This window comes from Anoplopoma fimbria, chromosome 24 (genome assembly GCF_027596085.1).
Source record: "Anoplopoma fimbria isolate UVic2021 breed Golden Eagle Sablefish chromosome 24, Afim_UVic_2022, whole genome shotgun sequence".
Classification (NCBI taxonomy): Eukaryota; Metazoa; Chordata; class Actinopteri; order Perciformes; family Anoplopomatidae; genus Anoplopoma; species Anoplopoma fimbria.
Genome location: NC_072472.1, coordinates 15,255,134 through 15,379,483, shown reverse-complemented (window position 1 = coordinate 15,379,483; position 124,350 = coordinate 15,255,134). Strand labels below are relative to the sequence as shown.

Here is a 124,350-nt window from a genome sequence, read left to right as displayed (position 1 = left end):
GGCACCGATCGCCTTCCGACCACAACTCCTAGCAGCAGCTTCCACAATGGAGGATTTGAACATGGCCCACTCGAATTCCATGTCCCCAGCCTCCCCCAGGATGCACGAGAAATTATGCCGGAGGTGGGAGTTGAAGACCTTGCGGACAGGATCCTCAGCCAGACGTTCCCAGTTCACCCTCACTACACGTTTGGGTTTACCGGGTCTGTCCGGCAGCCTCCCCCGCCACCTGATCCAACTCACCACCAGGTGGTGATCAGTTGACGGCTCTGCTCCTCTCTTCACCCGAGTGTCCAAGACATACGGCCGCAGGACTGATGACACAACTACAAAGTCGATCATAGACCTTTGGCCTAGGGTGTACCAAGTACACTTATGAACCTCCCTATGCTCAAACATGGTGTTTGTTATGGACAGTCCATGTCCAACAACAAAGCACCACTCGGGTTCAGATCGGGCAGGCTGTTCCTCCCAATCACACCCCTCCAGGTTTCTCCATCATTACCCACGTGAGCGTTGAAGTCTCCCAGAAGAACTATGGAGTCCCCAGTCGGCACCCTTTCCAGAACACCACCCAAGGACTCCAAGAAGGCCGCGTACTCCGAACTGCCGTTTGGTGCATAGGCACAAATGACAGTCAGAGACTTTCCCCCTGCGATTCCCAGTCGCAGAGAGGCGACCCTCTCATTCTCCGGGGAGAACTCCAGAACAGCGGCGCTCAGCCGGGGGCTTGTGAGTATCCCCACACCCGCCCGGCGCCTCTCACCCTGGGCAACTCCGGAAAAGGAAAAAGTCCAGCCCCTCTCCAGGAGTTTGGTTCCAGAATCGGTGCTATGCGTGGAGGTGAGCCCAACTATATCTAGTTGGTAGCGTTCCACCTCCCGCACCAGCTCCGGTTCCTTCCCCGCCAGAGAGGTGACATTCCACGTCCCTAGAGCTAGTCTGTGATGCCGGAGGTCAGCACGCCCAGGTTCCCGCCCCAGCCTGCCGCCCAGCTCACATTGCACCCGACCCCAATGCCTTTAACTTTACTTTGTGTTTAGTGCTAATTAGCAAATGTTAGCAAACTAGACTAAGATGTTGAGCATGCTAAACATTGTACCTGCTAAACCTCAGCTTGTTAAAATTGTACTTGCAAGATAGCATGCTGATCTTCACATTTAGCTCAAAACACCATTGTAACTATAATGCAGCCTCAAAGAGCCACTAATGAGGCTGTATAATCTTAGATTTGTGTTTAATTATCACCATCTCTCAATCATAACTTAGTTTTGTTTTTAAATTCTATTTAGATCCTGAAAGATTACGTTTTCCATTCTATCATTATAACAGAAAACTTTCTGGAATGTCTGCACCAACAAATTCATATCACCTCCTGCCCACAATTAACTTTATTAACTCAAAAGTAATTCATTAGTTGAGAGCAAAATGGTTCTTTGGTGCTATGGTGCTACGTATAATTTGGGAGTACAATGTGATTTCATGACAACAGTGGAACATTTAATGGCATCTGTGTTATCCCTTAGTTTGTTGCTCCACCATTTGTGCTGCCATATGCTACAGTAGATGAGGGGCTGTCATAAACTGGGGCTCGCAATTTGAAGAGTGTGGAAAAAATAGAAATGTGACAGTGATGTGATGTGATAGAGTCCTCAATACAACAAAACGTGTTCTTTGTGGTCGGCCAGTAGTCAGCCGAAAGCCTGATAAACTTTTTAAAATGTCCATCTTTTGTTTCTATTGTTTCCATATGAATGCTTTTGTTTAATGTCAAATATGTGTGGCAGTTAAAACAAGCGTGTTATTATTATTAAAAGAATAGATAGTAGTCACAGTAGTGTAGACGTGATCAGGCCCTTTAATTAAGAAAGTACCCATGAATTCAGATATCAAGGGTTGCAGGCTGTGTGGTGCACGTAAGAAAGATAAAAAGATTTTATTCTGGGGCTCCACCCTTTCTACTCACACAGGCACATACATATTCACTATTCCCGCAACCTCCCTTATTATCTGTTATCTGATCCTATGGCGCCATCTAGTGGCTGATAATGTGAATCACTGAAAGACAGCTGCTGCTCTCCAAAACCTTAAGAGAACCTCACAGAGGTTTTTGTGAATAGACTACAGTGATTGAATACTGGCCTCCTGCCCAGGCTGTTGGCTGAGGAACCTCTGCCTAAACGTTCCTGCTGGCATATTTGTGGTTTGCTATTTCAGGCCAAGGCTACTTAGCTATTTTGGGAGACGTGGTGTTTTTATTTAGTTTTTCAAAGCGGGAATGGTATTTCAGTTCAGTTGAGGCAACTCAAGTAACATAATTTGACCACACACACACACACACACACACACACACACACACACACACACACACACACACACACACACACACACACACACACACACACACACACACACACACACACACACACACACACACACACACACACACACACACACACACAGTGACCCAGAAAATCCATCTGCTTGGTCCAACAGAGTTATGTCCTCATCACTGGAGGCCACAGCATAATGATACAATTATGTGGACATACACAAAACAATTGCTTCCCCAGAAAACAGAGATTTGGAAAATTGGAATGAGAAGCACACTTCCTCAGATAACTTGGATGTTTCTTTTTCAACTAGTTTGACTTTACAAGTTGTTGAGTGTGCATGTTCCTCAGCAACATCCTGCCTCACTGGCTTCAATGGCATTTATAAGCTCCTGTATTGCAGCATATGCAGCAGCGGACACTCTTCAATCTGCGATAGTCTGTGTATGATCTCAGTAATGTGGAAGCTGCTGTGTTTTAACAGGCTGCTTCACAGGAAGCACAATGTAATGGGCTGATAATGTGGAGTTATGGGTGGCCGTGTAGACTCTGTGTGTAATCCTGGACTGGCAGCATTACACACAGTGTATAGTGTGGTTACTATACACAGTGCTGTGAGTGTAGCCCACAGACCCACTAAGAGATAAAGTACCATTAGGTGTGTCTTAGTGTGTATTTGTGTTCATGCTGGGCAAGTTTGTCTATTTGAAAAATCTTTTGATATAAACTTTTATTTGTGATTAGAGCCTTAACTTGTAGTTTACTCCTTTGTGTCCCCTTAAGGAGTTTTAAGGTTGTTTAATCATCTTAATTCAACATGGAAGCATCTTATATTATGCGTACCATCTTGTCCAGCTCTTCATTGAAGCTAAATTATGTTCCCACTCAATAGAGGATTAAAACTCAAACTAATCCTTAGTTGCAGTGCTAAACTGAGTTTTTCTAGTTGTGACACTGACAGTGAACAGTCTTAATTAAAAACTAAAAGTATATCCAGTAAGGAGGATTACGTGGCTGTTATGATTACATTTTTGGATAAATAGTATTGGCCTCAGGGAGTGTAGGCTACCTGGTTAAAGTTTGAGGCTACAAAGAGGTTTGTGTACAGTATGCTTACACACACTCACACGCTCACACACACACTTCCTCGTTACATCCTTGGATTTGGAAACGGCCTCCTGGCTGCCTCCCTCTCTTATTGTGCCAGCTCAGCGGGGCCTTGAGATGAATCATTGATGACCGGTTCTAGCGGCTTAATGGCCCCTAATGTACTGTAATGATCTCCCGTCAACGCCATGTGCGCGGCCTTAATGGATCCAATGCCGTGGAGAATTCTCTGGCTTGAACTTCCATAAAATTCCTCCTCTTTTTGGTCGAGCATTGCACAACAGGAAGTGCGAGAAGCCATGAGCACAAGACTATGGAGCTCAACGGGCGCAGCATGAGTTTCCCTCTCCGCCGATCGACCTCAGGTAGGAACGATATGGAATAACGAGTTTTGACCGGCCTAGCAATCCTTTTACAAAAGTGCTACAATAACTCGGCACTTAGCTGTGGGAATATACTTTTAGAGGGGAAAAGGGATAAACATATAGTTAAATTGAGGTCAACGGAACTCTCTGAAGGGACTTTTCTAAAATGCCTCTTTGGCGCTTTTGTTGATGCTTTTACAGATCGTTTTCGACTTTACCTTGTTCTCAAAATATTAAATGTCCGAATCTATGAAGTTGTGTTTGAGATAAGTCGATCGTTTTGGTATAATCTAAGTAAGACGTGTTTTTAACTCAGTTAAAACGTGAAGCGCTGTCCGTGGTGCTGAAAGCAGCGCCGGGCACGCCCTTCTGCTCCGATAGACTCACTTACATCCATTCATATTGAATGGCCTTGTAATTTAGGCTCTTAGTATTATTCTGATGTATCCTTTGCATCCTTGAGAACGATTTTAAAGCATTTCAGAAATTGAGATCCTGAACTTGTAGGCCTATTGGTGTCCTCCACGCTCAAAAGGGCAGATCATTTAAAATATTATAAAACTTCACAGAAGTGTCAGTTGGGGAGTGCTGAATAAATCAAAGACCCTGAATCAAAAGTCTCGGCTCTTAGCACAAATCCTGTTACTGTCAGAATCAATGTCAGCCTGCAGGGCGGACTCTGACATCGTCTGCTCTACCAAAACAAGATCAAGCAAAACAACTTTTTAACTCAGAATTGTACATAAAACGTCACAAAAATGATTGAGGTAAATGAAAGCACGTCAATCTCATAGATCTCGAACGGATACAGAAGAACGTTGTAAACATGTTTCACACTGTTCACTGCCATCTTTGATGGTCGACCTTCTAACGGCCTCAGCGGTTTGTTCCAAAGTGTTTTATGAAAACCCGCATGCTGCTGGGTTTCTGATCTACTCCAACTGGCATTTATGGTTAGAAGGAGAATCACACACAGAAGTTGCGCTCTCTGGATATTTGCCGTATTTCTCTGTTGGGATCAAGTTCTACTGCCTGTAGAGGGCTACAGAGCTCAAAACAAACCCTATAGAAGTGTACACACTTTTAATCATAGAAAAGACTAGATGGACCAGCTCAAATGTATCTTTCAGATCTTATTTTCATTTGATTGTTTAAATAAAACAGTCTATATGAACCTTAATTAATATACGCTATCCATTTATTTGCAGCCATGTTACTGGGATATTTTCTAATCCTTGGAACAAATCGATTACCAATTATTTCCTCTGTGTTATTTGGTTGCAAATTTGTTTCAATTGATTTGGCTTATTGATTCAGGTACTTTCTGTAACATTTCAATTTGGTATTGTGCTGATTTAAGGGTAAAGGGTGAGAAACCGAAATTATTCTGTTCTTTAGAGGTTCCTTGTATCTGATTTGTTTCCCCCTGCAGCTTGTATTGTTACATTTTGTTACCTCTGGTCTTTGCGGCTTTTGCTTTTAGGGGTATGTGATGTGGTTTTAAAAGCCACAAGCTCATAAATCAAAGATGAAGGCCGAGCGTTCAGTCACTTCATTACTGTGGTTGTACACGTTTGCTTTCGCATTTTAGTGTTTTAGATTGCATCACATCAGTGGTTATGAAATCTTTTATGGCTGAAGTGTCGTCTCTCTCAGGTAGTGGGTTGAGCTGTACGATAACACCTAAACTATATTTATCTGTACATTTACAAGGGTCTTACCTAACCAGAAGGCAAGTGGTGTATCTTGGAACTCCTTCAGTCAAGGACAGGCTAAAGGCTCCACTTCAGTGACCAGGTCCTGACCTCAGCCTCTGTCCACAGTCCGTCACTCTCACGTAGAGGGCTGGTGAGATGTCCTCTCCAGTCATGCAATTTACTGCTCATCACATCCTCTTGCTCTCCAGCCATCGATTTTTCCCCACTGGTGAACAGCATGCATCGGCTCTGCCTGCTGCTCAGCGTCAGGTGCCACAGGTCGACCTCCACAGTGAGTCGGTCGTCTCTTTGTCCGCAAAACCCCGTCTCCCTCAAGACCAGCTGGGAGATGCAGTTGCCATGCGCCATTGCAGCTGTGTCTGCCGCTGACAGCTGTGCATCTGTGCATCTGTTTTTTTCTCGTGGAGGCTTGCCTGCGGCCGATCGACACGCATGGATTGTCTGTTTGCCGCTGTACATGTGTGCGTCTGCCCTGGTGCGGATGCAAATGGGACATCTTAAAAAAATCCATCCTGACTGAAGTGCTGTCTCCGATACTCACCTCCTCCTTGCAGGCTGCAGCCTTCCAGCAGTGGTGAACCTCTGCACCAAAATAAAATGAGAGCCCCTCCTTTTTGCACGTTTCTCTCACACACACACACACACACACACACACACACACACACACACACACACACACACACACACACACACACACACACACACACACACACACACACACACACACCAGGTCTCTCTCAACCTTCCATTACTGTGCCTTCACTTGCAGTTCTGTCTTTACTCCTCCTGTTCTGCATAACTCCCCATATTGCCCGACATCTTCCTCCAGCCTCACTCACATCTCTCTCACTCTTCATTATTCCTCCTCTCTTTCATTCATCTTTCTACTTTTCCCAATCCATTTGTAGGTTGTGTACAAGCTTCTCTCTCTCTCTCTCTCACACACACACACACACTCAATATCTAATTTTCTCCCTTGCGCCCCCTTTTTCCATTAGCCCTCCTCCCATTAATTCACCTGCCTGCCTGTCTGCCCTCTCCCTTTCAATTCACCGTTTATTTTTCCCCCCTCACTCCTCCTCCTTCATTACATCCCCCGCTCCGCTCCCTCCCCACCCTCCACCTCTCCTCCCTCCTCCTCCTCCCTGCCTATCACACATCAGTATTCATGATAACATGTAAATATCATGCCACGTGGGGTTCAGGGCTACAGGTGCCCTTATGAGAAAGAGCAGCCATAACGGCCCTCATTGCACCCCTCCGACCCCCTACACACACACACACACACACACACACACACACACACACACACACACACACACACACACACACACACACACACACACACACACACACACACACACACACAGGCACCCCCCACCCTGCGCTCCCTCCACCCCCCTTCCTCGTCCTTCCTCCTCCGGGGCGGGCAGGGCTGCAGCACTTTTATGAACGGCACGGCTGCATGCATCATGTTCCCGTCCCCGTCGGAGCCAGCCCCGTGCCGTTTCATTGACAAACAGTCCGGTTGCTGCATTTTCCGTCACGGACGGCGCGGAGGAGCGTCGCGTCGCGTCGCGTCGCCGGGGAGCCGTGCAGAGCGGCAGCGGATGAAGCCGCAGCTGCAGTGATCTCCGACGACAACAGCAGCAGCAGCAGCAGCCCCGGTGGTGTTCGCACCTGTTTAGAAGCTGTTGATCCGCCGCTTGACCCACGCAGTCCCCCCATCCCTCCATCCCTCTCTCTTACTCATCCACGCTCTCTCGGGACAGCCAGGAGAATCACCTGAGGGGGGTTGGGAATAAGACAGCGTTTTGCCACTCGGACCCATTTGGGGGTGGATGGGGGGGAGGGAGAGGGAGGGGGACGTGAGGCGGCGTCATTAGGCGACATTACTGGATGTGTTTCACGACTCTTCCATGAAGCGCCCCGGACGCACCGATGGAGGATTCTGGAGGCTTTTTAAAACCACCACGACACTGCAGCGGCCGGTGTGTGATGCGAGCTGAGCCGTGGGTGGTGTAGACAACCCCTCCTCGCACCCTACACACCACCACCACCACCACCCCCCCTCCCACACCATCCATCCCAGCAGCAGCAGCAGCCTTGTTGCACTCTACCGGGGGACATGTCCCGGGCAGCGGCTATCGCGAGCTCCCTGATCCGCCAGAAGCGACAGGCGCGCGAGAGGGAGAAGGCGAACGCGTGCCGCGGCAGCAGCAGCCCGAGCAACAGCAAAGGCGCTAATGAGAAGCCGAGCAAGCTGAACGTGTTCTCCAGGGTCAAGTTGTTCGGATCGAGGAAGAAACGGAAGAGGAGGCGACCACCAGGTCTGAGATTATTTTATTTTGGGGGGGGAGAAAAGTGGGGAAGCCAAGAGCTGCTGCACCACCACCACCACCTCCTCAACCATCTTCACCAGCAGCAGAATCATCATCATTACCATCATCAACACCATTTTATCTCATCACTGAGGCTGCTCCTTCATCACTTCATCACTCCTCACCCCGGTCTCCTCCTGGCAGAGGCTCAGGATTTGATCCTGTTGCGTGACACCACAAAAAAATAAAAAAATAAAATCACATGTGAATAACTTTGTGTTGTCCCGCAGCAAAGTGTTGTAGCAGCGTGCGTCTGCGATTGCTGATGGAGGGGGTCATTTAAACAGGATCCCAATTTAAGCAGAGCTAGAGCTACTCCTGTTATCACTTAAGATCTGGAAATTATTTTGGGGATTTGTGTGTGTGCGCCACATTTTTACAGGGGTCAGGGATAGACATTGGGCCCTCAAGGCCCAGTGATTTGAAGAATAATCAGCTTCTCCACCTGATGTTACAGGCTTCTTGGTGATTGCTGCAAAATGACAGTGAATGCAGTTAATGAGTGTCCTCTCCTCTGCTCCTCTCAGAGCCCCAGTTAAAGGGCATAGTGACCAGGCTCTCCAGTAGCCAGGGCTTCCAGCTGCAGATGCAGCCTGATGGCACCATTGATGGAACCAAGGATGAAGACAGCACTTATGGTAAGTCCAACTCTGAGTACTAGACATCCACATTTTTTTCCAACTCTTAATTTGCTTTCTATTTCAAAAATCAACCTGGGGTTCCAACTAACACAATCAGCTGAAAAACTTTTCTCTAACTGATGCATCCTTTGGCTATAAAATGTCAGAAAATAATGAAAAAAGGTGGTCATATTTCCCAGTAGCCAAGGTGAAATGTTCAAAATACTTGTTTTATTTGACCAACGGTACCAAAACCCAAAGATATTCAATGTAATATCACATATGACAAAGAAAAGCATCTAATCATCACATTTGAGAAACTGGAACCAGCAAATGTTTGATATATGTGTTTGGGGAAATGACAAACAATTTATCTACTACTATTATTACAATTATAGCAGATTCATTTTCTGTCCTTCGACTAATCGTTTACTCAACTCAGCTTTCAGCTCTATAATCCGCTTCAGAGAACTTCAATTACCAGAAATGAAAAGACAAATGTGTGTTACTCCAGCGCGTGTCTTATAAATGCATGTTTGTTTTTTTTTGCTGGTGTAGAGAAATAACCGGCTGAATCAAATGTTTTTTGCTGTACCTGTAGATAAAATCATATAATAATGTAGAGTAGATACTGAAACCAGGCTTGCTTTTAATCTTTAATAGAGCTTTAAAAAACAAAAAGATAATTGCAAAATATCGAAGGTTCCATATCAAGCCAGGTCTGTTTAATTTAAATTCCCATATACCCACTTTGGCGTTATCATCCAAAACCAGTCTAAATCCAATTTAATGATAAACTTCATTCTGTGGCAATCGGTCTGATGTGTGAATTTATCTCCGACAGTCACTCGGCAACATGTCAAGTGTTCATTTAAGTGAACTGTCAGATGGTAAACCTGCAATCAATCTGTGTTAAATGTTACCTGGTTAAAGAAATTGATTAAATATCCACAAGATGCACATTGCAAAAGATACTCGAAGAGATCCAGTGAACACACTTTCTCTTTCTCGCTTTCACAAATGCATACGGGCTACAACGTGGGATTGATACAGCTAATTGAATTCTGCTGCTGTGGTTGAGACGGTAATCACTCGCCTTCTCGTGCACAGTTGGTGTTGCCAGCATCACGCATTAATCTTGGCTACTTCCCGGACCACCAACTGTTGTGTGTACAAGAAGGAGAAAGACACAGCGACAAAAGGCGGCCTGTACTTTAATTCGATGATTACACGGTGTATACATCGTGTAAACGCCCACCCACGTAAGATCAGTCGACCGTGGCCGGGTTTCAATGGATAATCCATGTAATCCACGTCTCCATATAATCGCAGTCATTATAAAGAACATGGTTGGTTAAATGTGTGTAATTATACGAGGGCCTGGCTCATCAAACTGCCCGGGATAATTATGTCCCCGCTACAGAGCTTTTACTGTAGAAACACATAAATAACGATCTGCTTTGTGCCTGATTGCACACAAACGGAGAAAACGACAACGACTAATAATGTGACAAACAATATCAGTGTGGTGAGGCAATTTTTTGATACACCCAAAATGTTTATTACTTTTTTTTTACCAATGTAGATGCTTTATCTGACATTCCTGGAAATACATTTATACAAGATCAGGCAATCTGTGCTTTAATGTCATGCTTACTGACATGCATTAAGTGTGAGGAACCCATTGAGCCTAACATTGTTTAACCCTTGTGCCTCACAAGGGACATCCTGGGCTTTTTAAAAATGGTTTAACTTTGGCTGTGTTAATGCATATGGCTTTCATTTTTGCTAGAGTATGTAGAACTTTGGAAGTCCTACTTCAGCTCATATAATACATCTATAACGATCTGTTTAACCAAAATACAGACACTCAGACACTTAAGGACAAAATGTCCCCATTGAAACCCATTAAAAGCACAACTTTTGATCCTGTGGCAATTTCAGCAGAAAATTAGTTAACTCAGTGAATTCACAAATAATATTAATATATCATGTAAGTTGTTTTTTTTATGCAGACATTTTGACTGATATCTGCATAAAAAAAAAAAACATACCATAAAATGATATTTACTCTTCATGATCAAAAGTAGGAATAAGTCCTGACACGATTAGATTATTGGTCAGTTAGTTGAATAATTGATTGATAGAAAGTGATTCAACAACAGTTATGAATATTGCTTGCTGTGATTTCACCTTCTGAAATGACTAATATAATTGTAAATTGAACAACTTTGGCTGTTGCTCAAACAAAAACAAGCCGTTTGAAGGTGTCAATCTTTGGGTCATTTTTCACCAACCTCTTATATTTCAATGATGACTCCTTTAATATAAAACACAGTAAACAGATTAGCTATTAGTGGAAATAATCCTTTGTTGTCGCTCCAGTCAGAATATCTTCATTTATAAAGAGTAGATATCGCTGTAAACTTAAACTGGTAATTGCACCGCTAACGTTTTCCAAACTATGCTCTGCAACGTGCTTCTTGCCGATTCTAACCCTTTTCTTCTCAAGCTTTAATGCTGGCGGCTAAATCGTTAGTGTGATTCAGTAGCCTTAGTGCCTCACTGACCTTGTCAAATAGCTTCTCTGTGGCAAAATGGAGGCGTCGTCAAACCAGATGCGTCAATATTGATGAGGATTTCTCACTCAGTTTCCCCGTGTTCACTTTGTGACTGCTCGTTTGTCTTCTGTGTTTGTTCCTCGTGTGTGTGTGTGTGTGTGTGTGTGTGTGTGCGTGTGCGCGTGTGTGGATTACTGTTTGCATTCATAGCTGTGTTCAACCTGATCCCGGTGGGGCTTCGTGTGGTGGCCATCCAGGGCGTCCAGACCAAACTCTATCTGGCAATGAACAACGAAGGCTTCCTCTACACCTCTGTAGGTCACACAGACACACACCACCATCATTATCATCATCGTCATCATCATCATCATTATCATTACAGACCATGGGGGACTGAAAATCTCTTCTTTGGGTCAGGTTGAGTAATGAAGCAGCAGCTCTCAGTGTGACCAGTCTCATTACCATCACATCAATTCTTTAACTAGAGTTTTGTCTTGTGAGTCAGCTGCCACTGGGTGCTATAATCCAGTGTGTGAGCCTTCCTTATCTATCTGCTGATATTGTGGCTGCACAGGATTGATTTCAGATCATCCCCTAGCCTCCTTTTGTTTATCTCCCTTGAGCCATTCTTTGATAGGAAGATTACTTTTGGTCCATTTACACACAGATCCTGAGATTTGTTTTCGTGCCTTTCCCAGCTAGATTTACACAAACATCCCCACCGTGCACATCTATTCTCAGACCGGTCAGAAGGCAGTGTTGGTTGCAGCGCTTTAAGTGCCTCACTTCAGCTCTTGAGCGGTGAGAGTGGGTGGTGTAGATGCAACAAAAAATAAACAACAAGAACACACACTTTCAGCAATCGAGACTAAAAGATGAAAACTAACAAAGAGGAAATAGAAAAAAAACGGCACACGCCTCGAAGTTATAACAGCCATGCTGCTACGCCTGTGCAGGCACGTATACCACCACAATATCTGGCCCATCATGTCCAGTCCTGGATGCTTAACGTCAGTCACAACGCTCATATCACTAGCTTCATCTTCTCACCTGACATTAAATACACAAACTATTTATAGATGCCTACACACACACACACACACACACACACACACACACACACACACACACACACACACACACACACACACACAGCACATTTGTCCATATATTTGCACTGCATCTATCTAAAGGAGAGAGGGAGAGAGAGAGAGAAAGAGCATTCTTTCTTTCTGTATCTTCCTGTTTCCCCCGGCAACCTGGGCATCATCTTTCTCTCAGTAGGCTGTTTGGTATTCAAGGGAGTAGCCGGTTGCCATGGAGATGCAGGAATAAGGAAATGCAAATGTCAGCTGTCCTAAGTCGGTGCAGTTTGTTCTCGGAGACTATCGCCCGGCCGAGATAATGATTCAAACAGCCAACCGGCTGATGGATGAATAGACTGATGGCAACATGGTGGAATGATTTAACATTTGTTAGCTGAGTTGCCATCACAGACATCATCAAACATCATCAAACCTCTTGTGACTCAGCGCATTCTCTGAGGCGAACGCCCTCACCTCTCCATGTCTACTTCATCAGCTTCTTGTCTTCTTTCTTTTATGATTTGTTCTAATATCTTTCCCCTCAGGAACATTTTACCTCTGAGTGTAAGTTCAAGGAGTCAGTGTTTGAGAACTACTACGTCACCTACTCCTCCATGATGTACCGGCAGCAGGCCTCAGGTCGGGCCTGGTACCTCGGACTCAACAAGGAGGGAGGAATCATGAAGGGAAACCACGTCAAGAAGAACAAGGCCGCCGCACACTTCATACCGAAACCACTCAAAGGTAAAGGAAGCAAACTTGCACCAAAACACACAGCGTCAGCGAGTAACAAGACACTTAAGTTAAACTAAAGTCAACTTTTATTCTGTTAACACATTTCTAAATTTAAAAACACATTTAAACACTTTTAAAGCACCTAAAAACTTGGTTTCAACTGAATTTCTCTATAACATTCAAGAGAGTTTGACACCAGAAAGCTGTTGTCACATGTCACAAGTTAATCTGTGCTCACCTTAAATCACAGAACACACCAGAAGGATTTTGCGACACCACAACTAGTTTGGAAGTCAATCATAGTCCAATATTCAACTTCCATACATTGGAAACTAGAAGCTTTAAGTATACGTAAAGAGAAGGGACTTCAGTGAAAAGGATTGCATGTGTCTAACAGTTAAACTTTTAAAATGAAACAGATTGGCATAGATCAAAGATTGGTGGATGGTGGAGAAGATGTCATTTTCAGAAAACTTATTTAAAGAGGGACAATTTTATGTGCCTTAAAGCATGTGAAAACCTGGTTTGAAAATAGTAAGTATTTCTCTTTAATATTAGATATTCATGACTAAAAAATCCTTAGGGGACGCCCGCATGTTGCATCTAAAAACGTGTGCAAATGAAGTTGCAGTAAATTAGCAGTGAGACTCACTGACTAAACTAAACAAAGATAAATGGATTTCCAGCACACAAGTAAAATATTCTGTGGGACAGATAGGAAAGGCCTGGTTTGTTCCGAACAAAAATTATTTACTTCTCCTCCATTAATTTAACAAAGACTGTTATTAATGGAATAAATTAAAATCTGCCAGCTCTGATTAGTTGTTCCTCGTCACATGAATTGCGATGCGTGCTGTAGCGTTGAAAAAGTTGAACTATTTTCATCTTGTAATTCAGCTGACATACCCTGAAAAATAGCGCTTGCGCACCGCGACAGAGTGGCTCTCACTTTTGAGCCGCTAGCTGCAACGGTCTGATAAGCTCACTTATTTCCAACTCCACACCTCCAGATTTTCATAATTTTTAATCTTGTAGTCTTCAGCCCCAACTGACATCACTTGAGGCGATTTATCCAATTTCACACGGCTACGTCTGGAGCCACAAAAGGCTTTATACAAGTTATATCACATTTTTCTGATTTAGCCCTGTCCATTTCAAACTAGTGAGAAAAACTAGGGCAAAAGTAGAAATATACAAGAGATATATATATAGATATATATATATATATATATACGTTTTTCCACCCTTTAAAACATCAGGAGGGGGTCTTTAAATATTCAGGATTAAATTAGCAACTAACAACATTAATGTTAGCAGGGAACAACATTCTTAATTCTTGTTTACGAAATGTAACATTCAAAAGCTAATGTGCTTCATCAGGACTCTGCAGGCGTGCTTCTATCAGATTCGATTAACAGTGGTGTCTACATGGAAACTGCAGGAAACATAATTTACGTTGTTTATATATTTGTACTGGCGGTGAAGATTAGTGTGGCAGGTGAAATCTATATGGGGCACAGGCCTAACAGACTGTCTAATCATGCATGTGTGATGGGAGATTTCACATTTTTTACTGCTGGCATGATTGTCTACCTCGCCCTAAAGCCATCATCCTATTACCACACAGGTTTTGATGGCAATATAAAAATGTTATTTTGCTGTAAATTGAATTCTTGATTATACAGGAACATCACCCAATAGTGAACAGTGCCTGACTTATTGAAGCATGTACATAACAAGGTCGTCTCCCGCCCCCAGCCAAAGGAACTTAAGCAAACAATCCACCACAGTCATCAGACTTTGACTCTGATTGTCATTTGCCTCTAGTCTGATTGGTGCATGGGCATATGTGGCACTGCCTTTTTCAGAAACCCTCCCACTTCAAAACATTTAAAATAACAGTTGAAGATAACAAGATCCGTTTGCATTGTGGGATCAACATACTGTAAACATAAACATAGGTTCACAATGGATGTAGATATGTAGGGACAGTAAAATGTCCAGTGTAAAATCCTTTTGGAATAGCGCAAAGAAAAAAAAAGAAAAGAATGAGAGAGATAAATAAATAAACAAACAACTGCTTTAATCAGTAGTTTATACTAACAATGACTACTTCCACTGAAGTTTTTATGTAGGCCAACACAAAAGTTAGCATCGCCATGGTTACCTCGACAAAACGGCAATGGGATTTTTCCATTGGTTTTGGATTATTACAGAAAATAAGGTTAATACTTAAACATTTTGTTCCGCAAGATTATCTTCACAAATGCACTTAATGCTATGAATTTTTAAACAAAAATGCCATCAACAGAGTTAAAAAGCTAACATTATTATATAAACAAACTACACCATGGTCCCATGACTTGAGGTCACCACCACCAAGCTAAAGGCGGACTATTGTTCCATGTGATGAGGTTTTGTAGTCTCGTCTAGCCACTTCTTAGCATCCCTCAAGACACGAAAAGGCTTACAAATTAACCAGACGGGTATTTACTAAACCATTTTATGTCAAAAAACATTAAAATTGCTTACGCTAGTGATAACCACGGACCTTATTTCAGGCATGTAACCAAAAAAACATCGACTTGTGAGACGAGGGAACCTAAATTGAAAAAAATGCAAACTCATTTCTGTTTTTTTCTCCTCATTCCTGCAGCACTGTTGTTAACAGCTAAAGAGCCAGATATTTCCCTCAGAGATAAGTGGGGAGCAAAACGAAGCTAAAAGGAGAGAGCATATTGGACACAAACACGACTCCAAATGAATGCTAATGTTGCTCTGTACCTGCTGGGTGTATAAATAGGGAACTGTTTTCTAACACGATTGCAACTAAAAGGCGATATATGTCATTGATGCATTACAGTTTGTTTCTAATGTCTCCATGTGGTCGAAAAAAAAGAAAAAATATTGCAGTTTAAGGGGGAAAAAAAAAATCTAATAATATAAGAAGAATTGTTGTTTATGATCGTTTCAGACTAGAGATCATAATTTCTTATATTCATATGGATCATTGCATTAAAGCTGAGCATTGCAGGAATTCCCCTTTGGCAGATACGTCAGAACTTATTCTAAAACCAGAATCAATTACACTTTCAACAAAGCAAACCTTTCAGTTTTCTACTTGCCCGTTGTGCAGACAAGCTAAATGTACCCGACTGCCTGAACAAGGCGTGCATACCAAACATGAGTGATTCAGTTCAGACCAACAGCTTAGCTATGCATTAAATTAACAATTCTTGTCTTCTCTGTCCGTGTGCAGTGGCCATGTATCGGGAGCCCTCCCTCCACGACCTGACAGAACTCTCACGGTCAGGCAGCGGTACACCGACCAAGAGTCGCAGCGCTTCGGCCATACTCAACGGCGGAGGGAAGTCGCCCAGCAACAATGACTTATCCTAGCCCCCTCACCCCTCACACACACACACACACCAACAAAAGACATACACACACGTACACACCCACACACACCCACACACACACACACACACACACGCAGATCTCAGGCCGACATGCCCACACATCAGGCTGGTAAGAGGAGGCAAAGACAAAACGACAGGACAGGAATGTGTTCTTCCACTTAACGGAGCCCACTGTGACTGACTGTGATGTAAATAAATCAAGGACAATCAATCCATCTGGATCTGCTGCTCTGATCTGCAGAGAAAGAGGACCTACGAATCTCTGCCCTTGACTGCTCCTCCTGCTGTGTCGTAACCGGAGAGAAAAAAGGGAGGGAGATGGAGTAAGACGAGAGCGATAGAGCGAGCCAGTCAGTCACATAGTCAGATAAACAGACTGTTACAGAAGAACCAAAGAGTCCCAAGTATTAACTAAGTTACTGCAGTGAAAAGGAAAGTGGCAAGAAAGTGAGAGTGACGAAGGGAGGGAGGAAGTCTTTATCTATTCTACCATATGCTATGTTTACACAGAGCTCATGGGGTTAAGTCATATTTTTAAAAATGACAAACGTATTCCTTGTACACTTATGAGGATCATTTGTTTGCATGCAGGTGTGTGAGTGTGTGAGAGTGTGTGTGTGTGGTCAAGTATACGCCGTACTTGCAATAGGAGTGTTGTGTGTGTGTGTGTGGGGGGGGGAAGCAAGTGTGTGAGTGTGTGTGTGTGTGTGTGTGTGTGTGTGCGCATGTACCTGGGGGAGGGAGGGGGAAGGTGGGATTCTACCTTTTTAAGACCTGTTGTATATCAGACGAACCTCCTGAGGGCTTTAGCAGGTAAAAATAAGGTTTACTGTATATGCTTCCATGCCTACTTCTTACAAGCACTGCTGTTGTTTATCTTTCCGTTTGTTGTTGTTGTCCCTTGCTGTTTGTTTTTGTTTGTTTTTTTGTCGTTGCATGGAAGCTTGTGGACCTCTTGCTCAGTAGCAGCATGCCGAAGGTCCTGTTTTTTTTTTGTTTTGTTTCTGGTCTTGTGTGTTCCTGACCTAAAGTGAACACTAGTGAGCCAATAGTGTCATACCAGAACACTAGTGAACCAATGGGAGGGTGTTGGAACACTACTGGACCAATAGTATTGCACCAGAACATTAATGGACCAATGGTGTTGGACCAGAGCCAGAACCACCTGGACCAATGGGAGCACAGATTTACTTAATATTTTGGTTCCTTCTGTGGACAAACTAGAAATGCACTAAATAAACTCTTTTTAAAGAAGTTATAGTCTTGTCTTATTTTGTTGGTTTTTATTCCCCCATCTGCACCTGTGTTGGTGTTATGTTGAATGTTTTGAGTATTCATCAATATTAGAGATTTAATCAAACGTATGTGATATAGAAAACTGTCAATTTATAAAAAAAAAAAATTCATACTTAGCCTACCTCTTGTGGTATGCAGATAGTTTTGGTTTTATTTGCCAGGTTTTGTGATATCAAATCAGATTTCTGCCACCACTTCACTACAATGAAGTTGAATGGATTTACGTTTTGTGAAGAAATAGTCCCTTTAAAAAAACTGGTTGGCGGTGACTTCTGTTAGTTAAAACAGTGATTCTAGACAGAAATGTTGTTGCTGTTTTTTTTAACGTTTTGTACCTTAAATTAGATTCCATTCACCTCCATTGTAATGGATCCCGAGAAACTTGGTTTAAATACTAAAAAAAAAAAAGTGAGCCATGTTTATTTTGTTTGACTTGGGTGAATTGGCCCTTTATTTTTTTTCTAGTGTGATTGTGTTTCAACCCACAAAGATCGATGCAGAAGAACTGTTCTCCCTTTTGATACATCAGGAGGTGTAACAAGGTTTGGAGGATGTAACGTGTTGACACTGGTTAAGTATACTAAAATATATACTTACGTTCATCCACCAGAGCTGTATCCGAGCCAACAAAAAAACATATTTCAGGATCAAAACTCAATCCCTTCCAAACGAAGAATTCAATGATCGTGATTAAGCTCCTTCATATTGAGTAGGTCTTTTTAATTAGGGTGCTGGCTGTGGAGGTTTATTTCTGACTCGCAGGATTCAAACAATTCGAATTACTCCGCATCGTTTGAAAGTCCAAAAGTAAAAACATTTATGTAAGGAAAACAGTTACAATCAAAAACAGTTAAAAATACAGTCAATAGTTATATCTTGCTTTGAAAAATGGTTTAAAAATGCTATCCCGCGTTCGTCAGACTAAACGGGAGGAGCACACCTGTAGGCTATTAAAGGTGCAAGTAACAACACACGCATTTCCTGTCAACGGCGCTGCACCATTCAATTAAGAAAATAAACACTTCCTAAATAATTACACCTATGTAACGTTTTTGCATGCAAACAACATATTACATAAACTTATTTCCATAACCACAAAAAAACTGTTTCGGCTCTTTTTTAAGTGGTTTGTTTTTTTCTTCCCACAATGCAGTGCCAGAACCTTTTCTGGCACAGGTTGAGGAGCTGCCCACTTAAAAAAAACAATACAGGGCTGCCATTTACTGTGGATGACGATTATAAACTCGCTCTATGAACACAAAAGAAAAATAGACCTATGCAATTTTTGTAACATCGGATCATTGTCAATAAGTACAAACTGGTAATTACCCTAACAATGTTCAAACAAGTGCTTAAACCCTATTTCACCACTAGATGGCGTTCATAGTTCATAGTTGTGATTCAGAGGAACTACATTCAAAGAAACAGTCCAGTAGACAACATGTCTTGATAAAGTTATCATTTACTCCAACATGTGTGTTTGTTCATGTCGCTGTGATGATCAGGGAGAGCAGACACAAGCATTTATCCTCACAATTCCAAAGTGGGGCTCTCAGGCTAACTTCCAAGACATTTATGTTATCACAAAATACAACAAGATAAAGTGCATAAGGCAAAAAAATACACATATAATGGTTAAAAACCAATAGTTCACATTGCAATAATAAACATTTACTCATTTGTTTCAGGAACAGTGTCATACTCGATATGCTTTCCTAATGGTTTAAATACACCTGAAAAAATGTGGGATACTTCTCTTATTAATAAAGATAACTTAATGTAATATTCATTTCTTTACTTTAGTTTTTCATTTTACATTGACAAATATCCTGTTAAAAGGAATAAAATCAGTGGAAGTGTTGCATGTAACTCTGAACTCACAGTGTTCATGAACCACACTCTCCCTTTGTGATACATTTCTATATAATAATCACATTTTCACTTTCTGCAGCCCTGTGCAAATGTAAACACACATACAAACTATACTGTTCATAGTGACTCACATTCATACTGTACTGGAACACCAGTAAAGTCTCATATTTACAGTGGCTGAGACAGAACCGTGCTGCCTCTACTTGCAAAAGGTCCCTCTTTTTCTTGGTAGGTAAGAGGAGGAAAAGATTGTGTCAAAGACTGTCCTCTTCCCCCTTTACCTCTGCTTCCTCTTCCTCATCTTCTTCCCAGTGTCAGTTATCTTCAACTGTTTCTTCTTTTAACACATCCTCCATTCACAGCTCAGTTTTTTTTCTCTCTCCATGAATCCATCTGTTGAACCATTTATGTTCAGTCTAGGTCCCCTTCTTTGACTCCCACTCCTGGAAACCATGACACAGCAAAAAGTGAGGATAACATTTCTAGCTGTCCTCATCTAACACACACACACACACACACACACACACACACACACACACACACACACACACACACACACACACACACACACACACACACACACACACACACACACACACACACACACACACACAGTTGTGTTTCCATCACTTTAGAGAATATTACATTGACTTACATTCATTTCCTGTAGACTTACCTCAGCATTAAACCAAGTCCTCACCCTATAATCTTATGATTTACGTTATGGGCACTTGCATTTTGTCCCGAAAAGGAAAGCGAGTCCCCACAATGTGACCGTGAAAACAGATTTATCTCCCTACATTACATTACAGTCATTTAGCAGACGCTTTTATCCAAATCATTATACCTACAACATGAGTAATACACGCCCACGCAACCACACACACAAACAAACAAACAAACAAACAAACATAAACTACAGCAGTGTTGTGGTCCCAAATATTTCATCTGGATTAAAGACTATCTTTTGAAAACTTTTCCTTCAAGGTAGTTTCAGGTTCAATGTGTTACGCAACACAAAACACACACACACACACACACACACACACAGACACACACGCACTCTCTCTCTCTCTCTACCTTTGCCTTCTGCATGACGCTCCCCTTGGAGGAGGCGTAAAGAGACGGTGGGTGTTTACGAAGCTCAGTTGCTGAGTTGATGGGCACGGTCTCATTGTAAACCTTCTCCACCTTACTGCCCTGTGCCTGCACACACAAACACAAAGACCAACACACACACAAATGCAAATGTCAGATTTCACTCATTTAGCATTTTACAGTGATCGTATGTCTAACTTAGGTGGTGAGATGATTGACAAAGGACTGATGTTGAAAGATACAGGAGGGCGTCTCTGCTGTGTCTGCCTACCTTGATGCTGATCTTGGTGTCAGTGGGAGGACCCAGGGCTCCTCTAGCCAATGATTTCTTCAGGTTTTCTTTGACCTCTGTCAGCCTGAGCTCCAATTCAACCCTCTCCTCCTCTCTTTGTTTACACAGCGTCTCCAGCTTGGCTAACCGCTGTTCCATACTTTGACCTGCACACACACACACACACACACACACACACACAAACACACACACACACACACACACACACACACACACACACACACACACACACACACACACACACACACAGACACACACACACACACACATAAGTTAGTATTGCTATGAAGCTAAAGTCTAAACAGCGCTGTGTGTATGAATTTGGCTCTGACCTGTAACACTCTTCATCTCCTCTTTCACCTCCTTCTTCTCCCTGCGGAGGGAAATCAGTGCATGTCTGAGCTCCTCCTTTTGCTTCTCCAGTTCCTCTTTCTGATTCAGGTACCGCCTCGCGTCCTCCTCTGCACGCGTCTTGCCATACCGTCCATAATGATTTACATCTAACAGAATACATGGCGGAATGTAAATAGACAGAGTAATGCTGGTGCAGATTTATGAGAAAAAAATGTAATTGATCTATTTGACTATCTGCTTTGACAAATTCTTCACCACAATCGTGATCAGGAGAAGCCAGGTGTATCAGTTTTCACCCACATTTTCTATCAACTATCTAAGCCCGTCCAATCAATTATGAAACCAAAAGGAGACTCACTGGAGGCGTGTCTCTTGACGGCTGCCTGTTGTTCAGTTTTTTCAGAGCCCCTGCTGGAGAAGGAGGCATGACGTCTCACCTGTCCAGCTCTGCTCTCAAATTCCCCCTCCTGGAGGAAAAAACAAGTATTTTCAAAATCTACATTTCTAGAGTCCATTTTATTTTTACGCATCTATGTGTTCTTTTTAAACTGAATCTGTTCAGCCAAAGACATGGATTTATATGTGTAATTTAATCATGTTTAATTCCAAACAAATCAAACATGATTAGCAGAATAATGGAGGCAGAAGCATCGTTATGATTTAAGTCATATAGATAAATGTGTAACTGAAGATAATAGGAAGCGGAGAGGATCAGTGGTGAGAGCCCATAGGCATATAAAGACTTAAAAGCGTCACCATTAATGATATTGTATTTTATCACTGGTTCACATGATGTTTCCTCACCGCGACACTTTCATAGACATCATCATATGTTCTGGAGTCTATCGAGGCGCTGCTGGAGGACGTAGCAGTAGTAGTGGCCCATCTGAGAAGAAAAACAAAGAGACCGATGCATTTCAGGATAAAAGCCAATGATAAGAGACAGAAAACCTCTAGTTAAACACATGTGGAAACACGCAAACATATTCTGTAGGACGTGACTCACAGGAAGGAGTGTCTCGCAGCGTGCCGGATGTCGGTGAGTGTATCCACGTCGATGTAGTCATAGTGCAGCTCTTCAGGGAGAGCGGTGCTGCCGGTCTCTGCGAACAACACACCCAGCCAGCGGCCGAGATCCTCTGAGCAGCTGGCCTGATGGACACACAATCAAAACTACTTGGTTTCTAGAACAATGTAGGTGTGTCATCCCTGTGGGTTAACGCTCTGTCTCATCTGTGTCCACAAATGGTATGAAAATAGCCAAGAAAAGCGAACAAATCTGCCTAAATGAAATCTCCTCTGCTGGTTTACAACCATATAGTACCTCTAAAGATGCTAGTTCACTGCCGGCCTGCAGGATGCAGAAGGAGAAGGGATGTTTGGGGCCGAGGCCACCTGTCACCACTTCTGCACCTTTGAGCGGCACCACGATGACTGGTGGCCGCCGGTCTCCAGGTTCCTTCTGCAGGTACAAGTTTCCTCCTCGCACAACACACCAATGCTCCTTCCAAGAGCCGCTCAGACAAACACTGAGGAAGCCTGCGGAGAGAGAGAAGAGGAATGTGAGAGGGATGAAAAGACGGCAGACATGATCATTCTTTTTTAAACTATTACTTGTTTCAAACTAATCTAATGTCAAACGGCAAATAGTTCAGCCAATACTTTAATCATCAATCAACCAAATAGCATCAATGTGTCCTCACCACATCGTGGGTTGTCATGGTGACCAGAAGAGGAGGGAGGATCTCCTGGTAGAGGGGGTTTCCGTTTGGAGAAAGTGATGATCCGGTTGATTTTCTTCCCGGCTGCTCTGCTCATTGACCCCGTCAGCTCTGAGAACGCTCCGCGCTTCCCCCTGTCTAAAATCCAACATACCCTGGTCAGACTGTGCTGGGCCTGACCATGTGGTCATCGTGTCGAGGAGCACTTGATATACAGATTCTGGGAGGGGAATCTTATATGATGTACATCCATCATGCTGCCTCATCAGTGTAGTATCTAGCTGTGTTTGTGTTACATTAGCAGCGTTAATAGTACTCTCTAATCCAAACTACAATTACCACAATGAAGTTGTATGAATCTGCCAACCGATCATGTTGAAGTTTACGTGCATGTCCGTCCATAATGTCATCACTTTATCATTTCATACTATCATTTGTGTGGCATTGTCATCATTATCATATGAATTCTTGAGTTTAGGGCAAAAATGTGTTTTGCGAGGTCACAGTGACCTTTGACCACCAAGTTCTAATAGTTCAACCTTGAGTCCAAGTGGACGCTTGTGTCAAATTTGAATAAATTTGCTCATTTGCTGAGATATTGCCTTCTCCAGAATGGTCGGGACCGATGGACAGACAACACGAAAACATAATACCACCGGCACGACTGTCGCCGGCGCAGAGGCATAAAAATATAAAATTAAACAAAAACATGTCATAAAAAGAGGAATATTCTTGTGAAGTCAGGACTCATTTTACATTCAGAATTTCACTATAATTTATTTTACTCTGAGGTCTTTTTAAATGTATTTCTTATATCCCTAGAGTGTGATAGTGTGTAGTTCATGCTTCCTGTACCAGGTGCTGCAGCGCTCTGTCCACCCCACTTCCTATGATGTCAGTGGGACACAATCGCAGGAAGAGGACAGGAAGGATGTCATATCTGTTCGGGCCTCACTTCCTGTCTCTCCCTCTCTCTCTTGTCTTTTTAGGTTCAGAGCCGCCCGGTCAGTAAACAGTTTGTAACAACACTGACACAATATGACTGTGTTTGACCCAACAGCTTAAGATCCCCTGGTTTTTCCTTCCTGATTCGGTGGATAGATAAACAGAAATAGTGTATGTGCTTTAGATCAGACTCTCCAAAGGATGTGTACGTGTGCTTCTGTATTTGTGGGGACTTCACTTCAGACACGTATTGTCCGTAAGATAATGCGTGTCTTTGCTCCTCCCTCCCTTAATGCTTTTATGAATCAGAAAACAACTGATTATCGATGATAGATCCAACAAATCTCACACATGGAACATCCTGCAAACATTTATCAGACACGGTGACACATATTTTTCATTTAGAATTAATCTAAAATCCTGGTTAAAAGACAATCAAGTGTGTGACCAGAGTGTGTCATTTATTAAATTAACCTGAAGTGTTCTTTGTTTTATGTGTTTTGTTTAAAAGTATTTCGCTTTGCTATACATACAGTATTGCTGTCTACATTACAGAAGCCCAGGCACTGCAGTTAAGGATAAGGTTAAAGTTTGGGGTCAGTGGCCTCTAATACTTATATTACCACTTTTGCACAACAATAATGTATCTATGATGTTGTAGGTTTTTATTGAAAGTGTTTGCAATAATTCCACTTTCCTAATTGTTATGAATAAAGTGAAAGAAAATGAAGCCCCTTTTTAATTCGGTTTCAACAATACAATGAACATAATAACCTTCATCTCTTTAATTTTATATAACTGTTCTCTTTTTACTAAACAATAGAATGTTTTTGGTGACTAATCTAGAACTCATGCATCCAATGAAATGTGATTTTGGGTGGCTGACCACGCCCATCATTTACTGGATTTGACGCCTGTGGGAAGCTAGTAAAGCTGTGTCATAATGGGAGACGAGGGTTTGGGTTCAGTTTGGCAAAAACTGTTACATTCCAAACGATGTGGTTGAATTCCTTATTTTTATCATCATCCTCCACCCACCTGGTCCAACAACGTGGATGAGGGAAGTAGAGCTGAACAATTCTAAAGCACTATTCCAAGAACTGTTCAATATGTATCATAATTAAAGTAATTATTGTCTAATTTACAATGATAACAGACACCTTACAGTCGTTTCCATAGCAGACATCACAACACAAATCGATTTTTAAATCTCACTAAGATGATGATCTCTCAGTTTTCAATGAAACAAAAATAAAAAAAGACTCAATAATTACAGTTGAATCAATAATTGCTTGCTTATGAAGGTAAACCTACTCAGTGAGTCACTGGTTTCCCGTACTGGTCCCTGTGCAGTGGACTGGTTTTCTGCTGTTGGCCCGCTGTCTGAGTCTGATGCCTGTCGGTCTAACTGCAGGACCTGGCAATGAAAAAGTGGAAACCTTCATTACTTCTTTTTCTGTCACATATTAACATCATATATCTACCCTGTTTTAACGAATCCCTCTGTCCGTTGACTGAGCAATCATGTCAACAAAAGTACGTAAGTTTCTTTAAAAAGACTCTTATTGACTTTATGTATTTAAAGAACTACTCTGCCAACATTGGGGTGTAACTGCCATGTCACCATGCATTCTGCTCGTTGGTCCTGCAGCTGTGTGCCAAAACTTTGTTGAGGGTAAGAGGCTCTTTGAGGGCCGCCCAGCTCAGCAACCGCAATAATGTCACCTCACTCACTATAACTAGAAGCCAAAGGAACAGATGTGTCATGTGTGGGCTGAAGGAGGTGATGTCATCAACAGACATTGAAATGTAAAAACTAAAGTATAGATTCAGAATGACATACACCGCATATTACACTAAAGTCAAACTCAGAATTGGCGAAAGGCAACTGTTTGACTGCAACAGCGAGAACCTAACTTGGACAGAACATTTACACAAAGACAATAGTGTAGCTAAAACAAACAAAGACACATGCACACACCTTGTCAAGCTCCAACTTCCTCTGTATGATGGGAGACGTGGATCCTTCAGTGTTGCTACATTGGCTTCCAACATCTTGCACCACCTGTTTCGACAAAAAATAAAATTTATGTTCCCCCCGCAGCCATATTCCCCCTTGTCCTCCCAGACTCTGTCTGTCTCAGCGCCAGCCCTCTGATATCGTGAATCAAGGTACCTTGAGCCACCGCTGGGCCTGCTCTTTACTCTGAACAGCCAGGACCAGAACTTCGCCTCCAGGCAACGAGAAGCGCAATTCATGTCTCTTTTTCCGGCCTTCCTTTGGGACGTATATGACGTTACACAGATTCAGCGGGAGCTCCGTGTGGGGAGTGCTCTCTTTGATGCTCTTATAGCACTATAAAGAGAGAAAGTGGGATACAGTAATAAACAAAAAAGAAATAATACTTTGATGTATTATTTGATGGGATTTCACTTTGATACTAAAATATAATCTTTGAAAATGTTTTATCAAGAGATTTTCATAGTTACATTCCCAACAGAGAACCATTCTTTTACCTGAAACTACTTTGACATTATATATAAATATATATTCATATTCATATTTACTATTGGTGTTTGTTAGAGTAAGATTTATCTTAGTTCTTCCCCGAATAACCCCAGATATACATTAGATCCTTTGGTTTGAATGATAAAATAAACACCCATAAACGTCTGTATTTACCTGCAGTTTATTGTCTCTTACGACGACTAGCTGTTTAGCCCAATGGCCGAAGCGTTTCTTTCGCATTAGGAAGGCACAGATGCGGCAGTCTTTAACCGGTGCATCGGGACTCTCCTCAGCCGTCCATCTCTGACGCTGCTCTCGCCCTTTGGCCTCCTCTTCCTCTTCTTCCTCGTAAGACTCATATGAGCTGCTCAGAGCATCAGAGTCATTGTCTGAGCAACAAAAAATAACATATCTGATTAATTTACAAAAAAAAAATCTGGTTCTGTTCATTCATGTATTCTACCTTCTTTATGATCCTAACATGCCTCTGTTTATGTTTGTAAATTTGAATTGCAACATGAATAATCACAAAAGCTGGTAGACCCACAGGAGTTTTTGGGCGGCCCATTAATCCGTGTGATGGGGTAGTTATTGTCTGCATCTTCATAGTAGGCATCCTCCACAGAGTTCCTGGAAGCTACAGGAGAGGAGCAGAAGAGTCGAGATGAGATGAAAGAGGAACTTCTAATAATTCAGTTGATTGCAATTATTAGGGCACATTTTTGTTTTGGAGTTTGTGTACAGAACTGTTCATGTTGGTGGTGAAGTACTGAGGGGCGGATCCAGGATCTAGAGGAACAGCCTCTTCATAGTAGTCATCAGGGAGGGGGGTGGTTGGCACAGGAGGGGGCGTGTCAGTGGGCGTCTGAGGTGAAAGTTAAACCAAAGTTTGAGTTACGAGGACAACAGAGGCAAATGGACTGATGGTTACAAACTGTGTAGACTTCTTACAGATTGATTGAGATGAGTCTTCTCCTCTTCCTCTTTGTGCTCTTTTTGCTCTTCTGGAGATGCACTGAGCATGTGCAAATCACAGTCTGAAGGAACAGCAGAGGATTAATGTTATCATAAAGATAGTAAATAATACATTTTTATGCATGCATTTTGTAGATGTTGTGGTATGATTGGATATATACACTCGTAATCATTTCTTCATAAGACCTCATAATACTAAATTGGTCTGAAGGTCTTCTTACCAAAACCCTCAAACAGAGACTCTACAAAACTGGTGCCGTTGCCATAGAGACAGCTGTTCATGTAGACGTCTGATCCATTGCCTGTGGAAAAGATAAATTAGGGTTGGAAATAGTATCAAAGTTCTTGTTAGATTTATGCTAGGATCAGGATTACAATAATGTACAGAGACAAGTGAGTGCACAGCGAGTATCAATACTGAACAATCTGCATTTTTAGACAAATTGTATGTAGACCTCTAAGTTAGACAACAAGCGAGTGTGCAGATTGGAGCTTTTAAATCTTTGTACCTAAAGAATAAACAGCTGAAGTCATGAAATGTGTGTTAAAGTTTGCCAAACCTCCCAGACGTTTTGGAAGTGTTTTAGAATAAATAGAATAGAAATATATCCCTCGAAAAAGTGGAAAAAGTGGAAAATGATGAAAAGCTGAGTAAAACCCTAAAGAGTGAGTGTGGGCAGGGCAGACCGGGTCCATTTAAACAATTGTGAGAACATGTTACTATCAGGAGGTTTTGCTTTTCTCCTTCCTTCGACCTCTCATTATCCTCAGTTAACACTACATTTCATTATCCTCTTACCACAATCCTTTATCCCCTCCCACGTCACACTGTTCATCCCCCAGATAAACAAGGATTTACTGTAAATACTTCACTAAGATTCAATGTCCGTGTGCATATTTCTAAATGCAATAGAATTACTGTACTAATGCAGAGTTTCTCAGTAGCAGTATGGCTGGCTTACGACAAGAATTTGCCACATTAAAAAAAAAGATGAGGAAGACAGAAATGCTCCGCCCTTGTCTGAATACACACTGCAATAGTGTGACCTTGAACAAACGGCTCAACGCAGAAATGATTTGGCTGCAAGAGTCAAGAAAAGAAATGCTTAATTACTGATGAAAGAAGACTCAATTCAGTCTCAGTGAAATACCGACAAAACCAGAGGTTACCCACCGTCCCCTCCATCTGAGATTTGATTCCGTACCTGACAGCTGCATCGTTTCCAGGATGTTACGTATGGAGGCAACCTGGTCAGCAGTGGCAGGACTGACCGTCTCGTGGTCCAGCAACTTCAGCAGAGAGCCAAGCTCGTTCACGAGTCGCTCCATCACAACTGAGAACCACAAAAGAACATATTAGTATTCATGTTTGCAGAATGACAATAAAATATGCTTTGGCACCATCAAAAAGGAGCAGACAGGGGACATATTATGAAAAAAAGCATTTTTCCAGTCCTTGTGCACATACTTTTGGGTATCTGGAGTGCCTACCGACCCACAAACGGTTTTGCAAACAAAATGAGAAAAATAATATGTTTTTTGAGCCTGGAAATGAGCATGATATGTCCCCTTTACCATGGCTCAAATTCTTATGCTATTACAACAAGTGCATCAAATATCAATTTAACACACACATGCAAGGCCACACAGACAAGTGTGAGCATAACTGTCAGTTTGTAACTCATCATACCGCCTGTTGCAACAGCTGACAGGGAGGAGATATTTAACATCCTAACAGATATTCATTTTGTCCGCCCCAGAGTCAGTCTTTCCGTCTATCAGAAAGACTGCTCACTTGTCCCTCACCACCACCGATTGAGTTCCACTTACAATTTGGAGATTTTCAAGCTTTCTTTGAAAAAATAATTGTTTTCATGTTCAACACTGACGTCCTGTGCGTTTTGTTGACCTTGACATTGTTTCAAAAGCTCTTCCACACTCTCACACATCCTGCCTGGATGGAGGAGGTGAGGGGAGTCGGAGAGAAAAGAAGCTGGGGAGGAAGGGGGCAGGAAGCTTCCTTCACTAAAGGAAATGGAGCCAAAGTAAAGAATAAAATCTGTAGTTCCACTAGAGATAGGATAGGATATGGTTATCAAACTGCCTGTTAGTTCATTCAGTTGATTGTTCATTCATAAGAGACGTGAATTTGAGTTTAAGAGCCGCTAACCCTAAAATGATTTTATTTCAGTTTGGGTTTTGTGGAAAGTTGGCCATGTCCCACATGCTCTTTAAGTGGCTTATTCCACACTGCCAAGAAAAATATTTGGGGGAAACATTAAATCTTTGTCAGTTTTGGCAATAAAATTGTAAAATCAACAATGTTGTTTCACCCAAAACACAAACAGGGTTCAGTTGAAGTTTAAGTACACGTCAGCACAAGTCTCTGTGCGGCCCATAGAGAAAGTAATCTACCACCTTTATAAATCTCCTCTTGGAATAAATCATTAAGAAAACCTCTTGTCCTTTTTACAGTCTGAATAAACTCTGAGAGCACTAAATCAGGGGCTTTAAATCATTTTTATCAGGAGTCATTTTCTAATGTGCCATACAGTAGCTAGAAAAACTTCCTCAGTGACAACAAGTCAGATGTTAAAATGAATGTCAAAAAGTATAAAAAGCAGCAGCGGCTAAATATGGATGTTTAAGAATGACACAAACTAAAAAAAATTGTTACAGGGGTTAAGATAAAATAAAAGAGAAAAGCTCTCACAGCCTCCTCCGTCACCCCCCAGTCTGACAATACTCCATTGTCAACCGAAGGTCCAAAATTAGATGACCACAATGCACTGCAAGACCAGAGCAAACAATACAATGTCAGAAACTCCAACAAAAAACAAAACAGGAACTCACACACACACACACACACACACACACACACACACACACACACACACACACACACACACACACACACACACACACACACACACACACACACACACACACACACACACACACACACACACACACACACAGCTGTTTGTGATATATCCTTTAACCCTGAATGCCCGTGGATCGAAGCGATGCAGCTGTGTTGCACCACGCCCCTCTTGGTGTGTGTGTGTGTGTGTGTGTGTGTGTGTGTGTGTGTGTGTGTGTGTGTGTGTGTGTAGTAGTAGTTCTCGGCCAGCAGCTGTGGTTTCCTGTCTTTGCTGTCGACAGAAGCGTCTTTCCACTCCTTCTTGATCTTGACTCTCTCCTCCAGCCTCCAACTGCGAGTCTCACCTCCTCTGCCCCCCCCATTCACTCTCTATTGAATAAGCAGTTAAAGAATTTTCTCTATTGATATATTGTGCTTTACTTATCTGAAGGAAATGTTGCAACACTGGGTGAAAAAACACAAGTTTCAATGTAATCAATCTCGGAGTAAACAAAGCCAGCAGAGGACTGATGGGAGTTTCACAATGGGCCTTTGGTCCATTTTCTGTTTCTTCAAGTCTAACTTTACAGTCAAGGCTGACCATACAATTCCATCTCTCTCTCCTTCAAGTCTGTGTGTCTCTCTCTCATTCTCTCGGGGGGACCGGAGGGTTCAGAGGCTGAGAATCAGCTGCTCTGGAGGCTTGTGGTCGTTCTCGCCCACAGAGGGATCTTTGTAACCCCCCATTCCACACACACACGCTCACAAACACACATACACACACGGCACATATTTCCTCGAATTAGCAAACGGACATTCACTTGACTTACAGGGAGCACTATTAATTTGTCTCTCTCCACAGAGATATAGTCTTACAAGGAGAAAAGATATACAGTCACAAGACTTTGGGAATTATGTTTGTGTGTTTTACCCACATGTTTGTGTGTCCGACCGCAGACAGGCCTCCCGAAGAAGGTCAGTCATGAGACCTGGGCCATGCGGCTCTCATTTGAACTGATTTAGCGTGTTTGGTTGCAGCTCAGAACAAAACAAGTACTACTTTTTACTGCTGCTGCTGTTTATCTCACCACATAATGCTTACTAGGGGCAGGGTGACAGAGAAAATATACTTTTCTCCTCCTAACCTGAAGCTTTGACTCCCATCCATTACACATCTAACCCATGAATCACACCAATCCAAGGCTAACCTCCTCCCTGACTTGCCTCTCCCATCCAAACAATCCCTTCCTTTTATTTTATTTCCCTTCAGGACAAGGACGAAACCTATGAGTGCATTTAAATGATGTTGATAATCATGTTGACTGACACACAGAATTATCTCTGTAACAGGAACATTTAAGTTTTAGTTAGATGACACTAACATACGTTTTAATGCATCCAACGTGTATGAAGCTGCTGTTTTGTGTTCCCTTTTCCTGCCTCCCCCTCTCCTCGAGGCTGAGGTCCCTCCATATCCCACATTCTCCCCTCCACTCCTTTCTTTCTCTCCCTCCCTCTCGGATCTTTTCCTTTTAACTCCTATCCCTCGCCTGCCTTCCTCCATCCCTTCTCCAGACACCCATCCTCTTCAGACAGAGGTCAGAGATCAAGTCTTGGCGTCCTCAGCCAGCTCCCGCTCAGACAAAAGTCTGCTTCAGAGATTCAGCATCCTGCAATTCATATTTTTGTGACAACAGTAGATGGTGTCACTGCACTGGTTAGCGTTCAGTCTGACACTTTTAAAAAATTCCCCCCCGAGATGCCAAACTGGGAAGATCTTTAAAAAGAAACAGCTGGGGGTGAAATAGTGGTGTAATTCACTATTATTCACATTCTTTCAGTATCTTATCACTTTGCACAGATAGTAAATGGTGAGGACACACAGGAAACACAGGAGAGACACTGGCGCAGACACTGTGGCATAGCATGAGTCTAATTTAAAACCCAGACTGTTGTGCTGTGGTTTCACCAGGTTAGGAGCCATCCAGACAGTAAGAATGGGAAAACAACATGCCTTGGCTTTGTAGCTCAACAAAGAAGATTGTGATGCACGCTGGTTTGAAAAAGAACCAGCACCTCTAAGGCCCAGTAATCAACACGTTGGATCTTGGTTGTTTAATCTGTACAAAAATAAATAATAAAATCACATTAATTAGGGAGCAATGCTAGCTGTTTATCCCTGTTTCAAGCTGTTTTGCTAAGATAACTGGCTGGCTGGTACCTTCATGTTTAGCTCACAGAGTTGTATGAATCTTTTCATCTAACACAATTTTCTCAAAATGTCAAACTTGTTTTTGATATGAGTATTATATCAAGTGGCTACATGTCATGTGAAGGCGCAGCTTACATCGAAACCACTGAAAAGAACAACAACTAGAGAGTTTAAAGGAATAGTTCAACTTTTGTGAAAAAGGCTTAGAAAGGCAGGCATGCACACGCACACACACGCACACACACACAAAAACACAAAAACAGAAGCACCCACCCAAACACTATTATTCAATGGTTGTTTTGTTTGACAGTATTTCCTGGGAGTGATATGATAGTGGTAAATATATAACCGGCAGTTGGACAAAACATGATTTTCCTGTTTGATAGATGAGTATTATCATGGCATCAGCTTTTCTTCTGCTTTCCACCTACGCAACACCAACATGGACAGACCTGCTGCTTTGGATATCTCCGTCGCAGAAAATGTAAATGTAGTAGTTATTCAGTGCAGTTAACACTGACTTAAAATGAAAGAAAGGGGAAAGGGAGGGGAGGGTGGAAGACCACTGGGTGAGAAGGAAAAGGAAAAAGGAAATGTAAAGCAACCATGGTCGAGGTCAAGGCTTGTCGGTCATTAACACAGAGATTGTTGCTCCTTTAGTACAAATGCTGCATCATCAAAAGCCATTTTTACGACTTAAACTACTCCCACTTGTTGCAGCAGTTGTAATATTGGCTCAAAAAACACCATCATCAATCATTCATGTTTTTTCCACAGTTAGGGTGTTTTCTTCTAGAATGCACAGTTGCCCAAAGTGGCTACTTATGTTTCAGTTGGAGGGAAGAAAAAAAAAAATCACAGATGTAAACAATACATTTAACACTGGTTGATTAACGATGGCCTCAGGGCACTGGTGTTGGAGGTCACTGTACATCACTGTCACGACTCACCGGGACAGTGAATGAAAAACAGCCATCGTTAGTGTTATTAACAACACATGTGATTCTCTTAGTACTTTGCAAATTTCCCCGCTGCGGGACTAATAAAGGATTATCTTATCTTATCTTAAAATACCTGATGTGACTAAGGTAACATTGATAGTGAGTAGAATCATATTATTATTATCATCAACATCATCACATAATAGTCACGATTACATAGCTGTATAAGGATGATTTGAGGCTTTTACAGTGTCATAGGTGAGGCTGAATTTCGTTTGTGAAACTATTTTACCTCAATGTATCATTCTATTCAGGAGAACTGTTTTACTTTTTGTGTAAATTCACTCCTTGCTTAAATATTGAGCCTATTAGATCAATTCCCTGTAGGCAACATGACGGGCTGCATGACTGCTTTTCCCCTCCTACTGATTTTTGTGAAATAAAATGGTCATTGTTTCCCTTCAGACAATCACTTGTTTATCCTATAGATTTTTCAATTAAGGGCCAACGGCTTCATCACCTGGTGTCCCATCATGCACCGCTCCCTGTTTGCAACACTGTGGCCTGAAGGGGTTTGAAACAGAGCAGCCATTCAGCCGCTGCGGCTTCACTTCCAGCGGCGCAGCTTCCAACGGGGCGCTGCTGTGTTGGGATCCGATTGCGTCACACTACCTGAGCGAGGAGGACACTTCCTCCATACACACACACACACACACACACACACACACACACACACACACACACACACACACATATATACACACACACACACACACACACACACACATATATATATATATATACACACACACACATATATATATATATATATACACACACACACACACACACACACACATACACACACACACACACACACACACAAACCGGCGTGTAGGTGATATGACGTCAGTCGCTAGTGGAACGAGAGCAGGGCGCGAGGGGGGATTAGAACTGAACTGAAATAAAACCATTTAACCTCAATGGTTCTAAGATGTTTCAGCCCATTGTAACGTTTTAGCATTTCTTGTGATGAGTTTAAGTGACAGGTTTGGTAGGCTAATTGTTATTTTAGTGTATTTATCCTGTTCTGAGTTTAGTGGTGCGTTTGTGTCCCATTTATCTCCCAAGAAGTGCTTTTACATTTTACATGTATGTAACTTAGGCTTCTATGCATTGTTACTGTGATATTAAAAGACAGACTTGTTACTCACCACTTTGGCGTGTGGAGTCCATTTCGTTGAGAAACTCGGTGCGCTTTATCTCCGGTGATGATCCCTTAGTAGTTTCATTCAAAAGTTACAGTTTTCAACATTTGAGACGTGTTCGCCTCAGACACAGCCGAGCTCTGTGAGTCAGAGCGGCCGCTGTAGTTCACAGTTTGACTCAGTTGCCGCTGGTTGATCATCCGAAACTCCCCCGGGTCCTAGTGCGAGTCAGTGTTCTACAAAACATTGGTTTACCACACAGAAAGACATTTCAAAACTATGACTCCTAAAATAGTCATATTGAAGCAACACTAGTCACATTTGAGGAGATGCAATCCACAAATATGTTGTTCATTGGGGGTTTTATTGTATAACTGCCAGCGGTAGAATTTGAGGCACTCAATAGTATTTATTTATAAGAATGTTATATTCCACAAGAATTCAGAAAGATATACAGTACCAGTCAAAAGTTTGGACACACCTTCTCATTCAACTACTTTGAAGAATCTAAAATATAAAACATATTCTGGTTTGTTGAGCATTTGTTTGTTTACCACATAATTCCATATGTGTTCCTTCATAGTTTGGATGTCTTCAATATTAATCTACAATGTAGAAAAAATAAAGAAAGAAAAACCATTGAATGAGAAACCATATTTTTTTACTTCTCAGATTACAATTTGGAATACAAATCACGACTTTATAAAATATGATGTACAAATCTCTGCTGGTCTGTGCTGAACACGGGGTGAGATAAAGATAAGAGCTTTGAGAGAACTCAAATTGGCATACATTGAATTCTCGCCAACTACCCCAAATTACATTACAGCTCAGATTAAAAATACAAATAATTTTAAAATTTCTAGATATTCTTAGAAGAAACGCTTGAATCCTTGTAAGAAACCACTGAACCAATGATACCTAAACCAGAATTAAAACGCCTAAAATAAAACATTCCAACCATCATCCTGTACATTCAGGGGTCATGAAAAGAGATAATGAAGGCAAAAAAAACAAAAATAGTGATGCTTGAATCATTTATTCAAAAGTTGTAGTTACAGATACAGGTTTGCAACTTATAAATGTTACTCTAATAAATAAATAAAAAATAGGTTAGTACCGAACACATTTAATTTGGTAAATGTGTTTTACTGTATTGTTTAAGACCTATAGACACACACACACACGCTTTAACCCAAACTCAAAACCTTTCTTTACACTTTACTTTTCTGACACCCATCAACTCTTTATTAATCTCCCTTTGTCAGAAGTTATTTTCTTTTTGCATCTTTCTTTGTTTATCTTCTCACACATTCCTTCCTGTTGTCAGTCATTCTTTCCGTCACCTCTTCCTGTCCTTCCTTCACTTGAGCATTGTTTTTTCTTTGTATTCAGAGGGTTTGGATATTCGTCCAGGAAAAAATCCTGCACAGCTGGGTGTATGCATTCACAAAAACATTGATTTCTTTAAATAAAAAAAGCAAAACAAAGATGTCTAATTTTAACCTGTGTAGTACTAAAACCTGATTTCTATGACAAAGTTAATTCACAATAAACCCTAAGATCAGTGAACTGTACAGTCTGCTCATGTCATAGAGAAGAACTCTAAACACTGATATGGCTTCAGAAATACTGACATCAAAATAAACACATGCCAGTCTTAAAAAAGAAGAAAACCTTTGGTTTTCAGTATTTGATCATTATATATATATATATATATATATATATATATATATATATAAAAACATTTTGTATGTTCAATAATCCAAATGTTAGTGAGGCTCACACTGTTCTCGTCCGCTGATGAGTCGCTCATCATAGTGTCTGTGTGAATAAAACTGGATCCTTTTAGCCTCAAACAAGATGTCAATCTGTCTTTGGGCAGCCTATTATCTTTCCAAACTGTCTCCCTTATTTTCAGCATGGATGCAAGTTTGACGCAGCATGGCGGATTCAGTTTCAGTCCACCTGGTCATGTATCAGATCTCCACCCTGGTGCTCCTGTTAACACTCTGCCATCTGCTGGTAAGAGAGGGAGAAGCAGAACAACTCCTCCCACTCTTCAACTTACTGTTTGTTGCAGCTCCAGTATGGCTCATCTGCTGCTTCTCAAAGTTTTAATGATCCGCTTCCAGTTCTCCTTACTCTCATTGCAGTTGAATAACCATTTTGGCTAGTCGGTATCAGAATACCAACAGTTTTGCTCCTGTCAACTCAGACGAGGAGAGACTTTTATTTCAGTCTTATCTCTCCCCCTGTGACAGTCTGTTTGGGGTCAACAGACCTCTCTGATGGCTTTTTTTCAGAGCATACTGTTGGACGGTTCCAGTGGCTTCATTGACTCAAAAGAGTCTGACCTGTTTCTTCAGTTCGTTCTTCTTCCACTGAGCAAGATGATCAAAGGCGGACATGGACATGCCGAAGACTCGGTGGAACTCCTCTGGTGAGAGGTGACGCTGGGAAGAGAGAGGAGACGGAGACATTTAGAGAGGAAAAGTCAATAAGAATCAGTTACGGCCATAAACTTGCTTCATATAGCTTTAAGTGAAAGAAATGTATCAAACTATCGATGGATAGTAATGTTGGCCAGTCTGTGTTTGCATTATTCTCTTGTCTGCCTATATAGGACATTAGTGAAGTAGATTTTGTAAAAGAGTTTACCTCCAGTCTGGCTCGGTCCACATCACTCGGTAGACGCTGTTGCCCTCTGACTGACACTATTAGGGCTTCATATGGGTAGATCTAACATGCACACGCACACACACACACACACACACACACACACACACACACACACACACACACACACACACACACACACACACACACACACAGGAAATAACTTGTATTTAACTTCTTGCACTAAAATGCACACAAACTACACAGAAACGATACATCTAACTGCATTCAAATGCTACATCAAGGGACTTTCACTAATTGTGTGATTCTAAATTGTTTAATTTCACAACAATAATCTAATGTACCACTATACAAATCCTAGTAAAAAAAAAATGTTTGTGGCATTTGTTGGCCTTGCACAGTAAACATTCTGCTATCAAGGTGATCCTGTAGACTGATTTTGTATTTATCTTTCTCACCCTCTAGTGGCCAACGGCAGCACTAACAACAATGACGGAGGCTAAAATTAATTAGAAAAATGTATTGGGTCTCTCTGTTTATTTTAGTTTTATTATTCATGCAGATACAGTATTCCACTGAGGAGGGGATTAAGATAACTCGTTTTTTTGTGCTGACATGGTTGTTTTTTATTAATTTTCTTCTTAAATAAGAGGAGACTTTTGGAAAATCGTTGTTAAGTTTTACCTTAAAGTGATGAGGTTGTATAATTACAAAAAGAGGGTGGATTTGAGACTCTTTTCAATCTGTCACACACATGATGAGAAATGCACCTTATTACGTTTGACAAAGTTTAAAGTCTATCTCTCTTTGAATGTTTGAATCTATTTTACGAATTGTTTGAGAAAGAAGGTTTAACTCTTATTGAGTTGTTTGACTGTAACAAAGAGTGTGAGCATTCCTGACGACCCTTTCCCCATCATTCTAAGGGGAGAAATAGAATTTCACAAAAACATTTTTTAAAGAGGGCAACAAAAATGATGATCCCCACTCTTTGATATGATTATTATTGTAGGAGAAGGAAAAATAATGACAAATATGAGTAGGTGCAACTACTATTTCCACCTAGTTTCCATTGAAGCTGGTAAACTTTTGAGTTTTTAAAGTACTATCATTTTTTTTGTATTATAATTTATCATCATTAGGGGCCTCTCTATATATATATATATATATATAGTTTCCATTATATAGTTTTTATATATCAATATTTTATATATATATATATATATATAGTCAGTCAGCTTCACAATATTTCACTTAGTCAAGGTAGTGTTACTGAGTGAGATGAATTCAATATGAACTTTGAACACAGACATACTCGTTATCTATCATACGTTGAGTTTGCAAGGTCTTACCTTGTATTCTGAAAGAAAAGCAGAAGAGAAAATACGTTATCATTCATGTTAATTGTTGCATTTGTTTTCACCTCTGAATAACATGCATCAGGAGGGGAGGAAAATAAGGAGAAAATTAGCAGATTTAAGCTGTACAATAGTCTTACCTCTGATCTGCCAGTTAACTGCATTGCTGCTGTCATACTGGTAATAATCTCCACCAGCGCTCCCAGGCTGCCAGGACACAACAAGAACAGTTTAACAAACATGGAGTGAGAGGATGCATTTCATCATTAAAATGGAGTGAAAGGATCAAACAAAGTAGAGAGAAATCATACATGTTGTATAAAAAGCCCCATCAGTGGGGTTTTCTGTCTAATTATATTTTACACAGAGTAATATCATTACAACAATATCAAGTTGTTGGTTACTGTCTCATGAAGGACGTTGCCATACCCGTCTTACTCTCTCTATAACACACACACACACACACACACACACACACACACACACACACACACTATGAGTTGGCATGATTGCTTACCCTGTTTAGTCCATTCCTGCGGTAGCCTGGCAATGAGGATGATTTGGCAATGTATGAGTCTGCAGGAACAAATATAAACACATAACCATGAACAAACACAGGAATTATGCAAAATGATACAAACACACTCGTTTTATGAATAGAAGTGCAGTATCTCTATACACTGTTGAAGGATTAGTAAAGGGTTTCTAACGTCTTTGTCATACAGTTTCTGAGAATATCACACTTGGGAAATGGTTTATCCCAATTGGTACAAGAATTGAAAAAATCCTAAACCTGTAACTGCTTTGTAAACCTCAAGGCTCCCACTGCCTCTTAAACACCCACCTGACAGATTCCTGATAAAGAAAATGTGACTCTGATCTCACACACAGATTGACATTTCAGTCGTTTAGATGTGCTGTTTTAATCCTCTGGTTAAATTAAACTTAATAAAATACAAATATTAACTGCAGTACATCTACCTGCACATTGTCAAGCGTATGTGTTGCTGCTTCCCCTCATCATTTTACATTTTAATATGAACACCCCACAATCACATCAAATTAATCCATATTTTTGTTGTCATTCCTCCAGCATGGCCACGCCTCTCTTGTAACCATTGGTAACCACCAGCATCCAAGCCTCCATTGGCTGGCCCCCTGTATGTGTTGTGCACATCCTCAGCTGAAGCAGCAGAGGGCAGTGGAGTCACACTGATCAGCTCAAGTTAGTCTTCAGTCTTTCTCACTTCTAGTCTCACTTGCCTTACCTTCACTATCTGCCAGTCTTTTGCTCTTCTCTTACGCGGCGCCCTCCCTCTCTTTTGCTTTCTTTCTCTGACCCTCTTCTCTTTCTCTCTTTCTCTCTTGTTCATTCTGTTGTCGAAGGGAATTCAATTACACAGCGATGTCAAAGAGCCAGGACGGAACACCGTGATACAGTAGATTTCTGGCTGGTGTGTAGAGCTACTGTACATAATGAGTGAGACGCTGAACTATAATGGGTTTTCTCATCTACAACTCTCTCTCAGTAAGAAATAAATCTCATAGATAAGTCATTGTGTGTGTCTAGGAAATATGGTTGTTTCATCCATGTGTGCCCTGATGCCAAATAGTGTGAAAACTAATCGCCCAAGCATCTCATTCATCATTTGTGGTGGCCTATAATCTATGCTGCTACATGAATGCAATTTTATGATGTTCTAAAGCAAACTTGGAAGCCAAGTTTGGGATTTCATTGGGTTAAAATCCATGCAACAGCAATAAAAGAGTGTGAGTCCTGATGGGGTCCTGATGAACCACTCACCGCTGTCTGCACTGTAGACGGACCTGGGAGCTGAGGACAGAGTGACAGCGGACGGAAAAAACACACAGGACAGTATATTAATTTATCACGATACGCCTTGGAAACACAAAATCTCTTGTAACTGAAGTTGTGTTTCTTGAGCCTAAAAATGTTTTAGTCTTAATCAATTACAATCCTCTTACTTCTTGAAAAAGCATTAGCAGATACAGTACAAACACTGGTTTAAAAGCTTTCAAGGAAGTTAAGTTGTTTACATGATGTGTGCCAAATAAGCAATCAGCTGATGTTTCCTGACACCTGTAACCGCCACTGAAGAAAACTGGAGCTTAGATAGTTGTGTGTGCACATGGATACATGTATATTAGTGTCTGTGAATATGTAAACAAGTGCAGTATGTTAAGTGGAGTTCATAAACCTGTCAAATACTAAAAGTATGAGGACAAACAGTAAACTAAAACGAGAGGGTTAGTTTTCAGTCGAGGGGAAATAAAGAAGGCCAGCTGTTGTGGGACATCTATAAAACATCAGCTGTGTAAAGATATGCCCCCGACAGCATCAATGTGCAGAAAAATCACCATCACGACTTACACATCTTATAAAATATGAAGCAGCATGGGCACAGCCATGCAGCATCGGGCCATTCATGTTAAAAATGCATATGTTGATGGCATCCACCCACTGAACTTTGTGATTTTTATGGACTGTGCTGCAGTTTGAGATTATTTCTTTCCTCAATTGTAGGTGCTAGAATGCGAACATAAGATCGAAAATAGAGCTTTAATTTCCTATAATAGCTACAGGTATTTAATAAGCAGGTATTTAATCATAAACCAAAGAAAGAAATTGAAATGTGGTGATGGTGGCGATAGATCAAAAGTCAAAGGATGACTAAAGTTATTACAATTCTTCTCTGAGGGGAACATGAATGTATGTACCAATATTTTATGGTGATCCATCAAATAGTTTTTAAAGTAATTAGTTCAAACCACATACATGAATTTGATTTTAGCCCTAAAGGAAATGTCAGGGGGGTCACAAAAGTCAGTAGGATTCATCCTCTGGGGACCAGGAACAAATGTATAAAATGTAATGGCAATTCATAGCTGTTGAGACATTTCAGTCAGAAGAGGTGGGCCGACTCACTGACATAACCGTTGCCATCCCCCATTCGTTAGTGAGTCAATTAATTAGTAGGAGTTCATGTGACTTCTATTAAACGTTGGACATCCCATTTTGGAATAAGCCTCCTCTGAAGAATAGATGAGCACACACCTGTCAGTGTTTTTCTAATCAGTGTAATAACAGCAGGCCATATAAAACCAGTGATCACGCAGCAATGAACACCCAGATTATCAACACCTCTCTCTGTCTGACCTCCCTGTGCTCATTCCTCTCTCTCGCCACTGCTCTCTGACCCTGATTTACCTCTCGGCGTCATGTCGTACATCTTCTCTGAACAGCTCCAAATTGCTTTAACTCCTCACTCCCTCTCTCTTTTGAATTTAATGCACTCTCTATCTCGTTCGCTCTCGCTCAGGCTCTCCTGTTATAACACCCTCTCTTTTATTCCCATCTGACCTCCACCTAAACATTCTCTGTCTTTCTTTGTCCGAGTCTCTCCATCTTTGTCTCGCCCTTACTCGTGCTGAATGCAATGAGGAATGGGATCAATGGGAGAGTTATTACAGAAGTGGGAAACTCCCCGCACTACAGCTTGCTCAGCATCACAATGAGACACACATTCATCCTCCTGTAGAGGTGACTATATTCATTTCCTAACCTCTAACCTTCCCCACAGCAGGCAGATCATCACCATTACACTCACTGAAACCTGATCCTTATTTCAGCCGTGAACCTAAACCACAGTCTCAACCCTAATACGACCTTATGGGTCCAAGTCAGTGCATACAGATTATGTATACGTTATGTTATTGACAACCACTTTTCTTAGCCGAGCCCACCATCGTTCTTTAGACCAGTTTTTACCCATCGGTCTATGGATGGTAATGTCCCTCTGTCGGCCCACCACTTTGGTCCACTCCTGAAAAATCCAAACACTGACATTCATGATTCCCGGAAGCCAAAGCCTGCTGACATTTGGTGATGGCCTGTCTTTTTCTGTAGCTCTTCTATGAGGTCTTGATAACTGTTGAATGGAACGCCATGAAATTTGTTTTGATTGTTTTTATTTGTTATTCAATGTTAAGAACTTTGGTGATGCCTTTACTTTTCATTTAGTGCCATCAATAGATAAATGGCCAACTTTGAAAGCACTTTAGTTCATAACCAAATGCATCCAAAACTAAATGTCATTCACATCCACCTCAGTTGTAGGCTACTTTGTATGTAGTGCTAATTAACAAATGAGCAAGAAACTGTCACACACAGTGATTTAAAGTATGCACCATGTAGTAAATGGAGTTAATCTACAAGATCCAACCCTGACTGACAAATATGACACACACTCACAAACAAAGACTTACAGCCATTGAGGGAGCTGTATTCCAGATTGTTCAGCGCCTCCTTGCTGCTACAGCGAGAACCACGTCTGCTCCCCCACTGGTCATTGTCGTGACAAGCCGATCGCGCTTTCATCTCCTCCTTCAGGATCATCCTGCCAATTCCCTGTGGGGAGGGAGGGAGAGGGAAAGGGAAAAGAGAGTAGAGGGGAGGAATAGAAGGATGGGTTAAATAAAGGGGCAAGGAAAAAAGGTGGTAAAATGGAGATAGATGGAGCAATAAGAGTTAATTGAGTGGGACGGATGCATCGTTCGATAGAAGGTGGAGGAATAAAGCAGAATGAGACAAGGAAAGACAATGGTTGTTGTTTGGAAGGATAGAGGGATGAATAAGAAATGATAGAAGGAGAGAAGAGCCTCTTTCTGCATCATGTCCAGCTGGTGAGGTTGGGACAGTAGCATTTAATTAAATAGCTCATTAAATATTAACACACACACACTTAAAATCTAAAAGGGAGAAGCAGGAGATTGTCTTCCTTACCTTGTTTATATTGTGATTCCATCCATCCTCCTGTCCTCCGGACGAAAACCTCCTCACCCTGGAGACTGGAGAGAGAAATGGAGGAAATAAAAAGGCAGAGAGAGATGGGAAGAGTAAATACAGGTTTTTAAGCATGTGTTTGTGCAGAAGCGTGTGTTTCAGAATGAGAGGGAGCAGTACCTTTTGGAGAGCCCGTATATGGGTAATAGTTGGAGTCCGGGTGATAAATGCTGTTACAGTTGGAGGTGGAAAGGCCACTGGAATTGAGGAGGTTCTCATTGGTCTTACTCTTAATGACTGTTGGTGAGGCAGACATGTCTGAGGGAGAGACGATCAGAGAAAGAGAGAGAGATAAATCGCAGAATTCCTGAACATAATTTGTTATCACAAAGCCTTTTTTACCACAAGCATTTCTGATTTACATGCTTTAAATAACAAGACGGCAGAATGCTAAAACAGGTTTTGCTTCAACATAAGTGGATTTGTTTATTTGTTTATTGTTGGTCTCTAAAATGATTCACTGAGGTTTTTGTGTCTTTTTTGTGTGTGCGCACGGGAGAAACAAGACGGACAAAGGAGCGCATTTACTTACAGAGAGGGGAGGGGGCTCAGCAGGGGGGAGGAAGGGAGGAGGAGAAGGCATCAAAAGCAAGGGAAGAGAGAACGGAAAGGAGGTCAGAGAAGATGCGATGGGATATGAAGCACAACTTCCAGTAAGCAAGCAAAGTTGTCAAGGTGATGATTTCCATGCGAGGATGAAAGGATGCAATAACTCGGAGAAAATTGTTGAAGGGGTTTTTTGTGGCTTTTGTTAGAAAGAGAAAAGAGCAAGTGGGGGTGACATATAACAAAGGTCATATTTTGATTGATGCTGTGGATGCATGATTGTGACTTTTAGTCTTTGGACGGTCCAAACTTCCACTGGACAAGAAAAACAACAAAGCCGGCGTGGTGTCCCTGTGAGACACCGCGCCTGCTGACGAGGTCATTTAAAAAAGATCTTTATTAAACATAGACAAATGCATTCATCAAGTTTTCATGGGCAAATGTCATGCATGTCTCCGGCCGAGGCAGCCTCCTGCAGCCCAATCCTGTTAATATTTTTACATTTAAAACAGACAGAAGCATTAAAAGGAACCAAAACAAAACGTAAAACCCTTCATGTGAAATTATTTTTACACTAAATCTGCTTTCCACAAACTCTTGCTTTCTTTCTCAGTTCTTGCGTCTGGTAATGTAACCAATCACCTCCTCTAGTAGCTCTAAAAAGTTTGTTTTTGAGCTGCAGCAAGTTTTGACCATGACATACAATATGGTACTGAATATATACAGCATATATCCCCGATTATGGTACTTTGCCTTAATATGAAAACTACTCTATCAATGATTCGTGCTGTAAATTCAAATTCATCCACGGATTGCCTGCTCACACTGAGGAGAGAGTTTTGTCAGCACTTTGCAGCTCAGCATAAATCATCCAGAGGTGTTTCAGAGGAACTGTAAGTCTGTCGTACCCGCCATCTGAGCACTGATGGATCACCTACACACTCAGTGTATTTGGCGCTGCTTCTCTCAGTTTTACTTCACCTTTTGGAACATCAATTGAATATGTGATCTCGCCTCTAGTGTTGCTAAGAGTACCCAAACTCTCAGCTGGAGTTTAGTTTTAAGTCAAGTCAGGTCACAGTAATGTGTTTATTCCACAGACAATGGGGGACGTGATGTGTGGTGAATCATCAATCTAACTTTTTCTCTCCCATTAAGATACCTCAACTCTTCCGATTTCTGATCTGATCCAGTCCTCTTGTTTTACCAAATTTAAAAATGTCACCGCCTGAAACTCTGGAATTATTTTATTTAAATGTAACATAAGGTCAGCGATTCCTATGGTGCTAAAACTGAGCAGGTGGCCCACTGTGTTCGTTGCAGCAGAAAAACTGAAGTTTATGACATTGACGTTAAATATGGATTGGTCACATCAAAACAGATACACTCTCCTTATCAAGGGAAGTATGGGGGCTGATATGAAGCCTCCCCAGTGATAATAGTCAGTGTAAGTTAACTGTTGATCGTACTGTACGTGGTGTTTAGGGCTATAACTAACTATTTGTGTAATGGCAAATTTCTATTTCTATTTAGGCCTCTTGGCTGCAACTTTACTACACAGTATGGAAGATGCTTTGAGATGTTTCTACTTGCAATTCCAATATGCATTCACTTTAAAATAAGAAGATTACTCACAAATCCACTCAACATCAAATAAACAGTTTAACGCTTACTTATTGTCCCAGAGTTTCAAGCACACAACAACAGTCATAACATTTACACATCAAAAACCTTTTGTAGCAGCAACAAATGTAATCCAGTAGTCAAATCCAAGCCGTCATATGGCTGTTACAGTCTGAACTAACATTAAATTGATCTCTATCCTTCAATATATGCTGACTAATTAGCTTTTACATACAACTTCAATATAATAAAAATCTGCATACAATTCAAAGATATTTGATCTCGAAAATATAAAAATAGCAGCAAATCCTCACATTTGAGAAGCTGGGAGCTGTGAACGGACATTTTTCTTCCAAATTCAAATCAAAATGGTTTCAACCTGCCAGTTGGTTAACATTCAACTTAAGAGCAGACATAATAATACAAACACAGTGGCTGCATCAAGCCGTTGCAGGCTTGTAGACAAAATGCTTTCACTTCCTCTGACTACTTTTCTTTTGAGAACTGAATGTCACCAGATGTTAGATGTTTCATTTTCTCTAACAGATGCATTAAGTCAGACAAACAGAAGCATGATTCATACTGAGAAGGCATTGACAAGCAACTGACTGACAGGTAGACAGCCTAACAAAAGCTATAAAAGCCCAACATTGTGAGGAATCCACTAACCTTTTCTTTTATAGATGGGGGGTTTCCTGTAGATGTTGGTTTCCTCAGAAGCTGAGAACAGAAGCAACAAGAGATTAAGTGTGGAGAGCAAAGGTAAGAGGGAGAGGAGAGGAATCTGGATTTCCTTACTTATCCCGTCCCTCCAAATCAGTTGTATACATTTACAGTCTCCTTAACCGTAAAGCTGACAGCACCGGTGATAAACTGCTACGGCGGCGACAGTGCTGTGCATCTAGACTGATTAATACAGATTCACAGGCTTATTACTGGAAAGAGCAGCAGATGGCAAAGGAATAAAGAAGAGGGAGGAGAGCAGTTGAAGGGTGGATAGAGGGCTAAAGGGAGAGGCAGAGGAAAAGATAAAGGGGAGAAGAGGGAGAAACTTAGAAATGAGAGGAGCATGTGGTACCTTGTAGCTCTCGTTTGGTGGATTATTCTATATAATCACTCAGCTTTGAGTGCTGGAAGAGCACTATATCACATTACAGTAAATTCTAAATAATTTGTGTCAGGAGCTGTAATTAAACAGTTTCAGCCAAAAAACATAAAGAAATGTTTCCAAATTCTGCACAGAGCGTGCCAGTAAATCTGCCAAAGTTAGAGGTCCGACTCCCAACGGGGCATCCATGCTAAATTTGTAAGCACTCATGATACTGTGAGGCACTTTGTATAAAAGCATCTACCAAATACATTTTGCTCCTTGTTGAAGAGCATGAAGGGAGTGATGTCGCAGAGGCTGGCAAGGAATAACAGCCTCGGAAAAACAGGAGAGAGGGAACATGCAGGGAGAAATAGACTAAAGGCAGGAGGAGGAAATGATGGAGGGAAACCAAATGCACAGCTTGGGATGAGGAGGCCTTTTAAAAGGGAAGGGAACAAAGACAGAGAGAAACATTCAGGGAGGAGAGAGGCCTTAACTTGATAACATGGAGGGTTGATGAAGTGTTTAAATAAAATGAACTGGTATTAGTTGTTACATTAAAGCGCTCATACAAGAGTTCTAGATCAGTAAGACAAATCAGACAGACTCCCTGCTGGAGCTCAATGAATTTGCTTTTCTACAGATGGATGATTTCAACTTGCTGAGATTGTGTGGGGAATTTTGTAAGGCATCGAAAATCAAATCAGGACTATTTTTCATTATTGATGAATCTATATAAAATATAAAGCTAAAAGGGAAAAACACCAGCCACAATTTCCCACAACCCAAAATAATTTTGTTTCTTTAGTTCATTCAAAAATTCAAATACTGTATGTTCCAAATATAAAAAACGGTGAAAGCAGCAAATTCCCACGTTTGGCAGTTTTGCTTGAAAAATGGTGATGTATTAATACATTTTTTGTCAACAACTAACTTCAGCATTTATAATAATGCTGATCAAAATGTCATGTTACCATGGTCAGGTTAAAGGCTCACTGGGAATGAGGTTGTATGTCTGTTAGGAGGTATCTACTGTTGATCAGGGGGGTTAGGATGTGGGTCAAGGTCTTTAAATACATTTAAGGATTACTGAGTTTGGGCTCTCAGTATGATTAAATATTTGGAGGGTTGGTTGGTTACGATCTGATTTGGGCAATTTCAGGTTAGTAAACAGGTCAGCATTACGGCCTACCTGGTACATGGAAATGCTTGGGGGCTTGGATGGAGTTGGTGGTGGGTGTGGTACACCGGGGCTCAGGCAGACTGTAACAGGGTGAACTCCTGCCACTCTCACTGCCTGCAGCCAGCGCAGCCAATCACAGCGAGGGAAACCAAAGCATGAGCAACAGAATGGCCCCAAACCCCAAACAGACAGACAGACAGAAAACCTGAAGAATTACATGTATGTGAGCGTGGATGTTTTTGTGTCAGGGGTGCTGCTGGAACGGGACATGGCACCCTGTCGCACCCACTCAAAGAGCTAGTCGGCCTTTCCAGTTGGGACCTCGTACTCTCTCTGTGCATATGTGTGCGTGGTACGTGTGTCTCTGCTTGAGTGGGCACATTACCAGGGAGATAATAATGAAGTGGGGAGCCGCCGTGGCGACTGTGTGCAGGGGAATCAGTGTAAGCGGAGCTGGAGGAACGCCTCGTTCTCAACTCCACACCATCCAAGAGATCCTGGATATAAAAGGAAAGAAAGAGAGAGAGAGAGAGAGAGAGAGAGAGAGAGAGAGAGATAGAGACAGAAAAGAGAGAGAGAAAGAGAGAGAGACACACACACACACACACACACACACACACACACACACACACACACACAGAGAACTTTAATTTATTACGAAGCAGAAATACTTTAAAGAATAGTTTGACATTGCTTATCGGTCATTCACTTTTATGCCAACAGTTAGATGAGAAGTGCAACAGATACCACCCTCATATCTGTATGCTATTTATGAAGATGCGCAGATGGTAGCTGGTTAGCTTAACTAAGCTGAGCATAAAGACTGAAAACAGAGGGAAACAGCTAGCCTCGCTCTGTCCTAATTTACACAAATACGGATATGTGCAAAAATGACTTAATGGGGAGTTTATTCCCAACACGAAACATAAGGTAGGAGTTGATGTGGCGCTAAAAAACGAGTTGGTGGCCCACTGTGACTGAACGCTCCCAACCGATAGTGCTGAAACACTGGAATTGACAATAAAAGTGATGTAATATGGCTCATGTTCGGCCCATTGGTGTTGATCCTTGCTGCAGATAGTTGATCCACAGCAATCAACTTTACAGTTTATAAATCTGCAAACTTTCCTTCAATTTTGTTGTTTCAAAGTACAGCTATTGCCTTAAAACAAACCTCTGGAATAAAACTGTTGGATGGAATACTTACATGAGAATATGGTGATAAGGAGCCCAATGACTGGATGAGAAGAAAAAAAGATATTTTTTATCACTATGACAACAGCAATTATTGGTCAATTTCCTTCCATCTGACTTTTTGTCAGAAAAAATGTAACTCAGAATAGCCCACTGTAACTTTCATGATCGATTGAGTGCGTGTGTGTGTGTGTGTGTGTGTGTGTGTGTGTGTGTGTGTGTGTGTGTGTGTGTGTGTGTGTGTGTGTGTGTGTGTGTGTGTGTGTGTGTGTTTGTGTACCTGTCCGCAGCTGTATCGCTCCAGAGTGTCATCTGAGAGGTGTGAGTGTGCATGGTCGGCCTGATAAGGAATGATGTCAGGCCTCTGGATGTCATATATGGCTTTGACCCTGGGCAGAGCTGCCAGCTGCTTATAGTCCAAAACCTCAGCTTTAGACTGGAAGAGAGTGAGAGACCGTGAGACAGAGAGAGAGACAGAGAGGAAATGGAAACAGTCACAAATAAAACATTGTATAAATGTATATAAGCAAAATGGACAAACAGAAAATACAGGGAGGTGTGATGATCATCAAATTACCTGATGGCATGTTTAATGACAATTTAAATCAGCTTAAAACCAATCTCCCATAAGAATCGTCAAAAGAAATGAATTTAAGGTTCTTAAATTGAGTGTGGACCCATAACTAAGGCTTTAAGGAGCTGAAGATACCCCAGTATTAAGGGACATACGGTGAAGCAGGGGGACAGACGATTGGCAAGACAAACAAGCCAGAAAGTCTTCTCAGAGATAGATACAGAGACAAAAAGGGCTTTCAGGGACTCTTTGTGCTTCTGTCACTGTCTGTTATATTTTGATTGAGAGCTGTGACAGCTGAGGGCGTAACCATAGCATTGTTGGCATAACCATGGCGACGGCGGTACTTACACAGATGAGCCGGTGAGGGGAGCCGAGGAGAGGAGACGAGCCTGGAGGAGAAATGGACGCCGTCTCAGAAGTGCGTCTCAGCTGGTAGGACAGATGTAAGAGAGTCAGAGCAAGCCTGAGGTCGAAGTAAAGTTAGCACAAACATAGGCAGTTCAACAACATGTAATTATATTGTTAAGTTGTATAATCATTACATTACATTACATTACAGTCATTTAGCAGACGCTTTTATCCAAAGCGACTTACAATCAGTAGTATATTACATATTATTCACCCATTCACACACTGATGACAGGGCTACCATGCAAGGTGCCACCATCAGACTCTAACTAACACAACTAATCATCAACAACAACAACAACAACAACAACAACAACAACAACAACAACAACAACAACAACACATAAGTACTTGCTGGAATTTGATTCTTGCTAAAATCGTGAGTTTTTAAGTTGTTCTGGTTTTCAAACTACATGACTGACCTGGGAAAGGGGGACGCACACTACGAAATCATCATTTCATTGGGAGCAATCCCTGATGAGATCTCCAAACTACGTTTTGACAAGAAAAACCTTGAGAAGTGACACGGGCGAAGTCATGCTCGTTGGCACACATGTTCACCTAATAGCCTGGTTCCACATGTCTTTACTATTTCCCTTACGTAGAACAGCCACTGTGTTGTGTTTATTCATGTCAACATCCAACACCTTTGGTGCAATAACAGCTTTGGTTCTTGTTGCAAATAGAACGCATACAGTAAAGTTCCTATTGTTGCAGGTGAAACCTCATCCAGGGTTTCCTTTAACCCGTGTCCCGTGCTCTCATTGGCTGTAGCTACCTGACAGACTCCCCAACAAGTACAGATATTTAGCATGCTAGTTATCTTCAATGTGTCTGTGATGTGTCAGCGAGCCTCTCGGCTTGAGTCTCAGTTCTTGAATAGCGCTCAAGCACCATATATGTAGTGGGAACTCGGCATTAGCAACAGCAGTTTGTTATAAAAAATCTTGGGTAAGACTTTATTTGAAAGGGTGCGAATGAACTGCAAAACAACAACTTATTGAGTATTATTTAGCATTAAAAGGGGTTACAAGTTTTATTCATTCAACATTTTAGTTGAGTTTGTGCATATCCTTTTTTGTGTTTAAAGAATGAAAGAAGATGAGAAGATTGTACAGCTTTGGATAAGGATAAGACTGCATGTAGTAAATCAAAAAGCAAGATAAAAAACAATATTGCATTTATCTGGAGAGCCTTGTCTTAGTTAGTTTCTTATAATGCAAAAAACATTTGAATGAGACATTTCAGACACAGAGAGAAACAAAGAGAGGGCAGAAACAGAAGTAGAGAGAAATGGCAGAGGTTTGTGGGTATTTTGAGTATTGCTCACCCTCAGTTTTTTCTCCAGCCGAGCTGCTTCTTTACACATGGGGTGCCAAACCTCTGAACCTGCACACAAACACACACACAATTTTAGCTCAGTTTATTTTGTTTACTGTGTGGGCAGCTGCCATAGAGTTTTATGGGATCCTATGAGAGGAGATCAGCCTCTCTCAAGTGTATCGACATCAAACAACACACACACACACAGGAGGCAGCGCATGATGCTGTGGAGGCAGTTTGTCTGGTCTGAGGACAGAGGATGTAAGTCTTCTTGTCTCCTCCACACAAATAAACATGGAGGAAGACAGAGAGAGAGAGATAGAGAGAGAAAGAGACAGAGAGAGAGAGAGACAGAGAGTTTTTAGCCATGCTTAGCGGAGTGGTTTAAGTGATGTCAGTCCACCATTTTGTTCTGGACAGAAACATCTTAACAACTATTACATGGATTGCAATGAAATTCTCAGAAATTCATGGTCCGCAGATGATGAATCCTACCAACTTTGGGGATCCACTGACTTTTCCTCTAGTGCCACCATGGCTCCTACATTTGTGTTTTTGAGTGAATGTCTCAACAACTATTTGACAACAACATGGATTGCTATAAAATTGGGTACAAACATTCATGACCTTTTAATTTGAATAGCGTTGGTGATATCTTAACTTTTCGTTTTGTCCAACACTTTTGGACAAAGGACTAAGGATTAACCTGATTAACTGGGTCAGGATTTTTTGAAAGAGACATTGCTATTCAGTTTTTCAAATGTATTTTCTTTGAGCACCACAAGCTGCCATATAGTCCCATTATATTATATATGTACATGAGAGAAGTCAGACATACCTACGGCTGATATCTCCAACTCACACCAAGACAATCTAGATTGATAAGAAGCTCTACAGCTAGGAGGATAACATGTATTTTTGACTTTTCGATGAATGCTAGTTAAGATTGTGATCATGGTAAACATCAGACTTGCTATACATCATAACGTTAGCAATGACACTGTGAGCCGGTTAGCATGCTTCCATTAGCTCAAAACAATAAAGCGCAATTAAGTTCTAACTTAATGACTCAAAAGAGAAATATAGCCCAAATCATGGATCCTTGTGTTAAAAAAAGACAGTGAGCAAGAAAGAAAAAGACATAAAGAGAGTTTTTTTTTCATCTAAAAATGAACATTTATTGCATACCCTGTGCATACACATATGCTAAACAGAACCACTGCTTTGACAGCATTGTGCTATAACAGTCAACTCCCAAATAATGTTTTTTTAAATTGAACTGAATTGAACAATAACATGAGGTTGCCTAAAAGAAGAGAGCGAACAGAAACAAGGAAGATGAAATTTTACTTTCGAGCAAAGATAAAGAGGGAATGAATGGACGCTCTGAGATCGTATTCATAATACTAAATCACTAATGTCAGGATGCTATATGCATGTGGAGCGGATAGTGGTAATGACAGTAATATATCCCCTTTGAACACACACATACACACAGGCCTTGGGGCAATGCAGGAACCGAATGGACTCAGTTAGCTGATCATGACTCTAATATACAACTACTATCAACATCATAAATCTGACCTGCACACACACACACACACACACACACACACGCACAGATACACAGAGGCACAAAGACTACGAACACACACACACCCACACACAAAATCAATACTGTAGTAAGGAACCATGCGTGGTGATTCAGTGCACCCCCGTCCCACCCACGCTCCTCAACTCTGCTGCCGAACAGATGTATGGCCTTGGACGTGAGATCCTTTATCTCCTGGATGAGGAGAATCTAAACGGTGCAGAGAAAAGGAATTCAATCCAAAACCACAGCGCTGCACATCAGTTCTGAGAAAATTAGCTGCCTGAAATTTGTCTCAAAATAATCATTCAACTGTAACTCCTGAGTCCTTCTCATTTAGGAATGAAGGCTCAGCTATGTTTGGACTGACTTTCATTATTTACTGTTTTATTAACTTTATGCAAAATGAGGTCAGCGGACGGAACTGGCCTCCTTATCATGTTATATTCAAAGGGGATGAATGCAGCCTGTGAAATCTAGGGAAGCAATATTGACATTTATGCTTGTGTCATTTGAAATTCTGATGCTATAAAGCGGCAGATATTTAAATGGCCTCAGGAGTTTTGCTTTCTGCTGAATCATGCTGCCATGAGACACAGCATACACAAGACTAATGTTACTAGTCAGATATGTACAATGATTACTTCCATTCTTTAAACCTCCTGATGTCTGTTGCCCTTTTTTTTTTTACATAGACTTTACTGAGAGAGTAAGAAAAGAGGTAAAGTGCATATATGCACTTAAGCTACAATCAGTTTCTGATTGACTCGACCTGAAACCATTAGTCTGAAAGAAAATGACCTGATAACATCAGAGATAGATAGATAGATATACAGAATAGAGATAATAGATGAGAATCAATGAGACATCTGAATTCCATCTTAAGTAAAAATACATTTGGTGGCCTTGATGTGCTTGTCCTATGTTTTATATTTCTTTAGAACGGAAAAAAAGCAATTATACAGCATCACGCTAACGTCACCAGGTGTTTGTAAAATGCTGAATAATGAGAACACAACTGAGAAAACATTGATCCATTATTAGAGATTAAACATTCAAAAGTTCTCCACTCCCCACCTCCAGCACGCACGCACTCACACGCACACACGTACACACACAACTTCTTATTCCAGGCATGCATCATGAGATTGATTGCATGTGTGTGCGCATGTGTTGTGTGTGCATGTGTTGTAATTTAGTGTGCCTCACGAGGGTGATTGCTCAGCCGTCCTACATGTCTGAAGTCATCAAAAGGAGTGCATGTAACCTTGGGGCAGCTCTCCGGAGCTCAGCACACAAGCAAACACACACCTTCATTCACATGCAGACACACAAATGTGCAGGCAGATTCACTGGTATGCACGGAAAAATGAAGCTTGCATATATTCCCAGGCATAGATTTATACACAGACAGACTTTAGTTACAATATGCAAATTCTTAGTTTTATTGTTGGTTGTGAGCAGGTGAGCAGCAGAATGTCAATGGGGTGAAACAGGAGGTGTCGACTTGTGTGGCGAGTCTGTGTGTCAGCCACATGTAACGGTACAGTAGCTCTACATTTAATCTGGATTCAATTATATGTATATGCACTATTTGAATTTCTTCTTCCATTTCACCCTTATCTGAAGGAAACATTTGTGCAGTTTAGAATTGCAGCGCTCTTATTTTCATGTGTGGCCTGTTTACACAACCATATCTCCTTCAGTACAGTTTGTTCATGTGCATCTCATTTGCATTAACATCATGTTTTCTCCAACATATCAGACATGTTGACATTGTATATATTAACAAAATATTCACAGCCAACATTTTTCTTTCTTCCTACAATATAAAGCATACATATTTAAGCTTTATTGTGGTTGAGGTATGGCTAACGGGCACATATTGATGCCATTTAACGATAGTAAATTATATGCATATACATATTATGGCCAACATTACTGTGCATTTCCTCCTAAAAATAATTGTAGTAATTTGTAGGACATTTGGTTGGTATTTAAGCGAAATGCATTTAAATACAGGTTTGTCCCACATGGTCAATAAGGTTTGCCAGCGTCCCCATGTCAACCTATTTGATTGCATGAATGATCTTATTAACTTTAATTACTATTATCTATTTGTAGCACAGAATCTCCTGGAGGATTAAATTTAAACCTCCGGCGAAGTCGGTTTCATTCAGATTAATTGTGTCAGGGGCAGCGCAGAGTAATGGACACAGCAGAGGCGAAGGTTGAGTGGTAATTGACTCCAACCCTTGTGTGTACGAAGAAAACATCAGCTGGGGGACAGTGTGTGCATTTGTGTGTCTTTTCCACTGATTGTGGTAAAGAGTGGTATATGTGAGATCAATGAGCTATATAACAGGGCTTTGTTAAAAGCAGTCACTTATCAGGTGACCATATATATTCTACAGCTTTCTAACTCTGTGACACACACACACACACACACACACACACACACACACACACACACACACACACACACACACACACACACACACACACACACACACACACACACACACACACACACACACACACACACACAAGTGCACACACAGGCCATCTGGATAATTTCAGGGTTCATCTAATTCAATCTTTAGGCCTGTAAGCTGTATATATGCAGAAGCCCATTTGTATCACAAAACCAAAAATGAATTCTATTGGTTTTAGATATATTGTACAATTTGTCAGGCACTCCCCTCCTCTCCTCCACCCTCACTCACCTGTAAGGTACATTTCCTCTCCTTCCAGGAACATCATGTGACATCGGGCACACCTGGCACAGCTGGGGTGATACCGCTTCCCTCCAGCCTAGAGGAGGAGAACAGGAAAGGAAAGGAAACGTGAGAGGAAATAGAAAAAGCAGAGAGAGACTACAGCGGATGACACAAATGAGGAAACCAGAACAAAGTGGTGATAAGAAATAGAAAAAAAAGGAAGAGGAATGAAGAGAGGCGCGATAAGAAATGGAACAGAATGAATAGGAGAGGAGATGGAAGAGTGTCGCTTTGTTGGTTTTGCAAAGCTGCTTCGTCGTCAGTCAACACTTCAGTCATTTAAGGAGGGACAGCTGCGTTTTTTCGCAGCTTTTTATAGACGGACACACACAGAAACTGGCATACAGGCACATAAAAACCCACGCTTTCCTCCATAAAGACACACACAGACAAAAAATATGCACATTTTCCCTCTTTTTCCCATCTGTCTTTAAGCGTACACACATACCAACACGTGGAAAAACACACTCACCTCAAGTACTCTGCCGCTGATGTACCTGTTACAACTGTCACACCTGATCCCAAACTGAGTGTGGTAGTCAGCCTCACAGTAAGGTATCCCGTCCCTGACAGGGCAAAAATAAAAGTTTCACTTTGAATTCCCCTGCTGGCTTTGAGCAACTGTTCCACTATTATTTATCCGTTTTTTGATATAAGAGTCGGACACATGAATCAACTGGAGCAAAAACAAAGCTTTTCATTGTGACTTCTAAGTAATACTGCGTCTAGTTGATTCAAAGGCTGATGGTATAATTGTCGGTTATTTTCTTGCAAATAATAATGGATAAACACAGGTGATGGTGAAAAAAAAATCATACTTTTCTATGATTTGCCACAAGAAGAGTAAGTAACTTTCTTAAAGCACACTGGTCACATAGATAGCTTCAGATATTAGAGAGAAAATAGTTGCTATTGGCTCAAACATAACTACAGCAGAGACTGAACATATGGGGGATTAAGTCACCTACTTGCTGATGTACTCTCCAGTGAGTGCACAGCCGCATGTTCGGCATTTAAAGCAACTGACGTGCCACTGTCTCTCCAGAGCCAGCAGAGACTGACCCTGTTTGATCTCCTCGCCACAGCCTGCACAGTCTAGAGGAGCAGAAAGGAAATGCAGCCATGAACACAAAAAGAAGATAAGAGCAGCTTCACCGTTCTGAGCTTCCACTCTGTCCTTGTCTTTCTGCTCTGCCAACCTCTCATCCCTTCTCTCCTCCTTCCTCTCTCCTCCTCGTCCCTCTTTCCTGTCGTTATAGTCACACTGTCTTTGCCAGATGGAGCTACAAGAACCAGGCTACAAGACTACCTGGAGCAGCAGGCCACCTTCTGTGTGGGTGTGTGTGTGTGGGTGTGTAGCTGCAGGGGATGTTGCTATGTTTTGCAGCGTTCAGCAGGTGGACAGTGGACATCTGCGGTGTTTATTTCACCTCTAGGGGAGCAAACAGTCTTACATGTTGGAGGGATCACTTAGATTTAAGTCATTTTAATTAAATATCTGTAGGCTATATGAAATGATGGCCACAGATGATCGTTGCTACTAAATGGTCAGCAGATATGCATTATTTTAAGGTAACTGCACAGCTCAGGTGTTGCATATTTATTGTGTAACACTGCTATTAAAGGAGAATGCGGTCATATTTTTCCTAAAGACTAATACAAACAATGAATTGTCTGTGGAGCTAGAGCCTGATTATTGTTCTGTGCCAGCCGGCAATTGTCTGAAAACCTCACAGAGATGCACTGGGTGACATGTCCCTTCATTACCATGAATATGAGCGCTGTGGTTTACTTTCATTCACTCCTATTTACACTTTTTTGCTGATTTAAAGCACTCACTACAGCACTTAATGTGTTTTATTCCACAGATGGAAACAGTCAGCAACAAATACACTATTTACTCTGCAGTGCATCGGGTGTTGTAAGAAACTACGTAACCTTTTTAAAGAAAAATGAAACTTTATATCTGTGAACAGTTTTGAAAGATTTGTGTCGACAGTACAAACCCGTGCTCTAGTACTCAAGATTGATCTGGGTCTCCAGACTGGTCTCAAACGATTTTTTGAAGGTCTAAGCCCTGCCTCGGAATAAACCGCATTTTTACTCGTCTTGTCTGATGTGATTTTATTTCAAGACCGCAACTGCATGGATACCACTGAATTGCCTATGCATTCGTCTTATTTATTTGTTAAAATCAGTACTGTGATTGCTCATAGAAAACAAAAGAAAAGCCCCATTTTTTCATGGTTATCTTTTACATACACACACTCTGTGGGTGTTTGAATGGGAATGTGGATCTTTTAGATCTTGACTCGCTCTGCCTTGGTCTTGACTTCATCCCAACCCTTCAAAGTCTTGATCTTGTCTCTATCTCGATATACTCTGATCTTGGTCATGACTCAAAATGTGAACTGAATTGATTGCTGGCATGTAGCTATGGTACCACACAAGCTTCCAAAAATAACACAACTTCTCTTCATGAATTGTTTTTGTATAACTGAATTATCCCTTATACAGTGTATTTTACATCACTAATTAACAGTGTAAGTATGGAGTGGGTCAGGGTTAGGGTTGCACGTGTGTGTGTATACATTTGTGTGTGCTTGGTTCTTACAGCTTGGTCCATGGACCTTGACGGGCTTGTCACTTTTCAGAGTGTGTGAGCACTGCTGACATACACACTTCTTCCCACAGAAGGTCACCCTGTCTCCAATTGGGAACGGACTCCTGAAAACACACACACAGAAAGTTTGAGTAAAGCTTTGCAGATGTGGTGTTGCATAAATTCTACTTGGGTCAGTTCACCCAGAATATAAAATAACATTTCTTACTCCCTATTGGTGCAGTATCTGTCTGTGTAGATAGATACAACAGGTTTTTTCGCAGACATTTTGACAAATGCAACTGATATTTTTATCCTAACATAATTGGTTTGAATGGAATGGCAGCTGGGGTTTTCATAGCACTGAAAAAGCTGAGATTGAGGAGTATTTATGTAGTTTAACACCAGTAGGAGATTTTTTGTTGTTGTTTTGTCCCAAAGAACTTTCACTGTTTCTCAAAATCTGTTTCTCAAAATCAAAGTAGATCAATGGACCTTCAGTATCTAACAATATATGTGATTATCTTTCAGGGTTCTTCCCAAACAAAGAAACAGCAGTGGAGTGTGGTCCCCAATATTTCTCATATTTGGTTGCACCAACACATGCACATTATTTTTCAAAGAATATGTTTTTAGCAGACTGGACTGGAATATTAATGCAAAGAGGCATTGAAGTATAAATCAAGACAAACAGTAAATGTCTTTTAGCCTGAAGGCCCAGCTGTAGTCACATAGTGTGAGGGCAGAGGTGAGCATCTGCAATGCAGCCACAGCTGAATACAATTTTTTTCATTGTACACAGATCTGTATCCAGATCACAGCCGAGATGTCCAAAACTCCTCTGGTAGAAAATAAGAAAACTGCAACACACAGGCTGATAAATGATAAAGTAGCTGCTACTGTTCTACAGTCACTTCAGAAACACTGGAAGTTCATCCTGAGTACATTTGTGATTCAACATTGTTTTGTGTCGTTATCAATTATTAGTAGTATGTTCTCATATATAATTAAAGATTTTTTCAACTGATCTGTCTAATGCCAGTGAGAACATTTCTAGTGTTTGCATCCTGTCAGTAAACAACCTTAGAAATGATAGCAGGTTGCCACCCTGCATGTGTAACTATGGTGACAAGGCCATGCATCCATCTGATAACCAACTTCTTTGCTACGATGCAACAACTGTACTAAAAGAGAAACAACTTTGCAATAGCTTTGCTATAGCTGGAAAAACAATGACATTACATTAACTAGAGGACCTTTTTTTGATATCTGTTTAGTTGCTACATGTCACATTGTCTAGTTGATGTCCCACACATTGGAAGTCAAACTCAATATACTGCTCAGCTGTATATAATGCTACATGTCCGCTCTATTGGTTTTAGTTCCACACTCACATCAGAGAGGTTGTTGTGAGAGTTCGGTCAATGCTTGGACAAACATTCATTGGAGAGACACAATTTCTATTGCAATATGCTGACACAGACATTTTCAAAATGAATAAGCTTCATTCAAATTTCAGTAAAGTGTTCTTATTCAGTAGAGTGGGTGCACACACAAACACATCCACACAAACACACACAAATGGGAAGATTAGAAAAACTGCCAATATAAGCAACCCAAAAACCTAATGATCCATCTCTTCATCTAACACTCTCACTGACAGTTTTTTATTATTATATTATTATATTTACTGTGCAGCTCACCAGTCACACTTCACTCACCAGTCAGTGAACTGAAGCCAATACTGAATTTATATGATATATAATACATAAAGGTATCTCATCATCTTCTTGCCTACACTGAGGCCCTTACCAGTGTGGGTAATTAATTGGTACTCTGCACCATAAAGCAGAGTATGCTTTAGGACGTGGCTACCTTGTGATTGACAGGTTGCTACCACGGCGTTGTCCAGTTGAGGAGTTGTCTGTGTTTTCATCTTAGAACTTTTACAGTGTGTTTCCAGTTCACTATAGTTAATTGTAACATTTTTAGTCGCCTAAAAAAATTAATTTAAGGCTCCAAAACAAAAGTCCACAAACCAAAAGGTGATGTCAAAGTGATTACTTTCACTTCTTATGTACAGTCTATGAAAATCCCCCTGGTGATGTCATGTTGAGTTAAAAAAATTAGGGAGCTTATTAGAAAGGCGTGGTTGAAGGAAATACGCTATCAACTTGCATTATGGGAGTTGTAGAGTCCAGGGTTTTTAGGTTGTGACCCATATTAGGTTTCATATACTCAAACTCAGGATAGCTGCCTTGGTTTTGATCATTCCTCTTTAAATCTATCTCTGACAAGCTCCTCAAACTTTAAGGAGGTGTGAGGCTAAATCACCAGAGTACCCCTTTAACTCACAAGATAGTAGGCACTTCATTTGCCATTTACTATCAGTAAAAAAACAAATCTATCAAAGGCACCCCGCAATAAACTTTGATTTGTTACTTTTAATTAGCTATAACAAGTTGTATCGACTGTGAAAGTTTCAATTAAAACTTCGCCGACAGTGTTTCTTAGCCCTGTCAAGATTGTGCAGTAGCTTTGGTGTATACTGGTCAGTGATACCAAACAGACACAGGGATTTACTGTTCCACAGCTCTCATATCTCATTGCATTTTAATTGTAAAGGGCCACCTGTGGTATGCAAACATTTGTGAACAGACTTGCAAAGTCATTAAACCACAGTATGTGGGGCTCTGTGAGAATCTCATCAGTTGTTTTTGTATTCACAAGTTTAGATGAAGCAGTGCCAAGAGGATCCCTGACGACTCCACATAGAGCTGTAAACAATGGTGCTAAAAAATATTTAAGAAATATTTAATTCCAATTCTCCTTCTATTACTTCTACCAATGCAACCATACTATGTTTAAAATATATTGTATTCCAGTACTTTAAATGAATTCCCAGAGCAGAAAAAAAGGATGTTTCTGAATTCAAGGCAAGAAATTACAGGAGTATGTTGTGACTATACCTGCAGATGCTGCAGACGAAGCAGTGCGGGTGGTACGTCCTCCCCAGGGCAGATACCACCTCCCCAGTGATGTACTGTTCACAGCTGTCACACTGGGTCCCGTAGAGCCGCTGGTAGTCCTCTGTACAGATGTACTCGCCGGAGTGGTGGAAGAAACCTGAGAGCACCAGATCACAGCTGCAAACTGGACACACAGAGAGGGAAAAAACATGTCATTCCTTAGAAATACAAGGAGAGAAAACGGTACAGTATGTAGTCGCTGTGTGGCAGCGTTGATATAAACTCATTCTCTAAAGAAAAGCTCTACAGCACAAAAACAAAAATAAGGTCAAAAGAGCTGGTCAGATAAGTAGTTTGTATGCATCATGCATTTCTCATCACTGAGACAATTATTCCTATAATTAAATTAATACATAAGATCCCGATGTATGATACTATAATTAAGAAAGTTGAGTTGCCAGTCTGCTTTGACACAAACACCAGTGTTCATCTACAAATCTAAAAGTTTCAACTTCTGCAGTTGCATAAAGACTAATTAAGCATGTCAGTTGCAAAAATATGAAGACTTGATTTAATTTGATGTGAGAAAGGTAGAAACCTCCACCACTAGCTTAGCCTGGGGTGAGAGCTTTCTTGCTATAATCGGTTAGAAAGTCAGTTAGCTTACTATTTCAACTGATCATCAAATACTTCTAGTTAACTTTTTCAATTGTTCATCCATTACCTTTAGCTAAATATTTCAAGTTTATCCATTACTTTTAGTTAACTTTTAGCTTAGCATTTTAACAGTTAATTCATGTTTTTTCTAATTTTCCGCCAACTATTGCAACTGTTTATCCATTACTTTTGGTTTATTATTTTGACTGTTTATCTGTAACTTTAAGCTTATTTTTATCTTACTATTTCAACTGTTTATCCATTACTTTTAGCCAAATTTTAGCTTACCATTTCAACTGTTAATCCACTATATTTAGCTAACTATTTCAAATGTTTATCCATTACTTTTAGCAAACTATTTTAAATGTGTATCCATTACTTTTAGCGAACTATTTTAAATGTGTATCCATTACTTTTAGCTAACTATTACAACTGTTTATCTATTAACATTACTTTTAGTTAACATTAACTACTTTCGACTGTTTATGCATAAAATTAGGTAGTTAGGTAGCGTTCACCATTTCATTTGTTTATCCATTACTTTTAGCTAAATTTTAGCCAGTGTTAAACTGTTAACCATTTGAACTCTTCCTTCATACATTTTTGGATGCTTGTACCACAGGCCTTATTATTTCTGGACATCTTAAACAGTCCTGACAACTGTTGTATTTATGCTATTTACCTCTGTTTTATTTTCTCCCATACTTGAATTGCTGACGCTGTTGCTATTGCACCCACCATTGTTGCTCTTCTTCACCAATAATGCAGTCCACAACAGCATCAGTCTTACATTTTCACTTATAGAGAACTTATTAAATACAGTCTATGATAGGGAAGTTTAATGAAACAGGTACATTTAACTATATAGAAAGTCTGATTTAAATGTATATTTAAGACAAACACTATGTTTATTTTTATACAACTGGCAGCCAGGTTTGAGGGTAGTGAACAGTACACATGGCAAGTATTTAGCATGTGTGTGTGATAGTGGAGGGGGTGGGGTTGTTACGAGTGCAATCTGTTGTTCCTCCTGACCTTTAAAGGGTTAATACTCTAATCTGGTTTTGAGGATTAGACCAGTAACCAACTAATCTGTTCATTTTTTTTTTTACAGTACGTTTTGGTTGCCTGTGCATGTAATGTATGAAAATATGAGCTATGTGTGCCTGAGTGTAAACCAGCTTTTGTTAATAAGAACCTGCTTGTGTAGTGTTTACACACCAGAAATATGTTTATATGCATCTATGGAGTGTAGTGTGATGGATACATGTCCAGGCAAAGGGACACGTGAGCGCTCCCACTGTGTTAACTACATACACTGACAGCATGATGTATGGCTTTTATATAGCAAATGCAAAGTCCTTCAGCCAAATGATTGCTTCTGGTGCAGCTGTGCTGGAGGATGACGTGTTCTCTGCTGAGCTGGTTGGTTAGATCGTTTAAAAAGGAGCTGAACGATGATTTACTCCAGCTATAAGGGAGGCAGGGAGCTTTTTCTCACCTTCCATCGGTTGTGCTCTAAACACTATATAACAGCGATTCGAGATCCACAACAGATTTTTTCATTCATGTCCCCTAAATTAATTGAATCACTCAAGCTATCATTGTCAGTGCCATGCTTTACCCATTCAGCTGTGCACAAGTCAACATATCTGTCATGTTCTAATCTGTAGTGTACAGCCTCAGCCAGGGGATGTTTAAACTGCACCATGACACAACCTGTAAATACACTAAGTTAGACGTTTGAAAGGCAGCCAACGGATCAAAATATCTGACAGTGAATTGAATGTCTGGGCTATAATTAAGCTAATGGCTCTAAACCCGATGGAGTGAATGGATCTGATCTGATGAGAGCTAGTGTGTTAAGTGGCTCAGACAGAGAAAGAGAGAGCAGAGAGAGAGAGAGAGAGAGAGAGAGAGAGAGACACTGGGGAGCAAGACAAGCAGTCCAGCTGCCTAATGTATGTGTCTATTGGAGCCAACCTGAGTCCTATGGACAGTAAAGTAACATTTAAGTGAACTGTAGTTTAGATTTCAACATATAAGCCTGGAGCCAAACCCATGAATCTTTTGGTTTTCATTTAGAGAGAAATACTTTTAATAAGCCCAAAGACCATGGACTCATGTTATGTATGTATTATTGTAATATTATGTAGATATTAACTTGGTGTTGTGTTCACTGCACATTTTGTCACTGGAGTACCTGCAATTACATTACATCCACAAACTGCTTCCCATAAAAAATACCATTATTGCCAAGAGCCCCATAATTGTAAAGTACAGACAGATTGTTGCATCCAGGCAAGTTTATGTGTTTAGCACCTTCCAACAACAAGGCACAAAGGGCTTTACAAGTGACATAAAAGGCATTATTACGGGAAATGAAAAACCAGTATTATGGTATTCTCCTTTTTCTTTTTCTGATTATTTTTGAACTATGCTAGAAATACATTCAACCAGGATGGAGCTCCTACACATTCCTCACTGTATTTAAACTGTAGTTCCAGGATTCTACCTGCAGGACACAGACCAGTCTAAGTCCTTTTTCAGCATACATGTTAAAATTTGTTTCTAAGGAGGTGATTTTTAAATACAGATGTTGTGCTTTTAAGTTAATCTTCATTATTGTCTAATAACAGAACAATATTCTTACAATTGTGTTAGTTTGATGGAATCCATTTATACATATGGTAAATAAAAACTAGAGCATCATTCTCAAACAAGGGAAACGCTGTACAGTATTTTTGTTTTCCCCCTCCGTCTCCGATAATTGCAGTCTTGTCATGGCAAATCTGCTGTCGCACAACTTCGAAATGCCAGCCTGACCTTTATCGGTCTGCCTGAGACTAAAGCTGGTCACAAAATGATGTTCAACAAGATTTTTTCTTACTACCCACTGGGATTCAGAAAATGGAGTTAGGTGGTTTTCAGCCAGCTTTGACACCATGATATATACAAACCTTCATATAGATAAAGATACACTCTTTTTCTCTGTTTCCCAGAGACACACACACTTGAGGATGATAGCCGGGTACTTTTCATCCCTTTCCACTCTGCTGATAGCATTCACACATTCATCACTGTCTTAATGGAAAGCTATTAAGATGTGGAGGCAAACAGGAAAGAGAGGGAGCAGTTGAGGCTTGGCTGGTCTCTTGAGGGACCTCTGGTATATTTGGATTTTCAGATCGCAGGCCATTTTCCAAAAACTGTCCTCACAGAACAAAATCCATGCATGGACATTTAGACTGGCTGTGCTTATTGACATTTATTTTCATATTCAACTGAGATATTTTTTATGTCATCATTTTGACATTTCAAGACTTCCAAGTAATATTTAAATATAGGTCTGATCTGTTTTGCTCCTTGAGTTTCCACTTTAACTGGTGTTTTTATTAGACTAGTATTATTAGCCATGCTGATGACATGGCTCTAGGGAAGGCAAAAGTCTACCAGTCCACCAACTATTGGATGGATGCAATACAATTTTGTGCAGACATTCACACAAATGTGCACATTATCGAATGGCAGCATACTAACATACTAAATAAGAATGTTGAACATAGTTCTGATAAACATCAGGACATACGGATTGTCATTGCAAGCATTTTTGCATTTTGCTCAAAGCACAGCTGTGCAAGACTTTTGCTTTGCTGTCAGTGCATCTTCATTAGACGGTCATTAACCTATTTCAGGTCTCATACTGAAACTTTGCTCCTCGGAAAGATGAACTATTAGCAAAGCTAACTTGTAGACTGAAGCTTAATTGTCAAGAAGGTCAAAGACATGTCAGTCGCCTCCATGCCAGACCTTTCAAGAAAAATCCTCATGACCCCACATGACCTTACTCTGACATTGCCTGACCTCACCTGTTGCACCAAACTCTGACGTTTTTCCTACATGTGGTCTCTTTTCTGTGTACTACGTCAGCAATAACCGGACAGTTAAATAAAACAGCAGTTCATAGACAGCAGATTCACAGTAGCTAGTCATGGGTTTAAGGGAATTCAACCTTTACTGATGATTGTTTCTGTTGGACGGTTGAAGCGCTGTCAGAGAGAGTAACAGCATTTTTATGACCGTCTACAACCATCAAGAGAGTCATCCAGCCTCCACTCCGTCTCACTGTCTAGCACATCCATACTCAGTCTGTGTAGGGAGCGGTATAACTTATTCTCACCAGACAGAAATAACGATCAAAAGAGATTTTACGGGAAATTATTCAGGCCATATAATAAAGTTAAAGGACTGAGAAATGGCTCATGTGTAAGCCGTCATAGTGGATCAGTAAGAAGTGAATGACACCATCACTGCTCCAGTTTCAGTGGTTCAGTTAGCATTCGGCAAGTCCAAACAAGTTTTGCAATGTGGTGAGGGACCCCAAACAAATGAGCAGATTCAAGTCAAAATACATTTACGATTTAAAGATGGTGTTAGGTTAGGATTGTAGTCAACACAACAAATAACCTGATTATTGGCTGCTTTTCATTACAATAGTTGCTGCAACTGAGCCATTGTTGATGTTATTAGTTTTACTTGTGCTTCTCAAAATAAATGATCAAAAGTGAGAACAATAAAGAAATTTGAGTGCTATGATGCTGGCAAGCACTCAAGATTTAGGTTAACAAGCAAACATGTCAGTCACATCCAAAATATGAACAGGCCTTTCTTGGGTTGTCAATGTACCCTTGGCTTTTCAATGTTGAACTTGCTATGTTTCCATAATTTTTGTTTTGGGTTTCTGAAGGGCATACCAGAATAATCACAGGGAAAGTGCATGATCTGCAGGGAGACTAAAAAGTGCTTGAAACTTTTTCTTTATAACCTTAAATTCACAATCATGCTGCAAGAAATAGAATCAGACTATTTAACATCCCAAAATGAACTGCTTGACCACACTTTTTGCAGGTTAATTTTGCATATTTATTTGATGCAACTGGTTTGCCATAAGAAATATGTAATGTTATTTTGAATATACAGATATTTCAGGGGGAAAAATAACTAAACGTTTATATTGATTGTGATATTGTGTATTGATCATATGGGGTTTTCTTTATTCTTTGGTTGTTCTTTGTTTAATTGCAGCAAAAAGTTAAAGATTGTTTTAACTTTCTACTACAGCTGAGAGAAAGAAGTTGAGGCTTGTAGGGTAAGCAAACAGAAAGTTAATTCCATAAAAAAAGAAAAAAAAAAAGAAACACAAATCAATAAATAAAATCATGCCCAATGCATTTTCTTTCTCCTTCCTTTTATCCTTGTGTCTATCCCCTTCTTCATTCTCTGCTCCATCGGTTTCATTCATCACCAGCCGTCCTCTTCCCCTCCCTTCTGCTCATCAGGGGGGCAGGTTCAGCTGCAGTTCATTGGAGGCACTGAAGTATCTAAATACTTTTCTTCTACATCTGTTAACAGTGATTTGTAGCCTATTAGATTCAAGTGCTTGGGGTCTGGACGCACATGCACGCTAACAAACACAATTGGCAGAAAGTCAACAGATAATGATTTCTTTGTTTACCTGCCAGCGGCGCATGCACAGGGTGTAGGGAATGAAAGAGAGAGGCAAAAAGAAAGGATATAAATGAAGATGGATGCAAGAAACAAGAAGTCCTGGGGCTTGATACTAGAGAAGTTCGGAAACTATGAGAAATGCCTCATTTTAGGCTGGATCGGGTATCAGCTCATTTACGAAGCACAGAAACAACATATGTCACTCGCTATCTGATCGTTCAACAGAGATGAGAAAGAAGTGAGACTGCTCAATCGTTAGCTATTTACATTATTAGCTCTGAAAAAAAACGATCGCTGCGTCCCAAAACACTAATGGTAGCTAATGAATGAGCCATCTCACTTACTTCTTATAAATTGTGGCTGTACTTTAACAATTTAGTTGAAGAATGGTTATTTAATCCTTTAGATTTCATTTTTCAGCTATGACTGACCATCAAACTAGATAATAAATAGAATGAATATGGCATTCATTCTCTGTACGTATCTGTTCATCTTTTACAAAAGGTTTTACCTAAACCAGGCCATGCAACAGGGATAGCAATAATATCACACTCATAAATTTGTTTTTAACTTATTGTATGAGCTCGGTACTCAGTAACGGCTGATTCCTAAGTTCAGGTGTCGGTATCAGTATCAGGAAAGAAACATCTCTACTTGAAATGCATGTTGTCTGTCTCATCTTTCTGACTTAGCTTCCAGATACACAAGAAAACGTACAGGCGTGCACAGAAAACACAGCAGCACACTGAGCCGCTGTGTAAATGCTCGTACAAGGACACTCACAAAGGAGTGCCGCACAACTGAGCTGATACAGAGGTTAATGCTTCGCAGTCTGTCCTTGAAGTCTCTTCTGAAGAAAGAGCCATCTGTGACCGTCTGTATGGCTGAGCATACACTAATACTGATAAAACACACCGCTCCTGGTGTGCAAACTTCATTCAAAACCAAAGTGGGTCAGGCCTTGCAGTAAGCTTTACTTGGTAAAAAGAACCATGGGGCTGTTTTATATTCTGTTGAGAAGGTGAAGACCCTGCAGTTGTGCAATACATCCAAGTAAATTAAATGTGTGCCCGTTGTACATCACCTTCAAGGAGGGACTCTAACTGAAAATGATCCTATAAAAGTCTCCATAAATGGGATTGAAATGGTTGGATGCGCAGTGAGAATCAGAATATGTGGGATATTTGTCCTTTTCCCCAGGAATGACTGAGTTTGTTCTTTACAAAGAGAGATGCTGTAAGGTCACAGATGATGAACGTGGCTCAATTTTCTGATGCAGAAGAGGAGAGGATTATTTTAGACTCAAGGCTAAGACGAGACGTGGAGAAACGAGAAAGAAAGGCAAGATGGGAGTCGAGGGAGAGATTAGAGGAAGAGGAAACGAGAAGGCATCATATGTGAGGAGAAAGGGAAGCAGACGGCAAAGCGAGGGGGATGAGGATGTGGAAGTAGAGACTGGGGGACCCAGGGGAGGTATCAATGAGGCTATCGATCTATCCATCCAGTGCATGTCTGCCGTCCCGTCACTGTCTTCCCTCATCTATTCGTATCATCAACGTGGGATTTATTTTCTTCCTGAAGCTCATCTGCATTTGCATGAGTGTGATCAGGATGGACGGATGGATCAAAGATGAGGAGAGTGGGGGGGAGAAAAGGGAGACTCTAACAGTCTACAGTCTAACTGAGGGAGCGGTCGGTATAAACAGTACAAATATGTGCCACAATAAGAATTTTTCTACTTTGTTTGGACTGGTAGTATTTGCTTTTTAGAACTTACATATTAACATTTGGCTGGCAAATTGAGGAGTTACAACTGAATATTTGCATACCCAGCAGGACATGGCCATAATATTTCAAAAACTGGCCTGATTCGCTTTAAAACGAGGACATATTTATGAAAGTGTTGAATATTTTATGAGATTTTACGAGAACAGTTAGATATGAATTGCAGAGTCGGCAGTTTTAGTGGTTAAATTAAAAGTTTAAATTCTAAATGTCCCATGTGATGGGTTCACTTAAAAGAACTGCATGTAAGGAGGTTGGTATTATAGTTACTTTAATTAAAGGCGTTAAGCTGCTGCAGATGGCAAGGCGGTTGGGAAAAATGATTGTGAGACGATAAAGTTGTCTACTCATTTTGACATATAGTTTATAACATATCATCCCTTTATCCATCTTATATCCAGCTGCTGCATTAACAAAAAGAGCAAATACTCCTGGCTGGAATATTTTATTCTTAAACAATTCTCAATTGATTTTTGAGAAAATATATCACAGTGCATCTATTGAGATATACAATTCTATACAGAGATTCTACCCACATCGCTCACCCCTATAAGAAACAGATTTTTATAATTTAGTCACTGGTCTTATTTAAAAAAATCACACATTTTACATTTTAACAAACTCTAAACGTCTGGATCAGAGGGGTTTAAAACATTTTAGTTAATGTGAAGCTTGTCCTTATATCCAAAACACTTAAACTAAAAGGATGATACAAACAACAAAGTAGCTGTCCAATATTTGATTAACAAGACAAAAGTCAAGCTAGCAGCTCTGGGGAGCTGAACTTAGGCACAGTGGTGCTCTGAGCTATGTTGTATTAACCATTTTTTATATCTTAGTGCTTTAGCAGGCAAACAGCCCTAAATACAGCTATTAGCAGCTACAGTACAGCTGAGACGGACGCTGATTTGGTCCTAAACTCAAGTATTTGACAAAGAAAAGTTTTGCGAGGGTTGGCGCTAGATGAAAAGTTGAGGAATCAATTAGGAATCTATTGATTCACCCTAATTGATTCACCCTTGACCATTAATATTTGTATGAAATTGAATGGCAATCCATCCAATAGTTGTTTATTCAAGTTTGGACTAAAGTAGTGAACCACCAATCGACTGCTAGCGTGGATAAAACTCACCTTATAGTTAATTGTAATTAAATAGTGCCCACACCAACAAATACACTTAAAATCAGGAGAAGAAAATGTATGTATCAGGGTTAATTCTGTACTATCAAAACTTGAAATAACCTAAATTAGTCACTATGCTCCCCAATAACAGACAAAAATTAAAATCCCAAACCAACACACAGGGTTGCAGTGTCATGTCTCACTCGGCTTATCTGTTTTTATTTTTAATTTATCCCAAATCTCCTCACTGTTCTCCAAAAACAATCTCTTCAATCCTAAATAGCCACACTAACAGCAGATAACACCATTTACCAAAACAAAGACGCATTGTAACTCTCTGACATTCACAGCTACAAACAAAGCATGTGAGACAAAAGAGCCACAGAGAGGGGGAGGAAAGAATAAAAAAAAATAAGACGCCTGTGTACTAAAAGCTGACAATTTGATTCTTGTCCACTTCATCAGCTGATGTCTACTTGACATACGGGCCATTAGTGCAAAGTCATTAAGCCTCCTCTGCAAGATCGATTTTCCATAATAATAAATACTTTAATATCAAATGAAGGACACTTTCGTCAATAAGTCCAGCTTGTGTCCAGTCAGATGAAATAAGTGCTTTGATTGAGCAAACAAACAATCAAATCTGTTATTTCAGCTCAGGTTATTTTTACGATTTAATGTAGAAAACCCTCCTCGTTGGTGCTTTGTGGCTGGGTGCATTCAGGCGAAGCTACTGGCAGATCAAAGAGAAAGAAGAAGAAAACAGTGTTTTGGGACTGTGTGGGTCCCGGCCCTTTGAAAGGAGGTTAGCTGGTTGGAGTCTGACTTCGGGCTGAAAACCTGCTGACAGCACTGTTAGGCTAGCTGCTGACTCCAGACCTATATTTGTGAGATCTGTCCCACCTGCTCAGTGGTGGAGCTCAAACATGCAAAGACACACAAATACTCATATGTTTGCACACACACACACACACACACACACACACACACACACACACACACACACACACACACACACACACACACACACACACCTGGACAAAAGTAACACTGAGTGACACTCAACCTAGACTTTTGAGGGCTCAAAGAAAAGGGGAAATAGCTCAATGTTTTTTTACATTTATTTTTGTGTTTGAATTAAACAAACAAAATCAAAATGCTAACTGCCAAGATTCGTAGGTGCTGCAGGGACAGAGCAAGGCTAGCTGTTTTCCTCTGCCTCCAGTCTTTATGCTAAGCTAAGCTAATCAGCTGCTCATTCTAGCTTTTTATTTAGCTTACAAGCATGAAAGTCGTATCAATTTTCTCATCTAATTCTCAGCAAAAAAAAGTACATACCGCCTGACCCAAGATGCATGATGTATCAAGTGTAAATACCATATGGGCTTACAAGGATACTTAACTTGCTTTTGCAAACTGACAAGAGGCCAGTTAATACTTTCTAGGATTTGAGGTCATATAGGGACCGGACCTCTTTTGGGGAGGTCTGTTGTCTCCTTGCTAAGCACAACAAGTTCTATTAGATTACTTTACTGCTCTTTTAAGGCACTTTAGCCCATTATTTAAGTCAAGTTTTTGTGGTTTTTAGACATTACATGTGCACTGATTGTTGGACTTGCGTCATTGTGCTGCAGTGGCTGCTGGGAGATAAAGACCAAATCTAAAAAGCTTCTGATGTTTTAAAGATCAAAGATCTGTCAACCTTTCATTCACTGTGGAGATATCACATGTAACTTTTTGTTTTTGGTGACAGTGGCATCCAATTACCAATGCTTCTGTGTCGCCCAATGTTTCTAATAAAAAAACAGTTTGTCATCGACTCTGATCCCGGTGAAGTCATAGCTCAGTTTCTATTTCAGTGAAGCCATCATTGATTCGATTGTTCTGGTTCCTTCTTGTCTGAGTACTGGCAATTATTAAATATTTAATTATGCAAATTGATGTGGGTGGAATCCACACAAAGAAACACACAAGTCCAAGATAGAAAAAATAAATGAATATGAGACGTTGTGTGTGTGTGTGAGTGGAGAATGGATGCTGATGCAAGTGTTTGTCCATACGTATGCATGTGAAGAGGTGTTAATGTGCGCTGAACATACAGGAGCATGTTTGTGTGATTGTGTAGGCGTGTGGCAGCTTCTTACCTTGGCAGGTGAAGCACTGAACATGGAAGTGTATGTTTTTGACGCGCACCACCTCCCCACGACACACCTCCCCACAGCGCTCACACACGATGGGTGAATTTCCACGGCTTGAGAGAGGAGAGCTGCTGTTGTTGTTTCCTCCATAAAGGCCCGACTGGTACTGAACTGAGGAGAGGATAAAAACAAGTCACTTATTGTCATTTTGAAGCCCTTCCTTCTGTCGCCCTTTCAACTGAATTCAAACATCTGAACCGGTGACCAAAAAAAAATGTGGAACTGCCACGAAAAGATAAACCTTGAGATGCATTTGTTTTTTCAGGCAAGTTTCTTGTTACAGGAACATGTGACAGCTGAACACAAGCTTTAATCATAATGAAGTCTTGCATATGAAGTAGAAAACAAATCAGATCCTAAAGTTGACTCATTCTCAAACATCAGTACACATGTGTGTTTGTTCTCCCTGTCGAAAAAATACTCTTATATTTAATGCCACAAAAACGCTATGACAAACACTCCTGGTGAATAAATAAGACAAAAACACACAAATACATACACAATATCAAACACAAACATGATCACTCAATCGACTGAAGGTTTAAGGTAGACGAAGAAGGCTTAGTGATCGACTTTGTAAATAGTAGTGGCAACCTGGAAAGTCTGTTACTCTGCCAGGGAGATCAGGACGACTTACAGCCATTCATTATAAGGAAGCAGCTTAAGAGACAGGTGTAGAGAGAGACGGACACTAACTAACTGAGACACATTTCAAACTGATGATGGCCTTCAGGATCTTATAGTTGTCAGGAAATATACAATTATTCAAACATGTTTGTATTATTGATTTGCTACAGTAACTACACTTAATGTAGTAAACTGTAAACAGTTTTTATACTTTATTAGGTGAACACTCATACTAATTGCTTCTCCATTCACTTTTACTATGTTCAGTTCTTAATTTGTACACACTTGCATTGTACATTGCAACTTGTGCACATGACAATAAAGCTTTGAATTTTGAATCTTGAAACATACATGCAGAACATGACACACACACACACACACACGCACACACACACACACACGCACGCAATATGAGAGACAGAAAAGGGCACATGGGGCTGTTTTGGGATTACACCTCTTACATCCTCGCTTATGAAACTGGTCAAATCCCTTTTAGAAAAACAAGTAATTTCTTTATGCTGTCTAAAACACACACACACACACACACACGCACACGCACACGCACACGCACACACACACGCACAGAGCTATGTGTCATGGTAGGACAGTAGTCAATAGATGTAACTGACACAGCATATATGATCAACATTGATTTAGATTTCCTGTAACAATCAACTGAACTCTATCCAGTGCTGAGCAATGATTGTACTGTATTCTAGCCAATTCAATTACATTACAGTTAATGCTGCTGCTTCCAAGAGTATTATGCAATGGCAGCACACACACACACACACACACACACACACACACACACACCCTCACACGACATGCCGGCAGGTTAAGCTGATGAGAGAGACAGAGTTGTAGATCTATAAATGTTTTCAGGAGAGAGAGAGAGAGAGAGAGGAAGAGAAAAAAAAGGTAAAAAATGGGACAAAAAGATTACCTTACAAATTCTACTACCAGTATGTGTGTGTGTGTGTGTGTGTGTGTGTGTGTGTGTGTGTGTGTGTGTGTGTGTGTGTGTGTGTGTGTGTGTGTGTGTGTGTGCACCACAGAAGCTGGCATTGGCTCTGTAGCCAGATGGCAGCACAAGGACTGGAAGCACAGACATAGAAAGCCACCTGCATGTTTGTGTGTGTGTGTGTGTGTGTGTGAGCAAGAGACAGCCTGAACGTGTTCTTTCGTTTGTCTTTGTTATTATTAGTAGGTTTAAATGTTGTTGTTCTAGTTTACAGTGGATGTAATTGATGAAGGTGACAACATATATATGTACTACATGTACTTTATGTGCTTCAATGTGTGTGTGTGTGTGTGTGTGTGTGTGTGTGTGTGTGTGTGTGTGTGTGTGTGTGTGTGTGTGTGTGTGTGTGTGTGTGTGTGTGTGTGTGTACATTGTCTTAACACAACGTACACCAGCAGCCACGTATAATGTCAGGAGCACACACACAACACAACGTCCACCAGCAGCCACTTGTGACCCCTAAAATAAATGTCGTCTTGTGACCCCTCGACACGTTCATTTCACTCTGAGGTGGCCTCTTCAACTGAAGAATGATATGCCCTTCTCAGATTTATATTTTGTAAAATTATCCATAAACTCATGAGTAAAATCATTGAGTAGACTCACCAAAAAAAGGAAATTGAATATTATTTGCCTACATTTCTGCAGCGAGTGGCTTCAAAGTCTGCACTTTTTGACAGCAACACTTTTTTTTCCCCTGATCTTTTACCTTGTGACTAAACAGCTTGGATAAAAAACAATAAGGTCTCCTCTAGTGTGAACCAAACCAGTCAGCTAAAAGGAAATCCTTTTTTGAGGTTACAGTCGCTCAGGTGGGGCCCCTCTGCTACACTGAAGTATCCATAATTGCATCAGAGTTTGGCCCCGCCGGAGCCCTTTTAAGGTTAAGCTTCTCTCTTAGGTGAGAGCTATAAAACTGAGTGGCTGCTAGGAGGAGCGAGTTTTCACTATGTCTGCAGAGCCGCTTTTGTTTTTGGGAAATAGATTTGGGGATTAAGGGGTTTCACATTAATGAAAAACATCCTTATGTGGTTCTATGTTTAGACATTTGGACATATTAATACCTGCCTGGCACAGTGTGGACCAAAGATGTGCAACTTGGTCTTCAGGCTATGTAAGAACAGCGGGCTTCCTTTCTTCTCTCCAAAATATCTGTAGCTGTCACAGACTCTGAGTGTCTTACCTGACTACATTTGATTGCGATAATTACTGATTAACAAATGAGATATTTATTGAATAAAAGGATGGATGAATTTAGTGGAGGTCCTGTGACAGTGGAAAGTCCTCCAGTGAAGTAATCCTTGGTTGTTATCAGAAGCACCGAAATCAACACTGCTTCCAATCATCGCAATGATGAAAAATACTGATGAATGCTGACATATATCAAATACACAATATCAGCCTCTGTCTCTAACCTTCGTGGACAGAGAGCCGGAGCTAATAACATGATGAAATACAGTGTCAATGAGTGGGTCAGTGATCAATAACCTCAGTGAAGGGCTGTTTTATGTCTACTTCAGGTTAAACACTCCCAGGACATCATGGTATTGATTATGCAGCAGCAAACATACAAACACAGACTCACATGAAAACATACACATAGCCTGCAACTGTGCATCTCACTGGCACACACACACTTACGCACATGACACACACACACACACACACACACACACACACACACACACACACACACACTGCCTACCATTGGTCGGTCCACTCATGATGTGAAGTGGAATTCAAACAGCTTGAACGATAGTCCTCCTCACAGTCTGTATCTGTGCGTTAAAATGAAGCTTCCAGCTGCAGGACATCCAGATATGACCGGGCACTCCGGTCAACTCTCTGTGTCCCTGTCAGACTTAGATCTCTCCCTCCCTCTCTCCCTCCCTCCCTTATGTCTCAGTCTGGTAAAGGGTTTTCCCTGCTCCTCCCGGCAAGCCGATTAGACGTCCAGGCGGCAGACTACTCTGTACCTCTCCACCCCTGCGTAAAGGCAGCCGGTCGAGGAGTTAAATCGAAACTGACTGCACCTTCCTCCTCTTCCTCACGCCTTCAGCCTCTTCAGTCTCTGTCTCTCCCACCGACACAAACACCCCCAGCTGTCCTCCGGATCGGCGCAGAGGCGTCCATCCCTCCCCGAGCAGCCAGTGCGCTCCCGCAGACGCCCTCACGCTGGATGGTGAGTTTCTGAGGGTTTACCAGAGAGAGACTCCGGGCCGTCAGAGCGTTTCGCACCGGGCAGGACGAGCTCCGTTAACGGGGCGAGAGCGCCACATAGCGTCTGAGCTCCAAAAACAGATATATCTGAACGGACAAGCAGCCATGTAGTCCTGTTTGGACCCCCAAACTAGTCTAGGGGAGTGATCATTTTATTTTACTGTGTGTTCTGTGTGTGTATATATATATATATATAAAACAAGTAGTTTTACTCTTTTTCCAGTAATGAAGGATATTGATTAAACCACTGATAATGACTGTGATTTATTTCACTCGTTAATTGACAAATACACATGCTTAAATGTAACTCCACGGACGACCCTGGACAAAATAACAAGGCGAACAGACAAATAAAACCACAGTAGACTACCCCAAAAGAAAAGTGAATCTTAAACGTGACTCCCTAACCACGCGAAGGACAGAAGGATGGGTAATGGCAGCTTTTTACTCAGGGGCTTCCTATTAAGGCAGTGGTTCTCAACCTTTTTTCAGTGATGTACCCCCTGTGAAATATTTTTTCAGCCAAGTACCCCCCTAACCAGCGCAAATATTTTTTGGTTGAAAAAAGATGTAATACACAGCACTGTGCCATCAGTGTCTGATTTATTAAACTGTCAACACTGAAGATTGCATTGTGGCATTGAATTCAGTTCATGAACTTACACTTATATTTTATTGAATATTTATCAAATAACTATTTTGAAAGGATTTTTGAATGGATGCTAATTTTAAATATATTCTTTAAAAATCTCAAGTACCCCCTGGAGTGCCTTCACGTACCCCCATTTGAGAACCACTGTATTAAGGGACCCATGGTAAAAAAAAGAAAGGGGAAATTCATCGACTAAATTTAAAAGCAGAATCACAACAATTTGACAATAGTCTGACAATAACATACAAAAGAGCCATAAACGAAGGCCTGACAAAATAAGAAGCTTTTACAATTGGCATGCAAAGGAGGCGTTCACGTGCAGCTCCTCCGCATTTTTAATAACCACCAGGTGGCCTGTGATTGGCTGCATGTCCCCAGATCCACCAGCCAATAGCACCATGGAGGATAAGGACCAGGCGCGTAGGCCTATAGAATGTGAGCAGCAGCACAGCACATTCACCTGTGGGGGAATATAAGACTCTCTAATGGGATTTGAGACTTGTTTTCTAATTTGGTATTTTGTCGGTCCTATGTGGTATACATGTAATATTCCTGTAATATTCAAATCAGTAAAGTGTGTCTATGGCTCTCAATAGTCAGTTAATGGCTGTGTGACTGCGGGACACCTTAATCCTATCTCATAGCTTGTCACTTTAATAATCATATAATATTTTATTACCATGAGCTAAAGTGAATTTCGCCAAAATCAACACTAAATTGAATTTAAATGTGCTGTTCCAAAAATGTTTGACAGAAAGAACACCGTTTATATTGTTCATAGCACGAGGGAACTTGACCTCATAATTCAATTTGAATCTTTGTTTGTTTCATCGTATCTGATTGATCCAAGATTTATACATAGATGGGAGAACAAAAGATTCACAATGACTGAATAGACCACAGATTATCAGCCACAGTGGCTACAATGAGCCAATTATCTGTAGATACAAAGAAACACCAAAGGGTGGCAGCACAAGTTAAGACAACTCTGAAACAAGAAACACTGCTCTGAAGGGTGTGGAGTCATTTTATTGTGTCCTATTAGGGAAATGTCAAAGTAGAACACAAAACTAAATACATGGGATGCATTCTGGATAATGTAGTGGTGTCAAATTTACTACCTAGCCAGAATTGTAATCCATTGAAATATTTAAAATTCAATAGTCAGTACAGACAATTAAAATCAAATAAATTGTAATCTTAACAATATCCCCTTTTTAAAACAACAAACTGGCATCATTAGATTTCCTTGTCACAAGTTTTCTTGTTGTTAAAAAACATAATTCCAGTTTGAACACTGGCGTTCTCTCTTGGAAACAAAGGCCCTCCAACACAAAAACATGTTTATACAGTTACCTCTCAGTCTGTCTTGGCTCATGTCCCTGTAAATTAAAACAATGTGCAGGATACTTCCTGCAAACACTGGTACACCACCGACGCTTCCTAATGCCTCCTCCGCAAGAGGTCAAACGTTTAAGAGCAAATTTAGTACAAAAATTATAATACTAAAAAATCTTAATTTATGAAAATGAAAGTAGAATTGTGGTGCATTTCTGAACAGAATCTGTCAAAATGCAGTTTATTGTTTGTGATGTGTGTGCTGTGGCTTTTCTCAGTTTCAGTAGAGGTTTTAATCCTTCAATAAGATCCAAGCAGTTAATCTGTGGCCTTTCTGCCTCTCTTGTGCTTTCAGACTCAGACTCAGACCTCAGGTCTTGGCTGATGCCTTCAATCGGAAGTAAACATGCAGTTTGATAAATGACCCATTGTCATGTCTGTCTGCCTATTAAAAAGCATTTGCCACACAATGGGTTGTTTCCTCAAAAGAACATTATCTGGCAACTACATTGTGTTAAACGTACTTTGTGTGTGTTTGTGTGTGTGTGTGTGTGTGTGTGTGTGTGTGTGTGTGTGTGTGTGTGTGTGTGTGTGTGTGTGTGTGTGTGTGTGTGTGTGTGTGTGTGTGTTAATGTGAGCATAGAAAATTATTTAAATCAACATTTTAAACTGAGGCTTGAAACAGGTTGTTTAAAATCACATAGGGCATTAGAGTTCTAAATACTCCCTAAAACTGCAGGCATCTTTTCTGTGATTATGCTACATAGATCTACAACGTTTGGCTTGGCAGTAAATGTCTGTTGTCTGTGAAAGCTGAAGTGACATTGTTTCTAGTCGGACCACATGCAGCTGAACGGAAAAGTTGAGTTTGTGAATATGGTTTATGTGCACACATGTGGACTGTGAACAAAAGTAGCATCAACCACATTTTGTTTGCGTGAAATAAGAAAGACAAATGTGAGTCGAGATTTGATGAAACCATCAATGTCAGTAAATCATTTGCACATTAAGTTTAGTTACAGTAATATCAGGCCTTTACCCTCCGATTTTATATTGTGCACTACCAGGTAAGAGCCGCACAAATACAGCACGGCACTATCATGATGAGGGCGCTGCTGTTCCAGTGCCAACAGGTAAATAATTGCGTTTGCACATGCAGTATAAGAGCTTGTTGATGGTGGAGGGGCAGACAGAAACATAAAAAAAGATGAAAGAAAAACCCATGGTGCATTGCCTGATCCCCCTCTCAGGCAATGCACCACATCCTCTTGGACAGGAAGTAACACGCTTTATAGGAAACATGGCACAACACCAGCCTATAAATACCTTTGCAGTGAGATCTAGAAGGAAATATCTGTCTCCTTATGAAGACAATGCAATTGAGAGCAGAGAGCTTGAACCAAAATAGTAAAATTTCAGGCCAGAAAACCAAAACAATGAGATGGAAAACACGAAACTTTCCTGAAGAGCTGAGGGGAAATGCAGAGTCGGGGGGTTATTTTGTGTGTTTTGTCAATATTTATTAATTTATTTGTCCCTCTTCTAGGCTAAAATAGGTGTCACCATCCCTGATTTGTCTGATGCTTCAGCTCAGATTTTAAAATGATCAACTTAACTTTTACTGACCCAATTTAAAGGTTCTCTATACCATATTCAGAGCATTAATAGAGCATCAAACAACAATTAGCTATGTGAAGTTATAGTCCAGTAATGTACCTGAGAAGAGAATGAATGATCGCTCTCCCTCTGTGTGAGTTGTTATCCGAGCTGCTCTGTGCTTTGTTGACATGGTCGGGCCGGCCGTACATGCTTTAAGTGCATGTGAGTACATGTGACGTGCCCCACTGGCCAGCTAACGCTGCCACAAAGATCACAGGATTCATCACTCCTCCAATTTCAAATGCCTGTCTGTTTTCCTTAACAGTCCAAGTCATACTGGGATTTTGAAGACATTTATTGTTAAAAGCCTGACGACACAAAAATATGAGAGAAGATGCAGTAGTCTTTTGTTTCACAGCATGAGGTACTGATGGTTTGAAAATAATTCAGTTTATCTTCGCAGTGAAGGCCTTTACACACTGGGGGCCTTTTTTGTTTCTTTTGTTTCGCACGGCAATATATTTTATTGGCCTATTGTTTTGAGGGCTTTCACATAGAATGCATTATACAGGAAAAAATTGACATAATTTTTGTAGGATCAAGGTCAGTTTTTCTGAGCTTTCACATAGCAAACCAACCAATCAAGCTGTGCGGAACAGACATTTTCGAAATGTACACTGTTGTGTTCAACAACACGAAGGCTCCGTAGTCCTAACAAAGACTTCTAACTTTATTATTTGTTTCAACCTTGACAAAGACAGTACTTACAAGATCCACTCCTAATGTTACCTTTCACAATAAAAGCCATAGACAAACATAGTTCACCGTGTAACTGTTAACTCAGAGCATTTTGCTTAAAGGAACTTAACAAAACAGCCTACAGTAGTTTACGCTATACAACAATTTACCTCTGGCAGACTGCCAGACGCTGCCCTGGGTCAATAGGGTCCAGGTAGTTGGACCTCTGTCTGGTTTATTTAGCACACCCCTGTGTGTAAAGGCCTTAAAACTGGATATTGCCAGTGTGTGTTGATCACAGTGTGGAGACACAAGTATGTACTGTATATACAGTCAAATTAAGGAAACTCACCTCCCATTTGCAGACAAAAATTCTGTCCCGGTTTCAGTGTCAAAGGTCCTGGTACATGTGTGTGTGTGTGTGTGTGTGTGTGTGTGTGTGTGTGTGTGTGTGTGTGTGTGTGTGTGTGTGTGTGTGTGTGTGTGTGTGTGTGTGTGTGTGTGTGTGTGTGTGTGTGATTGTGTGTTTGTCAGTCAGGAAATGTTGCAAGGTGAATGTTGGGTCACTGTCATTGTGTGCTTGGATGTCTGAGTAAAATCACTGATCTACGCCCCCCTGCCATGATTAAAGGGTCATAAGTGGACTATTTATGTCAGTGTCCTCAGGCTGTTAGACTCCTAAATTAGGATATATATATGTGTGTTTTTCTTATGTAGCAAAATGGGACTACAAAGTGCATTTGGTTGCCCAACCCTGTTGCACAATGACAATAAATTAACCTTGCAACCTTGTAACTTTGTAACCTTAAGCGTGGCATTTATTGCTGATGAATCAGGATCTAGAGGTCAAAGGTCACAGTACCCTCCCCAAAAATTTAAGATTTATAACTGTAGATGATTGTATGGCTGATAAATCAAAAGATAATCATGTTCTTTCTCTAAATAAAAGATAAACCACACCCCATGTCCACAGATCTTCAGATAGAAGATTTATCAATACTTTGTCCCAATACAAATTGCATGTAAAAACAACAGTGTTCAGGAGTTTCTTTTCTCCCACAAAACGTCATGGTAAAATCCTCTCAGGGCTTTCTCTTAGTGTGTGTTCATCATTATATCAGATGGTGATTATCGCAACGATCATTCAGCCAAAGCACATGTTGTTGTGTGTTATTCCACCATAACAATGGTGTCATCTTTCACATGGGAAGACATAAAATAATCTCAGTCAGTCATTGTTGACAGTATGAGAATTTCACACATTCTTTATCTGCAAAGACACAGAGACAAATAACTCAGGACAGCTGAGAATTGCTTACTGAGCTAGCTAGATAGCACTATCTTTAGCTGGTAGTTTAGCGTTTCCAATGCTAATTGTACCTGTCCCTGCCGGGCCTCGCTCTCCCCCAGTTCAAACCCCTTGTCCAAATATGGTCACATTGCTCCAAGAAAACAAGATTACAATCAACTGCTGGCTTCACGGTGGTTACTTCCATTTCTTACGCTGTGTTTCATTTAATGTGGGAAGTCGGAATTTCCGAGTTCCAAGTGGAAAATTTCAACGAGAACACCACCATATTTTTGAGTCAGGAGGTCGGATAAACCCACCAAACCCAACCTCAAAATCCCCTCGGTGCATCAACAGTAAAAAAGCTGGAGTAATATGCTGTTTATTTGCATTTCTGTCATATTTGTGTCTCATTAATTCAATCAAACGCACATTACTTTCCAACTTCTATTTGTTGAGGTGTTGCTAGGAGTCTGGATGGGCAAAATGCCGTCGTAATGCATTTTTAACATTCGGGTAATGCTGATAATAGCTAACCTGGCTGAAGCAAACCCCTTTAAGTTTTGCGACTTGTTGTACTGGAACTCATTCAACTCAGGTATGACGTAATTTTCTGCTCTGCCTTCCAATTTACGAGGTCAAAGGAACACAACTTTTTATACCCTACAAGGTTGAAACACACCAGCGGCACTGAAATTTGCTGTCGTAGGAGATTTGTAGACTTCAACATCTGTCTTGGCTGTCTCTCTCTCTCTCTCACTCTAATCGTTTGAAACTTTGATGTGGAGCCATTTTTTTCACAGCTTCGGTTTGATCAAAGCTGTGTTTGGACCACGTTTGGACAGACAGGAAATATCTGAGCCTGCAGGGTACAGTTAAATAGCAGGATGGTACTGTAACTGACGTCTGTGTCCAGTTCCCACCATAAACTGACCTTAGGGTTAAATGGTTCTTGTGTAACTGTGTTTTTTAGGTACTATCAGTTGAGTTTAAAGGAACAGTTCAATTAAATTCTCAACAAGACTCAACAAGCTTGTCAGGAAGGCCAGCAGTGTGCTGGGGTGTCCATTGGATACGGTGGAGGTGGTGGGAGACAGGAGGGTGATGGCCAAGCTGTCATCCCTGATGAACAACACCTCCCACCCCATGCAGGACACCCTGGCAGCTCTGTACAGCTCCTTCAGCCACCGGCTGCTTCACCCCCGGTGTGTGGAGGAGAGGTACCGCAGGTCCTTCCTTCCTGCTGCTGTCAGGCTGCACAACCAACTCTGCTCCCAGCAGACCACATGACCACAGGACAATAATAACATAATAACATGACAATAGAAACCTGTGCAATACATTGCACATTGCACTGTGCAATAATGGTTAAAAAAGTTAAAAGTAGTTGAAATAGTTGTTGTTTTTTTTCTTTGTCTGTAACTATAGTATTTCAGTTATTGTTGTTTTTTCTACTGTTTTTTTTTTTATTGCTTATTTATAATACTTGTTTTATTTTATTTTTATTTTTCATTTTTTATTTTATTTATTTTTTATTTTATTTTTTATTTCTATTTTTAGCTTGTCTTCTTCTGCTATGTCTCTTGTGTGCACTTTACTCTGCGCTGTTGTAAGTCTGCAAATTTCCCCGCTGCGGGACTAATAAAGGATTATCTTATCTTATCTTATCTTATCTTAAATATTGGATTGATCCAGCATTAAAGCTGCAGTAACTGAACCTATGAAAGCAAATATTATATCTGAGCCAGGTTATAAAGGGACACATGTCAATCTCTTAACAATAAAGGAACAGTAAAAAAAAAAAGATTGGCCTACTTGCTTGCTTTGGAGCTGAAACAATTGGGTAATTCAGTTGGGTGTGTTCATTTAATATTTTGATGTTTAGGACTTTTCATACCAAACAAGGCATCTGAAGATGTCACCTTGCACCCTTGGAAACTGTGATTGATATTTTTCACTTTTTTCTGATTTCAATATTAATTCATGTAAATGTTGTATGCTTAAGCCTAAACTATCTTCAGCAAACTATGTTGAATCTGACTCTAGGTTTCTAGTAAGAAAAAATACAGAATTAATTCTAAAATCACCCACTTCCAAAGCTGTTGAGATGCTTATTGCTGTAATTCTTCATGCAAACTGTAGAGAATTGTTTGCTAATTTTGTTTCAAAGGGGATGACAAATGACACAAGTTGGGAAAAGGGGATTGGGTAAAAGCACAATGTGAATTATGAAAACTGAGAAAGGAGTTATGAAAGAGACGGGAGAGGGGATGAAAGAGAAAAGGAGAGAGGGTGACTAATGGAAAGACAGGAAGAGTGGGAGTGACAATAGTAAAAGAGAAAGGAGGGAAGGAAAGGAAAGGAAAGGTGCTGACTGGCAGAAAGAGTGTGTATATTTCTGTCCTCCCTGACCTGTGAGAGGAAGATCTCTCTCCTTGTCTATGAACACACAAATAAACAAACATCACACAGATAGTGTATGTCATTGCATCTTTATAAAAGGAACACTTGAGTAGAAAGGTGTACCCAGTAGAGTGTAGATTTCAGCAGGTGTGTCCGCAACAACCACTGCTGTACTGTGTGATTGAACAAAACCAACAATTGGCTAAACCCCCCATCTATACACCAATGGGCGTTGTATAGGACATTTCCTATAATCTTGAAAAAAACTAAATTAAACTCACCAAGCTGTCTGCCCGCGTAGCAACGTGTGACTGGTGGCAGCACTGGGAGTGTACTGGGAGTTCCATTGGCTGTTAGCTCTGAGCCAAACGCAAAACACACAAATAAAAGTGTGCAAACTTTCCCATTTAAGGGTCTATGTCTAATTTTCTCACAATGGTGAATGTTTTTTGCCACCTTTTTTGACTCTTCCAATCCATCGCATCTGTAAAAACAGTTGTCTCAGCCAGGCAGAAGTGACGCTGGGGTTGTAGGTATACATGAACATGGTATAGAAAGAGTGAGGCTGAGCAGCAGATAGTGAAAAATATACATTTAGTATGAGATATTATGTGTTTTGATTTATTTCAGAACGATTCCCCTCATATTCCCTTTTATGTGCTACAGTACAAAGCAAAGCCTGATTAATGGCTGAAGACAGCTCCTCTCCAGCACATCCAGTACCCCACATTACAACATCATAGTTTCCATTCTGTATTTAAACTTTTCTTCAGCTACCCTTTTTGGGTCTGTCCTGCTTATTCTGAAAAAACTGTTCACTAAATCCTTACTTTTTATAGTAGAGCGTATTGGAAAAGAAAAATATTATGAAACTCTGATGCCATACAATTTTGCAACAATATTTGGAATATTGCACAAATCTTATTTGATTACCCTCAATCGACTAGTTGGTGGAGGTTATTATAGCAGCAGGAAACAGTAGACGATGGACTAACTGGTCTAGATGCACATACAGGATTTACTGTACAGACTAGGCCTCTTTTAGCAGAACAAATAAGTAATACCAAAAAACAATATGAGGCTGGTTTACCTTATGGATGTTTACTCACTCCAAATGAAAGAAATAATTACTGTTGCTTCATTCTGGTACCGATTCATTTCTTGGTGCAGTGTGCATGAATTGCTTTCAATCGGCACAGTGACAAGTGTCACTGATAAACAAATGTCTGCTCTGTAACATGTCCTGGCAACGATAGCATCTCATGCGAAAAAATGTGTGCTGTAACACACATTTGAAAAATGATCAGCTATCTTGTGGCTTTCTTACTTACCACAGTAAGAACATCTCGAAGTGGATGGCGACACACCACCTGAAGCTCAACCTGGACAAAACCGAGCTACTGTTCCTCCCGGGGAAGGGTTGCCCGCACCGAGACCTGTCCATCACCATCGATGATGCCGTGGTGACGCCAACTCGGACTGTGAGGAATCTGGGTGTGACCCTGGACGACCAACTGTCGTTCTCAGCAAACATTGCATCGGTCACACGCTCCTGCAGATTCCTCCTCTACAACATCAGGAGGATTCGCCCCTTTCTCACTGAGGAGACGGCGCAGGTGCTCATCCAGGCTCTGGTCATCTCCCGCCTGGACTACTGCAACTCATTACTTGCCGGAGCCCCGCCGTCGGCCATCAGACCTCTGGAGCTTGTCCAGAAAGCTGCAGTACGTCTGGTGTTCAATCGCCCAAAATTCTCCCACACAACTCCCCTTCTCCGTTCTCTACACTGGCTCCCTGTAAGAGCTCGCATCCAGTTTAAGACTCTGGTGCTAGCCTACAGGGCAGTGAAAGGAACAGCTCCTTCCTATCTCCAGGCCATGGTCAAGCCCTACACCCCCGCCCGACCACTTTGCTCTGCTGCCTCGGGGCGATTGGTTGCCCCGTCGCTCAGAGGTCCCTGCGGCCGATCCACCCGGTCACAGCTTTTCTCTGTCCTGGCCCCTCAGTGGTGGAATGAACTCCCCACTGACGTCAGGACAGCAGAGTCGCTGCCCATCTTTCGGCGCAGGCTGAAAACTCACCTCTTCAAGAAGTACTACCCTGAGCCTTCCTCGTAGCACTTATTGCATTCATATTAGTTTGTTGCACTTATTGTATTCGTATCAGTTCGTTACACTTATTGTATTTGTATTAGTTTGTTGCACTTATTGTTTTCGTAGTAATTTGCTTCTGCACTATACTTTTGCTCTGGTTTATGCTTTTAGATGCTTGTTTAAGAAAGGAGATGCACTTATGACGTCTGGTGACTAGTAGTTCTCTTGAATACCTATGTTGAATACACTTATTGTAAGTCGCTTTGGATAAAAGCGTCTGCTAAATTACTGTAATGTAATGTAATGTAATGTACCAGTTGAGGAAGCCACTCAACACAGAGGCTGGCATCCTGTTATTTCTGAGAAGTATTAAAGTTTTCCAGCTTAACTGGATATTCGATTCAGTGGAAGGCAACAGAGATGGTTAGCAGAGGAAACTCACAAAAAAGACCTTGAGCCGGATTCACGCTGGCACGCTAAGAGAGCCATCCCGACAATCCTATTTTTTTTTCCTTCATTGTCATCTCTCAGTAATTTTCCTTTACCTACAAGACACCTATTCGCTGGGAAAAATCCTGGAGCTTGGCTTTTGATACCTTCGAATTAAACTCATGAGTTTGTATAATACGTTAAAGTCAGTTCAGTTACATAACAAGTATAGACCAAAAAAAGATATATGCTCATTTAAAAACATTTCTTCATTATACTGATCAAAATCTAAATGAAATCAGTGTAGCAAAATTAGCAGAATTAAAGGCGCAAAAATATAGCATAATTCTGCAAACCTTTTTACATATAAAGTCATGTATACAACATTTGGATGACGAAGAGTTGAAGACAAGTGAGAGCAGACAGAACAGCTGACAAGGAGCGACTTTGAGACCGTGAGTTAAAGACCAGAATAAGTTCTGCATATGAGGTAGAGCTATGAAATCAAGGTATGGATACTTTAGGAGTTAAGGTGTTGCACGGAGAGGAGGATGTGTAGAGGGAGAAAGAGGAAGGTTTAGGGCAAGGACAGGAAGAGGTGGGGAGAGGAATGTGTTGGGGCTAGACAGACAGGAGGATATGGCCACACTGACTGCAATGTGTGTCTTTTATCACATGAGAAGAAAAGAGAGAGAGAGAGAACATAGAAACTAGAGACAGATTGGAACAAGATGCATAACTCTTTTGATGGTATTATCTTACATGTCATGCCACCACTTGGTTTCTGTCTTCGTGTGGTTTCCTCTGAGAATGTGAAGCCCTTTAAAAGATCCTCTTGCATGTTTAGCAGGATGACGGCAGCTTGCACTTGCACAAGCAGAGGGACTTTTCCCAGCCAGAGTGTTGACAGCAGATCAGGTCGAATCATAAAGTACTCAGGCATGTATGATAAATCACGGCGTTCAAATGATCACACAAAGAATTATCTATAATAAGTCCTTTTAGCCACATGAATGTTTCTCTGGGCTTTATACAGTATAGTATAAACCAAATGTGCTGCAAAATACAACATAAAAAGTATATTCATCTCAAAAGAAATAGAGAAGCTCTGACTGTGGTTAAAGTGTTTCCTGTTCCCCTGTCAAAGGACAAAGTGTGACTGAGGTGACACCAACAACAACAAAACACACATAGGGCATCCTTTAAGTATGCTTTCTTTCTTAATATGAATACTCACTCAGGCAATTAATTCGGTCATTTGGAAAAGTTTAAAAAACTGATGACTCATCACACAGATGACAGATGGTATCCTGTGGAAATATACCATGAAATATCTCCTCAATTATCACTTTCATGAAGTTGTGCTCGTTCTTGCTTGTGAACTTGTGTTGAATTCAAAAAAACATACTTTAAATCATCAATACAGAAGAGTATTGATTCGTCATGCAGCATGAATGAATAAATATTTTTGGACGGCTTGTTTAGAAACTGCTAAACTGCTGCAGTTTATCATCAGCACAAAGCAGACAGAAGAATGTGTTCACTTACATAAGAAAAACTTTAGCTCAATAAAAAATATTACTTAGATAATAAAAAAGATGCGTCTTAAATAAATGATAGAACATATAATAATACTTAAATACTGATTCCAATACACTGTGGAGCATGATTCAGTATAGTCAGTTAACTTCAATTTAAGCTTGAGATTGAACTGCAGATAGGTTGGTGAGTACATGTTAATCGGCCTGAGTTTAGCAGAACTCAAATTACTGAATGTACTGTGACTTGCGGTATCCTCTGACCTCGATTCAACATGCGAGGAAGAGGAAGTATTGTGTTAACTGTGTTTCTATTTGGTGTCATTTTACCCTAACACAACCTTGACCAAACCCAAAGTTGTGTTAGTTGTTTTAACTGGAACAATACTTGCAACAGTGTCTTTTTATTGCACTACGACATAATTATCATTTCAGAATACAGTATAGTATAAACCATTCAGGTTGAAGATTGTTGTTATGTTTTAAACTGCTCAACTGCAGCAGCACAACCACAGCCTTCAGCTGTGGTTTTGTACTGCAGCTCTAATGTGTGAATGTAAAGTAGGGTGGTGCTGAAATAGACCTCAGAAAACCTTCACTGAATAAATAAAGGTTGAAAAAACTAATGTTTCCCAGAGTGCTGTCAGTCCACTGCAGACATGCAACATACACTAAAAGCCATTCCTTGTCCTCTGATAGGCTACTGTTTTGCTGTGATGTCATGGGGGCCTGCTTATAAAAAAGGGTGACGGGCTCAGCTGCTTCAAAAGGGCAAGTGTGGTCGAGGGCTGAAAGAGTGTGTTTACACATGTACGGGAAAGAGAGAGCTGGGAAGTGTGTGTGTGTGTGTGTGTGTGTGTGGGTGTCACACGCAAAAACCAGACACTCAGCAGAAGAGAAACACAGACTTGAAGCTGCCGACAAAAACATTATAATGATACTTTGTTTTGTGGATTTAAAGGCATTTGGATGAACAAATCACTGGATTGTAAAGCGCAGGACGGACCCTGGAGGTAGGAGAACGAACTGGAATGTTAAGTCTGGTGTTTGTTAATATATGCATGCATATGTTTATTAAAGCATGTACTTGTGATGACACCTTGGATAGTTTAAAAGATCATTTTAGTTTTCACTGGTTCAGACATTCCATAATTATTAAACCATTAAATTATTCCACTGGCCAGGGTTAAGCTCAATGCTGATCAAGTTTTTCTGGAGTTACTAAAACATTTTATATAGATTTATTACTCTACAAGGAGCAGATTTTCAGCAGATGTTGAGGTAGTTAAACGTCAATGTTGAGCCAAGTTATACCTGAATTCTTATTTCAAATTTCAAGTTTTTCATAATATGATTAATATATATGAGCCAGCCTTATCAGACATTCACAAAATATGCCATATAAGCAAAATTCAGATTTTCTTTCTTTATTAAAACAACTGCCACTTAAATACGACCTCTGACCAAAATCTAATTTAGCTGAAAAAAGTCAGCTATTTTTAGTTTCTTTAGTTAGTTTCTCAGATTTAGTGAATCCAAACCAGCTTTCCTCTTTAACATATATGGTTTATTTTATCAGGGCAGCAACATGTTTTATGGCTCAGTTGTTATTAAAGCATGTGTGCTTTTCACAAAGTGTACAAAGGCGTCTCTGTCATCAGTTTATCCTTCTAAGCACTGCAAAAGCTGGGTGTTTTGTGTTTGTATTTTGGGGATTTGTGCTTGTGACCTTTGTATTTGTGCGTGTACTATTGTGTGCATTTTTGTGTGTTTAAGTGCTCATTACAATCACCGCTACCAAGCTATCTCTGCCTAAACATTTGGATATTTATGTCACAGTAAGTCTTATGTGTTTGATTATTGGCCTCAGAGAGCTGGACAAGTTTCTTTGTGTGTGTGTGCGTGTGTGTGTGCGTGTGTGTATTTGTGTGTTTGTGTCTGCGTAGCTGTTTAAACAGCAGAGTAGAGCAGAGTGAGCAGAGCCTTTTGGATTGACTATGTATTAGTCCGGCAGGCCCCCAGATTATTGATCTGTTTAATGGGGTCAGTGAACAGTCACAAGGCCCCTTTAAAGGGGTCATCAGTTTAAAGGGTCACAGGGTCATCTTCTTCATGAAGAACGCAACAAGTGCAGTTAACATTTTACAAAAATGAATAAAAGATGAAGTTGTTCCTTTGGTTATAAATAGCCCAGTATTGGATTGAGTTTGGTGCATATCATCTGTCAGGGGCAGACTGGACTGTGCTTCATTCATTACAATTAAAAAGCCTTCTAAGCATCAGTAATGAAAGATTGATTTTTAAAATGAGTCTGCAGTCAACTTTTTAAACAGATCCATCACTAGCACCACAACCTGGCACCTCTATATTATATGAAAATGTGCTGAGACATTTAAGGAATGATGACAAATGTTCACACAAACTGGCTGCAGTGAACCAGAGACTATGATTGTCAGCATACTAGCACTTATTGTTACTGTTACTTATTATATGCTGTATTGACACTGTAAGACTTTAACTAAGAGCAGAAATTTATTCCACTTGTGAACTGGTCGTAATAAAAAAATAATCTTGTCATGTTCCTCCCTGGTTTTTTGAAATGCATCCCAAAGTTCAACACTTTGCTCATTGACCATGAACAACTGGGTAAACACTCGTGAATCAATGCATCCCTTCACATGTGTTAATAAAGCCAACGCACATATAAATCCAGGTGACATTGCACACTGAATATCAAGTTGACCAAACAACTCCTGGAGCTAGTCAGAGCATTAAAAACATAAATCCCTTTATACCCATGAAACAAACAGTTAGGATGCAGCTTAGATAACAAGCAGCTTCTGTATGTTGACTTATAATAATATTAATATTAATAATAATAATAATAATAATAATTATAATTATAATAATTATTATTATTATTATTATTATTATTATTATTATTATTATTGTTATTATTATTAGTAGTAGTAGTAGTAGTAGTATTTATTCACAAATATATTGTACATCCTTGTACATCCTTAACCTTTGCCTACTTAACTGTATGTACAGAACCATCCCCCGACCATCAAGATGAATGCTGTCAATTGGGACATTGCTGTAAAAGAGCCTTCATGAACAGCTAACCTACCCTGTATAATACAAGTTAAATATTCTGCCTAATGTCACATAACATGTTGTGTTGTGTCAAAGTCACCCAGAGCCAAAAGGTGCAATAAAACAGTTAATGCACTGTCTGGTTTTGCTCTACCAAAGTCGCTGCAACTGCTCCTTTGCAAACACCACTGCTGCATGTCGTATGCATGCTGATAATGATGAGGTCAAAGCCTAGAAGCCCAATGTAAACAGGGACCTCTCTGCATGTCATCTCTCTCCCACGTATTTATGAATCCCGCTGCATTTCTTGGCAAGGCCCGCCCTGCGTAGCTGGTTGAAGCAGAGACGATTGGTTCAGGTCAGGCATTGACCTCATGTAGTAAGGTCACTGAGTCAGGATAGCTCATTGGTCAGGGCATAGGTCTTGAGCTAATTGGGTTCTTTTATCTGAAAATACTGCTCTGATTTGGATGCAATTTGGCGGGTTCTTCAGCTGGACAAAATAATCTTTTGATATCCAAATATTGTTGTTCAGATCCATATCACATCAGGCACTTTCTTTGTGAATTAACAAGCCCCAAATTGAAACGTGCAAGCACTCATAAATATTGCTGCTGTAAATAAAGACTTGAAACTTGAGCTGGAACCTACAACACTTGTATTATCCATGATGAACAAAGCTGTGTGTTCTGATTGTAGATCATGGAATATGAGAGTGCTGTCTCAGCACCGGCTAACCAATCACAGTACAGCAACTCCTCCCTGGATCCTGATTGGCCGGCGAGAACTTCGGAGTACAGTGATGCAGAGCTGGTGCTGCTGGGTGCTGCCATGGCTATTCTGGTTCTGGCCATAGTTTTTGGTAAGTTACAGAGCATTTAATCATTTCAATTAGTTGATGGGTTATTGGATGAATTAATTGATCAAGACGAGGAATTTCTTCTTTTTACTTTATGTTTTTTAACTTTATTTTTTTAAACGTTACATTACTCTGAATCAGTTTTCTTCTGTCCAGGTAACGTGCTGGTGATTACAGTCATCCTGAGGTTCCACCGGCTCCAAACAGTCACCAACTTCTTCATTGCCTCGCTGGCCGTTGCCGACCTCATCATGGGTTTGGTTGTGGTCCCCTTTGGCTCCAGCTACATCCTGCTGGGAACCTGGCATTTTGGGAACTTCATGTGTGAATTCTGGACAGCAACTGACGTGCTGTGTGTAACGGCCAGCATCGAAACCCTGTGTGTCATCGCAGTGGACCGCTACCTCGCCATCACCTCGCCACTACGCTACCCGACACTACTCACCAGGTGTGACCAAGACGTTTTAGTCTGGCTGTGTGGGGCTTGAAGTAGAACAATGATCTAATTTAAGAAGCTTTCATTCAAAATGAAGTATTCTGCTGCTGCACCTCTCTCTCAGGCTTATCTCATACAGCTTTCGTAGCTATACCTAAACATTTATACGCTGTAATTATGTAGATATCCGACATACTCAATTCATGTTATCCATGCAATCATGAAAAAGGAAGTATAAAGACTGCAGAAATCCAGACAGAGCGAGTGGTAGGTCACGTAATTTCCGTATTTAAGTAATGCCACTTCCTTAATTATTTTAAAACCTGAACCACAAAGTGGCACGTTTTTTTCTGGACTTTAGTAGGTAAACGCACAAAAATGTAGGAGTACCTTTTTACCTTTGTATGAGGAAGCGTTGAATCTCTACACTTTCAAGCTTTCCTGCATGTTGTACATCCACCCACACGCCAACCGGTTTAATCACAGCAGGTGTTTTCATCTACTTTCCTTTTTTTGGGGTTGCGGCCAAGGATGTAACATGCTGGAAAATCTGAATAGAAGTGCAATGCTAACTACAATTAAATTAAGGATGTGGCCATATGATACTTTTTTTGTTAGTTAATAAATTGAGCCTGCTATGTTGCTTCTAGAGCACCTTTATTCCACTTTTGGACAGCCAACATAATGTTAAATCAACATGTCTGTTTTCACTCACGTGTTCTACAATATGTTTACACGATTTGTGTCCTTCCGCTGACCAGGGGTCGGGCGTTTGCAGTGGTCCTCGGGGTTTGGGCAGTGGCCTCCCTCATCTCCTTCCTGCCCATCCATCTGAAGTTATGGGTGTCAAAAGATAAGAAAGCTCTCCAGTGCTTGGCCAATGAGAACTGCTGTGATTTCAACACCAGTGCAGCGTACGCAGTGTCCTCCTCGATCGTGTCCTTCTACCTTCCGCTGGTGGTGATGATTTTCCTGTACACCCGTGTCTTCCAGGAGGCTCAGAAACAGCTGGAGAAGATCAGAGGGAGGGAGAGGCACCTTTATAACTTGCATTACACTGCACAGCTGACTTATCCCGATGATAGTCCAGCAATGAATAAACGGGCAGGAGCTGAGGTGGGAGAAGAAGTAGGAGAGGACAGACTAAACAAGCAGAAAACGGGAGATATAGACGATTTTAAGGTGGAAAAGTCTGGCGAGAACAGAGCAAGGACAGAAAAGGGGGAAGGGAGACATTCTGCCGCAAAGCGTCTTAAGTTCTGTCTGAAGGAGCACAAGGCTGTGAAAACTCTGGGGATCATCATGGGAACCTTCACGTTGTGTTGGCTGCCCTTCTTCATCCTAAACATCCTCATGACCTTCCTCAACTTGGGTGATATCAAGCTGCTCTTCAGACTCCTCAACTGGCTGGGATACTCCAACTCAGCCTTCAACCCGCTCATCTACTGCCGCAGCCCCGACTTCAGGCACTCCTTCCAGGAGGTACTCTGTTTGAGGAGCAAATGGGGGAGCGGTGGAGGGAGGAGGGGACAGGGATGTTGCGGGGACAGAGATTGTTACCCCAAACCCCCAGATAGGACCAATGGGAGCTCAGACCTGAATGGTGTCAGGGGTCTGGACCATAAGCAGAGGTCAAGGTGGAAAGGCAGTTTGGAGAGCTCCATCCAGGACAGCTCACTGACTCTGGCTCCTCCGGCTTCTTGCCCAGAGCAGGTTTTAGAAGTAGCTCCTGGTTCCCTGACAAACTGGCAGGCTAACCGTTCTTCTAATGGGAGCTGTAAGGAAAGTCTGGCTTCTATTGCTTGAACAAGTAGGGTGTTGGTCTTTCCACTGTGTGTGCAAAGTCATGCTGTAAGCATCAATTTGATAGAGCTCAAAACGTTTGCTTTGGGTTGATAACTTATATTTCGAATCACTGTTCCTCTTCACTGCTGTAGATTTCAGTATTTGTAAGCCTTTGGAAAGGTCTGACTTAAACCTTTAAGTGGTTTTCCAAGGCATCATCGCACAACTTATTGAGGTACAATAATTATTAACACAATGCAAAAGGATACAAAAAGTACAGCCTCAAAACAATGATAACCACACTAGCAAAGTGAAGCTATAACATTACGCTTCCTCACATTGGTACAATGGGGCTATTAATGAAAGATGTCTCTATTTTTTGTTCACCTCCAGTTTATACCAACAAAAAGGTGATCTTTTGATTGACTGCTTAATTCAATTCAATTCAGCTTACTACTGAATTACAGGAAATATTTCCCAAATCAAATTCCTTTATTAAAGGCAGTCAAAGATGAAATTCTTTGCCGTTGGTTAAAAGTGTAGAGAATCAGCCACTGGCAGAAAGGTTGCTGGTTCAAATTCCACTTGCACACTGTCAGCTCTTCAAAACTACAGTGGAAGCGTTGTTACGCAAATATATTGCAGCATCAACTGCTTACCACCAATGGTAAAAGATTCAGACCGTATTGAACAACATGATCTGTGGGTAACATAGTTTTATTGCTCAAAAATAGTTTTACAACTGTGAGGATTTAAACAGATTGTGTTTCAATCATTATGAATTCATACCAGCCCCTGACTGATCATTTTCTACACAAACCCACCACATTTGCAGTGTTAATAACCTTAAGGAATTGGCACAACCAGCCATTCTCTGAAGCAGAGATTCGAAAAAAAAAATTTTATAGCTAAAAAGTCTTATTTGAAACAGATGATCTCATTTGAGGCTCACTTATAAAAACCTCCTCAGAATTTTGTTTTTCATTCCTGCCTGATAAACATCACAGCTGGTCCAAGATCATTTACTGGTGTATAGTTGTGTTTCAGACAAACATCTGAGACTTGTGACTATCATAACTTTCTCTCTTTGTGTTCACTTTCTTTCAACACATATTCGCTGAAACTATTTTATTTCTCCTTAGCTCTCCAAACATTAGCATCTACCCACTCCTTGCTTTTATCCTATCGTCTTTAGCGCAATTTTTATCCGTCAGACAGAGCTGGGGAGATCATTTTCGTGCAGTGGGATGTGTTTTTAAAACATTGCCAAAAAAGATAACACATATTCTTAATGCTTACTGTTCATAGTACTCAGAAACGGAAAGTGTGTTTGGATTAGTTTTTAATATCTTTATTTTCCAAATTCAAAGTGATGATGATAAAGTAGCCAGCATACAGTTTATCTATAAACACAACCTGGAATCAGATTACATTATATTCACATTGTGAAAATAATCTTCCCAACCCTGCTTCTATATGTATATATAGTTATTCAATGTGTGTCTGGGGGTGTGTAAAATGACACCTGAACAAGTTATTGAGGGTCAATAATTGTCATGTGTGTGAAGTAAATATGATCTGCATGTGTGTGTCTGTTTGTATGTTTTTAGTACTGGTGATGTGAGCTTCAAATATACCATTGAATATTTGTAATTAACTGAAATGTGTATGAGACTTGATTAACTAACTGTTGAAAAATGTATATTTTTTAAATATCATATCTAGTTTATGTATCTAGTTTACAAAAAAGAACAAAAGAGTTGTTTTAATGTTGTATCATGTCTGTTAATACATGTGGAGTTCAAGCAGCACTGAAACACGAGTCTACACTCAAAAATGATTTTTGTCATTGTACATTTTATTTAACTGTAGATTTTTCTTGAATTACTGAGAGAAACTAAAAGTTGTCATGTGTTTAGTTTTTTTCCCAGAGGAGTGAAGTTCTGTTTTCTACCTCCATCAGACTCACATGAATGTTATCTCATTTCTGCAAATATTTATTCAAAAGCTGTTCGATATCGTGTGAGTTGAGAATGAAGTTTTGATATTGTGTTGTTTGAATCTGTTGCTCAGCTATGTGTGTGATCTCAAGAGACATGCCTCCAAAAAGATATATAGAGAGAGATAGGGTTAACATGAGCTTGATACTATTCACAGCTTGCTTTTTAACAAACAGCCTGGGGAATCAGGGTTATTTGGGTCAAACAAGCAGTTGCCTTTGTGATTTGAAGTCAGTGAAATGACATTCTCATTTTCTTCTGTTACAAAATATCAGGAAACACATCTTGTTAGACTGGATGCTAATCTAATCCTTCCTTTAAACAGTGCCAACTACTGCATTGCACATTTTTTATTTAAGCATTGGCACTAACTGACAATAAACAATGGACATTGTGATTTGTCAAGTGGATGGTAGGGCAAACTAAAAACACAGTCTGACCACGAGCATGCTGTTGACCGAGAAGAGCATTTATCCAAAAATCATCTCATTAAATCTTATTTTCATAAGGCATATGATAAATTACAGTACCTCTGGCAGTTTGGGGGGAAAAAAATCATTGAAAGGCTCTTTGTCAATAAAATAAATATGACCAGGAAATGTGATTCTCGGCGTGCTGCAACTTTAACCTTTTTAATCGAGCCCATGGGACAGAGGCTTTTTGTGCTTATTCAGTCATCCAAACAATTAATGAAGACTCGGCCTGTCTGCTTGCATTCAAGTTAACACGTGTGTGTGTTTGTGTGTGTGTGCGCCCGTGCGTGTGTATGAGTGTGAGGCATGACGTACAGTGACAGGTGCAGGCGGTCACAGCAGCTACAGTGTCAGCTGCTGCAGAGGAAATACAATCAGCTATACTGCTTCAATTCACACACAGGCAGCTTTACAACTCGATGGGAAAGCTCACTGTGAAGCCTATGTGTGTGTCTGTGAAGGCCGCCTGTGGCCTGTTTTCATGGAACAAGTTTCTAATTTAAGTATGTAAAGGTTGACGTACCTAATATGCATGTCTCTTTGTTGTGTGTCCTCAGCTGTATCTATTAGTGTCATGTCTTTTTTGTGTTTGTTTTAGTATTAAAACCTATAAAGGGGTTGTCTTCTGAACGTTTGCAAGTGTTGTGGATTGTGTCTATTTTAACCATAGCACCAAGTTATTTTACTGTAGTCATGGCATCACAACTACGAGTGTAACTAACACATGCCGAGTAAACGTCTACATGTCTGCATTAAGATGAGTCAGCCACTGGAGGTCCATGAAAACAACCTTTTCATGTGGTGTTATGTTACCCTTTTAATTTGTGCTGAAAGTTTCAGCTCAAGTCGCATTGCTCTGACCTTGGCTTTTGAGAGGATCTTGTGGAAAAAGAGTGGTGGTTTGATTACATGAAAGAGTTCATTCTTAGCATTTAATTTGAGCAACCATTTTTTACAAAAAAACAGATTCATATAATTAATTTAATATAAACTGAATCTCAGTCATAATGTTTATTGTTTGGCTGGACTTTTACGAGATTGATCAGGCAGATTTGAACACATGAATATAAATAACAAGTAGCATCTTTTCTCTTTTTTAGAATGTATCTGTTTACAACACTACCCCCTTAAGCTTTAACCTTATTTTAGTTCACTGTGTTGCCACATTTTTAGCATTAAATAAAGATTAAGAAACAGAACAATTAAGACAGGCATTCTTTAAATGTTTACATCCTGCCACCTTCCTTTGTCACATGTGTACACGTACATGCACACACCCAGATGCAGTTTACTTCTAGTACACACACACACACACACATGCTTTCTCTCAAATACCTGTAAAAAGGCACAGACATGCAGTTACTCTGTACATCCTCAAATGCATGCCTATGCACACGTATATTCACAGAGGCATGTATATACGTGCAAACACATGCAAGCACACGTAACCAGAGGCGCACACACGCTCACACTGGCTATGCAAAATATGCAGAATATACATGCACAGATACACAATGTCCTGAATGTGTGTGACAGAGATGTGCCAAGTGTATCTTGTGATCACAGAGAGTTTATAGATGGTGAGTGTGTTTTGCTGCCTGAACTGAAGTCAACCTAACATGTCTGGCCAAAAAGCAAGAAAGACAGTGAGAATCAACAGATATTCTGTCTGTTAGTTTGTCCGTCTGTTTGTGTCACACATATTTTCTCCAAAAATGATGTGAAATACAAAATCTGCGCTGTATATCTAAAGGTGCAGTTTAAGCGTGGGGGCTTTTAACCCCTAAAGACTGCGATCATTTCTCTAGAATGGCAAAAACCTGCACAGTATCATGCAACACATTCATGTCTATATTTATATTACTTTACTTTTATTTATACCTTCACTTGGAGGGTCAGTTTTGTGCTTTTTGGTCACAAAGAGGAGCTGCAGATAGAAAGAAACAGACTATAAAACACAGCACCGGAGTCTTATTAAAACTATATAAAGCAAGGTATGAACATTTCCAAGGTAGATTTCTTTTTCTCAATTTTAAAGAATGTAGGGTGCCTGCATGCATCTGTTTGTGTGTGTGTAGGTCTGGTCTTGGATGACTGCACTTGTACAGTGGACAGCTGTTTGTCACAGAGACATAACACTGTGATTGTCTGTCCTCACATTAACCATCCCAACTAAATACGTTACACCAACCGTTACCCTAACCCTAATCCAAACCTAACTCTAGTCTAAAACCAAGTCTGAACCCTTAAACAGGCCTTTGAATGTCTTTCACAAAGCTAGAAATGTCCTCATTTTCCCAAAATGTCTTCAATCTGAAGGTTTAAAACCAAATCGGTTTTCACAAAGATCGCTGTACAAGTAGACACATTCACAAGGTGAAAGCAATACCAGTAATACTAATGATAATGACATAATAACCAGCGTCTCTGTCAAGGCTGGTAATAAACAATTATTTCAGACGAAGAATTGAAACAGGACACCAAAACTCAGAAACAGAGGTCCATCACCAAAAACAGATGCTTGTTTTCATCTTTTCAGCAATTTAATGCCGCCATGACTTTAGGTGTATTAAAAAACTATTTCAGAGCCTTGTGACTCTGAGACTCCAGGACAAATTGGTTCATGAACATGAAGCCGTCTACACATGATAATCCCTCCCTTGTTTTATTGTAGCTGCCTGAAGTCAGGCTTCATGAAAAATCCAGATCGTAGCTGGAGTCCTAAGTGGGGGAAATTACCAACTGCTGTCAAACAGTGCAGAAAGGAAAACACAGCTTTCACTAACTGAAAGCAGTGTTGTACCCATGTTGTGATTGAAAACTCACCAAGTTTGGAAAAGCAGCAACAGTCCAAGTTTTTAATTTAGTTAAGGGAAAACAACATGGTATCCAATCACTCACCACTAAACTACATCTGTTCTGATACTGTAGCTTTGGTCTATAAATAAGGCCTCTCTTATCTTGCTCACACGTCATTCTGTGGTAACAGACTGACAAGGCGACTAACTGTAAATGAGACCCTTGATCTAGTTCTGGATCACAGCCCTGATCACTCAAGCAGGGGTTTTTGTGGGGGAGGGGGAGCGATGAGTACTTTTATTTTAAACTTAAAGCTCTTAAATTATGTTTAGAGGTATTAGTAAGTGGATTTTTATTTGGTATACAACTGGATAGAGCCAGTCTAGCTGTTTCCCCCTGCTCCCAGTCTCTATGCTATGCTAAGAATTGTCTCCTGGGCCTGGCTGAAGCTTCTCATCTTTCAATGCTTGGATAGACAGGATGGATGATAAACATGGCGGACACTGGAAGTGAAGCATGTCAGGGACACCTATGCCAAGATGCACCCAATCTTAAACACTATGCCTCAGCTGCATGTTTGGTGCTTCTCCCGATGAAAACGAGCGGAGAAGTATTCCAGCTGGTATTTACGGATCATACAATCTATGGTACAAACTGACAGAACCTGCAGATCCCCTCAGCTATTCAGAAGTATAAAGGTCTTTGAACCACTCAAAAACCATCAAACATCAACCATCAAACTAAGGAAACCCCACTAAAGCTGTGGATGGTATTTGGTTTTCTCGGAATTGAAAGTCAACAGTCCTCAGCTGAGGCTGTTGAGCTTCCAATGCTCTGTATAGATTAACTTGACAGATCCATATGTTGCTGAGGCGACCAGAGGGTTTACCAGTGAGCCAACTATATAGTAGCAAAGCTATGGAGGCCCTGACTTACTAAATATAGATTTTTTTCTATATGTCAAATTATGAAATATAGTGATTCATTTGTTTTTGGGGGGCCTGTACAAATAAACAAGGCCAATTATTACTCTTATCTCTGGATTATGATTTTATAGTCCATGAATGTTTTATATTCAGAAAACTTTCCCCATAGTCCATAAAATAATAATAATAAAGAAAAATGTGTAATGTGTGTGATGTCATTCCAATGTAAAGACTATTTATCATGTGTACATTATGGAAATGCTTACAGAACAGTATAAACATGGTGTCACTGCTTAAAATTGTAGATATTGAATGCTTAGTCACACGCAAGGTGACAATTTTCAGGAAAGAACAATTTATTGAAGAATAAAAAAAGATATTTGAGTGTGGGCGTGTGAATACTTGTTTTATTAAGTTCCTGCTGTTGAAATGAGACCTGGCTATTTTCTGAGTGTGTCTGTTTCTTTTAACAGGTTTGTAGCTCACTGACTGAACACTAGCGGCGCTGCCAACGTTGTAACATATGGCGTCACACCAGCCGACTGGGCAGCCTTGGCAACAGGCTGTCTGTGTGCAGCCATATATGCATATGCATATTCATATGTGTGTTCAACCGTGTGTATGCATATTTGTAGCTTGTGACCATGAATGTGTCTGTGTAACTCCTGTAGCCAGTGTGTGTGTGTGTTTGGATGTGTGTGTTTGTGTGTTTGTGTGTCCATGGTACAGTTCCAGGGCGGCAAAGGAAGTTAAATAGTCCTAATTGTCCTGCTGTCTGTCTGCTTTGTCCTGTTGTCCCATATGGCAAGCACTATTGGCCGTGTGTCCTCCAACATCCAGCAGAGACATCACCTGCAACCAAAGGATGAACTTCATACAGTGTTTGAATGCATATCAGCATCGATGCTAACAGTGCAAACAATGGCAACAGTGCTGACAAAGCCATCAGTGTTAATCGGAAGAATGATGTTTGCTTCAATGCCAACGTTGTGAGGACATTCATTCTGTGCTCAGAGACATTACTCCACTTTATCCTAACATAGCTAACAGTTGTCTGCAGCTATATTAATGTACATAATTTTGTCTATTAAACCTTTACCTACCAATGTTTTAGTTCATGTTTTCAATAGTTTTTCACTGAAATAGACAAAATAACTGCTTCCATGCTTCCATTTTACACTGTACTTTTTTTCAAAAGTGCTGCTGGTGTTTACAACTCCGCAGTTTCTTGTCGGAATTCTAAGAAATCCAATCACTGCACGTTAACGGCATCGAATTACATTACATCAGGCCTGATTAGACCTAATTAGATTAGAGTTAGAGCATCACTTAGACACCTTCTTAGCCTGGCGCCACACCAACAAGGAGAAGTAAGAGCCCCAGCCTCTTTACTTCACGCTGGCTGTCTGAGGCTGTCGTTACTCCTGTCGTTTCATCGTGGGTTTTATTATCCATGCCAGGAGGCATTAGGAGACAACTGTGATACAGAAATCGAATTTGACTCACACTGCTACCAAACGATCCAACCAAGACATATACATGTCTCATGCTCACTTTCTGATCACATCTCTGTGTTCCCTGGGGGCAATCCAGCTGTGACACACAGGAAATGCAAACATGCACAGGGAGAGAAATAATGCAAAAAGTACACATGGGAGAAATATTGTAGAGATACTTCATAGCCACTTTCAGGGCTTGTGTGAATCAGAGTTCAGAAAAAACCGAGGTGTTTGTACCATCCTACCAGTTGGTAAAATACCTATTTAATCCTTCCCTTGTCAAACAGGAGACTCAGCTGGTTTATTTCATTATGTCGCTAATTGTGCTTTAAGCTCTGCCAAAGCCTGCTGGATTTTTCCACAAACAAATTGCATCGCTCACTACAGAGGACACTTGTGGAAACAAAGTTGAAAGACTTTAGGAGAAATTTAAAGAAAATCTTCATAAAACAGTCTCAATTTATTATGATGCCTTCAAATAACCCACACAAGTAAACAAGACCATCAGCAAAAGATTGGCTATTTCCATGTAGTTATTTTGATGCTTGTCATCGCTGCCGCCCCCTCCTCCAGCCAGGAGCAGAGCTTGGCCTCGCTGCTCCACCATTCTCCGTTGGAAGCCAACACAAACCACACACTGCTGGAGACTCAGACAGCATTGCTTGGCCCGCCGAAGGGAAGGGAGGCAGAGAAGAACCAGATAAAATGAGAGGTTTTCTAAAGGGACTCTGGGGCTCGGAAACACTACTGCTGTTGTCAACAGGGACAGTCAAAATTAACAAGAAATTAACGTTTCTATAAGAACATTTGGAGAAAATGACGGTGTTAGTGGAGTTCTATATATTCGGGACACAACAGCAATGATATTTTTGAAAAAAAATGTTAGAACGATTAAAAAAAAGTGAAGGGTGCAGTTAACATTTAGCCTGCCGGTGAAATTCTGCTGATAGTTTGTATTCTTCTGTGGCAGTTGGTGTCAGACACATGGCAGGCTCTGTCTCAATCAGATTGTTTTCTGAATTATCAACTTTTTATCTGCAAGTCTTTTGGGGCTTTTTGTCTTTATTTATGGACAGTTTTTCTCATGGGCCAGATCAGGGTTGATATTTTCCAGTTTTGGTCACAAATGGTGGAAGCCAACAAGAATCAGCTTAGGTCAATATTTCACTGTTGAGTTCACTCTTTGAAATACTCTGCCGCCCTAAATCACCAACCACAACAGTTAAGTTATGTAACAAGATTTGTCTTGAACATCAATAATAATGCGGCTGTGAAGATGCTCGTACAATAGTGTAATGTATGGAGTGTAAAGATTATAGCTGTGTTTATGGAGAAAATGGAGCGCATACATACAGTAGGTGGTGGGAGACACATCAAGCGGACAGAATAATCTCCTTATGACTGAGCTTTACCATAACAAGACAGGGCTGTGTGTGGGCTATGTCTGTGACGCACACACACACACACACACCCAGACACACACACACACACACACACACACACACACACACACACACACACACACACACACACACACACACACACACACACACACACACACACACACACAACACACACACACACACAGAGAAGGAGAGACAGACTCTGGAATGATAAGATATACGAAGCCACCAGTACAGCAGCAGTAATGCCCAAAATTAGTAAGAGAAGGTCAGCTCAACCCCTCCCCTTCAATCTCCGTCTCTCACTCATAACTGAGTAAAGCACATTACAGCTGCAGTAATTATTGTAATTTTACATTTTCATTATGGTTGTGTTGATTTATAAGTACTGAGGTTCTTCAAAGTGGATGTCTGTTATGGCCTCATGACTAAGGGCTACTGTCCTCGTTGATGATAACACTGATAACTATAGACAAAGAGTCTAATAAGGCATCTGTTATATTACATTACACCACCTACAGAAAGAACACAGTAAACCATGGAGTTCTTCTGCATTAAGTGATCCTGCAGCCTCAATTCAAATCAGATTATAGTTCAGATTCCTGACTGAATTGCACACAAATAAACACTGATTTACAAAGCTAAACTATTATAAGAATCTTCTTATAAATCCCCTGTTTATAAATAAGAACTCAGCCGTTTAAACACTTTGCAGAAGCCTCTTTGCTTTTAGCTATGCATACAGCTTTCACTCATCTGTGTGAGATTAGCACATCTGTATTTTAAGATAGGCTATAAACATTATTTACGTATTTCACCTTGGTCTAAATGTAAAGAGGGCCTGTCCATGAACAGCTCATCATGTCAATGAAGAGTCGGTCCTTAGAGTTTCAAAGGGATTCAAGTCTGGGCTTGGCGTCAAGGACTTAAACATTCTTGTTCAAGAGCCAATGCAGTGTTGAGCTGTTTGGATGCTAAGGTCATTGTCATGTTAGATCATACATTTTTGCTGCAGATATTCATAAACAGGTTTCTCCTCAAGAAGAGTCCTGCATTTGGTTTCAGTCATTTCCCCCTTGTGAGTTTAAAATCTCCCACTGCATGAGATCATGCTGCTCCCATGATGCCTCACAGAAAGGATTTTTGTTAGATGGTAATTTCAGCCAAACATACTAGTGCACTTTGTTTTGCTGAGGCCGTTATTTAACAAACCACACATTTGACTTCATGCTCTCACATCTCTTTCACATGTCTTTTTTGCAAATCTTCGATCAACATCTGCTATTTCAGCCATCTAACTATAATTCTGTCACATTTTCTTCATCTTCTAATGATGCTGCCATCTGTGTTCTTGTTAAGTCCCAGCAGTTCATATTGATATATTTCCTATAAAACAGTGTGTGCCAGAAAATAAAACAGAGGACTTAATGGAGCTGCACAGATGCTAGGAATTAGGAATGGGCCCTCTCTGAACAAGAGGTGACTTGGGATCACTCTCAGCTGTTTTTTCCCCGTCCATCTACATTCACATCATCGCCTGCCGTCTATTGCCATTTAAGTTTAAACGATGTTGTGCTGAACGCTGGTGCTATCCGGCTCGCTTCACACTTCCACCATTATTTCACGGAGGGGGATATAATTGATAATATAACCTCTTCAGAACTTGACATTGTGAATTGTGTTTGTGATTTTGCCGATTTCCACAAAACACTGCTTCAAATCAACAACTATATACAAGCAACTGCACTACAGTATGTGTGAAATAAAAGTAAACACCATTTACAGAAACACACTTCAGGACCACAAAGGAGTTAATAGAGCACACCCACACTAATGCAGATACATTTTACAATTCATCTTTTTTTGTCTCCATCAACAAAGACTGATTTCAAGTCTATTTTTCTTTTTTCTCTCGTTGGCTCTTTCCCCAGTCTCCATCTCTGTTTTGTTGCCCTTTGGCTGACAAAGCAGGTCATTTTAAATCAAATGTCCTTGCCAGATAGCAGTAAATCAATGTATCGATAGTATCTTCAACACAGATGTGGCAGTTGAACATCTTCAAATGGCTAGACAATTGGGACAGCATCTCCAGAGAGATAAAATGGCAGATGTAAGGCTGAAGACTTTGGGCCAACGCAAAAGCCAGGCAGTTAAGAATAAATCAATGACAAGTCTATTAACCTCTGTGTCAGCTGTTCTGTTGGCTAGATGAAAGATAAGGAAGGAAGAGAGCCTAGGAGAAGAAAGGGGATGGACAGTGAAAGAAGCAACAGAGACAGAGATTAGAGAGAAAAGCCAGTCAGTGTCTGAAAAGGTATTTTTCTTTCTACCCGAAAAAAGATATGTGCCTACGAGTCAGACAGCTCAGTTAATAATGTCCCAGCAGCCAGATTTAACAACCAGTGTGGCTGTTTTCTGAGTGTTTTTTAATTACAAAGCATTATATCAATGTTTATTAAATTATTATTTTTTTGCATAAGTGCATATGAATGTTGCCAAATATAAATGATACTGTATATGATCGACAATATGTATGATGCCAGACAAGAAAGTGCTGATAGTGCCTTAGGCCTTATTACCATGACAGCAACACATTTTATCCAATTTCAAAACCAGGAAGAGCAGAAAAAATAACTAGCTTCTGTTGGAAAACCATTGAGGGCCTATAATTACACATAATCTTTAGAATGTGGATGCTTCTGACCTTTACCCTGAAAGTTAAGTTATGAGGATGTGCAGAGTCATGTCCCCACCAGTCATAAAAACACACCCATGCACACACACACACACACACACACACACACACACACACACACACACACACACACACACACACACACACACACACACACACACAAACACACACACAAACACACACACAAACACACAGTGATTTGGTACCTCAGTCTGCAGTTCAGACTCTCTGGCTCCATCTACTGACTGAGCCATATACGAGCAGAAGACTATTTATTCTTCTGTAGTTCTGCAAATATCAGGCAATCAAGGAATTAAATATCACACTTTAAAAGATAAAGTTTAATCACATTAACACTTTAAATTGATTCATATGGCATAAGGCAAATTTGTCAAATTTGGGTGCGTAACATACAAGGAAATCTGCAGGAATCCATGCAATGATCAAATAGATAAAAAGTGTAATTTTACTTCTGCCTTGTTATACATATTATTTACATGGGCATGGGTTGCATGCCCACATACAGATGGTTTTCAAACGATCTGAGTCTTATTTGAAACAACATCTGTGACAAACACTTTAAACTATATTTTAAAAGTAAGTCTTTCTGCTGGCAACATATCTTAATTACACTTTTTGCGTGTTATCGACATAAAATACTGTTGCATTTTAATAGCTATTTGGAATTTAATTATACTGTAGGAAAAAACTAAGTCACTAGAGGTCACTGTAAATCTCAGAAATAAACTTGTCACACTTTCCATTTCTGTTTGGTAAACAGTCTATTCTTGCCTTGAACAGTTGGGTGTCATTCCACAGCTTACTGGTGCTTGCAACAAAGCTACAGTGAACAAACAGCAGTAGTCTAGGACTTTAATTGGAACCATACAAACACATGTTTCTACAAGTTTAAAAGTTTCCGTGTAACCTTTTTAGGACATGCCCATAACAAGGCTGTTTGAGATTCTATAAAGCCTTAGTAATCTCTATTTAAATTCACTCCTTGGTCCCAAAAAGAGCAACATTCCCAACTACAATCACTACCCTCAGGCAAAAGACAGAAGCACCTCCTGAAAAAAAACCATCCTGCTATAAAAAGCTACGTTCAATCACTTGCATCATGAATGTTAGACTAGAAGATAATACAAACGAATGTGCTGGATCTCCTGCTGTGACCTTGATCACAGAATATGCAACGACATGTCAAGTGTGTTCTGAGTAACTAGTTACATCATATTACGTCATGTGACAATCAGGAAAGGATTTCCAAGTAAGCTCTCTCCTGCCTAAACGTCTTTTTTCAGTTCCTAGCAATGGGAAATAATTGTAATTCCACACAGCTTTGTTGTAAAAGTATCCTCAATATCGCGTTGCTATTGTGTGTGTGTGTGTACAGGAACACATGAGTGTGTCAAATTACACTCAAGTCTCTTTAGGACAGTCCTAAAGATAGTGAGCAGGCGGGAGTGTGTCTGGTGTAACATTGCAGCATTCAGATGCAGAAATAGAAGGAGTAGAACAGCTCTGAAGATTACCGCGCAACATAAAAACATGGAACAGAATAGAAGATTAATAGGATTGAATAGATTAGAAATATATTTCAATTTCACAGTGTGTTGACAACCTATGCTACGTTTGTTCAAACCAAAAACTTACTGCTACTATAATAAAAAGCCTCCCTGCAAGACAGACTAAAATAGCATAGAATGGAATAGGTCAAATAAAATCATTTTTATTTGCAAATAATTAAATACATTGAAATCGTGTGCTTGTTTAAATCAACAATGACCTACAAAGTCCAACCACTGAACCTTACAATGCATTACAGGATATAATACAATAGAATAGATTTCACTCTCTGTTGGAAAATCTGTTGGACCTATATAATAAAAATGCCTCTGTGAGACAGACTTAAATAGAAGAATTGGTAGCACAATAACTAAATTTCTCTGAGTCGTAACATCAGTATCAATAATAATATATATATAATATATATATATAAATAATTCTACCCAACCATGCACGATAACACTATGTCACTCTGTGTTGTGGAATGAATCTACCTACAGAAGGCAACACATTTAAACTGTGTGTGTGTGTGTGTGTGTGTGTGTGTGTGTGTGTGTGTGTGTGTGTGTGTGTGTGTGTGTGTGTGTGTGTGTTGGTTACAACCCTAAAACTACTGGTAGTTTAATCCCTGAAGGCCCTACTAGCCAAGATAGAATAGAATAGAATAGAATAGAATAGAATAGATGACCCAGTCTTCATGAATATCAAGGCTTTATTATTATATTATTATGTCTTCTTCAGGACAGCAAACAGCTTTTTCTGCACACAAAAAAAAAACATACGAGCACATGTGTCAAAAAACATTATCATCAACTGAGTCTAAAGTCTAAAACATTTGCTGCCCCAAAGGAGGCTGCATCCTTCCTCTGTTGCAGTTCACTTCTCCTTTGTTCTCTCTCCTCTCTTCCTCCTTCCTCCTTTCTCCCCCTCTCCCTCACTCCTCTCCCGGTCACCTTGTAACGATGTGGGTCTTTCTTCCTCCGCCTTCCCCACGGATGAAGATGAGGGTCCCTGCTGTGCACCGCCAATGCTGAGAGGAGGAGGAGGAGGAGGAGGAGGAGGAGGGAAAGAGCAAAGGGAAGACGGGAGGAAACGAGGAGAAAGGACAGGAGGGAAGGAAGTAAAGAAGGGGAGGGGGGGAAAAGAGAGAAAAGCGAGTTAGAGAGAGAGAGAGAGAGAGAGAGAAAGAGGAAGAGGAAGAGGAAGAGAGAGAGGGGGCTAGTGGATGTAGCTCTAGCTGTGGGCCGGGGGGTGAGCTACCTAGCCCGGGCTGCTCTGCCGAAACATCCATGGGTGGCTGTGTAGGGAGCCACCACGACTCCTCGGGCAGCTTAAACGAGAACTCGGACGCCACCGGAGGTAACTCACGGGGCTTAGCGGCATATTTCAGTGCATTCATATGTCCTTTTATTTAGGGGGGCTTCCTGTGGTGGTGGGGGGGTTTATGCATGTTGTCCTGGCTGGAGCTCTCCTTCCTTTCCTTTATACCCGAGCCAGACAGAGCCGGAGCCAGACACGGCAGCCCTCCCGGGTATCTCCCCCCCACCACACACACACACACACACACACACACACACACACACACACACGCACAGCGGGCCTTGAAGCAAAGAAATGACGCATCGTCGCTACTTCATAAGCGGAGGGGATATTTACTGTGCGGCGCTGCCTCCCTTTTGTTCTTTGGCTTTTGACTGAGCTAGCCCGGCTACATTGTAGCAGAGTTAGCTTCCTAGCCTCTCTGCATAACAAATATGGGTCATGGACGGCAGTGGCATGCAAGGGGAGTGATGCAGTCTGATTTCAATCATGTCAGGACTGTGATATGAATGCACGCAGCACTTGTGTAAAAAAAAAACAACCCAAAAACCTGTTTTGTGTAAGCGAGGTGCTGGGGCATGTTTAAAACTGTAAAGTGTTTGGGGGGGGGGGTGATGAAGATGAGGTGTCAAAACTTAAAGAGTGCTTCACGCTTATGATAAAGGAAGTGTGTTTTTAACTGGTTATTTGGTGAACAAGGCCCGAGAGAACTAAAGCACCATGTTGTTCATCAACTATGAGCAGAACAGAGCAGGACCACACTGCAAAAGACTGCAAGGGATTAGGTTTAAAGTATTTATTGAGCAATAAACAGTTGTTCATGCAATACCAAAGGTTATGGAGCATGTTATACCCTATTTTTTTTTTTATTTTTTTTTTTATTGAGCTAAGGTGTACTGTAGTTTCCTGCTTGTCTGGTCCGAAAAGGGATTCCACTTCTGGCCAGTGAGTTCTTTTAATCACAGATTGCACGCTATAGCAGTGTTGTGATGCTGAGCTATAGCCTGGTTTCCTTAATCTCTTCCTTTTTTGCCTCTGAATCCGTCTTAAGGACGTGCTCGGCAATCTCCCTCGACTTCCTGGACGTCTAGATGTCACATGAACAGGTTTCAGGGATCCCTGTGTCTGCGAAGGAGTGTGTGTAGTAACAAGAAGCGATGCAGTGTTAAAACAAGATGCAGACAAGCAGCTGTCACTTGACACCCTGCTTGATGAGGACAGAGAAAAGGCAGTTAGACCAGAACAAATGTAAATGTATCTGTGTTAACCAAAGCAGTTTTCATAACTAGGTTTATCTAGTTCAAGCGTTATGGTATTTTGGTATAAAATCATAATTTACCCCTACTGGCCGACATACATCACTAATGGTTTCTGGGAATCACTGAAAGAAAGGCAGGAAGGCTTGTGTTTATAAGTCAATTTGAAAATGATTAGCAGATGGATGAGCTGGAAAGTAGGTTAATGGAGAAGTGTGAACAAACGGAGAAGTATTCAATGTGGAAAGCTTAAATTCAAGAATGTAGGAAAGTGGGGATTGTTTGATAAGGCATGGGACCAGCGTTGAGATATAAAAGAAGTCTGCGGGAGGGAGAAGGTGTGGGATATACAACTCTGTAATAGTGGTAGCTGTATAAATGTCTACTTATTTGTGTGACATATCATTTTTTTTCCTCTCTTTAATTGCTCTCTTGGTTTCCTGGTTTCTGTAATAATGTAGAATGCGTTCAATGATAATCTGCCATAAGAATAGTCTTAAAAATAATTTAAAAAACAGCAGTCAAGTATGCGATAACATGTACATGCACATGGTTTCAGGCAGGTATTTGTGGAAGATCACTATTATTAAGCTGCATTAAGTACATTTTATTGTACATATTCTGTTTTTGTTTGAGTCCATATGAGCAGCTACTGACGTTTTACATAGCCATGTGTGGCTAATGATGTTTTTAAATGCTATTATCTGTTCTAGTTCACTTTTAAGACATCTAAATTTACCCCCACGCACAACTTGAGTTCCTTATTTTGGACCTCATTTACCCACGTTCCTCGATTAAGTACAATAATCGGTTGGTTTTATTAGCCATTTTAAAAAGAGAATACTTTTATAACTGTGTGCATGTCTTGTATTCTCGTGAATTATGTTATTATACACAACCACAAAGTCAATGTAAGGGTAAACAGTCAGTCAGTCAGAGCTCCTATTTACTATAAACAGTCAGTTGAAGGTTGATGTTATCAGACTGTGCCATGTGATCATCAGAGAACATGTGTACCAGCAGCAGGTGTAACTCAACACCTTGATCGTCACCCTTTCCTCTGTCTCTGTGTTGCACACACACACACACACACACACACACCCACACTCTGTCCCGTACCTGTTGTCCCCTTCGGTGTTGATCCAGATGGTGTTATTCATCAGCCATTCTGCTGCAGATGGAGCACTGATGGATGCTCTAACCCTTACCTTGTAACTGGGTTGAGTAACATAACACTTCTAGCTCGGGTTTAGCTCAGTCTAAGTGTGTGCTCCATGTATATTACACATGATGGTGTAGGTTCATGTTCATCATCATCAACTGATGCTTTGTTTCAGATGTATCCTAACTCTTATTCCTTCCTTCTCCTTTTCACTTCATCCATACTTCTCCTTTTCATCCTCTGTGTATTCCCCCACCTTCTCCCCCTCTGATTGTCATCTTCCATTCCACTTCTACTTTCTCTTCCCTACATCCCCATTCTTTCCTGTTTTTTTTTCTTCTCCCCCTCCCCCCATCTATCCCTCCACATTTTTCTTTCTCTCCTCAAATCTTTCCATTTACCCCACCCTCACATTCCTCCTCTGTCTATCTTTTCTCTCCATCCCTCCTTTCCTCTCTGGCGTCCTCCCTTCCCAGTGACTCTAGGGCGTAACCAGCCCCTGAAGAGAGAACGGCCCAAATGGAAAAGTGACTACCCGATGACTGAAGGCCAGCTGCGCAGCAAGAGAGATGAGTTCTGGGATACGGCGCCAGCATTCGAGGGCCGGAAGGAGATCTGGGATGCGCTGCGGGCCGCGGCCAGCGCCTTTGAGAGCAGTGACCACCTGCTGGCTCAGGCCATCCTCGACGGGGCCAGCATTACACTACCACACGGTAACACACATTTCCACAGTGGTAGATGTAGATACCGCAAAGTGTTTGTTTTAATCTCCATATAATACTGTAGAGGTACTTAATGTCGGACAATGCAGTTGGTGATTACCACCACAAGAATTTCAACTCCCTTTTCCAAGTTCTCTAGAGAAACTAAAACTCAGGCACTCAGCGGTACTGAATTTCTTAACAGTGTGATGCTTTTCTAGAGGCTGCAGATCTTATACTTTGTGCCAGTTTCTATGTGAGCGAACTTCTTTATATTTTTTATTATAAGATTTTGTTTTATTAGCTTGTTGGACGGCAAGTTAATTAAAATACAGTAAGATACAACAATGCATTTTAAATGTGACTGCATAATTAACAGATTAATAATTGCGATCACATCTTTGGCTTCCCATGATTAAATTGCGATTGGAACAACTGCAGATGTTTAAAAAGGCATGCTCCATTCAGAAAACTCTGCTGCATATACTAACAGTCAGCTACCAGGGGGCCATCCAGATGACTTGGCTTCACTTTGGGGAGCTTTCGTGCTGCTGCCCGCGCACACTACAGTGGCAGCCTGTGAAAATGTTTCTGGAATGTTTCCGCTTCAGTCCAGACGCAAAAACAAATATATATTATATTTCACGTTTAACAGAAAGCAGACGGGCAACACGAAAATGCACAGAAGAATGTTATTTTAAAAACTTTGTGAAGTGAAGGCACACAAAAAATATTACTCTTAAATTATTACTTTTTATGATGATTTTCGCATAATAATAGGTATGTGGATTATTTTAGTAAGTTTAATGTAAAAGCAGTGTAAAACATTAGTTCACACTGTATACAATACGTATGTAGTATGAAAGTGAAACACTGAGGGTGACTGTTTCCTTTCCACCTGCCAAACATGATTTACAACTCTTATGTCCAGATGTCAATAACAAATGAACAGATTTTGGTGAATAGTTTCAGAACAACTTCCATGTTTGTCTAGCTTGAAGTGGAAGCACTAAATGATCCATCTCAAGATCATGCATCTACGTCCATTACATACATCCATCCCTGTGAGCTCTTGGATGTAAACAGTTTACATCAACAGAGTTTGAATTGAGAAGATAAGGGATGTAAGAAAGCTTCTCCAGGAAGTATCTTATGCATCCTCTGTACTTTCAAGTTTCATCTGATGTTGAAGTTTCCTAAAAAAGGAAGTATACACACATGACTGTTCTTTTTCTGTTTGGGTGAATGGCTTCTATGCACAATGATTGAGGGTTTAATCAATATGGAGCAGATTCCAAGCAACTACAAGCATTTACAGTATTTAGCCCGCAGTTAAAAGGAGTTACAGATGCTACACCTCCAAGTATATCTCAATGACTGCATTGTAGAGTTTAGACTGAAGCTATTAGGAGGTATATACTGTAATGTATGAGGAATAAATAATACATTAAAAGAGGCGTGTCCTTGTTAGGATGTAATGAAGTAATTTATTTTCAAGTTTTATTTTCATGTATCATCAGAAGTAAATGTCAACAAGCAGTAGATAGGGATGTAAGAAAATCTAAAAAATATTGAGTATAAGGAAATTATAATTTTTTTATACTGTTTTGATTCTCAAAACCACATCGATTTATGTTTATATGCAAAGATCTGAACTCAGTTATTACTTTATTTCATTTTCAAAGATAAGCCCCCTCTCACTGTATATGCTTTCTTTAAGTAGTGTTATGATGCTGGGTGTTACAGGGACTGTGATGAGTGCACTGCAGACCCCGCTGATCTGATTCCATCCAACAGGCTGAGATGACTGGCTTGTTCTGATATAAAACATCACACTGGCACAGCATCATTTATATTTAACAGCTTACATGGTGGTTAGAAGAGACTTACCTTGGAGTATTCCCAAGGCCTGACTTCACCATTACACCAATCCAGATTTTTATATTGCTCTTTTGTTGCTCAACTGGGTACTTTGGCATAGTGGTGTTTTGAGCTAAAATCTAATGTGCTTCTTGGGTCATAATTTTTCAAGGGAAGGTATATCTGTGTGTCATCTGCGTAGCACTGAAATGCGACGTTGGATGATTTGACCACCAAATTGATTGTCCTTAATACAATTCTGGGATTAGAGTGGTTTGCTGAAAAGTTTGAGGAGAAGAAAGTTCTTGCTTCTATAACTGCCGTTTGATAAATCTTCTTTGCATCATTGCATTCCAATCTCATAAAATACATGTAAACCAGTCTGTTTCCTATTTTTGTTCCTTTCTCCTACAATCTCTCTTTGATTCTTGGGTGGATTCGTTTAGCCAGGGCTGGGTTGTTCCATTTGACCTTTTGTCTTTGAAGGGGGCAACAGAGTCCACGACAGTCTGACGGTGTGGTTTAAAAGGGAGACCAGCTTCTCTAAATTAAAATGAAGATTAAAGGCTGTTAAAAAAGCAGTGGTTAAAAGCTCAGAAAACTTGCTTCCAGAAATAGAGTTAAAGACGGACAGGGGAAGTGAAAAAACTGATTCTGATCAGACACACAAATATCCTTAATTTCAAAGTTGTCAGGGCAGAGACCACTGTAAATAACCAGATTAAGGGTTTGACACTTTGCGTGTGAGGGCTCCTTTTATAGCCTGACTGAGGTTAGAATTTTATCGTACTTTGATGTAAAATTGGATAGTAACTCAACAAATTCTCGGAAAAAAACTGTTTGGCATGGGCTGTCGATTTATTAAAATAACCACTGGATCTTTAGAGTTCATTTAAACCGAGATGTATGAAGTAAGGGCTACACGGTGGTGTAGTGGTTAGCACTGTCGCCTCACAGCAAGAGGGGTCCGGGTTCAATTCCCGGGCCAGACAACCTTCTGTGTGGAGTTTGCATGTTCTCCCCGTGTCAGCGTGGGTTCTCTCCGGGTTCTCCGGCTTCCTCCCACAGTCCAAAGACATGCAGCTTAGGTTAATTGATGACTTTGAAATTGCCCGTAGGTGTGATTGTGAGCGTGAGTGGTTGTCTGTCTCTATATGTCAGCCCTGTGATAGACTGACGACCTGTCCAGGGTGAACCCTGCCTTCGCCCATTGACAGCTGAGATCGGCTCCAGCACCCCCGCGACCCTTAACTGGATAAGCGGTTACGGAAGATGGATGGATGGATGTATGAAGTAAAATAGGAGTGGATTTAAAAAACAATCTGTAGATTACAGCAACTCCCCTCACTTGCCCGACCGCCGTGGTCGATGGAGATGTGTAAAATCTGGGGGTTGAATTACAGGAAAAAAAGTCTAATTTATTAAAACTAATAAAATCCTTAGATAAAAACGAGTTATATTAGCGATCTGATATTTAAAAGGACACAATTACCAGGCTTATAGTTAAAAGCAGGGGGACTTGAATTAATTTGTCATGGTTAGCACCAGAGGGGTCTGCAATAGAGCGTGCTGAAGAGGGTCTCTGATAGGAAATGATGGTGGTGGTTGTTTCCCGGTTTGGTTTGCAAAAACTTTCGTATTTCTTTTCACACCTGGGTTTTTTGGTGAGTGCTGTTAAAAGGTGCTGCACACTTTGTATCCACATTGCCACACATCTCGGTTTTAGAAACAAAGCGAAGTGAAGCTCGCATTCAGTTCACCATTCGCTCTGCCGACTGTGTCGAGCAGAAAGCAACATCCTGTGGGCCTCTGCTGACTCATCTTAGTCTCACCACAAAGTTTACTCTCTCTCACTAGTGGCTCATGCCTCAGTTTAAGTCATAAAACATACAAGAGGTACATTTTTGTAAAATTATTTACAGAAAATACTTTTTCACCCTGGTCTTTAATTGATTTTTTCCTAATTTTTAAAATGTCTGCAGGGCGACAATACAACAATCTTTTCAAAACCATTTAAAAAGACAAAACATTTGGGATGAATTGGCTGTTTTGGTGTTTTACTCACAACTATATATTACTCTTAAGGGTAACAATAAACCTACGGCAAGTACATAGCGATCAAAACACCCATTACCGCAATAAAACTACTTTCAGGTGTGTAAAGTAATGACTACCTATCATGCAGGGTGACCTGTCTGAAATTCCCTTTAGGACCCTTGGGGGGGTCCCCCCTGAAAACACCACTGTATTAAGTTTCTGTTTGCGGAATTCTGTGACCTCTTCACTACATCTTTTTTTTCCCCCTTTGTCATCCAACTCTTTACTCTGTGTCTGAATCACACTTGGTCAAAAGTGACATTATCTATTTTAAAGCACTCCAACAGACAATAAATCCCGTTTCTCCTGCTTTCACTCCTCTTTTCTTCTGTCTTTGTTTTTCTATTGAATCTGACTCTCATTTCTCCATTTCATCATATCATAACGAAATGTGAATGTGAGTTCAGGCTTTGGCTTTGTTGAATGGAAAAAGTTGTGTGAGTGTTTGACTTTCAGATTAGGAATGCAATAATGAAAATATACAACGGTAAACAGTTATTTAGAATCAACACAAATGTTTCAATTTGTCAAGCTCGTGTATAGCAAAGCACTCCTTAACCAGACCATTTATTTGAAAGGAAAATAATTAAGGGAAAGTTCAGGGTTTACCTGAAATGTTCACCCCAGTTGTTAATTACTTAGTATTGGAACTTCCCAGTTAAACATTGACCTAGTGTACTAAACTGTTCTGTTTATATTGGTACGTCAGTTACAGTAAGCTGTAACCTGCTGCCGATGATGCTTTCTAATTTCTAAGTTGTATATGTAATTCCTATAATATTACGCATCATGCATAAAAAAAAGTGAAATAGCTGCGGTAAGTTCAGTAGAACATTACAGCAAATCCTGAAGTGACCTGGTGGTGTTTCACCTAAATTTATCCTTTGAAATGTCAAGCCCCTCATAGGAAAATGTTTTCCCACCAGACTTTCAATGAAGCCGAAGCTTATGTTATGTTATCCTAACTGACAGGAATGATGGTCAGGATAGTAAATATAAACTTTGTTTAAGAAGAAAAAATAAAGTGTTGACACATTTTTTCCATTCTTCCAGGAGCTCTGACCGAATGTTATGATGAACTTGGGAATCGATACCAGCTGCCAGTCTACTGCCTCTCTCCTCCCGTCAACATGATTGAAGAGCGCTCTGATGAGCCCGACGGTTCAGATCCAGACTCCGGGGCCGCGGAGCCGTCCACCGGCAGCGACGCCGCCTCGGGAGGGGAGTGCCAGCTCCGGCTCCGGCTCTCCACAGGTCGCGACCTCCGGCTGGCGGTGCGTTCCTCGGACACGGTGGGCATGATGAAGCGTCGTCTGCACAGTCAGGAGGGCGTGCCCGCTGCGACCCAACGCTGGTTTTTCTCAGGGCGGCCACTGACTGACAGGCTGCGCTTGGACCAACTCAACATCTCCAGGGACTACGTGGTGCAGGTCATCCTCAGCCAGCCGCCGCAGGCCGAGCCGGCGTCAACGACAGGACACACACCAGAGGCCTCTGGGCCAGTGGCGGCGGAAGGAGTGGCAGCACTGTCACAGGAGCCGACACCGGTGGAGAATTAACTCCACCCAACCTGTTAGCCTGCAGGTGGGCATGTCAGTGGGCTGGTCGTCAAGAAGAAGGAGGATAACGGGAGAAAAAAAAAGAATGATTTTCTCTTTTGATCTCTTCCCATTTCTTCTCTTCCCATTTCTCCTCTTCTTCTCTTCTCTCCACTTCTCTTTTCTTCTCCTCTTCTCCTCTCCTCTTCAATTCTCTCCTCTTTTCCACGTCTCTTCTCTCCTCTCCTCTTTTACTTTTTGCTGAGAAGGGCTTTGTTTGGGCAGAGGTTGGCTGTCTGCCGGAGCAAAAGGACTCTTAAATCGAGAAAAGACTCTTCCTTTTTGGTTTTACACGTTGAAATTTTGACCTTTTTAAAAGTCTTTTTAACTGTTCCTATGGAAACCAAACAACAAAAAAGAGAACTATGTCGGACGGCATAAAGGGTTTTTCTTAGCAACACTGATGTTCAAATGTTCTGTGTTTCAGTTTCCACTCAAGGTCGGCTCTGTGACCAAACCTGATCAGCAGACCTGTTGAGTCCACAGGGTTATAAATACATACATACACTTATAAATACATTTTTATTACAATACAATTCAACATGGGCAGTTAAGAAGGAAAGGAATAAAGACACATAAAACAATCATGACAGTTATTCAAACAAATATTCTTAATGCTGTGTGAATCAGACTGAGAACTCTTTCTCATTTGGGGAATAAGTCAGTATACCATGCTGTAAAGAAAGGCTGCTAACAAGTAACAGATTTGTCCTCCCTCTTGGCAAGGGGTTGCAGTCGGGGGGGCATGTCGCTGGATTAGATGCTTTATTTCACTCTGCTTCACAGAACAATCAAAGCAATCATGTAATAAACATTAAGTAGTCAGTCAGCCTATGTGTGTGTGTGTGTGTGTGTGTGTGTGTGTGTGTGTGTGTGTGTGTGTGTGTGTGTGTGTGTGTGTGTGTGTGTGTGTGTGTGTGTGTGTGTGTGTGTGTGTGTGTGAATAAGCGTATGTGTGCGGGGATGTTCGTATATGATCAAGACACAACCACAATTATTCGTATGGCAAAAAGGATGGAACATCAGAAACACAGTTGAATATTTTGATTAAAAATAGATTGTTTTTAATTAAAATTGATAATTGTTTCTATTCCTCAATCTCTGTTTAATTATTTGCTTTGAATAAGTTCATGTTTTAATATAAAGGTGGAACAAACATTATAGCAGTATTTTGCAATTTACAATCTCGTGCAGCTGGCATTATGGGAAAAAACATTTTATTTGCTTTCTTGCTAAGAGTAAGGTGAAGAGTTCGCCCCTTCTCTCATGTCTCTAAGGTAAATATGAATATGTAGCCTGCAGCCAGATGGCTTAGCTTAGCATAAACATTGAAATCAGGTAGACTAGCTGTGTCTGCCAGTAAGATAAGTCCACCAGCACCTCGATCGCTCACTACTTGACACGTTATATCTTGTTGAAATCTGTCCACAAACCAAAATGTTGAACCTGTTAAAATGAAGCCGTGGGTTAATGGGGAGCGTGTTGTCAAAAGGCAACCAGGGTAAGCCTAAAAAAACTGAGTAACAGTTGGCTTCAAAGGAGCTACAGTTGGATCTTTTACCTTTGGACAGAGCCAGGCTAGCTGTTGGCCCCTGCTTCCAGTCTTAATGTTAAACTAAGCTATTAATAATTATTATAATAATAACTTTATTTATATAGCACCTTTTAAAAACAGGGTTTACAGACTGCCTGTTCCTGAACCTATTCCTTCAAAACATGCTGCATCATGCTGCTTCACATTCGTACTTTACAGCAAAACTGCTTCCCTCTTCCTTTGTATTTCAATTCCTTCTTTTAAATGTTAAACTGCCAGACACAACATGGAAAATTCCTTTAAAAAAAACAAAAAAAAAACACTATTATGCAAAGACGCCGTCTAGAGAGAAGAAGCCACTGTAGGCATTGTGTTTGAATGAAGTGCTGCCAACTGGCAACCCCAGCTTCTGAACAAATATGCAAACGTCAATCAGCCAGTGATGGAATGTGGAAGGAACTAACCGGTCCGCTAGCAAGCTCTCTGCCATCAGTAACGTAAACGACTGTATCCTGTTAACTTGTGTAACTATGCACTTAAGATAAGATAAGATAAGATAATCCTTTATTAGTCCCGCAGCGGGGAAATTTGCAGGCTTACAACAGCGTAGAGTAAAGTGCACACAAGAGACATAGTAGAAGAAGACAAGCTAAAAATAAAAAATTATTGTAGTATTATAAATAAGCAATAAAATAAAAAAACAGTAGAAAAAACAACAATAACTGAAATATTATATTTACAGACAGAGAAAAAAAACAAAACTATTTCAACTATTTTTAACTTTTTTAACTATTATTGCACAGTGTAATGTGTAATGTATTGCACAGGTTTTTATTGTCATGTTATTATTGTCATACTTGAGATTTAATGTAGAGAAAGAAGGAGAGTTAATGGCCCTCTTTAATGCTATTGAATTTAAAAGGTCACGCTGTACATGAGTGACAGGCAACAGGTAAGTGAATACAATATAAATTAAAACGTGGCATTACATGTCAGGTCTTAATAATTTTTTAAGTATCAGTCTCAAAATTTCATTTTCTCTGTGCGCGATTGTTATTATTATATTAATACATTTTGTAAAAGTTTTCAATTTCATACATTTTGTCATTTGGGACATGTGTGTGGTTTTAATTAGGTGCTCTTTCTGAGCAACATGCTTTTGTTCAGAAACCACAACACACACCAGACTTGAGCGATAGTCATCTATTACCCTTTTTTTCACAAGCGCACAGCGATGTTGAATCAAAAAAAACCTCCATAACTATAATTAAGATGGAGTTGTACTTATAGTAAATGGTCTGCTGGCAATCATTACAGATAAACCTACACTGGCATAGTGAAATGTTAGTGGTTAGAATGGGAGCAGAATGAATGATGGAAAGTAAATGATAGCTCTCTATACAGGTAACTTCCCAGATGAGATATTTACCAATTTATTTCTCTACATGGGTCAAAGAACATTTCCTTCACAAACCAAAATTATATCATCCCTTGTGTCACTCTTCACATATAAAACAATTTTGTTTCATCACAATGGTCCTATTCTCTTTTCCACTTCAATGGAATTTTTACCTCTGACACTTTGCTTTCTTGTTCTCCTTCCTGAGTACTTTCGTAATCATTTTCCAGGGTACCTGTTGGGTTTTAGTGATACACCACCACGCACTGTCATGCACATAAACACTTGAGCTTTTCCAGTTCCCTTTCCCAGAGGTTTCTGTCTCTATTGAAGTCCCTGACTTCCTCCATAAAGGGCAGTGTGTCCGCACAATCCGACTCACAATGGAATATTGTATACAATGAATTGTTCTTTTGTCATCTTCCTCATGACTGTGTGAATCAGGCTGCAGAAAAGAGGAAACTTGGTAGTAGTATGGTGAACACTTCCTTTGCTTTTTAATTGATAAAAATTCGTCCTGGTGTTTCCAACTGATGATGATCTCAAGTCAACACAGACACGCATACGCGGGGCACTTCCTCTTTGTGTCAGGGATTTTTTGACGTTCTGCTTCTGCCACATAAATACAGCGACAGCATGCAGAGTTCATGCAGACAAACTGAACACACACTGAGAAGAGCAACCTCACCTCTCTGGCATCCTCATCAGGTCATATTGCAGTTGTGAAAATTTTTGGATCAAGTCCAGTTGTAAAGGTAAGATCTAGTATACTAATTTTAGGTTATCTCTAAACAGGTTTGTTGTTTTTTTCAGCATTTTATGAAATATATATTTATTCTCATATATTGATATGTTTTAAAGTAAAACTGTATTGAAAAAACTTGACACAATGTTGATATGAGAACTTTGTCAATAATCCAGGCAATATCTTCAAGTCTTAACTCCACTTAATTACATTCGATTGTCTCATTTAATGGGAGCACATTTCCTAACGGCATCCAAACTACTTTTACTCAAATACTGAAACTTTCTTAAATGCATGTTAGATGTACTTGTTTGCTTTACTTCAGTGGTTCCCAAGAATGAGTTTCAAGATCTTTTGTTGTAAATTACTGTCTATTTTTTACTTCTTTAGCATCCTAAAAAATATATTTAAATAACACCACCGCTTTCTTTGAGTCTTTGACTTTTCCTCCGCTACATTTCAGAGAAAAGTATTGTACTTTCTTCTCCACTACTTTTATTCTATGATAGCTACTTGTTAAAAATACCCTTGTTATAGTTGGGTAACAAAGCACAAGTTTGATCCTGTTGGTGAAAAACCTTTTGTCTCCAGGGGATTTTTGTTTTTGAACAAACATATTAATGCATCTTGAAGAGTCTTATAGGATATTAGAATAAGCAGAGCAGTCAAGGTTTAAGTAAATAAACTTTCCTCTGTATATGTACCTTTCCCTTCTTTCTTCCAGATGCGTGCATTGTTCCTTGTGGTCCTGTATGCTGGACTGTGCTATGCCAGTCCCGTCACCGACCAAGAAAACATAGAGACTCTGATGGATAATGGTTGGTAGCTTCTCCTATCTCTACTGAATCCTCCTCTCCATTTTATGTTTTTGCCTCACATGCAGTAAATGCTGATTCTAATCAGTCTGTGTGAATGTGTGTTTTCTTGTCCATGATTGAACTAGTTCTGGTCCTGAGAGTTCCTCATGATAAGGCCACCCTGGTGAATGTTCCTCTGAGCTGTGGAGAAGCCTATAGAAACCAGCCTGTGGTTTGGAAGAAAGATGGTAATACAACTGTTATTATTACAAGTAATACTACTTCTACTTCGACTGGTATTTCCAATAGTACCTGTGCAGAATTGATAAATACCCCCAAAAAATCTTTAAACATGAGATTTTCTGGAAAAAAAAGAATGAAAAAATGCCTTCAGTCATATTTTTACCTATTGACCTTGTCTTAGGCGAGGAGATTGAGCCACCTCTGAAGGGGAACCAGGTCAACGTCCTAGTGGAGGAGATGGATGGAGGAAACTACACTTGTCACCTCGGTCCAGATGGAGAATACCTCAACCACACTGTGATCTTTATCCAACTAGACCCAGACAACAGGACTGTCATACTGGAAGAACAATCCACTGAAAAGGGTAAGATAGGGAAGATGGAGGGACTGAGGAAGAAGGAGAACAAAGAAGGCACACATTGGGAGAAAAGACAAACAGAGAGAGAGATTGTTGTGTAACTGGACCTGGCGAGATGTATTTCACTGGACAGATGTCACTTTAGAGCTGAGTTAAGAAAGACGGCTGGAAATATTGGGAAAAATAGACAGGCTGTTGCCGAAAAGCAGACAACACTCAAAAGATAAACTGTAGGGCATATGTAAAAAGAAACAAAGGTCGACAGACAGAGAGAAAAAGGAATGAGTCAACACAACAATCGAAAGAAGTTACCAACGGAGAGAAAACATTAAAAAAGAAAGAATGCAAAGAAAGAAAGACAGCAAAGTGTCTTTGTCCAAATCATGGTTATACTTTTATATAATTGCTGTATCATAAACAAAAAAAAATGTGAAAAGCTCTTAGAAGCTTTGGAACTGTTTGTACTGGGAACCAAAAAATTACTTTTCCAGCTTTATTTTATAGCCATGATTTATTGATGTTTAAATGCTGGGACCTTCAAAATAAAGTGCTTTGAAACACAAACACATAGAGATAAATTGTTCACAAGAGCATTCAACACAGAGAGAAACACTCAGAGTGCTAACAGTGTTTCTGTTCCTTCAGGTCACATTCACTGTTCAGCACCTAACTATAACGGCTCCTTCCACTGCTCCTGGAAGAGGTCTCGTGTCAGATCCAGCGCCCCTGTGCTCCTGGTGAAGGCAGAACGGTGAGGACGAAATACAAATACTCATTCAAAACAGAAGTGTATCCTGTACCCTGCTTTCTCTTTCTAGATGAGAGTATTGTACCAACCAGTTTGTCTTCAATCTAGTAATTTGGAAAATATTCCCTGTGAGCTGAATTCTGATGGATCAGGGATTCAGTGCCAGGAAGCCAACTGCCCATACAAAGAGGAACAGCACCGCATCTTCGTCACCGTCTACATATACAGCGCTTCTCTTCTCGAGGCCTACACAAGGGCTTTCTACCTGAGAGACATTGGTAAGTGATTGTTTGTTTAATTTTATTTTCTGTGTTAATGTTAGTTTTGGACATGTGGCCTCATTTTCATCCATTCATCCTTATTCCCTTCTGTCTTGTTTTGCCTTCTGTTGCGATCTTGTCACATCCTTATCAT

The 124,350-nt window shown here is 40.6% G+C and overlaps 6 protein-coding genes across 6 annotated transcripts in view; 4 read left to right on the top strand and 2 right to left on the bottom strand.

Moving 5' to 3' along the window:
• The first annotated feature begins 6,985 nt into the window (after positions 1-6,985).
• Positions 6,986-17,550, top strand: fgf13b (fibroblast growth factor 13b). Its single transcript, XM_054625406.1, has 5 exons — positions 6,986-7,853; positions 8,432-8,542; positions 11,296-11,399; positions 12,716-12,914; positions 16,165-17,550. The coding sequence occupies exons 1-5, from the start codon at positions 7,652-7,654 to the stop codon at positions 16,302-16,304; spliced, it is 756 nt and encodes a 251-aa protein (XP_054481381.1). The 5' UTR covers positions 6,986-7,651; the 3' UTR covers positions 16,305-17,550.
• A 518-nt stretch (positions 17,551-18,068) lies between these two features.
• Positions 18,069-34,849, bottom strand: LOC129113217 (actin filament-associated protein 1-like 1). The gene is made up of 19 exons (XM_054625418.1): positions 34,617-34,849; positions 28,592-28,720; positions 27,608-27,688; positions 27,363-27,448; positions 27,159-27,276; positions 26,959-27,048; positions 26,586-26,800; positions 26,079-26,258; positions 25,884-25,967; positions 25,217-25,319; positions 22,940-23,095; positions 22,561-22,775; positions 22,243-22,388; positions 22,041-22,122; positions 21,595-21,703; positions 21,215-21,382; positions 20,862-21,028; positions 20,573-20,698; positions 18,069-19,935 (listed from the first exon to the last, which is right to left on the bottom strand). The coding sequence occupies exons 1-19, from the start codon at positions 34,636-34,638 to the stop codon at positions 19,909-19,911; spliced, it is 2,304 nt and encodes a 767-aa protein (XP_054481393.1). The 5' UTR covers positions 34,639-34,849; the 3' UTR covers positions 18,069-19,908.
• Positions 34,850-36,952: 2,103 nt separating this feature from the next.
• Positions 36,953-76,004, bottom strand: LOC129113505 (actin-binding LIM protein 3-like). Its single transcript, XM_054625837.1, has 23 exons — positions 75,986-76,004; positions 72,576-72,740; positions 61,359-61,542; positions 58,402-58,514; positions 56,756-56,882; positions 56,260-56,353; positions 55,734-55,821; positions 51,424-51,482; positions 50,034-50,114; positions 49,389-49,544; positions 49,122-49,151; positions 48,300-48,411; positions 47,924-48,028; positions 46,311-46,361; positions 43,593-43,730; positions 43,413-43,477; positions 42,896-43,037; positions 40,413-40,442; positions 39,126-39,184; positions 38,749-38,815; positions 38,603-38,610; positions 37,272-37,352; positions 36,953-37,066 (listed from the first exon to the last, which is right to left on the bottom strand). The coding sequence occupies exons 1-23, from the start codon at positions 76,002-76,004 to the stop codon at positions 36,953-36,955; spliced, it is 2,088 nt and encodes a 695-aa protein (XP_054481812.1).
• A 13,377-nt stretch (positions 76,005-89,381) lies between these two features.
• Positions 89,382-97,839, top strand: LOC129113426 (beta-2 adrenergic receptor-like). The gene is made up of 4 exons (XM_054625701.1): positions 89,382-89,591; positions 92,374-92,536; positions 92,690-92,981; positions 93,731-97,839. The coding sequence occupies exons 2-4, from the start codon at positions 92,377-92,379 to the stop codon at positions 94,773-94,775; spliced, it is 1,497 nt and encodes a 498-aa protein (XP_054481676.1). The 5' UTR covers positions 89,382-89,591; positions 92,374-92,376; the 3' UTR covers positions 94,776-97,839.
• An 11,451-nt stretch (positions 97,840-109,290) lies between these two features.
• On the top strand, positions 109,291-119,203 carry ubtd2 (ubiquitin domain containing 2). Its single transcript, XM_054626166.1, has 3 exons — positions 109,291-109,477; positions 112,333-112,569; positions 117,568-119,203. The coding sequence occupies exons 1-3, from the start codon at positions 109,408-109,410 to the stop codon at positions 118,071-118,073; spliced, it is 813 nt and encodes a 270-aa protein (XP_054482141.1). The 5' UTR covers positions 109,291-109,407; the 3' UTR covers positions 118,074-119,203.
• A 2,493-nt stretch (positions 119,204-121,696) lies between these two features.
• Positions 121,697-124,350, top strand: part of il12bb (interleukin 12B, b) — a 3,611-nt gene continuing 957 nt past the window's right edge. Inside the window, exons 1-6 of the mRNA XM_054626328.1 lie at positions 121,697-121,800; positions 122,515-122,608; positions 122,734-122,835; positions 123,012-123,194; positions 123,834-123,939; positions 124,045-124,214. Of these exons, the coding sequence (XP_054482303.1) occupies positions 122,515-122,608; positions 122,734-122,835; positions 123,012-123,194; positions 123,834-123,939; positions 124,045-124,214 (655 nt within the window). The 5' untranslated portion in view covers positions 121,697-121,800. The remainder of the gene's footprint in view (positions 121,801-122,514; positions 122,609-122,733; positions 122,836-123,011; positions 123,195-123,833; positions 123,940-124,044; positions 124,215-124,350) is intronic.

Excerpts from the sequence above, each read along its gene's own strand:
- fgf13b (XM_054625406.1), top strand. The coding sequence starts at position 7,652 with ATGTCCCGGGCAGCGGCTATCGCGAGCTCCCTGATCCGCCAGAAGCGA. Across the intron at positions 8,543-11,295 it reads GGATGAAGACAGCACTTATG|CTGTGTTCAACCTGATCCCG; the intron begins GTAAGTCCAACT and ends TTGCATTCATAG. Across the intron at positions 11,400-12,715 it reads AAGGCTTCCTCTACACCTCT|GAACATTTTACCTCTGAGTG; the intron begins GTAGGTCACACA and ends CTTTCCCCTCAG.
- LOC129113217 (XM_054625418.1), bottom strand. The coding sequence starts at position 34,638 with ATGGACTCCACACGCCAAAGTG. Across the intron at positions 23,096-25,216 it reads GGAAACCAGTGACTCACTGA|ACAGGGGGAAGCGCGGAGCG; the intron begins GTAGGTTTACCT and ends GTTGGATTTTAG. Across the intron at positions 22,389-22,560 it reads GTGAACTAGCATCTTTAGAG|GCCAGCTGCTCAGAGGATCT; the intron begins GTACTATATGGT and ends TGTGTCCATCAG.
- LOC129113505 (XM_054625837.1), bottom strand. Across the intron at positions 43,731-46,310 it reads CCCCATCTATAAAAGAAAAG|ACATGTCTGCCTCACCAACA; the intron begins GTTAGTGGATTC and ends TCTCTCCCTCAG. Across the intron at positions 39,185-40,412 it reads CGTCTACAGTGCAGACAGCG|ACTCATACATTGCCAAATCA; the intron begins GTGAGTGGTTCA and ends TTGTTCCTGCAG.
- LOC129113426 (XM_054625701.1), top strand. The coding sequence starts at position 92,377 with ATGGAATATGAGAGTGCTGTCTCAGCACCGGCTAACCAATCACAGTAC. Across the intron at positions 92,537-92,689 it reads GGTTCTGGCCATAGTTTTTG|GTAACGTGCTGGTGATTACA; the intron begins GTAAGTTACAGA and ends TCTTCTGTCCAG. Across the intron at positions 92,982-93,730 it reads TACCCGACACTACTCACCAG|GGGTCGGGCGTTTGCAGTGG; the intron begins GTGTGACCAAGA and ends TCCGCTGACCAG.
- ubtd2 (XM_054626166.1), top strand. The coding sequence starts at position 109,408 with ATGGGTGGCTGTGTAGGGAGCCACCACGACTCCTCGGGCAGCTTAAAC. Across the intron at positions 109,478-112,332 it reads GAACTCGGACGCCACCGGAG|TGACTCTAGGGCGTAACCAG; the intron begins GTAACTCACGGG and ends CTCCCTTCCCAG. Across the intron at positions 112,570-117,567 it reads CAGCATTACACTACCACACG|GAGCTCTGACCGAATGTTAT; the intron begins GTAACACACATT and ends CCATTCTTCCAG.